The sequence below is a fragment of the Phyllobates terribilis genome, unplaced genomic scaffold, assembly GCF_046119375.1.
Source record: "Phyllobates terribilis strain yellow unplaced genomic scaffold, ASM4611937v1 Scaffold_2__4_contigs__length_985480577, whole genome shotgun sequence".
Lineage (NCBI taxonomy): Eukaryota > Metazoa > Chordata > Amphibia > Anura > Dendrobatidae > Phyllobates > Phyllobates terribilis.
Genome location: NW_027362762.1, coordinates 199,009,660 through 199,153,838, shown reverse-complemented (window position 1 = coordinate 199,153,838; position 144,179 = coordinate 199,009,660). Strand labels below are relative to the sequence as shown.

At 44.5% G+C, this 144,179-nt stretch overlaps 1 protein-coding gene and 1 long non-coding RNA gene across 4 annotated transcripts; one reads left to right on the top strand and one right to left on the bottom strand.

Moving 5' to 3' along the window:
* Positions 1-31,088: 31,088 nt before the first annotated feature.
* On the bottom strand, positions 31,089-77,316 carry ARF3 (ARF GTPase 3). 3 transcript variants are annotated; one of them, XM_073663786.1, is made up of 7 exons: positions 77,166-77,279; positions 64,728-64,886; positions 63,970-64,070; positions 52,993-53,202; positions 46,330-46,440; positions 37,009-37,133; positions 31,089-36,903 (listed from the first exon to the last, which is right to left on the bottom strand). In XM_073663786.1, exons 4-7 carry the CDS (start codon positions 53,138-53,140, stop codon positions 36,742-36,744), a joined length of 546 nt encoding a protein of 181 aa, XP_073519887.1. In that variant the 5' UTR covers positions 53,141-53,202; positions 63,970-64,070; positions 64,728-64,886; positions 77,166-77,279; the 3' UTR covers positions 31,089-36,741. The 3 variants fall into 3 exon arrangements, with proteins under 3 accessions (XP_073519887.1, XP_073519888.1, XP_073519886.1); XM_073663787.1 differs by lacking the exon at positions 63,970-64,070; XM_073663785.1 differs by lacking the exons at positions 63,970-64,070; positions 64,728-64,886 and having other exon boundaries at positions 77,166-77,316.
* A 2-nt stretch (positions 77,317-77,318) lies between these two features.
* On the top strand, positions 77,319-132,650 carry LOC141203016 (uncharacterized). Its single transcript, XR_012274164.1, has 4 exons — positions 77,319-78,510; positions 79,845-79,934; positions 82,937-83,028; positions 132,144-132,650. It is a non-coding gene; the product is annotated as an uncharacterized lncRNA (long non-coding RNA).
* The last annotated feature ends 11,529 nt before the right edge of the window (positions 132,651-144,179 follow it).

Genomic DNA, 144,179 nt, shown 5'->3' with positions numbered 1-144,179 from the left:
CGAGCTGTGCTGTACACCTGCACCGAGTTCCAAATTATTATGCAAATGCTATTTCTCTCTGATTTTCCTAAATTGTAGATACAAATAAGTTAGTATCATATTCAAATCATCAACCAATATAGCATAAATCTAATTTTATTGTACAAACCGCCCAATGATCACAGTATTTTTATAGTTTGTAAAGAACTGAAAATGGTCATTTGTTGAATTTGCAGCATTAAAAGGTCACATTTACTGAAATCAAAAGGTTTTCCAATCAAAAACATCTTAACAGGCCAACTTACATGCTGACATAGGGCCCCTTCTTTGATATCACATTCACAATTCTTGCATTCATTCAACTTGTGTGTATTTGAATATTTCCTGCTTAAATTTCTTTGCTGGATGTCAGAATAGCTTCCCAGACTTGTTTTGACGTGAACTGCCTCATAGATCTTTGGCTTGAGGATACTCCAAAAGTTTTCAATAGGGTTGAGGTCAGGGGAGGATGGTGGCCACAATGTGAACTTCTCTCCATTTCTGCCCATAGCTGCCAATGACTCAGAGGTATTCTTTGCAGTATGAGATGGTGCATTGTCATGCATGAAGATGATTTTGCTACGGATGGCACGATTCTTCTTATTGTACCATGGAAGAAGGTCACTCAGAAACTATAGATACTTTGCCATGGTCATTTTCACACCTTCCTGGATCCTAAAGGGGCCTACCAGCTCTCTCCACATGATTCCAAGTCAAATCATTAATCTGCCATCTCCTTGCTGACGTTGCAGCCTTGTTAAGACATGGTGGTCATTCACCAACCATCCAATAATTTATCAGTCTGGACAATCCAGGGTTGCACAGCACTCCTCAGAAAACAACTGTTTTAAAATTAGTGATCATGTATGTCTGTGCCCACTGCAATAATTTCTGCTTGTGAGCACTGTTTATGGGTGATCGAATGGTAGGTTTATGCACAACTCCAAGCCTCTGGGGGATCCTACACCTATCTGCAGCTTGTAATGGTGTTTTAGCGGCTGCTCTCTTAATCCAATGAATTTGTCTGGCAGAAACCTTCCTTATTATGCCTTTATCTGCACTAACCCATCTGTGCTCTCTACCAGTCACAAATCTCTTCACAGTATGATAATCATGCTTAAAGGGAACCTATCACCAGGTTTTCCCCATGTAAAGTCAGGCCAGCACCTGTCCGCCCTCATATACAGCATTCTAGAATGCGGTCTTTATTGAGGTCTTGCTCCCACTGCGCACATGCCACCAACACAACGATGGTGGTGGCACTGAATTTTTAAAGGGAAGCAGGTCACTGAATAATCAGTGACCTGCACAAGAAACAGAGGAGGCTGGTGAGGGGCAGAGAACGAGAAGAAGACCCTGCCCCTATGTCCCGCTCTGATGCCCACTGGAGCACAGAAGACGTCATTTTCTGAAAACTTCATAAGCAGCCACTGAACGGATCCCTTCACATCAGGCATCATATTAAGGCCATGGCCCCACTATCAGTATTTGCTCAGTATTTTTTCTCAGGAGTGGAAGCCAAATGCAGAATTGGTGCACTTGTTTATATTATACCTTTTCTCTCATTGTTCCTCACTTGGTTTTGGCTCCCACTCCTGAGAAAAAATACTGACCAAATACTGATAGTGGGGCCATGGCCTAAATCAGCATCACAGTGCCATTATGCCCATGCCTTAAGTTTATAGGGCTAAATCCTGCTGACAGGTTCTCTTTAAGTACCGCATTTTTTGGACTATAAGACGCACCTAGGTTTTAGAGGAAAATAGAAAAAAAATTTAAGCAAAAAAAATGTGGTCATGACTCAACTTATGGGGTGGGGATCTGCTGCTGACACTGGGGTAATGTCCCCCAATTCTGTACTAATATCCACCATCCTGTTATATAAGCCCCCCATACTGGTATACATGCCCCCCCCATCACCATCCTGGTATACATGGCCCCCCTATCCCCATCCATGTATACATGGCCCACCATCCCCATCCTGGTATACATGGTACCCCCCATCCCCATCTTGGTAAACATGATACCCCCCATCCCCATCCTGGTATACATGGTCCCCCCCATCCCCATCCTGGTATACATGGCCCCCTCATACCCATCCTGCTTTACATGGTTCCCTCATACCCATCCTGGTATACATGGCTCCCTCATACCCATCCTGGTATACATGGCTCCCTCATACCCATCCTGGTATACATTGCTCCCTCATACTCATCCTGGTATACATGGCCCCCTCATACCAGTCCTGGTATACATGGCTCCCTCATACCCATCCTGGTATACATGGCCCTCCCATCCCTATCCTGGTATACATGGACCCCCCATCCCCATCCTGGTATACATGGACCCTCCATCCCCATCCTGGTATACATGGCCCCCCCATCCCATCCTGGTATACATGGCTCCCTCATACTCATCCTGGTATACATGGCCCTCCCATCTCTATCCTGGTATACATGGACCCCCCCATCCCCATCCTGGTATACATAGCCCCCCCATCCCCATCCTGGTATACATGGCCCCCCCCATCCCATCCTGGTATACATGGCTCCCTCATACTCATCCTGGTATACATGACCCCCTCATACCAGTCCTGGTATACATGGCTCCCTCATACCCATCCCGGTATACATGGCTCCCTCATACCCATCCCAGTATACATGGCCCCCCCATCCCCATCCCGGTATACATGGCCCCCCCATCCCCATCCCGGTATACATGGCCCCCCCATCCCCATCCTGGTAAACATGGCCCCCCCATCCGCGTCCTGGTATACATTGCCCCCCCATCCCCATCCTGGTATACATGGCCCCCTCATACCCATTCTGGTATACATGGCCCCTCATCCTCATCCTGGTATATATGGCCTCAAAGACGCTGCAAAAATAAACGATTCCACTTACCTTCACTGTGACATTTTTTGATCGCTTTCTAGTCTGATGTTTGGGAGGCAGAATTAACAAAAATCAGCAATTCAGGAAAGTTTTATTTTTATGTCGTACCGTGTATGGTAAAATTGATAAGGCAGCTTTATTCTTCGGGTCAGTACAATTACAGCAATACTAAATTTATATTTTTTTTATGTTTTGGCGCTTTTACAAAAATCTATTTTATAGAAAAAATAATAATTTTTGCATTGCTTTATTCTGAGAGCTATAACTTTTTTATTTTTCCGCTGATGGAGCTGTATGGCGGCTTGTTTTTTGCGGGACAAGACAACATTTTTAGAGATACCATTTTTATTTACATTTGTTTTTTTGATTGCGTTTTATTCCACTTTTTGTTCGGCGGTATAATGATAAAAAAAAAAAAAAAGAGGCAAAAAACGGTGTTCACTGAGGGGGTTAACTAGTGGGACAGATTTATAGGGCAGCTCGTTCTGGACGCGGCAATAAACAAAAAAAAGTACACATATTTAGATACAAAATATTTTTATTGTATTACTTTGTGATTTATTTTTTATTATTGAACTTTTACAATTTTTTATTTTGTCCCACTGTGGGACTTTCACTTTTTGCAGCCTGATCACTCATAAAGCATAGGGATACAGGAGCATTCCTATGCCTTGTAAACTGTCAATGCTGCACTGACACACAAAGTTGCTAGATCGTGAACTGCGCATGATCTAGCAACTTTGGTCATGACATAAGGTCACCATGGCAATGATCGGGAGCCCGCGATGATGTCACGGGGTCTCTGACCCAAGGGTAGATGGGCTTTCTTTTCTCTACCTGCTCGCTAAAAGCTGCAATCGCAGGAAATCGAGCTGCATGCAAGACTAGTTGGACAAGTGGGTCCCTGGCGGCTTCTTCCCATCCGCTGCTATAGAATCATAGAATCATAGAATGGTAGAGTTGGAAGGGACCTCCTGGGTCATCTGGTCCAACCCCCTGCTCAAAGCAGGATTCACTAAATCATCTCAGACAGATGTCTGTCCAGCCTCTGTTTGAAGACGTCCATTGAAGGGGAACTCACCACCTCTCGTGGCAGCCTGTTCCACTCATTAATCACCCTAACTGTCAAAAAGTTTTTTCTAATATCTAATCTGTGTCTCCTCCCATTTAGTTTCATCCCATTGCTTCTAGTCTTTCCTTGTGCAAATGAGAATAAAGATGATCCTTCTACAATGTGACAGCCCTTGACATATTTGTAGACAGCTATTAAGTCTCCTCTCAGTCTTCTTTTTTGCAAGCTAAACATTCCCAAATCCTGCAACCGTTCCTCATAGGACATGGTTTGCAGACCAGTCACCATTCTGGTCGCTCTTCTCTGAACTTGCTCCAGTTTGTCTATGTCTTTTTTAAAATGTGGTGCCCAAAACTGTACACAGTATTCCAGATGAGGTCTGACCAAAGAGGAGTAAAGACCGATAATGACTTCACGCGATCTAGACTGTATGCTTCTGTTAATACATCCCAGAATTGTATTTGCATTTTTTGCTGCTGCATCACACTGTTGACTCATGTTCAGTCTATGATCTATTAGTATACCTAAGTCTTTTTCACATGTACTGTTGCTTAGCTCTATTCCTCCCATTGTGTATATGCTTTTTTCATTTTTATTGCCCAGATGTAGTACTTTGCATTTTTCCCTGTTAAAAACCATTCTGTTGGTTGCTGCCCACTGCTCCAGTTTATTTAGATCTTTTTGAATCCTCTCTCTCTCTTCTCTAGTATTAGCTATCCCTCCTAGCTTTGTGTCATCAGCAAATTTAATCAGTTTACCCTCAATTCCTTCATCTAAATCATTGATAAAGATGTTGAACAATACAGGTCCCAGGACGGAGCCCTGCGGTACCCCACTTGAGACATTCATCCAGCTGGATGTGAAACCATTTACAACCACCCTTTGAGTCCGATCACTAAGCCAGTTATGAATCCACCTAACAGTTGCCTGGTCCATTGCATACTTGGTCATTTTTTCAATAAGGATGGTGTGAGATACTTTGTCAAATGCTTTGCTGAAGTCAAGATATACTATATCTACAGCATTTCCCTGATCCACCCAGTCAGTGATTCTGTCATAGAAGGAAATTAAGTTAGTCTGACATGACTTGTTAGTTACAAACCCATGCTGACTCTGGTTAATCACTTCATTCTTATCCATGTACTTACATACATGTTGTTTAATAATTTGTTCAAAGATCTTTCCTGGTATAGAAGTCAGACTCACCGGCCTATAGTTCCCTGGGTCCACCTTCTTCCCCTTTTTGAAGATAGGAACAACATTTGCTCTTCTCCAGTCTTCTGGGACTTCTCCTGTTCTCCAAGAATTTTCAAAGATTATGGAGAGTGGTTCTAAAATTTCTTCTACGATCTCCTTCAGTACTCTGGGGTGTAATTCATCTGGACCTGGAGACTTGAACTCATTTATGTTAGCTAAATATTCCCTCACAATCTTTCTGTTTACAGATAACTTGGATTCCTCTATTCCTTTAAAAGGACAGTGAAGATCAGTTGATGTTACATTTTTTTTCTGAGAGAAAACAGATGCAAAATAGGAATTAAAAAGTTCGGCCTTCTCAACATCCTCTCTTACCATTTCTCCATTTTCATCCTGTAAAAATCCTATAGCATCTTTGACTTTTCTTTTACTTTTGACATACCCCCAAAATCCTTTTTTATTGCTTTTGACATCTCTTGCAAGCCTTAATTCATTGTCAGCTTTAGCTATCCTGATACGTGCCCTGCAGGATCTGCAGACTGCATTATAATCTTCTTTAGATATGCCTCCCTCTTTCCATTTAATAAACATTTCTTTCTTTCTTTTTAGCATGTGTTTAAGTTCTGTGTTCATCCATCCTGGTTTCCTTAAATGCTTCCCATTCTTCCTACTTTTCGGGATTGTTAACGATTGTGCTTTGAGAATCTCATTTTTAAAAATTTCCCATCCTTCCTGGACATTTTTGTCCTTAAGGACATTCAGCCATTGGATCCCTCCTATTCTCTTTCTGAGTCTCTTAAAATATGCCTTTCTAAAATCTAACCTTGAAGTTTGAGTCTTCACATGTCTTCCTCCTCTAGTTATCCAAAATTCTATAATAGCATGATCGCTGCCTCCTAGGGTCCCATGGAGTGACTTGTCTCTCCCTACGTGTATGTATAGAAAGAGATGTCACTTAAGGGCAGTGGGTGAGGAGAAGCCGCCGGGGACCTGCCTGTCCAACTAGTCTCCCATGTGGCTTGGTCCCCAACAGCTTTTTAAGTAGGTTTTTCTCTGAAACACTGCAGTGTTTTAAAGTCAAACATACCTGGCTGAAATCATGCAGTCAGTGTCTTATAAATGCTATCCGTGGATTGGACAAAACATATCAGCTGGCCCAAGTTGGAAGTCTTTTGTAAATAGGTGAGGATGATTCAAAATCTTACAGACCTCGATCCACCGAATGATCCAACCTTCTTTCACTTGAGCCACAAGCCAGAAAGTTATATGAATTTTGATGTCTACTTTTTCTTGTATAGTTTTAGCAAAATTACTTATACCTGTCATGTGGAACTGTTATTATTATTATTAAATATTTAGATATCGCCATTAGGTTCCATGGCGCTTTACAAGTGTTGGGGAGACAGGGACACTAACATGAAGCATCAGACGAGGCGCACTGGTACAGTAGGGCAGGGGGTCCTGTCCACGAGGGCTCACAGTCCATAGGGGTTGGCTGGGGAGACAGGAGGAAGGGGGAGAGGAGAGGGTGAGATGGTGTAGGGGATGGGTCTCAGCGTGGGCTGTAGGCCTGAAGGAAGAGGTGGGTCTTTAGGTTTTTCTTGAAGGTTCCCAGGGTGGGGGAGTGTCGGATGTGATGGGGGAGACAGTTCCAGAGTATGGCGGATGTATGAGAGAAGTCTTGTAGGCGGTTGTGGGAGGAGGAAATGAGAGGGGAGAAGAGAAGTTCTTGAGAGGAGCGAAGATCGCGTGGGGGAACATATCTGGAAGTCGGAGATGTAGGGGGGGGACAGGTTATGTATGGCCTTGTATGTTAGGGTTAGGGTTTTGAACCGTGATCTCAGGGCAATGGAGAGCCAGTGAAGGGCTTGGCAGAGGGGGGAGGCGGGGGTGAAACGTGAAGATAGGTGGATGAGTCGGGCAGCGGAGTTGAGGATGGTGCGAGGGAGGAAGCGGGGAGGCCAGTGAGCAGGGGGTTGCAGTAGTCGAGACGGGAGATGATGAGGGCGTGGATGAGTGTTTTTTGCCGAGTCCTGGTCGAGGAACGAGCGGATTCGGGCAATGTTCCTCAGTTGGAGTCGGCAGGCGGTGGCGAGGGCTTCGATGTGGGGCTTCAAGGAGAGGGCGGAGTCGAGGATTACCCCGAGGCACTTGGCATGGGAGACGGGTGAGAGGGTGCAGTCATTGATTGTGATGGATAGGTTGTGGAGCTGGGGAGAGCGGTTAGGGGGGAAGACGATTATCTCGGTCTTGTCCATGTTGAGTTTGAGGAAACGGGCGGAGAAGAAGGATGAGATGGCGGACAGGCATTGGGGAATTTTGGATAGTAAGGCGGAGATGTCGGGGCCAGAGAGGTAGAGCTGGGTGTCGTCGGCGTAGAGGTGGTATTGGAGGCCGTGGGATTCGATGAGTTTCCCCAGGCCGAGGGTGTATATGGAGAAGAGTAGCGGTCCCAGGACTGAGCCTTGGGGAACTCCAATAGAAAGGGGGTGGGGCGAGGATGAGGTGTGGGAGTGGGTGACGCTGAAGGTCCGGTCCGTTAGGTAGGAGGAGATCCATGAAAGGGCTAGGTCGGTGATGCCAAGGGATTCTAGGATGTGGAGTAGGAGGGGGTGGTCGACTGTGTCGAAGGCGGCGGAGAGGTCGAGGAGGAGGAGGACGGAGTAGTGTCGCTTACTCTTGGCGGTCAGTAGGTCGTTGGTGACTTTAGTTAGGGCTGTTTCGGTGGAGTGGTGGGGTTGGAAACCGGATTGAAGGCGGTCGAAGAGGGAGGAGGAGGAGAAGTGGGAGGACAGCTCGGCGTGTACGTGCTGTTCAAGTAATTTTGAGGCAAAAGGGAGGAGAGATATCGGGCGGTAGTTGGAGACTATTGCAGGGTCAAGGGAGGGTTTTTTGAGGATGGGTGTGATTGTGGCATGCTTGAAGGATGATGGGAAGGTGCCGGATTTAAGTGATAGGTTGAAGACATGGGTTAGGGCGGGGATGAGGACAGTGGTGAGGTTAGGGATGAGGTGGGAGGGTAGGGGGTCGAGGGCGCAGGTGGTGAGGTGTGAGTGAGCTAGCAGAGAGGAGAGGAGGTCTTCTGTCACGGGGGAGAAACTGCATTTTGGTGAGGGGGGTTGGGCGGTGGGGGTGGGGGGCCGAGCGGCTTGTAGATCGAAGCTTTGTCTGACTTTGTCAATCTTGTCCTTGAAGAAGGTGGCGAAGTCGTTGGCTGAGATGAGGGGCGAGGGGGGGGGGTGCAGGGGGACGGAGTAGGGAGTTGAAGGTACTGAAAAGTTGCTTGGGGTTGCGGGATAGGGCGGTTATTAGGGAAGAGAAGTAGTCTTGTTTTGCATTCGTGAGAGCTGTTTAAAATATCAATTTGTCAGTCTCCGAGTTGGCTTAAAGACATGAAAATAGAAACACTCATATCCTGTTTGATACGAACCACTCACATTTAGTTAAGTTTAACTTGGTTAAGTCTTGTCTCATACTCATGTGAATGCCCCAGGGGCCAGTCCTGTTCCACCTCTGCCCTTTTAGAAATCAGCCCAGTGATAGAACTCTTCTTACCATTATCTGACCGTATTACAAAAAGTAATTAAATGGTAAGAATAGAAGCCAATTTTACTATTAAACAATTATACAAAATTTTAGGCACTATTGGGTAAACAAACAAAAGAACAACATATTGATCGTGGTCATGTGGGCTTTGCAAAAACACCTTTAGGATATGGGCATGAGGCTTTTTTTTTTCAGGTGCATTCTGCCTGTTTAAACTATGGAAAAAAATACAAATACCAGGGCTGCCACAAAAACATTTCAGGAAAAACACCGCAGGCATTTTCCTGAAGCATCTTTTGAAAAACTCTGCAGTACGCTGCCGTCTAAAAAGACACCTTGTGCACATATCCTTAGCTTCCTAACATTCAAGCCTTTTCAAATATAGAATGAGACTGGTAGCAGTTTTTAGGAGTTACGCACAAATTTTGGTGACATTTCAAACAGTTTTACATCAGAATTCTCTAGATAACTGGTCATAGGCCCAGATTTTTCACGCAATCTGATAGGCTTTCCTAAAGCAGAACTGGTGTTACAGATGGGGAAGTGTGAACAGTAAATTATTTCCAAGACTGATTGGTCCTAAGCATAAAGCACATAAAGCAATTAAGGGAGTTGTCTGGGATTTACATATTGATGACTTATCTATAGGATAGGTCTTCAATATGAGATTGGTGGGCGTCCGATGCTTGGAATGTCAATGATCAGTCGGTATCTGCTCTGCCAGCAGATAAATGTAAGTAATGTACATGGAACACAACAGCCCCATACATTGTTTTCTTCAAGTTTATATCCTATTCACTTGGACAACCCCTTTAAAAGTCTTAAAACATATTATTTAAGTCTGTATATTAGAATATGAACTGCAATATTTGGTAACAAACAGCTTAAAGTGCCTATTTGGCGTTAACTCCAAATATCTAGCAAGCATTAAGAGAAAAAGAGCTAGTTAATGACAAAAACACATTTCTCTCTACATTGTAAATGAATTATAAAACTATTGTTTTTACGTCCATCTCTTCTTTTTTTTCTCTTCCTTCATTGGAGCTTCACATTTTAGGTCTGACAGCGCATAGTTCAAAGTGATAATATTGCAATTCTTCAGACTACTCCCATGAGAAGAGCAGTGCAGAAATGTGGGAAGGTGCCTGGACCAGGAGTATTTTAGCAGTAGCAGTGAGCCTTGGTTGAAATTAGGAATTTAAGCAACTGCAGTAGTTTTTGCCCACAATACTAATAAGAAAGGTTGGGGAGGTGGAGGAGAATAGATGTGGGCTATAGTAGCAAACTACAGTCACATTTTAAAAGAGAATGAATCATATGTTAATAAGAATTACAACTATATTCTGACACTATTTTATTTTGCATTCTTTATTTTTTCATTCTAGAGTTGTCAAAATCTTTCCATGAACTGGCATTTACAGGCTTAGAAAACTTTCCCAATCTTTTGTTACTGCAGCACACACCCGTTACCCATTTGCCAGTTGCCTCCAATGTCTACATGCCGGATAAATGGGCAGCTGGGGACCTTGACTGGGGTGCTTGTGTAGGAATACAGTGGCATTAGGCTTTTTTTATGTCCACACACGATTTATACAGTTGGTACGGAAAGTGTTCAGACTCCTTTAAATTTTTTACTCTTTGTTTCATTGCAGCCATTTGGTAAATTCTAAAAAGTTCATTTTTTTTTCTCATTAAAGTACACTCTACACCCCATCTTGACTGAAAAAAACAGATGTAGACATTTTTGCAAATTTATTAAAAAAGAAAAACTGAAATATCACATGGTCATAAGTATTCAGACCCTTTGCTTAGTCACTCATATACATATATATTACATCAGGACATGCCCAACCCCTTTAACAGCATTTAAAATAATGCTTTACAGCAGCCAAATCGACCATAGGAACTTGCAGTCAAGAAATTACTTATTGGGGTATATTTATCAATACTAACTAATTTTTGGAGCATGTTCACAGTGTTTTTTGTAGTTTGTTGCCTGCCAAGAAAGTAGGAATTAGTCCTACCGATAATGGTAGTAGTCCATCATGACAGCACCACCAGGGTCTTCCTTCTTATCCTTGAAAGGGACAGGAAACACAGAAGAGGTTAAATAGCCCCTCCCCACCACCACCTGACAGTGATTTTTCAAATACCACACCAGGATGGATGCAACAAACGTGTTTATTGAATTTCCTTCTACATACGTTTACCTCGCATAGCAGACAGGAAATCCAAGAGGAGGGAATGTAATGGTGCGGTCATGATGGACTCCTGGAACAGTAGGACTAATTCCTCCTTTCCAGGACGTCCCTTCTGACGGCACCACCAGGAGAAATACCAAATAACTCCTTTAGGGCGGGATTACTGCTTGGAGGACTTTCCTCCTAAAGGCCATCTGTTGATTTGACAAAACGTACAATTTGTAATGTTTACAAAAAGTATTTAGATTTGACCAGGTCGCGGCTCTGCAGTTCTGATCCACAGAGACACATGCTCTCTCTGCCCATGAAGTAGACATTGCTCTCGTTGAGTGAGCTCTGATTTTCTCCAGGGGAAATTGTTTTGCTTCAACATATGCTGAATTGATCGTTGATTTTATCCACCTAGCAAGTATAGATTTTGATGCCTTCCTTCCTTTGTTTCTTCCATGGATAAAAAGGTTTGAATCTATTCTCCAATCTTCCGTGACCTTCAGGTATTGTAGGACTGTTCTCCTTACATCCAAGGGAGTGGAAAGAAAGTTCTTTCTGGTTGCTATAATTTTGGCAGAAGTTTTGACTTCTGTGGGAATCGGAAGCCACCTTAGGTAGGAATGCTGGATCTAATCTTAGGATGAGACAATCTTCCTGGATCTTCAGGTATGGATCTTTAATAGAAAGGGCCTGGATTTCACTAACGCTTCTTGCTGCAGTTATTGCAACAAGGAAAACTGTCTTTAAGGACATGAATTTTAATTCCGCCTGATCCAAAGGCTCGTATGGCTTCTTGCATAGAGCGTTTAATACCAGATTGAAGTCCTATGGGGGCACGGAGCTCCTTATTGTAGGTTTAAGCCGTTTGATAGCTTTAATGAATCTAACTATCCAAGGGTGATTCACCAATGTATAGTCAAGGAATGACCCCAAAGCTGATACCTGTACTTTTAAAGTATTAGGTCTTAGCCCCTTATCGAACCCTGTTTTAAGAAAATCTAGTATTTCTGGGATATCTGGGCCGAAAGTGATGGAAGCTGAAGTTTTACTTTGGGAAGACAAATTCTTCCAGATCTTCAGATAGATGGCTGAAGTCACAGGCTTCCTGCTTCCCTGCATTGTAGAACTGACTGCCTCTGAGAGTCCTTTTGATCTCCCCTCTCAGGATCCAGGCTGACAGACACTACATCTCCAGATTTTGATGGTATAGCAGACCCTGAAACAGAAGGTCCTGTCGTGTAGGCAGGAGTATCGGGTCTTCTAGAGACATTTGGCTCAAGAGGGAAAACCAGCTTCTTTTGGGCCAGTAGGGAACTATTAAAATCACCATAGCCTGGTTTTCCTGAATTTTTTCAACACTCTTGGAAATAAAGCGAGTGGTGGAAAAGCATACGCTAATTCCATATCCCATCTCTGGGACAGAACATTTACCCACCTGGACTGTCTCTTGAGTTCAGTGAAAATAACTTTTTCATTTTTGCGTTTTTGAGGCAAATAGATCTATTGTCAGCATTCCACAGCGTCGTGTCAATTGAAGAAAAACCTCTTTGTTTAGAGACCACTGAGGGTTGAATTGTTTTCCTGCCCAGGAAATCTGCCACCTGATTTCCTGCTCCTTAAAGGTGCACTGCTGTGACTGATCTGACCGTATCCTCTGCCCAACAAAATATTTTTTGATATCGACTGAAGATGATGATGTTTTGGTCCTCCCTGATGAAGAAGCAAGGAGACTGTAGTTGAATTGTCCGAAAATATTTTGATGTGATTTTTTAGATGCGCCTGACATTATTATTATTATTATTTATTATTATAGCGCCATTTATTCCATGGCGCTTTACATGTGATAGGGATATACAGTACAGACCAAAAGTTTGGACACACCTTCTCATTTAAAGATTTTTCTGTATTTTCATGACTATGAAAATTGTACATTCACACTGAAGGCATCAAAACTATGAATTAACACATGTGGAATTATATACTTAACAAAAAAGTGTGAAACAACTGAAAATATGTCTTATATTCTATGTTCTTCAAAGTAGCCACCTTTTGCTTTGATGACTGCTTTGCACACTCTTGGCATTCTCTTGATGAGCTTCAAGAGGTAGTCACCGGAAATGGTTTTCACTTCACAGGTGTGCCCTGTCAGGTTTAATAAGTGGGATTTCTTGCCTTATAAATGGGGTTGGGACCATCAGTTGTGTTGTGCAGAAGTCAGGTGGATACACAGCTGATAGTCCTACTGAATAGACTGTTAGAATTTGTATTATGGCAAGAAAAAAGCAGCTAAGTAAAGAAAAAAGAGTGGCCATCATTACTTTAAAAAATGAAGGTCAGTCAGTGCGAAAAATTGGGAAAACTTTGAAAGTGTCCCCAAGTGTAGTTGCAAAAACCATCAAGTGCTACAAAGAAACTGGCTCATATGAGGACCGCCCCAGGAAAGGAAGACCAAGAGTCACCTCTGCTTCAGAGGATAAGTTTATCCGAGTCACCAGCCTCAGAAATCGCAGGTTAACCGCAGCTCAGATTAGAGACCAGGTCAATGCCACACAGAGTTCTAGCAGCAGACACATCTCTACAACAACTGTTAAGAGGAGACTTTGTGCAGCAGGTCTTCATGGTAAAATAGCTGCTAGGAAACCACTGCTAAGGACAGGCAACAAGCAGAAGAGACTTGTTTCGGCTAAAGAACACAAGGAATGGATATTAGACCAGTGGAAATCTGTGCTTTGGTCTGATGAGTCCAAATTTGAGATCTTTGGTTCCAACCACCGTGTCTTTGTGCGACGCAGAAAAGGTGAACGGATGGAATCTACATGCCTGGTTCCCACCGTGAAGCATGGAGGAGGAGGTGTGATGGTGTGGGGGTGCTTTGCTGGTGACACTGTTGGGGATTTATTCGAAACTGAAGGCATGCTGAACCAGCATGGCTACCACAGCATCTTGCAGCGGCATGCTATTCCATCCAGTTTGCATTTAGTTGGACCATCATTTATTTTTCAACAGGACAATGACCCCAAACACACCTCCAGGCTGTGTAAGGGCTATTTGACCAAGAAGGAGAGTGATGGGGTGCTACGCCAGATGACCTGGCCTCCACAGTCACCAGACCTGAACCCAATCGAGATGGTTTGGGGTGAGCTGGACCACAGAGTGAAGGCAAAAGGGCCAACAAGTGCTAAGCATCTCTGGGAACTCCTTCAAGATTGTTGGAAGACCATTTCCGATGACTACCTCTTGAAGCTCATCAAGAGAATGCCAAGAGTGTGCAAAGCAGTCATCAAAGCAAAAGGTGGCTACTTTGAAGAACCTAGAATATAAGACCTATTTTCAGTTGTTTCACACTTTTTTGTTAAGTATATAATTCCACATGTGTTAATTCATAGTTTTGATGCCTTCAGTGTGAATGTACAATTTTCATAGTCATGAAAATACAGAAAAATCTTTAAATGAGAAGGTATGTCCAAACTTTTGGTCTGTACTGTACATAGCAAAAACATTTACATAATCTTAACAAAACGAGTCAGCGACTGGTACAGGAGGAGCGAGGACCCTGCCCGCGAGGGCTCACAGTCTACAAGGGATGGATGAGGATACAGTAGGTGAGGGTAGAGGAGGTCATGCAGTAATGTGGTGGAGCGGTGGTTACTGCAGGTTGTAGGCTTGTCAGAAGAGGTAGGTCTTCAGGTTTCTTTTGAAGGCTTCCATGGTAGACGAGAGTCTGATGTGTTGGGGTACAGAATTCCAGAGTAGGGGCGATGCACGGGAGAAATCTTGTATGCGATTGTGGGAAGATGAGATAAGAGGGGAGTAGAAAAGGAGATCTTGTGAGGATCGGAGGTTGCGTGCAGGTAAGTACCGGGAGACTAGGTCACAGATGTATGGAGGAGACAGGTTGTGGATGGCTTTGTATGCCGTGGTTAGGGTTTTGAACTGGATTCTCTGGGCAATGGAGAGCCAGTGAAGGGATTGACAGAGGGGGAGGCTGGGGAATAGCGGGGGGACAGGTGGATTAGGCGAGCAGCAGAGTTTAGGATAGATTGGAGGGGCGCAAGAGTGTTGGAAGGGAGGCCACAGAGCAGGAGTTTACAGTAGTCGAGGCGGGAGATGATGAGGGCATGCACTAGTGTTTTTGCAGAGTCTTTGCTGAGGAATGAACGGATCCGGGAGATATTTTTGAGTTGGAGTCGGCAGGAAGTGGAAAGGGCTTGGATATGTGGTTTGAAGGAGAGATCAGAGTCCAGGGTTACCCCAAGGCAGCGAGCTTGTGGGACTGGGGAAAGTGAACAGCCATTAAAGTTGATGGATAGGTCAGATGGGGGATATGAATGAGAGGGTGGAAAGATGATGAACTCTGTTTTATCCATGTTGAGTTTTAGAAATCTGGCAGAGAAGAAGGATGAGATGGCGGACAGACATTGTGGGATTTTGGTTAGTAGGGAAGAGATATCGGGTCCAGAGAGGTAGATCTGTGTGTTATCAGCATAGAGGAGATACTGAAAGCCGTGAGACTCTATGAGCTGTCCCAGGCCAAAGGTGTAGATGGAGAAGAGCAAAGGTCCTAGAACTGAACCTTGGGGGACACCGACAGATAGGGGGCAAGATGAGGAGGTGGTGCGTGAGTGGGAGACACTGAATGTCCTGTCTGTTAAGTATGAGGAGATCCAAGATAGGGCCAAGTCCGTGATGCCAAGAGATGAGAAAATCTGTAGTAAGAGGGAATGGTCCACTGTGTCGAAGGCAGATGACAGGTCCAGAAGGAGGAGGATGGAGTAGTGTCGCTTGGATTTGGCAGTTAGTAGGTCGTTGGTGACTTTGGTCAGGGCAGTTTCAGTCGAGTGATGCGGTCGGAAGCCAGATTGCAGGCGGTCGAAGAGGGAACAGGAGGACAGTTCAAGGTGGACATGTTGTTCTAGTAGTTTTGAGGCAAAGGGGAGAAGTGATATGGGGCGGTAGCTAGTCAGAGAGGATGGGTCAAGGGAGGGCTTTTTGAGGATGGGTGTGATTGTGGCATGTTTGAAACATGAGGGGAAGACACCGGTTGTTAGTGACAGGTTGAAGAGGTGGGTTAGGGTTGGGATGAAGACTGTGGTAAGGTTAGGGATGAGGTGGGATGGGATTGGGTCAAGTTCGCAGGTGGTGAGGTGTGTTTTGGAGAGTAAAGAGGAGACTTGACCTTCTGTAATGGTGGAGAAGTGAGATTTGGAGGAGGAAGGTTGAGTAGATATGAGGAGGGGTTGTGCGGGCTTTAGGCAAAAACTTTGTCTGATGGTATCAATCTTCTGCTTGAAGAACGAGGCAAAGTCTTCGGCTGAGATGAGAGAAGAGGGAGGAGGTGCTGGGGGACGAAGGAGAGAATTGAAAGTGTTAAATAGTTGTTTAGGGTTGTGAGACAGGGAGGATATGAGAGATGAGAAGTAGGTTTGTTTTGCTGTAGTGAGTGCGGACTTGAAGATAGTGAGGGATTGTTTGAATGCGATGAAGTGCTCGATGGAGTGAGACCTTTTCCATCTCCTCTCCGCAACCCTGGAGGCCCGTCGCAGTTCTTTAGTAAGTTTGGTGTGCCAGGGTTGCCTGTTGATTGTGCGAGGTTTGGTATGTGTGGGAGGGGCGATAGAGTCGAGAGCTGCAGCTATTGTGGTGTTATATAAAGCGGCAGCAACATCTGCATTGTGTAAGGAATTTATGTCTGTAAGAGGGAGGAGGGATTCAGAGAGTGAGTGTAGGTCAAGGTGTTTGAGGTTTCTGCGAGAGTGTGTAAGTTTGTGGAGTGGGGATTGTGCACTTGGAGAGGAGAGGGTAGATAATGTGAGGAGGTTATGGTCAGAGAGAGGGAGGGGTGAGTTAGAGAGGTTAGATAGGGAACAGAGGCGGGTGAAGATGAGGTCCAGTGTGTGGCCATCTTTATGAGTAGCTGCCGAAGACCATTGAGCAAGGCCGAAGGAGGAAGTGAGGGATAGGAGCTTAGAGACAGACGAGTGGGAAGTGTCAATGGGGATGTTAAAGTCACCCATTATGATAGTGGGGATGTCAGTGGAAAGGAAGTGAAGCAGCCATGTGGTGAAGTGGTCTAAGAAAGTGGTGGCTAGCCCTGGGGGTCGGTAAATGACGGCCAGTTGGAGGTCAGAGGGGGAATAGATGCGCACACAGTGCACCTCAAAAGAGGGGAGTGTAACAGAGGGTGGCAGTGATATTTGGGTGAAAGAACAGGTATCTGACAAGAGAAAACCTACGCCTCCGCCATGTTTGCCGTTGGGGCGGGGGGTGTGGGAAAGGTGGAATCCGCCATATGAAAGTGCAGCTGGGGAGGTTGTGTCAGAGGGGGTGAGCCAGGTTTCGGTGATGGCGAGGAAGGAAAGTTTGTTAGTAATGAAAAGGTCATGGATGTAGGAAACTTTGTTGCAGACGGAGCGAGCATTCCATAGAGCTCCTGTTAGAGCAACTGAGGAAGTGGGGATTAGTTGGATGGGTATGAGGTTAGAAGGGTTGCGACAGTTTGTGGAAGGTCGTGGATAGGAGGTAGAAGTAACTGTGGGGATATGGCGAGGAGGACCAGGATTTGGAGAGATATCTCCAGCAGTGAGGAGGAGCAGAGAAAGTGTCAGCAGGTGGGAGGAAGAGAGAGCATGAGGTGGCTGTCTGTGTTTGGAGCTCCAGGATTGAATGTTGATGAATAATTTGCAGGAGGAGGTGAGATGAATGGGGAGGATGGAGGGAGAGATGAAGAGTTTCTTATTAGGTGTAGGGATTTGAGGGGTTACTAGAAAGTGGAGGACTATAGAGGAAAAAGTGAGAGCTAACAGAAACATAGTTAAAAGAGAGTAAGTGATCAAAGTGTTGGTTACCTGACTCCTGTCCTGACTAACTGCCTCTGAAATAACTGCCACTTATCTCCGAAGCCAGTTTGCACAAGAAGACGCGTGCACAACCCAGCACGCGTGCACCCCTTAAGGAGCTTCTAAATATATACAGCACACTAAACCATCAGGTGTGGGGCATTGTGGGAGCTGCTTGTGGCTAAATTAGCAGCTGGTCATCTCACCAGGAGATGGCTGGGTGATCAAAGACATGGCTAGGACTCTGCAGGCTCTGCAGTTTAGAACCTCTAACCATCAGATAAAATCTACAGTGGGCAAAGGACAGACATATGTGAGTATTGAGTGGAATGGGACAGATAAAGCAGAAATATCAAGAGGAGAGTTCAGTGAGTTGAATCAGGAGAGCAGAGCATTAGATGGCGGCATATACAGCAAGTAGAGGAATTAGGCAGAAGAGCAACATCTGTTTAACGTTTCCCACACTGCCCTTAGCTCTCTGTAGTTTAAAGATCTTGCTCGTACTGCCGCAGGCCATATTACTTGAAGATAACAGCCTTCTATGTGGGCTCCCCAGCCAGTGTGGCTTGCATCTGTAGTGAGGTTTACGGAAGGTGAGATGATCCAGGGTCTGCCTTTTGTGAGATCTGCTGGAATGGTCCATCAGGATATAGACTTTTTTGCTTCTGCTAATAATCTCATCCTGCTGTCCAGTGTCGCTGTTTTGCCATCCCAGGATGATAGAATCTCTCGCTGTAGGGTCCTTGAATGGAATTGACTCCATTGGATGCAGGAGATACATGGAGGTCATTAGACCCTGGACCCTCATCGCTTTTCTTATCGAGATCTATTTCTTTTTTTGGATGGACTGGATCTTTCTCCTGATTGCCACCTGTTTGTGTAGAGGCAGGAAGGAGTATTGCAGTTCGGAATCCAGAAGAACTCCCAGAAAAATACTTCTCTTTTCAGGTTTGGGTTTTGATTTTTTTCGATTTATCAACCATCCCAGACAATTCAGAACTGTAATGGTTGTGGATAGATGGGAGCTTATCTGGTCTGGAGAGTCCACTATTAGTAGTAGGTCATCTAAATATGGGATGATTAGGATGTCTTTTTTCCCTTAGAAAAGCCATTATTTCTACCATCAGTTTTGTAAAGATTTGGGGTGCGGAGGAGAGACCGAACGGAAGACATCGAAATTGAAGATGCTGTATCTACCCTCGATCTTTTATTGCAAACCTGAGGAATTTTTGGTATGACAGATGTATGGGAACTTGATAATAGGCACTTTTTAGATCTAACGTGCTCATTACTAAATCTTTCTTTATTAGAGGTATGATGAATTTTAGGGATTCCATTTTGAACGGTTTGTAAAGAACCCACTGGTTTAGTGTTTTGTTTTTTAAATTCAAACTTTATTAAGGATTTTATATATTTTTAACAGGAAATTAGAGCATACAAAGCATGACAATGGAATTAAACAAGATCCAACACTATATATCTAGATATTAGTGTACGGAGGGAAAACTTCTTAGTTATAGTCCAACCTTTAGAGGGGAAAAAAAATCCCAATACCAACAATGAATCCCCTTGAAGGGGGGTTGAATTGGTACTGAATGGACAGGTCTGATAACAGGTCTGCCTCATATTATGAACCATAGAAAATCTAGGAGTAAATGGGGGACATGATGAAAAGGGACATTCTAGGAATAAGGAAGGAGAAAAGAGAAAGTAAGTAGACATGATTTTCTGTATCCATGAACAAGTATATGACCTGGTGCAAAGACAAGGTGTACATGTGTTATATTGAAGGCGAGTCAATTCGGATGGATCTATACATGGGCGAATCCAAGAAAGCCTCCCAGTGGAACCACTTGGTAGCTAATTTATTCCTCTACTCATGAGAATGGGCAATCAACATCTCCATTCGCTGTGTTGTGGCAACCTCCGTAAACCATTCCTCCAGGGAAGGAGCTTCAGTAGTTTTCCAGTGGCGCGGGACTATGGTCTTGGCAGCTTGTAATAAATGTCTCAGAAGAGACCTAAGCATTGGAAGCATAAATAGGAGGATAGCTTCAGGTTTACTAGGAATCATTACCCCTGTAACCTCCTGGATCACCTTAAGGTCACCTTCCCAGCAGGCTGTCAGGCCCGAGCAGGACCACCATATATGGACCATTGTACTTTCACTTGCACCACAACGCCAACATAAACTCGATGAACCCGGATACCACTTGTGTAGAACCGAGGGAACTTGATACCATCTGAAGACTATTTTATAGTTAGTCTCCTGTGCTTTGGTTGCAATGATGGATTTGTGTGATAAGTGAAAACACCTATTCCATTGGTCATTCGTAAATTTTAAGTTTAGTTCCAATTCCCAGGCTCTACAAAAATGGGGGAAGGGTTTCCAGTTCTGGAGCTAGAAGAAGTTTGTAGAGAATAGAAATAGCGTGATCTGTTTTAGCAGGAGCAATACATAATCTTTCGAATGCTGAAAGTGGACAGGCGAATTCAGGATTGTCGGCTAGGGAACTATGGAAATGTTGCAGTTGAAGATATTGGATGCCATGGTGTTTCATAGGAGCTTTATCCTTTAGAATTGCAGACAGAGGGAGCAATGATCCCTGGGGAGCAATTTGATTAAAACGGAAGGGTTTTATTTTAGTGCTGTTTAGAAATTTATTGGTGGAAGCTCCCGAAGGAAATCTCGGATTGTCCGTTATGGGAAGTAGTGGACCATTGTAATCAATCAGCGAAGTTGTGAGTTTAGAGGTGTGTAAAATTTTTAGGGTTTGGTTCACTGTAAATGATAATTTAGTGTTCTTGCGACAAGAGATTGGAGGCCAGATCCAAGGCAAAACAGACACAGAGCTGGCAGATATCCTGTGCAACAGAGACCCAGAACTTGGATGAAGAGCTTTGGACCAAATCCAAAACCCTAGAGTATGTAGCCGCCTGATAATATTTGCAGCAATCGGGCAGCCCTATGCCACCTGTATCTTTAGGCCTGGTTAGGGTTGCTGATCCAATCCTGGGGCGCCCTGATGACCACACAAAGCGGTTAAATATACGCTTAATTTTGTTCCAAAAAAGGGGAGGGGATGTGAATCGGAACAGTCTGAAGAAGGTATAGTTCTCCCAAGGTTGCTGTCATCTTTATAATATTAATTCTCCCAAACCAGAAGAATTCAGAATGGCTCCAAGAAGTTAAATCCCTTTCCAATCTGGACAAAAAGGGCTGGAAATTAATAGAGAACAATTTGGAAAGATCAGGGGAGATACCAACTCCCAGGTATACAATTGAGTTATTAGGCCATCGGAAAGGGAAATTCCTCTTCAGGGATTTTATCTCTTCAGGGGGCAGAGATGTGTTAAGGGCCTCACACTTGTCCATATTAATTTTGAAATTAGACCATCTCCCAAACCTACCCAACTCCGTCACTAATGAGGGGAGTGAGATATGTGGATTAGATAGATAAATCAGAAGGTCATCTGCAAATGCGGAGCATTTGTACTCTCGATCCCTTATCACTATACCAGAAATATTAGGGTTATTACAAATCGCTGATATCAGGCTTTACATTACGAAAAAGGGGCGATAGAGGACAGCCCTGGTGAGTACCATTTTTGATTAAAAATTGATCCGATAGAGAGCCATTAATTTTCAATCTCGCAGAAGGCCTCTGATAGAGAGCAGATATTTTGAACTTAAGGATTGGGCCTAGACCTATGAACTCTAAAGGTTTGAGTAATAGAGTGCCACAAGACTTTGTCGAACACTTTTTCGGCATCGAGGGATAAGATCATAAGAGGGGAGCTTCGCGATAAAGCAAAATTGATAATGTCTAAAGTTTTAAGCGTATTGTCACGAGCTTCCCTGCCTGTGACAATCCCTTCCTGCTCTGGATGGATAAGACCAGTAAGGAGTGGATTTAACCTGTTGGCTATTAACTTGGCGTACATTTTAATATCTTCATTTAAAAGCAATATTGGTTGAAAGCGATCGCAAAAAATGAGGGTCTTTCCCAGGCTTAGGTATGAAGGTAATACAGTGCCTACAAGTAGTATTCAACCCCCTGCAGATTTAGCTGGTTTGATAAGATGCAAATAAGTTAGAGCCTTCAAACTGCAAACGAGAGTAGGTTTTATGAACAGAAGCATAAATCTTACAAACCAAAAAGTTATGTTGCTCAGTTGAATTTTATTAAATTTTAAACATAAAAGTGTGGGTCAATTATTATTCAACCCCTATGTTTAATATTTTGTGGAATAACCCTTGTTTGCAATTACAGCTAATAATCGTCTTTTATAAGACCTGATCAGGCCGGCACAGGTCTGTGGAGTTATCTTGGCCCACTCCTCCATGCAGATCTTCTCCAAGTTATCTAGGTTCTTTGGGTGTCTCATGTGGACTTTATTCTTGAGCTCCTTCCACAAGTTTTCAATTAGGTTAAGGTCAGGAGACTGACTAGGCCACTCCAACACCTTGACTTTTTCCCTATTGAACCAGGCCTTGGTTTTCTTGGCTGTGTGCTTTGGGTCGTTGTCTTGTTGGAAGATGAAATTACGACCCATCTTAAGATCCTTGATGGAGGAGCGGAGGTTCTTGGCCAAAATCTCCAGGTAGGCTGTGCTATCCATCTTCCCATGGATGCGGACCAGATGGCCAGGCCCCTTGGCAGAGAAACAGCCCCACAGCATGATGCTGCCACCACCATGCTTGACTGTAGGGATGGTATTCTTGGGGTCGTATGCAGTGCCATCCAGTCTCCAAACGTCACGTGTGTGGTTGGCACCAAAGATCTCGATCTTGGTCTCATCAGACCATAGAACCTTGAACCAGTCTGTCTCAGAGTCCTCCAAGTGATCATGAGCAAACTGTAGACGAGCCTTGACATGACGCTTTGAAAGTAAAGGTACCTTACGGGCTCGTCTGGAACGGAGACCATTGCGGTGGAGTACGTTACTTATGGTATTGACTGAAACCAATGTCCTCACTGCCATGAGATCTTCCCGGAGCTCCTTCCTTGTTGTCCTTGGGTTAGCCTTGACTCTTCGGACAAGCCTGGCCTCGGCACGGGAGGACACTTTCAAAGGCTGTCCACTTACGGATGATGCTCCCAACAGTGGAGACAGGTAGGCCCAACTCCTTGTAAAGGGTTTTGTACCCCTTGCCAGCCTTGTGACCCTCCACGATCTGGTCTCTGATGGCCTTGGAATGCTCCTTTGTCTTTCCCATGTTGACCATGTCTGAGTGCTGTTCACAAGTTTGGGGAGGGTCTTAAATAGTCAGAAAAGGCTGGCAAAAGAGATCTTTAATCCACACATGTGAAGCTCATTATTCTTGGTGCCTGAACTACTTCTTAATACTTTAGGGGGACCAAACAGAATTCTTGTGGTTTGAGGGGTTGAATAATAAATGACACTCTGAATTAACTTTTAACGTTTTTAAAAAAAACAAAAAAACAAAAACAAAAACAAAATTTGCTGCAGTGCATTTCCCACTTCCAGGCTGATCTACAGTACAAATGTCAATGCCAAGTTAATTCCGCATGTGTCAACCAGCTAAATCTGCAGGGGGTTGAATACTACTTGTAGGCACTGTATGTGAGGAGGTGGCTTGAGGGGGAGGGGTGAAGTTTCCGATATATGGTTAAATGACTGAAGCATTAAGGGGGTTAGCTAAGTGGGAAAGGTTTTGTAGAATTTGGAAGTAAGGCCATCAGGGCCAGGACTCTTATTACTTGGGAGGTCTTTTATTATAAGTGAGAGTTCCTGAGGGGTTCTAAATTTTTGACTACCTCATCTGATAATTTCCCAAAAGGGGTGGGGGAAGAAATGAAGGATCTAGGCACGGCAGGTTTGCTTGAAGGTTATATAATTTAATATAATAACATTTGTAAATTTTGGCAATCTGTACTGTAGAATATGCCAGACGATCATTTGAGTTCTTGATACATGGAATATGGTTTTGTGTTAACTTAGTTCTTAACGAATGTGCCAGCATCCTTCCAAGTTTATTGCCGTATTCATAAAATCTACTGCGTCCTAACTGTAGAAGGCGACTGTAAGAGGTTTCTAACAGGTGTTTGACCTCTAACCTATCTTTCAGGAGTTCCCTGAGTGTTGAAATGGCCAGAGCGTGTTTATGTAATAGCTCAAGTTTAGATACCTTGCCAAGAGCATCCCTAAGAATTTGTGCCCTCTCCAGTTTAATTCTTACTCCATGTTTAATGAAAGTGCCTCTTAGAATCCATTTTAGGGTTTTCCAGTCAATAGAGGGGGAAGTGTCATCAGTAGAATGATCTAACACAAAGTCATCTGGTGTTGTTGAGGTGGCAGCAAGCAAAGTCATGGCAGGCTGTAAGTTTGTTTGAAGAGATGGCTTTTCAGGTTCCATCTGAAGGATCCAAGAGTGGCGGATAATCAGACGTGTTGAGACACAGAATTCCATAGGATGGCGGATATTCGGGAGAAATCTTGGAGGCGATTGGCCAAGTAACGAATAAGTGTGGAGGAGAGAAGGAGGTCTTGGGAGGACCGGAGATTACGTAAGGGAATGTATCGGGAGATTAGACAGATGTACGGACGAGAGAGGTTATGGATGGCTTTGTAGGTCAGTGTTAGTAGTTTGAACTGGTACGCTGGGCAATTGGGAGCCAGTGAAGGGATTTGCAAAGGGGGGTAGCAGAGGAGTAACAAGGCGAGAGATAGACCAGTCGCGCAGCAGAGATAAGGATGGACTGGAGGGGTGCGAGAGTGTTAGCAGGTAGGCCACAGAGGATGTTGCAGTAGTCGAGGTGGGAGATGATGAGGGCATGCACAAGCAGTTTAGTAGATTGAGGGTTGAGGAAAGGACGGATTCTGGAAATATTTTTGAGCTGGAGGCGACAGGAGGTGGCGAGAGCTTGGATGTGGGGTTTGAAGGACAGGGCAGAGGCAAGGGTTACTCCGAGGCAGCGGATTGTCGGTACAGGGGAAAGAGTGATGTCATTTATTGCAATAGAAAGATCAGGTGGGAAAGATATGCGAGATGGGGGAAAGATGATGAGTTCAGTTTTGTCCACATTGAGCTTGAGGAAGCGATAGGAGAAGAAGGAGGATATGGCTGATATACATGCTGGGTTTCTGAACAGCAGAGAGGTCACATCTGGTCCAGAGAGGTAGATCTGGGTGTCATCAGAATACAGATGGTACTGGAAGCCATGGGATATTATGAGTGGTCCCACGCCAAGGGTATAGATTGAGAAGAGTAGGGGTCCTAGGACAGAGCCTTGAGGGACTCCAACAGAGAGGGGATGCAGTGAGGAAGTAATGTGGGAGTGGGAGACGCTAAATGTGCGGTTAGAAAGGTATGAGGAGATCCAAGATAGGGCAAGGTCTTTGACGCCAAAGGAAGAGAGGATCTGTAGTAGGAGGCAGTGGTCAACTGTATCGAAAGCAGAAGACAGGTCAGGAAGGAGTACAGAGAATTGTCTGTTAGCTTTGGCTGTAAGTCATTGGTGATTTTGCTAAGGGCAGTTTCGGTAGAATGGTGGGGGCAGAAGCCAGATTGTTAGTTGTCGAAGAAAGACTTAGATGAGAAGCGGGAGGAAAGTTCAGCGTCAATGTGTTGCTCAAGGAGTTTGGGAGCAGCGATATGGGGCGATAGCTGGGCAAGGGGTTGGGTCGAGGGATGGCTTTTTGAGAATGGGCGTGATTGTGGCATGTTTGAAGGTATCAGAAGTTAGTGATAGGTTGAAGAGATGGGTTAGGGATGGGATGAGTGTGGGGGTGAAGTTGGGGAGGAGGTGGGATGGGGTCGGGTGCACAAGTGGTGAGGTGTGATTCTGTTTATTCCTGTTTTCTAAATCATCTATGTTTTGCGTAAAGAAAAAAGTCGCGCAGAGTGTGCTCGAATCTTATCTTGAAGGAATTGGATAGCTGAGGAATTGGTTGTCTGCACTTGAGCCAGGGTATCAACTCTTGCCGTAACTGAAAACAGCTCAGAGCGGAAGAGAGAAAACTCCTATTTACATTTTGAGTCAACCTGGTTAGTCAGAGCTAATATGTAATTTCTGGTAGGTATGGCTTGAAGAACTGCACATAAGTCCGCTTAAGAGGCTGGCCTGTTGTCTGTCTGCAATAAGGCGCCAGGGGCGAGGGGATCAGAGATAGGTGATTCTGATATATGGGTCCCAAGGCTTCTTGCCTGACAAAGTGAGGGAATTCCCCATCCTTAAAGGGTGGTGATAAGGGAGCAGAGTTCATAGGCCCAGGGCCAGTAGTGACTCCGCTGGACTCCGACCTCCCAGCCCGTGTGAAAAGAGAGATGGTGCAGATGAGGGTGGAGCCCCTGATGGAATGAGGGGGGAGGCAGCCCCCCAGTAGGAACCCGTGGACCAGGATGGAGAGGCAGCAGGATTCACTTGAATTGGTATAGTCATCTGGTGGGGCAGTAAATCCTGGTGTATAGGGGTTGGGGGGGGGGGGGTGTTCTGTCTCAGCCCTGTAGCACCATGACATAGGGCACTATGCCTTTTCCGCAACCTCTCCAGGCCCATCCTTTAATCCCTCATCCACAGTCTGCAATAAGGTTTTTTTTATTTTGTGAGCTGTCCCCTTTAAGAGTCAAGAAGGATGGAGATGAACTGTCAGAAACTGCTCTAGTAGGAGCAGGAGGGCTTGCTTCTAGGGATATTGAGGGCCTCCACGAGTGTCCGATATGAGCTGTGACACTCCCTCCACTGGCGCCGCCTTCCTGTAACCCCCTGCATGAGGGGGAAGCCACAATCTCCTGGGCAAGGGGACCACACTCTGCCCCGTCGGATACAGGGGAGGACTGGGTGCCCATCCCTGGGGAAAATGTGAGAGGAGGATGCAACTCCTGAGCCTCAGACCATCGGAGGGACACGCATCTCATGGGAACGGCGGCCATCTTGTGATGGCACCGTTAGCATCTCCGGCGGCACGGCCGGTGAGGACTTTGGGTAGGATGAATCCCTGGGAGCGGGTAAGTTACCTCTGATCTCGCCGGCGGCTCCGTCGGCGGCTGTTCAGGGGAATCCTGTCGCGTAGGGGGATAGTCTCTGCGGTCCGGGTCAGTGCTCAGGTCCTCCGGTCTCTGCAGTGGCGGGTCCTGGGGTGGTTTCTGGGGAGGCAGGAAGGCTTCAATATCCCCCCGGGAGGTGGCCGGGCGTGATGATGATCTAGGGTTGCCTTTTCCACTCACTTTGCCCAATGTTAGGAGGAGATTATTGGTGCTTTTATGATATCTGACGGTGGAGCTCTAAAACATGGGGCTCTACACGGCCATGGCAAACCACGCCCCCTGGTTTAGTGGTTTTAAATTGATTACCATTTGGAATTCTCCTCCTGGCTTTTTTTTGGAGAATAGACTTGAGTAGTGGCCCTGATATTGTTGAGAACGTGGTACGTGTACTACGACCTCTAAGTCTATGAGTTCTTTTACATCTTTTAGGAGCCTCTGATGGACCCTTGGAGATTGGCCTGATGTTAGACACAATCTTTCGGAAGCTGTACTGGTGAACTCTATCCTGTACCCCTTTGAGACTGTCTGCAGTATCCATCGATTTTTGGTCATTTCTTGCCAGCCTCAAGAGAAATATTGAAGTCTTCCCCTAACTCCTCTGGAATCATTGTCTGTTGGTGCAGGATCCTTGGTTATGAAAGGAGCCTCATTCTCTACTCCATTTGGGGTAGCTCCACCTGCCCGATTTCCCCTTTCTTTTATAGTCCTGCCTGGAATGAGAGTGTGCCCTCCTCATCTTTGGTTTCTCCTCGGAGAATCCTTTCTTCTTATCTGAAGCTTTTTCTAGTAGCTTGTCCAGAACTGGCACAAACACCCGTTGGCCTGAAAAGGGAATTGAGCATAATTTATTTTTTGAATGGGTATCACCTGACCATGTTCTTAGCCCGAGAGCTCTCCTTGCGCAGCACTGGACAGTTCGCTGTTCCTTGCGACAAATCAAACAGACTCTGCTGAGGAGTCTGCCATGAAATCGGTTGCCATTTTTAGCAAGGGAAGTGATTTCAGTATTTCTTCTCTAGGGGTTTTATTTTTTAAGTGATTTCCCAACTTCTCTACCCAAATACTCATTGATCTGGCCACTGAAGTAGGAGCAATATTTGTCTTAATGATGGCCGAGGAGGATTCCCAGGTCTTTTTAAGGAGGTCTTCCGATCTTTTGTCCATTGGATCTTCTAGACTAGAAGAATCTTCAAAAGGTATAGCCACTTGTAGTTATACTATAAGGTATAGTTTTCCTAGCCACTCTGGATACTGGTATGTTGATCCTTGGGGTCTCTTCCCATACTTTGATTTCTTCTGGGTCAAGGGGAAGGCGAGATTTAAATTCTCTTGGGATAACCAGCTTTTTCCCTACACCTTCCCATTCCTCCAGGATCATTGGTCTAAGTTTATTTACCAGAAAAACCCTGTTTCTGCAGACTGTTAGGGCACCAAACATTTTGTCCTGGATGGATAATGGTTGAGAGGGTTCTTCTATTTTCATGGTATCTCTGACGGCTTGTAGGAGTGCGTCTGTATCTTCTGATGCAAATAGGTATTTCTTCTTTCCCTCGGGTAGAAATGTAGTGGGGTTTTCACCTTCATCCGTCTCATGGTCAGAGTAGTAGGATAATTCCCCTTCCTCTGAACTTAAGTCCATGTTCCATCTAGGCCTTTTAGGCCAGGGAGACTGCGGCGGCATAAAGGCAGATACTGTACTCTGTACTTCTTCCCTAATTATAGCCTTCATGCTAGTTAGGAGTGAAGCCTGTTCATCCTTAAGGACCTTAGCAATACAATCCCCGCAGAGCTTCTTGTTGTAGCTCCCTGGTAATCTAACACTACAAGCAGCACATCTATTAGCTTTCCTTAATAGCTGAGGTGGAACGCCTAGGTGTCTCCTTGTCCTAAAAGACAATATAAACACTATATAGGTTATGCTACAGCAGAAAGGTAGGGTGTCACTGCTTAGGCATTACTCACGTCATCCAGGGATGGTTCTATGGACTGAACGTCCGACCAGCTAGCATTCTGGCCCTCCATAATAAGGCAAGACTGCTAACCTAGCTAAACCTTTTAAATAGTTGTCTCAATGGCTTCAGATCATCTGATTCACTAGATAATTCTGAGCCCCATCTGCTGCCAATCCTGAAGATTAGGTCCGGTCCTGTTGTAAGGCATCTGGAATTTATCCCTTCTGCCATGTGCGTTCCATGCTGGAAAGCACGCCGGTCCTCCTGGGACCAGAAGTCCGTGCTTATTTAGGAACATCGGCCAGCATTGCGTGCTGGTTTATCCCTTGCACCATGTGTGTTCCACGCTGAAAAGCACGCCGGGGCACAAGGGCTGCTGGCCCTCCTGGGACCGGCAGTTTATGTTACCCAGGAGCGCCGGCTGGCATTGCGACTTCCGGCCAGAGAACATGCCCCCAGAAGTTCGCGCCAGCCAAGAAGTGCACGCTGGCCACGTGCGCCAGCCAGAAGTACACCCCGGAGCGCGTTCCACATGGTACAGCTGCCCGGGCCTCTTCTACGTTTCCTGTCCCTATCAAGGATAAGAAGGACGACCTCCTGGGGTGCCGTCAGGAGGGACGTCCTGGAAAAGCACATTTTAAACATGCTTTTGATGCTTTTTTTTTTTCCCCACATTTCAATTGAACGGTTTAAAAAAAAAACTAAACGAATTGACATGCTAAGCTTTGAAGAAAACCTCCCCCCTCCCAAAAAAAAACGGCTGTTGGTCAAAAAACCTAAGGAAAATAAAAGTGTGAATCATATTATAGGAATCTCAATTACTTTGCTGCTACTGTAAAATGCTCCGTTTTCCCCACACTAAAAAAAATGCAGCAAAAATGCTACGTGTGAACAAGCCCTTACAGCATACCTGGGCAAAGTGTGGCACATGAGGCGTTTTGGCTGTTCTGGTTCGGCCCATGGACAGGGACAGCCAAAGGACTTTATGCAAAGGGCACCACATAGCCGCCCTCTGCCGTCATTTTGCTTTCACTGGTATCTCCATCCTCAGAATGCAGATACCAGTGATCATAATGATGTAACAGGAAGCAGTCAGCTCCCTCTTCCATCATTGAGAATCTGCGTCAGAGTGCAGCTGGCACAATGACTTCACTATATTGCATCAGCTGTGCCTCAATACACAGCGCAGAATGGAGCAGTGGGGAAACTGGGTGAGGCGAGAAGTTTTTTTTCCCCCCTCTAACTCAGTACATTGTGGGCAATTGTTGGGATATCAAGCTGTGCCCCGAGGAGCATGTGGGGGACATCATGCTGTGCCCAGAGGGGCATTTGTGGGGACATCATGTTGTGATCCAAGGGGCATGTGTGGGAATATCACACTACATGGTGGGGCTCGGTGGTGACATACTGTGTGAGGGACATCATACTGCGTGGGGGCTCTTTGGAGACATACTGTGTAGGGGGGCTTTGTGGGGACAATCAGTGTAGGAGGGCTGTGTATGGATATCATACTGCATGGGGGACATTATGCAATTTGAGAGGACATACTTTTTGAGATGCTGTGTGTGGTCATACTGTTTGTTAGGACTGTGGGGGCATCATTGCGTTATGAGCCGTTGACAAAGGTTCAAGGGCTTAATAACAGGAGCAGAATAATTTGCTGCTTCACATAAACAGCAATAAATTATATGTTTTTGATTCACTGCTACAGGTAAGAATACAGGTTACAATAGGTCCTATTGTAGCATGTATTAACTGTAGCAGCGAGTCAGCACAAATAAGTTCTGTTCAATATTAATTGCTAAAAATTGATATAAAACAATAACAATGAGCACAATTAAGTTTGGCCGATTGGCTTGATCCTTTGCTACAGCCACCGTCTCTTATGTGGTCCCTTGGGAAAATTAATTGCCCACCGCTGCCTTAGACAATAAATACTGTCAGGATTACCCGTGATTCATGTCGTTTGATAAATATGGGGTAACTTGTACAGAGATTATGGTGCATGGAGGGGGAGGAGGTGAGCTGTGATCATGACCTCTTGGGAATGGTATGTTATACATATATATTTAAATATTAGATGATACATGTCATTGTAAACTTGCCTATGATAAGGAGAGGACTGCTCAGAAATGATCTCTACAGACCTGGAAGTGTCAGCTTCATGTGAAGCTCAAAAGGTCCAGAGTAAAATATTCAAGATTTCAAAATTATTTTAAGATAATGCAATAAAAAAATAATCACCAAAATTATAAAAAAAAACAAAAAAACAACAACCCACAAAAATTTGCTTAGTTTATGATTACACATTCACTTTAAAAAAGGTCACCAATACACCTGGACAAAAGAACAGAAACAACACGGTGTCTTGCTTCCAGTGGTTTAATTCTTTTCTTTTTGAACACATACAGCTTACATTCCAAAATATACAAACAAAAAGAATAACCAGCAGAAACCATACGTTCCACTATACACCACACAGACCAGAGGTAAAAGAGTAGAGTACAGTTGAAAAAGTCTAGTTAGGCAACAGCATCAACTAAGTTATTAGAAGAAGAAAAGAAACACCAGGAAAAGTAACCTGATTACAACCAAACAATATCAATAAATAGCAAATCAACCATCACTGGAGAAAACAAAATGGTCCCTTATGTAAAAAGTGCACTACATGGTATGAAAGAGGACAACGGCAGCTCAGGTTTATTAACACAGCCTCTTCCCAACACAGGGATGTAGTCAAAAGCACCCGAGAGTGTTAAGTACCAGCAGCAACTCTGGGTACAAGATTCATCTTCAGATACTGTTCAAGATGGTTCTTTCTAGTTTCATCTGGATTTTCCATTTTTATTGTAGCACTTAAGGGTTAAAATAAATAGCACTTGTACAATAGAGAGAAACCTACATAGTATATATTGTATATTTAGCAGAATACTGCAAGTTTGTCCTCACAAATAATGGTTTCCCTTACTTCTCTATATCTTCTGTTTGTTAAATTAGTCAAACCATGAGGGTAGCGGTCATTTCCCTTTAACAATTACATCACAAAAAAGGGGTTGTCCATTTCTGACAACCCCTGCTTAAATCACTGCAGTGTCTGATATAAACTAAGACCAAATCAATACTTCCCCTCCTGCAGCAGTGTTGACATCGGCGCTGCCATTTCTAGAGGATCACAAGACAGTGCTGTATCATGTGACCGCTGCAGTCAATTATTAACTGTCTGCAGCCTTTATTCCATGAGAGCGGACATTTGTTTTGACAGAATACTGAAGGGTTTCAGCCAATCAGTTGCTGTTGATTGGCTGCAGGGGTCATGTGAGCAGTTTGAGAATAGCAGCCTCAACATCTCAGGAATGACCCTGCTGCGGGAAGAGAGCAGAGGTTGTTTTTAATTTATATTGGGCACTGACGTGATTATGCAGGGGTTGTCAAGTAGTCGGCAACCCCTTTTAAATGAGCCCAGCAATAGGAGGAGCCCTTTAATGATGTAGATGTAAAATGTTTAAAAACAGTATTTCCGCAGTATTTGGCAACACTATAATTGATAAAGCCTAAAATTAAGCTTTTTTTCTAACTAAAGACTCCAATGTATGGAAAATATTGGACTGTCCCCTCAAAAAAACATGAAAAGCAAAAAAGGACCGAAAAAGGGTATTTCATTATATTAGTCATCCATGTGCCATATGTGGGCTCTGCAGCTTTTTTCATTGTGTTTATTAATTTCACAATAAAAAAAAATATCCATTTACAGTCATGGCTGAAAGTGTTGACATCTTTGAAATTGTTCAAGAAAATGAAGTATTTCTCCTAGAAAATTATTGCAATTACACGTTTTCTTATACACCTGTTTAGATCTTTTTGTGTTGTTGCATTACACACACACAGAAAATTATTGCAATTACACATGCTTATTTCCTTTGTGTGTATTGGAACAACACAAAAAAAAAAAAAAAAGAGAAAAAAAAAGGGAAAATTGGACATCATTTTACACAAAACCCCCAAAAAGGGTCAGACAAAATTGTTGGCACTCTCAACTTAATATTTGGTTGCACACCCGTTGGAATAAATAACTGCAATTAATTGCTTTCTATAATCATCAACAACCTTCTTACAACTCTCAACTGGAATTTTGGACTATTCTTTTGCAAAACTACTCCATGTCTCCGATATTTGAAGGGTGCCTTCTCTCATCAATTTTAAGATCTCTCCACAGGTGTCAATGGGATCTGGACTAGTGATGATCGAGCATGCTCATTGCTCGAGATTTATGAGCATGCTCGGGCAAGCACTTATCTTCAGCATGCTCGGGCTTTTAGTTTTCGTCGCTCCGTGAACATGATTTGCGACTGTTTGACAGCTTTAATACATGTGAGGAATGCCTGTTTTTCCAGCATTCCTCACATGTATTAAAGCTGTCAAACAGTCTCAAATCATGTTCACAGAGCGACTAATACCGAGCATGCTCAAGATAATAGGTGCTCGCCCGAGCATGCTCGTAAATCTCGAGCAACGAGCATGCTCGATCATCACTAATCTGGACTTATTTCTGGCCACTTCAGAACTCTCCAGCGCTTTGTTTCCATGTATTTCTGGGTGCTTCTTGAAGTATGTTTGGGGTCATTGTCCCCCAGAACCTAGCACGCAAACCCAGCTTTCTGACACTGGGCAATACATTGTGACCCAAAATCCTTCGGTAATCTTCAGATTTCATGATGCTTTGCACATGATCAAGGCAAACAGTGCCAGAGGCAGCAAAACAACCTCAAGACATCTTTGAACCTCCAGCATATTTGATTGTAGGTACGGTGTTCTTTTTTTTGTAGGCCTCATTCAGTTTCTGGTAAACAGTAAAATTATGTGCTTTACCAAAAAGCTCTATCTTGGTCTCATCTGTCCACAAGAAGCTTTCCCAGAAAGATTTTGGCTTACTCGTGTACATTTTAGCAATCTGCAGTCTAGCTTTTAGGTCTCTGTGTCAGCAGTGGTGTCCTCTTGGATCTCCTGCCATAGCGTTTTATTTCATTCGAATGTTGACGGATAATTCACGCCGACACCGATGCACCCTGTGCCTGAAGGACAGCTTGAATTTCTTTGGAACTTGATTGGGACTGCTTATCCACCATCTGGACTATCCTGCGTTGCAACCTTTCAGCAAATTTTCTCTGCCATCCACGTCCAGGGAGATTAGCTACAGTGCCATGGGTTGAGATCGTCTTGATTATGTTGTGCATCATGGACAAAGGAACATCAAGATCTCTGGAGATGGACTTGAAATATATTAATCTCAAGGTTCCAACAATTTTGGTTCTCAAGTCTTCAGGCAGTTCTCCATGCTTAATGTGGCACACGCAGACACACAATGCAAAGACTTATCTTGTTTCAGTTGTGATTTTCATATTGCCCACACCTGTTACTTGCCACAGGTGAGTTTCAACGAGCATCACATGCTTGAAACAAAGTTGTTTAACCACAATTTTGGAAAGGTGCCAAGAATTTTGTTCGACCCATTTTCGGGGTTGTGTGTGAAATTATGTCCAATTTGCATTTTTTTGCTCTGTTTTTTTGTGTGTTGTTCCAATACACACAAAAGGAAATAAACATGTGTATAATAAAACGTGTAATTGCAATAATTTTCTGGAACAATTTCAAGGGTGCCAACACTTTCAGCCATGACTGTATATGGCATGCTGCGGTCTTTTTGACTTTCTTGTGGAATTGTTTCTTGGGCATTTGCCTTCCAAATCCTGAATACTGAAGAATGGTGCTGCCGTGATCCTCCTTGGAAAAAATATCCACAGCAGCCAGTTAATCCCATACCTTACAGTGAATACCAGCCTTTCTGGAGCTGTGAACACTGAACTTTTTATGAGCGATTGACTGTAAAAGTTGAAAGGCCTGTGTGAAGAAAACAGATTGGTCAGCTGATGAGTGTGCCAACCTCAGTAAAGATATAAATCACTGGAACAGGAGTGGTGAGGAATTAAGAGCGGTAGGTGAGCATGCGCGATGCTGCTCCATTCAAAGTCTATAGGACTGATGAAGCCCGCCGAGTAGCGCGTTTGGTGGTTTCCAGCAGCCCTATTGACAATGAATGTAACAGCTGGACGCTTGCTCTACCTTCACCCCATGCAAACTTCTCACTGCAATGTTGGGCCTTTGGGTACCCGATCTAGTGGTTGAGTAGGGTCCCTGCAGTGCGCCAGGACTGGGAAATAATGGGAAATGGCTAAGAAATATTAAAAAGTGCCATAATGAGTGTGCAATAGCCATAATACAATTAATTAAAAACTATAGCAGAAGTGTCAAATTTATCAAGATTTACCACAATGTGATAGAACGTCAAACATGAGGCTATTTCCCCAATCCTGCAATAGCAGAAGTCCTCTGAGAAGACAGGAGATGGGAACACAGGACATGTTTTTCTCTAGAAAAAAAAACAGCAGAGAGGAAATTACATCTCCCATGATGTTGTGCTAACTGCCAGGGGCCAAAAAAGTTTCCCATCCTGGGTCCACAGAAACCAAATCTCTATCTTAAAAGAAAAAAAATAAATAAATAAACAGAAAGATACGAGAGGCGATTTTGGTATCTGACACTCCTGTCATTACAATAATCCCCATTATTCCATCTGAAAACATTTTGCAGACAGAAAAAGGTCACTTGGAAAAATCTGTTTTAAATCTATGATGTAAAGATGAATCACCTTAACACTAAATCCCCATCACGTTGTTTGCTTCACAGAGAGTTACGAGTTGCACAAATCATGAGTGCACGCTCTCTGTTTTTTCATTTCGCAGAATTATGACAAAATAGAATAAAAAAACAAAATGTAAAAAAATAAATTTAGCCGCAACCAAGTTCGAGGGAAAGCGTCAGCGCTGATCATACGAAACTCTTAATTTTATTGAAAGGTTTTAATGCAAATACGATGCTATTGGAATGTCATCAGCTGGACGGGCTCCCAGTGATGTAACTGACAGGAGGAGTGGAGATTGCCACAATGAGCTCATTGGGAGCTGCTCCAGTCATTAGAAATAAGGGTGGTGAGACAAGAGCACAATGTGCTCAAATAACCTCTTATTTCATTACAGCAGGTGTCTAGAAATTAAAACGCACAAACCACATGCACTGCACAGTTCATATACAGTAAAACTTTCCCACTGGCTCAATACAGTTGCAAAGGAAATAATACTATGGCTTTTGCGGTCAGTTTTTACCATCCGACTACATGGGATTCATTTTGCTTTATTGCACCACACTTCAAACACCGTAAAGAAGCCAGCTCTTGTGTGTATCCGGTATAAATGAAGCACACGAGCAGCGGAGTCCGATTTCAGCACCACCCTGAAGATCTATGCAGATATAGATCACAGTACACCGTAGTAATGAGATCCGTACCGAAAACAATATATGGCCTTGGAATATATGGAAAGTTAATAAATTATTCTAGAGTAAAACGAGTCCGTCATTTATAGGACTCAAACATCTTGTACCTGAATTAAAAACAAACAAACAAAAAAAAATCTACAAAAGTTCACTTGTTCGGTGTACTAAATTTTCTTGTATGAAGCACTGAAGACAACCTGCCTTAAAAACAATCACAGTAAGCCAAATACATCTCTCCATCTTCAGCATAGGGAGCTTCCACAGAACATACAGACACAAAACAGCACAGCTCCCAAATCCTTTCCTTACCAACCCTGTCTACAGGGGGTACACTGCTATGGCAGAGGCTGCCAAATCTCACAAGTCCTCCCCCACCCAAATCTCCAAAAGGACAAATAAAGAGCGAGTAACAGCAGCTGGATGAGTCAGAAGAAACACGGCACCCGATAAAAACACCCCAAACCAAAACGGCAAAGTAAGCTAGTGTGGAACCAGGAGAAGCAGGTGGAATAGGGTGGTCTGTGTCGAAAGCCAACCCCAACCTGCCCTGGCGCAAGAGGGAATTTTGGATTGAGGGGGATGGGGGAAGAAAAGTCAGGCGCACGCTGGGGAGGCAGAGGTAGGGCCACAAATCATTACTTCTTGTTCTTTAGTTGGTTGGCTAGCCAGTCCAGGCCCTCGTAGAGACCATCTCCACTGGTGGCACAGGTGGACTGGATGTACCAGTTGCGATGACGAAGAGAATGAAGGCCCAGTTTGTCTGTGATTTCTGCAGCATTCATGGCATTGGGGAGGTCCTGTAATGAGATTATTAGGAAGGGATTTTAGTAAGGAACATATAATGGAATAAAAAGGACATAAAAAGACGTCTCATATAGAGAACTACTACACATGAAACCAACCTGTTTATTTGCAAAAACAAGCAGTACAGCATCCCGAAGCTCATCTTCTGCTAGCATCCTCATTAGCTCTTCACGTGCCTCATTAACTCGTTCTCTGTCATTGCTGTCAACCACAAATATTAACCCTGGAAAAAAATAGGTAAATAGATAGATGAATAACTGCCAATTCCGGTCAGACAAAGTGGTGGGGTCATTTAAGGTATATGTTCAGAATCTGCCACAATGTCCAATACACGTGGGTCCCATATCTTGAGAAATGGTCACTACCCATTTGCAAGAAAAAAAAGTAGTCATGGTGTTAAAAAATAAATGCAAAACAGCACTAGCTTACCTGGTAGTTTTTGTGTGTTAAAAGGGTTGTTGCAACATCTATCCATACGCCCTATTAGAGTTTATGGATAAGAGAGCTAGATAACCCCCCCCCCCTCCTCTATGAGGCAGTAATTAGAGACCCTCTGTTGAAAATACCTGGCGACCACAACTTCCCAAGCACTTTGACCTGTGACTGGGGTGCCAACAGTGCTGATTGCCCAGGGAGCAGTATTCGGAAATGGGTTAACGATAACCTTTTTAAAATTAACTGGTCACCTAGGAAAACACTACCTGCAGATAGGTGGTTGATCTCAAGGTAAAAAGAGTTACAGTGCTGCCTGACCGCCTTATTGAAAGTGCGATACCAGACTGTAAATCATTCCTTGCATGTCATGATTGAAAGCCAGTGGCTGCCGGGAGAAAATAAATTAATTTTCTCCTGGTAGCTGCACTTTCAGTAAGGCGACAAGGCAGCATTGTAACGCTATTCACTTGCAGGATGACCCTAGATCTGCAGGTAAATAACATTTTTCTGAGGTGACAGGTTCCCTGTAACATCATTTTTGCATATAATTAGGGCAGAGCAAGACCAGTGATTAGAGTTTATCTGCATTGTCTAAGGGCTCTTTCACAGGTCAGTATCTCCGGTATGCGTGATGACAGTTTCCACAAGTACCGGAGACACTGACATGTCCGTGTACTCCCCATGCTGACATGTCCGTTTTTTTTTTTACGGATACACGGTTGGCAAAACATACCACACGAAAGTCCTTATACTCACCTAAATGTCCCCCAAGGTAATCCATGCGACTGCTGACGCCGAGGAGCATGAACTGCTCCGGAGCTGCGCTAAGTGATTGACAGGACACCACTCCTGAGCTCCTTCTCCCCGGCGGATTACAGCGGGGGACACTTATACTCACCTAAGTACTTTATTATTTTATTCTTATTTTTACACAGGGACACTGGGGGAGCAAACTACCACTACCCTCATCATTGTCCCTGCCGGTGCTGATCGCAGCGCCGGCAGGGAACCATGAGGAGTGCAGTGTTCAGCACCCAGTGCCTGGGAACAGTGCTAAACTGTAGAACTTATTCCCAGGCGCCTGTACGTGTGATCCTGATGCAGGACACGGATGCAACACGTAAAAAACACACGGACACATGGTACACGGATATATCCGGACGTGTGAAACCGGCCTAACAGGAATTTAGGGTAGCCACCTAAACCCTTATTGGTTCTGTGACCACCATCAGGCTGGTGCTCTATGCCTCACTCATGTTTAATCCCTTCACGCTAAGGCCAATTTCTGTTTTTGTTTTTCCTCCTCTTCCGTGAGCCATAACGCTTATTTTTCTGTCCATATAGACATATCAGGGCTTGTTTTTTGTGAGATAAGTTGTACTTTTGAATGACACCATTCATTTTACCACATAGTGTACTGGAAAAATGGAGAAAAAATTCCAAGCGCGGTGAAATTGTGAAAAAAACAACAACGCAATTCTGATACTGTTTTTTGGGGGGAATTGTTTTTACAGTCTACATTTTGTGGTAAAAATGATCTCACAACAGGATTCTCCTCATCAATACGATTACGGCGATACCAAACATGTTGAGTTTTTGTTTGCTTGTTTTTTTGCCAGTTATGGGGCGGGCTCGATGCGGAAGCCCACTCCATACACACACGCTTCAGACTTGCGTCGTATATGTACAGCGGATGTTGTGAAGGGGATAACAATGTAGCTCTGCTTAATCAGACTAGCTGCTAAGTGTAAGCCCAAGCTCGCCAGGAAGAAACTGCAGAGATGATTTCCATTACAACCAAAAGATACTAAACCACACCCAACAGTCACATTTACAGCAGATGAGCCACAATGAGAGCTGAATTCTTCAGTTAAAAAACCTGCTAAAATGTATTAAAAAAAAAAAAAATTTTTGCACCATATTATGATTGTCATTCAAAACTGCAGGCCATGTGAACTAATAGAGAAGGTAAAATTAGATAAATAAAACTACTGCGCTAGAATGCTAAGGTAGTATACACCTATTAATATATCAATGCACACATAGGGAAAAACCTGCGGGATCCGCAAGTGCAACAGAAAAAAATATATATTTTTCAAAAAGTGAGATGTCTATATATGTTGCGGTGACCCCTTAGGGTTTGGCACTATCAAATTTGGTCCCCCTTCATCAGAGGAGATCGGAACATCTCCGAAACTCGTAATGGATTGGACAGAGCACCCAGGTTTCTGTCCCTGTGCGAACCTGTGACGTCACAAGCTGCTGCCATTTCCCTACACGTGGTTTGCTTAGCGGCAGATTTGCCACCGGCCGGGGCTCTCTGCACGCTCGCAGCGTGATTTACATTGACTTTTCAATGCACCTCAGGACCACAAAAGTTTCATCTCAGTCTGACTCTTCAAAACAGTGAGTGGTCGGAGGTCCTCCTCCATAAATTTATGTATTAGCACCCCAGTGCTCATTTGTGGATTTTGGCAGAAAACATTGGACTCCATCACAGCCGGTTCACGGACCTAAGGGGCTGACTGATCGGCACACAGTTGGAAGTGCATTGAGCTGTAAGGTTGGATTGCTGCTAAAGGGAAAGAAAAAGAAAAACTCTTTAAATCTTCTTCTTTAGCAAGTGTGAACGAGCTGAGTGTAACTGGAACGTAAGTGCGAACGGAAGTAAGTGTGTGACTTGTTTTTCAGTGACTTTGGAATCAGGGAGTTTGGAAGGGAGGACTTTGGACTGAATTGCTGTCTGTATTTTATTAATTCTTTAAATTTCTTTTTAATTAACATTCCTGTCTAGTGCAATCCCCATTAGGAAATGAGCTCCATTATTGACAATGCTATCCACTGTACATCTTGCCACATGTATGCAATCCTTGAACAGCCGGTCGTGGGTGCATACTGCTGTGAGAGATGTGTGCACATTGTACGTTTGGAAGCTCAGGTCCTGGATCTAAATGAGCAGCTGGCAACACTGAGATCCATAGACAATATGGAAAGGAGTCTGCTGCTCACTGAGCAGCGGCTCACTGGGGTAGATGTGGGGGAGGGTGGTAGTAGGGAGCTGCAGGACAGTGAGGCAGCTAGGTGGGTGACAGTTAGAAGAGGGGTGCAGGGAAGAGTGCCAGGGAGGCTAGTCCTGGTCTGGCACACCCCAATATGTTTGCAAAGTTGGCAGATGAGGGCGGTGTCAGTACAGGGGTAGCACTGCTTCAGCAACGTATGTCCTCTGAAAGCCGGAGGAGCGTCAGCTACAATAAGGGGGGAAATAGGAGAGCAGGGCAGGGCAGGCAGGTGCTGGTAGTGGGGGACTCAATTATTAGGGGAACAGATAGGGCAATCTGTCACAAAGACAGGGATCGTCGAACAGTGTGCTGCCTACCTGGCGCTCGAGTCCGGCACATCACTGATCGGGTTGACTGATTACTGGGATGGGCTGGTAAGGATACAGCGGTCATGGTGCACATTGGCACAAATGACAAAGTTAGACGTAGGTGGAAGGTCCTTAAAGATGATTTCAGGGAATTAGCCTGGAAGCTTAAAGCAAGGACATTCAAGGTGGTATTCTCTGAAATACTGCCTGTACCACGTGCCACGCCAGAGAGGGAGATAAATAAGTGGCTCAGGAATTGGCGTAGGAAGGAGGGGTTTGGGTTCCTGGAGAACTGGGCCGACTTCTCCGTTGGCTACAGGTTCTACGCTAGGGACGGGTTGCACCTCAATGGGGAGGGTACAGCTGTGCTAGGGGAGAAAATGGCTAGAAGGTTGGAGGAGTGTTTACACTAGGGATTGGGGGGAGGGTATTCATTTTATAGGTGAGGAAGATTGTGCCCAGGTCACTAACTGCACTAATAAAGAAATTGGGGGTGGGGTTAGAACAGTCAATATAGTAAGAAGGAATAGAGGTATAGAGAGATACATAAAATGCATGTACACTAATGCCAGAAGCCTCACCAACAAAATGTAGGAATTCAAATGAATTTTGTTGTTAAATAATTATGACATGGTGGGGATATCTGAGACATGGCTGGACGAGGGCCATGACTGGGCAGTTAACTTAAAGGGTTATAGTCTGTTCAGAAATGACCGTACAAACAAGCGAGTGAGGGGGGGGGGGGGTGTTTATATGTAAAATCATCCTTAAAACCCAGGTTCTTCAAAGTAGCCACCTTTTGCTTTGCGCACTCTTGGCATTCTCTTGATGAGCTTCAAGAGGTAGTCACCGGAAATGGTTTTCACTTCACAGATGTGCCCTGTCAGGTTTAATAAGTGGGATTTCTTGCCTTATAAATGGGGTTGGGACCATCAGTTGTGTTGTGCAGAAGTCTGGTGGATACACAGCTGATAGTCCTATGAATAGACTGTTAGAATTTGTATTATGGCAAGAAAAAAGCAGCCAAGTAAAGAAAAACGAGTGGCCATCATTACTTTAAGAAATGAAGGTCAGTCAGTCCGAAAAATTGGTATAACTTTGAATGTGTCCCCAAGTGCAGTTGCAAAAACCATCAAGCACTACAAAGAAACTGGCTCACATGAGGACCGCCCCAGGAAAGGAAGACCAAGAGTCACCTCTTCTTCTGAGGATAAGTTTATCCGAGTTACCAGCCTCAGAAATCGCAGGTTAACAGAAGCTCAGATTAGAGACCAGGTCAATGCCACACAGAGTTCTAGCAGCAGACACATCTCTTCAACAACTGTTAAGAGGAGACTTTGTGCAGCAGGCCTTCGTGGTAAAATAGCTGCTAGGAAACCACTGCTAAGGACAGGCAACAATCAGAAGAGACTTGTTTGGGCTAAAGAACACAAGGAATGGACATTAGACCAGTGCAAATCTGTGCTTTGGTCTGATCAGTCCAAATTTGAGATCTTTGGTTCGAACCACCGTGTCTTTGTGCGACGCAGAAAAGGTGAACGGATGGACTCTACATGCCTGGTTCCCACTGTGAAGCATGGAGGAGGAGGTGTGATAGTGTGGGGGTGCTTTGTTGGTGCCACTGTTGGGGATTTATTCAAAATTGAAGGCATACTGAACCAACATGGCTACCACAGCATCTTGCAGCGGCATGCTATTCCATCCGGTTTGCGTTTAGTTGGACCATCATTTATTTTCACAGGACAATGACCCCAAACACACCTCCAGGCTGTGTAAGGGCTATTTGACCAAGAAGGAGAGTGATGGGGTGCTACGCTAGATGACCTGGCCTCCACAGTCACCAGACCTGAACCCAATCGAGATGGTTTGGGGTGAGCTCGACCGCAGAGTGAAGGCAAAAGGGCCAACAAGAACTAAGCATCTCTGGGAACTCCTTCAAGATTGTTCGAAGACCATTTCCGGTGACTACCTCTTGAAGCTCATCAAGAGAATGCCAAGAGTGTGCAAAGTAGTCATCAAAGCAAAAGGTGGCTACTGCTGACAACAAAATCACACAAAAATCATCAATGGAAATCAAATTTATTAACCAATGGAGGCCTGGATTTGGAGTCACCCCCTTCTCCTGGTGTACTGGCCAGTGTCCTGGTAGCGCCTCCAGCCTCTGGACACTACGCTGACAGACACAGCAAACCTTCTTGCCACAGCTCGCATTGATGTGCCATCCTGGAGGAGATCCCACAGGAGACCATCCGCAACCTTATCAGGAGCATGCCCAGGCGTTGTAGGGAGGTCATACAGGCATGTGGAGGCCACATACAATACCGAGCCTCATTTTGACTTGTTTTAAGGACATTACATCAAAGTTGTATCAGCCTGTAGTGTGTTTTTCCACTTTAATTTTGGGGGTGACTCCAAATCCAGGCCTCCATTGGTTAATAAATTTGATCTCCATTGATGATTTTTGTGTGATTTTGTTGACAGCACATTCAACTTTGTACAGAACAAAGTATTCAATGAGAATATTTCATTCATTCAGATCTAGGATGTGTTATTTGAGTGTTCCCTTTATTTTTTTGAGCAGTGTATATACCCTATGGGAATAAACATGCTAGAAATAGGAGGAAACCACTATGGCTAAATAGAGCTGTAAGGGGCGCAACAAGTGACAAAAAGAAAGCATTTAGAGAACTAAAGCAAGTAGGTAGTGATGAGGCATTAGATAAATACAGAAAATTAAATAAATTCTGTAAAAACCAAATCAAGGCAGCAAAGATTGAGACAGACAGAGAGACTCAGTGCCAGAGAAAGTAAACATAATCCCAAAATATTCTTTAACTACATAAATCGTAAGAAACTAAAAAAATGATAGTTTTGGCCCCTTAAAAATAGTATAGGTGAAATGGTGGATGAGGATGAGAAAAAAGCCAATATGCTAAATTAATTTTTTTCAACAGTATTTACACAAGAAAATCGCACGATCAGTGATAACAAAAATTCTCCATCAAATGTCACTTGCTTAACCCAGCAGAAAGTACGGCGGCATTTAAAAATCACTAAAGTTGACAAGTCCCCGGCCCCGGATGGGATAATTCCTGCAGTACTCGCGGGTGTAAGTAAAGTCATAGATAGACCATTATTTTTAATCTTTATAGATTTCATAATAATAGGGTCTGTACCACAGGACTGGCATATAGCAAATGTGGTGCCAATATTCAAAAAGGACAAAAACCAAAGTTGGAAATTAGTAAGTAAGCTTAACCTCTACTGTGGGTAAAATCCTGGAGGGTTTTCTAAGAGATGCTATAATAGAGTATCTGAAGAAAAATAACCTCATGACCCAATATCAACATGGGTTTACGAGGGACCGTTCCTGTCAAACTAATCTGATCAGCTTTTATGAGGAGGCAAGTTCCGGACTGGACCAAGGAAATGCAGTGGATGTTGTGTATATGGACTTTTCAAAAGCTTTTGATACTGTTCCACACAAAAGGTTGATACATAAAATGAGAACAATGGGGATAGGGGAAAATATAGTAAGTGGGTTAAGAAATGGCTCAGTGATAGGAAACAAAGGGTGGTTATTAATGGAACACACTCAGACTGGGTCACAGTTAATAGTGGGGTACCACAGGGGTCAGTATTGGGCCAGCTTCTTTTTAACATATTTATTAATGACCTTGTAGGGGGCATACAGAGTAATATTTCAATATTTGCAGATGACACTAAACTCTTCAAGGTAATCAATACAGAGGAGGACAATTTTATATTACAGGAGGATCTATGTAAACTAGAAGCTTGGGCTGATAAATGGCAAATGAGCTTTAATGGGGATAAATGTAAGGTAATGCACTTGGGCAGAGGAAATAAAATGTATAATTATATGCTTAATTGTAAAACACTGGGCAAAACTGTAATTGAAAAAGACCTGGGTGTATTGGTGGACGACAAGCTCACGTGTCAGGCAGCTGCTGCAAAGGCAAATAAAATAATGGGATGCATTAAAAGAGGCATAGATGCTCATGAGGAGAACATAATTTTACCTCTATACAAGTCACTAGTGCGACCACACTTAGAATACTGTGTACAGTTCTGGTCTCCGGTGTATAAGAAAGACAAAGCTGAACTAGAGCGGGTGCAGAGAGGAGCAACCAAGGTTATTAGAGCACTGGGGGGGTCTGCAACACCAAGACAGGTTATTAGACTTGGGGTTAGTTTGTCAAAACAAAGGCTTAGGGGTGATCGTATTACTATGTACAAATACATGAGGGGACAGTACAAAGACCTGTCTACTGATCTTTTTACTCTGAGGCCTGAGACGGGGACAAGGGGGCATCTTCTACGTCTGGAGGAAAGAAGGTTTAATCATAATCACAGACACGGATTCTTTACTGTAAGAGCAGTGGAACTCTCTGCCGCATGATGTTGTAATGAGTGATTCAATACCAAAATTTAACAAGGGCCTGGATGCCTTTTTTGAAAAGTATAATATTACAGGTTATATATACTAGATTCCTTGATAGGGCGTTAATCCAGGCAACTAGTCTGATTGCCGTATGTGGAGTCAGGAAGGATTTTTTTTCCCCAATGTGGAGCTTAGTGTTTGCCACATGGAGGTATTTTGCCTTCCTCTGGATCAACATGTTAGGACTTAGTCTTCCTTCAACCTTAAAAACTATGTTACTATGTTACATTAGTGTCTTTTGTCTTTAATACCAACTAATACTCGAGTGGTTTATGTACACCACACTGGTTGATTATTTTAGCCATATATAATTTTTTTAGTTAATATACGCACCTACTTGTCACCTTTTGGTACAACCAGTCTGGTATTAGCAACCTACAGGTGTTCACTTGTAATTAGTTTTACCTATCTGAATATTTTGAAAGAGCTGTTCCCACCCCCCCTCTTTTACAGCTGGCCTTTTTGGTTTGTTTGTGATAAGGGGGTCACCCGCAACATCTATAGACATCTCACTTTTAGATAAAAAAAAAAATTCTGTTCCAGTTGCGGACCCCGCAGGTTTTGTCCTATGTGTGTGCATTGACATATTAATAGGTGTACACTACCTTAGCATTCTAGCGGAGTGGTTTTATTTATCTAATTTTGAATCTAGCTATCATTCACCAATCCAGTGGTGTCAGTTCCATGTGCTGCTGTTATGCTTTAGATTTGATGACACACCAGATAGCGCGGGTGTTCTTGGTTTTGATCAATAAAGAAGGTAAATTACATTTTTTGTTGCTTGTATGCATTCATGTGCTGAAATGCTTTGTCAAGACCTTACAGTTTCATGCAGCTGGTGAATGCTTATCAAGTTATCCTGACACATTTTTGGAGATCACAAAATGTACTTGGCCCAAGTATAAATGATAAAAATATTCTTCTTGCTTTGTTTATATGTAAAACTCATTAGTAATTTCATACATTTTATGATTATACTCAATCAATTTTGCATTCATGATCTGTATATTAAAATTGTGTCAGGGAAAGAGTGAACGAGCGCGCGGGAAAGAGAGCGCGCGGGAAAGAGAGCGCGCGGGAAAGAGAGCGCGCGGGAAAGAGAGCGCGCGGGAAAGAGAGAATCATTACATAGTTACAAGATACATAACATCTCACCCTGAGTATTCTGGAAATAATGCCTCCACAGTGGTCGGATCTTGTCTTGGCCACCAACGTCCCAAACTGTGAAGCTGATGTTCTTGTATTCTACTGTTTCTACATTGAAGCCTGTGGTAGAAAAAATCAGTACAAGCATTTAAGATTGTTGAGGTATGGGAAAGTGAAAGCAGTAAATAAAAAAAATATATATCCATTTCATGCTGTACTCTTTATTTGAGAGCATGACTACAAAGGACTAGTGTCAACTGAAGCCATTGGGTTTCCACTATGGTGATATGGGTGTGGGGTAGTTGTTGGACTTCTGCCTTGTTCACCAGAAAACATGGTGTCAAAAAATGGATGGAGCTGAGTAAAGGGGGGTGTAGATTACCACTGCACAAAAGCTTTACTACAATATATGCCAGAATGCTGGCACTCTTTGTAGCCAAAAACTACATCAGCTCATGATGATGATTTTTTGGCACAGAGGTCAGTAACAACCCATCAAACCAAAGATGTCTGTGAATTAAGTTCTGTGCAATAATGAGAAATGACACAAGGGAAAAAGTATTGAACACATGAAGAAAGAGAGGTGAAAAAAGCAATGGAAAGTCATGACCCCAGCTGAAATCGAATCTATCAGTAATTAGAAAGCAATCTTGCCACTTAGTCTATAAAAAAATGACTCATTACCAAGGTGCCAAACAAGAAACATCTCATGATAGGTAAAGTCAGTTAGCTGTCTCAAGACCTTTGCAACCTTATTGTTGCAAAACATGCTGAGATTAGTGTTTATGTGTAAATTATATATACAGTACAGACCAAAAGTTTGGACACACCTTCTCATTTAAAGATTTTTCTGTATTTTCATGACTATGAAAATTGTACATTCACACTGAAGCCATCAAAACTATGAATTAACACATGTGGAATTATATACTTAACAAAAAAGTTTTGATTTTGCTTTGATGACTGCTTTGCACACTCTTGGAGAGCTTCAAGAGGTAGTCACCGGAAATGGTCTTCCAACAATCTTGAAGGAGTTCCCAGAGATGCTTAGCACTTGTTGGCCCTTTTGCCTTCACTCTGCGGTCCAGCTCACCCCAAACCATCTCAATTGGGTTCAGGCCTGGTGACTGTGGAGGCCAGGTCATCTGGCGTAGCACCCCATCACTCTCTTTCTTGGTCAAATAGCCCTTACCACAGCCTGGAGGTGTGTTTGGCGTCATTGTCCTGTTGAAAAATAAATGATGGTCCAACTAAACGCAAACCGGATTAAATAGCATGCCGCTGCAAGATGCTGTGGTAGCCATGCTGGTTCAGTATGCCTTCAATTTTTAATAAATCCCCAACAGTGTCACCAGCAAAGCACCCCCACACCATCACACCTCCTCCATGCTTCACGGTGGGAACCAGGCATGTAGAGTCCATCCGTTCACCTTTTCTGCGTCGCACAAAGACATGGTGGTTGGAACCAAAGATCTCAAATTTGGACTGATCAGACCAAAGCACAGATTTGCACTGGTCTAATGTCCATTCCTTGTGTTCTTTAGCCCAAACAAGTCTCTTCTGCTTGTTGCCTGTCCTTAGCAGTGGTTTCCTAGCAGCTATTTTACCACGAAGGCCTGCTGCACAAAGTCTCCTCTTATCCTCAGAAGCAGAGGTGACTCTTGGTCTATCTTTCCTGGGGCGGTCCTCATGTGAGCCAGTTTCGTTGTAGCGCTTGATGGTTTTTTGCAACTGCACTTGGGGACACTTTCAAAGTTTGCCCAATTTTTCGGACTGACTGACCTTCAGTTCTTAAAGTAATGATGGCCACTCGTTTTTCTTTACTTAGCTGCTTTTTTCTTGCCATAATACAAATTCTAACAGTCTATTCGGTAGGATTATCAGCTGTGTATCCACCAGACTTCTGCACAACACAACTCATGGTCCCAACCCCATTTATAAGGCAAGAGATCCCACTTATTAAACCTGACAGGGCACACCTGTGAAGTGAAAACTATTTCCGGCGACTACCTCTTAAAGCTCATCAAGAGAATGCCAAGAGTGTGCAAAGCAGTCATCAAAGCAAAAGGTGGCTACTTTGAAGAACCAAGAATATAAGACATATTTTCAGTAGTTTCACACTTTTTTGTTAAGGATATAATTCCACATGTGTTAATTCATAGTCTTGATGCCTTCAGTGTGAATGTACAATTTTCAAAGTCATGAAAATACTGAAAAATCTTTAAATGAGAAGGTGTGTCCAAACTTTTGGTCTGTAATATATATATATATACACATACACACACACATATACACGCATACTGTACACACACAGTGATCTCAGTATGTTTTGCAACAATAAGGTTGCGAATGGCAGTTTATCAGAACTGCAGTTTTGTATGCCACACTTGAACCTACAAGCTGGAGAACAAGGCGGCCCTGTTATATTTATTAGTAAGCAAAATCTAATAAAGAAGTATTACAGGTTCTCCTTGTTAGCGCCGCCTTCACCACAGACAGTTCTTCCATCCACAAAATACCACAATATCACATCACCAAGACATCAGGTAAAAGATAAAGTGGGCAACAGTTTTACTACAGAACAATTTGCAAGACTGCTGCTTTCATAACTGTTAGTTCCCAAGAAACATAACCTTTCAATATATATTTCTTGCTTGATTATGGCATTTTTTTTAAATTATTTTTTTTCCATTTGGTTCAGTTTCAGCCAAGCAAATTTGTAACCCTGTATAACACAGATCCACAATATGGCCTCATCATAGATCAGAGTGCCTCAGTGTTGCAGTTTTATATGAAATGACACCTTTCATATAAAATAATCCCTAGAGGCAGATTCTCATGCAGATCTGTCTCCCACCCATAGTCATGAACAGCTCATTTACATAGAAGAAAAACATGGGATTTCTCTGGAATACGACATCGGATCACAGATATCAAGGTATCATTTTATTCAGCTTTCTATGACCTACATGCCCATATAGATGGTTTAGGAGGGTTGCTTTTACTTACAGATTCTCTTTAGATAACGAAAGATAAGGTAAAAAACGAAAAGTAAGGCATTACAGCAATGACTTCCTCATCAGAACATATCAGTGTGTGTCAAACTCAGGAGTGGTTTTGATGTAGACTCAACTTTGCCATAGGAGTCCTACTTGGCATGCATGTTTGTAAGATTCAGCCATGAAGGATTCCATTCTCATCACGTGATCGTAAAATCATTTTAACCCCTTCACGACCTTGCAATTTTCCATGTTTTTTCTTTTTCTTCTAAGGGCCATAACTTATTTTTCAGTTAATATAACCATATGAAGGCTTATTTTCTGCAGGACGAGTTGTACTTTTGAATGACACAATCGATTTTACCATAAAACAGGAAAAAAAATCCAAGTGCAGTGAAATTGCAAAAAAAAAAAAAAAGTTCAATTCCACAATTGTTTTTTTATTTACAATATGCTAAAACTGACCGGGCAACTGGATTCCCAAGGTTGGTGAGAGTACGCAGATACCAAACATATATAGATTCTTTTTTTTATTTAATTGCTGAAAAAAAATTCCAAAATTTGTCCGCCATTTTCCGAGAGCCGTAGCATTTTCATTTTTTGGGATCTGGGGCTGGGTGAGGGATTATTTCTTATGGCTTGAGATGACGTTTTTTATTGATACCATTTTGGGGTAGATACAATGTTTTGATCGCCTCTTATTGCATTTCATTGAAGTGTGGTGGCCAAAAAAACATAATTCTGGAGTTTTGATTTCTTTTCTCGTTACGCCGCTTACAGATCGGATTGTTTTTATAGTTTGATAGATCAGACATTTCTGAATGCAGTGATACCAAATGTATATTTTTTATGGCTTTATTTTCAATGGGGAAAAAGAAGGCGATTTGAACTTTTTTTTTAGATTTTGAAAAACTTTTTTTTTTTTTCAGAATTTTTACTGACTTCAATAATCCTTAGGAAACTTGAAGCTGCGATTGTCTGATCACCCGTGCTATACAGAAGCACTGCTATGTATAGCAAAAATCACAATCTCATCAATGTCAGGCATAAGGGTCTTCAACAGACCCCAGGTTCTTATAACAACTAGTGGTGAGTGAGCATGCTCGTTACTCAAGAATTACGAGCATGCTCGGGTGTTTTCCAAGTATCTTCGGTCTGCTCAAATGTTATGTTAGAGTCAATCCGTGTGCATGATTTGCGACTGTTTGACAGCTTTAATACATGTGAGGAATGCCTGTTTGTTAGACATTCCTCACATGTCTTAAAGCTGTCAAACAGTGACTAACATAACATTCAAGCAGGCTGCAAATACTCGGCGAGCACCTGAGCATGCTCGCTGAAAGGGATAACATAACACACTCACTCATTACTACTAGCAACCCATTGGCGCCCAGCGATCACGTGGGCGCCGCTGTTGCTAAAAGGCACTTGATGGCTGATAAAATCAGCCAACTAGTGCGGGGAAAGATGCGGGCTCATCGTTGGAGCCCGCAACAAAGGCAGGGAAATGACCTTTGACGTACCAGTACGTCAAAGGTCGTGAAGGGGTTAATTTATTATTTTAGTTCTATTACTGCAATAAACCTTTTCCAAGATGGACAATTTCTGTTCTTGGGTTTTTGTTTTTTTTGCTCCCCTTCTTCCAAGGGCCATAACTTTTTATTTTTTGTTACACATAGCCATACGAGGGCTTGTTTTTTTTGCAGGACAAGTTTTACTTTTGAATGACACCATTCATTTTAGCATATAGTGTACTAGCGCAGGGGGGAAAAATTCAAGTGCAGTGAAATTGCAAATCCACAATTCTGACATTGTTTTTAGGCGTACATTGTGTGTAAAAAGTGACCTAGCACCATGATTATTCAGGACAGTACTATTATAGCGATTCAGAACTTATCAAGTTTTTTTTTTTATTATTTGCAGTGGGGGAAAAAATAAAACATTGATTATGTTGACACTTTCTGAGGCATGCAAAATTTTTATTTTTAGGTGGATGGGGCTGTGTGAGGGCTTGTATGAGGGGATTGTCATTGATACAATTTTGGGATGGATATGACGCTTTGATTGCTTCTTATTGCATTTTCCATGTGTCTAGGTGGCCAAAATACAAAACACAATTTTGGCACTTTCTTGTATCACCGCGTACCCCAAAAAAATCAATTTATGTTTTCTTAATGGGGAAAGAGGGGAGAGTTTGAACTTTTATTGTTATCATTTTTTTAAAGCTTTTTTTTTTCCACTTTTTACTGTATTTGTTAGTCCCCTTAGTGGGACTAGAACCTGTGATCGTCTGAACTTTTCACAGCATTACCACAGTACTGCTGCATTTAGTAAAAAAATAAAATAAATAATAATAAATCACACACTCATTTGAGGCCCAGCCACAGGCTGCGCTTCAATGGAGTTTTGTGATGCCATAGCAACCCTTTGGCACCCCAGAATGGCGTTACGGGGCACAGATCGGTGCATAGAATGATGCACCCCCATGCCGGCATGATGTATATGACACTGTCAGAGATTGACAGTGGCATTTAACAAGTTAACAGTCACAAGCTCCACACCACCTGCAGCTGTTAAAAGCAGATCCTGGCTGTGACACACAGACATTATCTACTTGATATAGGGGGAGGTTCAGACTGTGAGCCTGCTTCATAGACCTATGCCATATATGCATGGTGGATGTCGATAACGTGTTAAAGGGTGTGTGGCTAGGTTTAGGCCTTCCCAACATGGCAAATTACATCTTTTGCATTTTACATTTTTTCCTTCCTTTTCCATAAGCCATAACGTTTTAATTTTTCCATCTACATAGATGTAGGAGGGCTTGTTTTTTTTCTGGGATGAGTTGAACAGTACGAATACGGTGATACCAAACTTGTCCAGTTTATTATTTTAAAGGTGAAAAAAATTTTTTTTATATAGTGTCACTATTTTTTCGAGACCCTTAATGTTTTTATTTTTTGGCCGATGGAGCGGAGTAATGTGACACAGCTAAACTCAGCTGCACTTCCCCTCATTGATTAATGCAGGAGGTTAAGACCAAGACCAAGAGATCAGCGCCGTATCATATCACACACTGAGAAATCTTCTCTAAGTTATGATGGGGGCATGTTCTTTCCTGACCAGTTGTAAGCAGGCAGCATCATGCAGCAGGCAGAAGTTCACACCCCCAGTGAAGATTGTCTGATAAATTTTCAAAGTCAAAAAGGGTGTTAAATTTATTAGGTGCCAAATACTTTGATTGCTAATATCTCTGTAACAGAGAGGAGAAATTTAAAAAACAAAAATAAAAACATTACTACATGTGTTCAGTTCAACATGAAAAAAAAAAAATAGAGAAAAGTCCTTTTTAATAATAAAGCACCATAAACCCCGTTTCACAATTTATCACTTCAGTAATCCAATCATTGGGTATGTGCACACAGCGTTTTTAGTCCGACAGCTTTTTCTATCTCAAAGTCGCTTCAGGAGCATTATGTCCATTTTTTGTGGCACTTTTTCAGACGTTGTGTGCACATAGCCATTCGTTGTAATTTATATCAGTTTTTCGGATTTGGCACAAGGCTTCTATGCATTATAAATAGGATTTAGAGAACAGGATATTATATTGCAAATTGTTCTTAGGTGAAGTGCACTTGTTATTAACACACAGAGGCATTACATAGGACTATACCTATAGTTGGGATTGTGGTCACAATCTCTCCAAGTTTCAGTTTGTATAATATGGTGGTCTTCCCAGCAGCATCAAGTCCCACCATAAGTATTCGCATTTCCTTCTTTCCTATAAGACTTTTGAGCAGATTTCCAAAAATGTTTCCCATGGCTCTTTTCTCTGGATCACAGATCTGAACTGGTAACGACAGTAGGTGGATTGTGCTCTTTCCTGAAATGACAAACACATGAAGCAAAATTGAAATCTGAAACAATGAGATCAGAATGGCTTAGGCAGGCTTATCATACATGTAGCCACCTCCAAACATGGACTGCTACATAAAAGTAAAAAGTACAAGTGTATCCCATGCTATAATTTAATCCTCTCTGGTTTTGAGTGATGCAATAATGCAGATATGGGCAGCTGTTAATTTGGATAAATTGGTGGAGCTATGTATGTTGAGCCAAGGAGGACAAATTGTGGGGAGAAGGGCACAGCAAACAGAGTCCCATACACATTAAACGTCTGTCGGCCCGCGACTTATCTCCAGGAGAGCAATGAGATCGGCAGTCCAAAATCATACTTGCGCAATCAATTTCTCTGGACCAACAGTTGTTTGGTCCCGTCATACACATTGGATGGTAAACCTAACAAGTCAATATCAGCAGGTTCTGCCAATATTAGTATAATGTGCATTGGGGCCTTAAAGGGAATCTGTCAGCAGGTTTTTGCAACCTCATCTGAGAGCAGCCTGATGTAGGCAAAGAGAAGCTGAATCCAAGAAAGTATCAGTTAGTTTAATGGGTGCAGCCGTTCTCACACAGTTTTTAGATTTAGCAATGTGGCAGAGCTGAGAAAGCTGACCTCACCCACACCAGGCTCTCTATATTGACAGGGAGGTGCTTATCACAGAAGGGGGCAGAGTCAGACTTGCAAGCACTCAGCCAGCTAGTCACAGCAATGGTTAATGACCAGGCCAATTTTTACAATTCTGACCACTGTCACTTTATGATGTAATTACTCTGGAACGCTTCAACGGATTCCCCTGATTCTGAGAATGTTTTTTTTGTGACATATTGTACTTCATGATAGTGGTAAAATTTCTTTGATATCACTTGCGTTTATTTGTGAAAAAAAGGGAGCTATGGCGAAAATTTAGAAAATTTCCCAATTTTCAAACTTTGAATTTTCATGCTCTTAAATCAGAGAGATATGTCACACAAAATAGTTAATAAATAACATTTTCCACATGTAAACTATACATTAGTACAATTTTGGAAGCAACATTTTTTTTTTGTTAGGGAGCTATAAGGGTTAAAAGCTGATCAGCGATTTCTCATTTTTACAACAAAATTTACAAAAGCATTTTTTTTTTTTTTTTTTTTTTTTTTTTTTTTTTTTTTTTTTTTTTTTTTTTTTAGGGACCACGTCACATTTGAAGTGACATTGAGGGGCCTTTATGACAGAAAATATCCAAAAGTGACACCATTCTAAAAACTGCACCCCTCAAGGTGCTCAAAACCACATTCAAGAAGTTTATTAACCCTTCAGGTGCTCCACAGGAATTTTTGGAATGTGGAAGAAAAAAAATGACCCCCCCCCCCTCACAAAAACGTTACTTTAGACCCCAATTCTTTTATTTTTGCAAGGGTATCATAAAAGATGAACCCCAAAATTTGTTGTGTAATTCCTCCGGAGCACGCTGATACCCCATATGTGGGGGAAAACCACTGTTTGGGTACACGGTAGGGTTCGGAAGGGAAGGAGCACCATTTGACTTTTTGAATGTAAAAATTTGCTTGAATAATTAGCGGACGCCATGTTGCATTTAGAAAGCCCCTGATGTGCCTAAACAGTGGAAAACCCCCACAAGTGACCCCATTTTGTAAACTAGACCCCTCAGGGAATATATCTAGATGTGTGGTGAGTAGTGATGAGCGAGCACTAAAATGCTCGGGTACTCGTTGTTCGAGTCGAGCAAATTGGAACAGCCACACCGCTAGTTTTCAGAGAGTCCTGAACTTCAGCTGATGTTATTTGTGGGTTTTTCTTTGCATCCCAAACAATTTTCCTGGCAGTTGTGGATGAAATTTTTGTTGGTCTACTTGACCGTGGTTTGGTTTTTACAGAGCCCCTGATTTTCTATATGTTAATCACAGTTTGAACGCTGCTGACTGGCATTATCAATTTCTTGGATATTTTTTGTACCCCTTTCCTGTGTTATACAGTTCAATCTACCTTTCCCGTAGATCCGTTGAGAATTCTTTTGCTTTCCCCATGACTCACAATCCAGAAATGTCAGTGGCTGGATGAAAGATGCAAGAGTCTGTCTTGATCCCAAAAACTCACTCAGCTTTTATGCACACACACTGATTACAAGCAAACTGGTCACAGGTGAGGATGTTACTTTTAGTAGACATTCAAACCCATTTGTGTCAAATTCTGTGCATGTCATCAGGCCAAAATCACCAGGGTATGTTAACTTTTGTTCAGGGTCATTTGGATGTTTTAGGTTGTCATTAAGATTTAAAAAGAGAAAACACAGTAGTTTGACAATAAATGGCTTCACCCAACCAATAACAATGAGTGGAGAAAAAGTTTTTTTGTTATCATTCATATTCTCTGAAACAAGGCCAAGAAAGGAAAAATTCTGACGGGGTATGTAAACTTTTGAGCACAACTGTATATGTATCGTTCCACAGTAGAATATGTGTGTCAGTAAAGGGCGAAGTTACTTCCAGGGCTGTACTATATTGAGACTATGTGTTACTTCTAGTCACTGTAAGAACATGTTCACATCAGTATTTGGTTAGTATTTTGCACCACTATTTGAAAGCCAAAAACAAGGAGTGAACCCGATGTTTTAATTCCGACCGTGGCAACAGTCTTTTCTTGAAGCGGCTTCACTGTCGGTTTTTCCATCATTTTTGGCAGCTGCGCTACTGCCGGCATCTCTTCTGTCTTCGGCTCCCGAGATCACAATCCGCGCATGCGCAGTCTCCAGCGGCCATTTTCCCGAAGTTCACGGTAGTGAAAACAATGGGAAGTATGCTGACTCCGCCGACATTTTGTGAAAGCCCGGGGCCCACCGCAGACTCGCACTGCCGAACACTCCATCCTCCCAGCCCGGGGTCCGTAGCATTGTCCCACCCCTGCTGCCCTGCCAGCTTTCTGCAGCAGCGACCCTGCCTCCTGGGGTTCAACTCCACCGCAGCAGTCACCCCCTTCCCCAGTAAGCTAGCATAAAAGAAGACTATAAAACACACCACCATTTTATTACAGAAAAAAACATTTCTATTTCCCCCCCTAAAATTTGGGGTGCGTATTATGGTCCAGTGTGTCTTAGGCTGCGTGCCCACGTTGCGGATTACAAGCGTTTTTGATGCGGATTTTCCGCAGCGTAAATGCTTGTAAAACGCTTGTTAATCCGCACCCCATGGTCCCCAATGAGAATCCGCAAGTTCTATGCCCATGCTGCGGATTTTTCCGCAGCGTTTATGCTGCGTTCAAAAATCCACAGCATGTTCATTAATTTTGCGTTTCCGCATGCGGAATTGCCTTATTCAATGCATGAAAAAACGCAAGGCAATTCCGCATGTCGAAAACGCATGAAAAACGCGCGATAAACGCGTGCGGAATTCCGCATGCGTTTTTCCGGGAGAGGACATGCGGAAATGAAGCAGAAATGGGCACATAGCCTTATGGTCTGGTACAATATAGTACTTATTTTAACCACTTCACAGTTTCTAATCCCAGAAGCAGTTAAAGTAGGCCTACACAACATGCGGCCTGCCAAAGGGTTTGCTGTGGCCCGCAGGAACCATGAGATGCCAGATCCCTTCTTTCTATATTCAAATGTTTTTGCATTTTTCAGACGCGAATATATTTGAATACTTGTTTGCCAGGACTAGGGCAGAGGAGGGCTCGTCAGCCTCCACACCAACGTGCAGCGGCATGATGAGGTCAGCATGTTGCCGACCTCGTCATACTACTGCTGACGCCGGCGCAGCAGAGATATTGTGGACGCGGCAGACACTGTAAGCACTCCATGGAGGATCCGAAGATTAAATGTATTAATATTTTAGATGAGGGGGCGGAGAGGAATAGTGTTACTGCGAGGGCACATTAGGGGCAATGGGTGACTATGAGGCAATTAGAGGGATTTGTGAATGGGGTCATAGTATAGCAAGGGGCAGTGGTGCAACTTTATGCAAGGAGAAAGTGTGGGGGATAGATTAAGAAAAGAGGCAGTTTGGTGGTGGGGTGGGGGGGTATTCATGTACCGAGGGTGGTTCTGGTGCTGCATTCACATACTTATGGTGGTTCTGACACCGCACTTGTGCTGACGGTAGTCCTGATCTTCTGCATATGTAGCAATCTATAATGTACTTCATGGCCATGTACAAATCCTCAAAACTTAGAAGACTGCTATTATGAGGTGGATTTGGCGAGTTTCTGCCCAAAAACTCAGTTTAAGTTAGTTAACCATGAATTTTTTGGAGTAGAAACTCTCCAAATCCTCCTCAAATATTCAAAACCTGGTTCTATTGATGTATTAATGTACTGATGGTGGCTCTGGTGTTGCATTCATGCAAATACCCCTTTAAAAAAAATGTTGCAGTCTTTGGGATAGGTTCAGTATGGCAATGTGGACCTTGAAACAAAATGTTGTGCACCCTTGGTTTAACCCCCTATATGCTGCGAGCTATTTCCATTTTTTTTTGTTTGTTTGTTTTTTCCTCCCCTTCTTCCGAGAACCATAACTTATTTTTCCGCCCACATAACCGTATGTGGGCTTGTTTTTTGCAGGACAAGTTGTACTTTTGAATGACATCATTCATTTTATCATGTGATGCACTGGAAAGCAGGAAAAAAAAATCCAAGTGTGTTGAAATTGCAAAAAAAAGGTGCAATTGCACAATTTTTTCTTTATTTACCATGTTCACTGTATCACAAAACTAACATAGCAATATGATTCTCCATGTCAGTACGGTTACGCAGATACCCAACATGTATAGTTTGTCTTTTTTAAAGTGGTGAAAACAGTTTTTTTTGTTTGTGTCACCATTTAGAGACCCGTAACGTTTTCAATTTCCAGGATATGGGGCTGTGCGAGAGCTTATTTTTTGAGCCCTGAGCAGACGTTTGCAACGTTGCGGCGGACGAAGGAAACGTACCGTATTTTTCAGACTATAAGATGCACCGGACCATAAGATACACCTAGGTTTTAGAGGAAAAAAAATAGAAGCAAAAAATGTGGTCATGATGCACTGTTATGGGAGGTGGGGGTCTGATGTTGACACTGTTATAGGGGTAATGTCCCCCAATTCTGTACCAATATCCCACATCCTGGTATATATAGCTCCCTCACACCACGCACATAAAAAGTAAAGGATTTTACTCACCTTCCTTGTGCTCCAGCGGTGTTCTGTTCTCATGCCAGAAGCGGACAGCGTGCAAGCAGCGAATAACATCACTGCTATGTCAGCTGCCGGAATATTCACGGCTCCCCACTCCCATAAAGTGAATATTCATTCTCTTTAATAGTGGGCATATGTGATCGCCAGGCCGCTGCAGGAGCCGCGACTGCGGCCAACAGTGTGCCCACGATTAAGGAAAATGAACATTCACTGCTCTCCACTTCCATGGGCGTGTGGTGCAGTTAATATGAATTTTCAGTGGGCAGTGGTAGCTGCAGCAGGCGGCTCCTGCCTCCCGTGACACGTCCCTCCACAGATCCCCCCCCACCACATCCAGACTGTAAAGGTACCGTACATCTGGACTATAAGACGCACCCTCCACTTTCCAACAAGATTTGATGAAAAAAGTGAGTCTTCTAGTCTGAAAAATATGGTAATTCTGCAGTTTTGATTTTTTTTTTTTTTTTTTTTTGATTCGCCATTTACCGATCGGTTTAATTTACTTTATATTTTCATAGATCAGACTTTTACAAATGCATCGATACCAAATGTATATTTTTTTTACTTTTCGTTTTAAAGGGTGCAATTTGAACGTTTGTATTTATTTATTTTTTTTTTTAAAAAACAAAACAAACATTTTAATTGTGTTTGACATTTCCCTTAGAGGACTTGAAGCTGCAATCATCTGATCGTTGGTACTATTCACAGCAATGCACCAGAACTGATGATGTATAGCAAAAATCACGATCTATGACCACCAGGCTGGCTTTCAAATTAGAATCGTCATAACAAGCACAGAGGTCTTCAACAGACAGCAAGCCGTCATATAAACGCATCAGCTCCCATTGATCATGTCACGGCGTGTGGAATGACATGCCCCCCCCTGCCAACGCGTGTTAAATGCCCGAGTCAGAGATTGAAAATGGCAATTTACAGGTTAACAGACGCGAGGGGAGCTCCGCTCCACCAGCGGCTGTTAGGGGCAGGTGACGGATGAATAATTCAGTGGGGAAAGATGCGGGCTCAGCTTGCGAGTCCGCATCAAAGTCTGAGCCCGCATCAAAGTCAGGGACACGACATATGACGTGATTAACCCCTTCATGACATATGATGTGCAAAGGAAATAAAAAAACTGAACAGGTGAACAGCAATGTCATTCTTAAAATTGCTGTGCGTTATGTTAATTTTTGTCTTGGGTTTTTTGAGTCTTACTGCATCTGAAAAAGACAATGTGTAAACCTACCCTCACAGCGACTTTCCTCCCGGATAGCAGGAGGAAGTGGGGACCAAACCTCATTGTTGCGTACTCCGGAGGTCACTGGAGCAGAAGTCACAGTGACTCCCAGCGCCTGCACACTAGAGCAGGTCAGTAAAATAAAGCGGGGGGGGGGGGGGGGGGAAGCCTTAAGCTATAGGCGCATTGCGCGTGCTGTGCAGCCGTAGACTGCGCGTCACAGGGCCCTATGACGTGCAGGGGAGAGGGGGGGGGGGGGGATATTTAAATTAAGTAGATAGGCAGGCATTTCTTGGCGTCCCCGGGACGCCAAGCTTAAAAGAAAATGATTTTATAAAAAAGCAAATTCACAGCCACAAGACCGCTAATGCAGGACATACAGGTAAGTATAGATTTACATTTCTATCACCTGTATGCCCATATTAGTGGTCTGATAGGTCCCGAGGGGGTGACAGATTCCCTTTATTGAGGCACTAGCTGGAGGACACGGATCCATTATGCCACTTTATCATACAAAAATGCTCTATGGTATTTGTAGGGGTTAAATAACAATTAAGTAAATAGCCCAAAGGCCAAAAAGTCCCATTCTAACCAAACCACAATAAAACGTAACTTTTAATTACTTCATAACAGACACAAAATAATATATAATTCATAGCGTAGTACAGATCATTTCTTAAAGTGCACATTTAACCCTCCGTCAGGGGCAACTGATCTGACAGGCGCAGCTCACTTAGTTTCATTTCTCTATTTTCAGTGGTTTGTCTGGGAAACACCCTCCTCCCAGTACCTTCCTAACTTTAAAAGCTGTGTGATTATGTGTATTCTCATTTATTACATTCCTATTAAAGGTAACTGATCACTTTTAGAGCATTGAAATTTTAAAAGAGGAAAGAATAGCCAATTTTCTAGCCTGTGCCTGACAGGCGCAATGACCCTAAACTAGTTATGAAACATATTGCCCCTGACGGAGGGTTAAAAACACACTAATTCCCAAATTGCTCCTAACTCATATTATGGTTGAAAGTAGATATAATTAATTTCCCAGTGAAAATAAAGCGATACTCCTAACAAGTAGATTGAATGGCTTCACCAGTAATGAACAAACCATCAGTTAATGGAGAAAATGTGTGTTCGTTATATTCACCCCCAGCTGTGCAGTGAGATCAGCAGAGCAGACTGTCAGTCATTACATGTCTCACACTGGTAGCGCTCACTTTTGTGTAAAATAAGCTCTGTAGGCAGATGGAGATCTGTGTCTGGGCCCATAGATCTTAACAGCTCATTTACATATTAAAAAAAACAAAACACGTATATTTCACTAGAATAAGACATCGGACTGCAGATATGAAAGCATAATTTTAATCAACTTTCTATGAAATACATGCCCATATAGACGGCATCCTACTGACAGAGTTAATTTAATCACGGAAAAAGCATTCAATTCATTTAACCACTGACGTCTGTAGCATCGCAGCACAGTCCTATTGAAAGGTGTATTTCAGGACACTGGATACACTGGTTAACCTTTTAGATTGGGAACACTAGAACCTGGGGACTTGAGAGAATATTAGCAGCTACATATTTAAATCACCCGATTAGGACATTTGTTGACTCCTTAACAAGAACAATCACCAGCATCTGGAGAGGTTTTCTCTCTTCAGTTTTAATGACTTTGTAAAGATAAGTGCCATGTATGCACTTTTATTTTTAGGAGGTGATGTGTGCCTTTTGCCAGATCTATCTACCAAATATTTCAGGGCATTCTAGATAAGCATTTATTGAAGGAGGAGCCAGAGTAAAATTTAAATGAGTGGCCTACTTCTTGTAATAACTGTATACAATCCATGTAAGTCGTATAAGAAGTATCGCATAGAGGAGAATGAGGTTTATACAGAATAAAGCCTCATTTAGAAGTCTGTTTCATGTACATTCTTCTCTTCATGATTAGAACAAGTACCTCTTATAGTCTATGGGGTTGTTCGCGTGTGCACAATCATCCATGAGCTGTCCGTTTTTAACATTGCCATCATTAGTAGAAGCTTTGCATTTTTTTCATGTAAGAAATTAAACAGTGATGAAATACTGATTGTAAAAAGGGAAACACCAAGCCAACACTGATAAAACGCAGTTTGCTTGGCGTATGGAGAAAATCCATATCCTGGCATGTGCATGAGGATGGTATCATAAATAAGAGGGTACTGGATGGTTTAACGGTGATATTCCCCAGGACCCTAACCTTCAACCTCTTACCCAAGATCCACAAGGATGCAGTCAAGCCTCCGGGACGTCCGATCGTGCCTGGGATTGATGGGTTATGCAAACCCATCTGCAAATTTATGGAATACTATCTAAAATAAGTAGTAGAAACTCTACCTTCGTATGTTAAGGACACGATGGACGCCCTTAACAGGACTGACGGCATCCTTGTGGAAGAGGGGACCCTGTTGGTGACAGCAGACGTCGAGAGTCTATACACAAGCATCAATAATGTTGATGGTTTGAAAGCTGTCTGCCACTTCTTGGGGGCCTCCAACCTGGGAAGCCCAATGTGTAAGTTTAAGCTGCTGGATTTCGTCCTAACTAGTGTTGAGCGAGTATGTTCTATTAACCCTTTCGCCGAGTATGCTCGGGGCGAGCTTCGAGTATTTACAGCTGCTCGGTGATTTGGTTGAATCGCTCCCGTGTGCATGATTTGTGAATGTTTGACAGTTTTATTACATGTGAGGAATGTCGATTTCTTACACATTCCTCACATGTAATAAAGCTGTCAAACAGTTGCAAATCATTCACACGGGAGCGATTCAACCATATCACCGAGCAGCTATAAATACTCGAAGCTCGGCCCGAGCATACTCAGCGAAAGGGTTAATAGAACATACTCGCTCAACCCTAGTCCTAACACATAAATTTTTTGTGTTTAAAGATCTTTTTTAATCTCCAGAAGTGCAGCACAGCCATGGAGGTGGTTTGTTCACCCTCATACGCCAACCTGTTTCTTGGTGCCCCTCAGAGAGGGGTGTTTTTGGCGACGGAGGGCGTGCTGGCCGCCAGCCATGTGCTGTGCTGGCTGAGATATATAGAGATTTTGTTTTTGTGACACTGGAAAAGTGGACTTTCTGGACACCACTCTAGATATATATGATCTCTCTAACATTAAGACTGATGTCTACAGGAAGCCAACTTCCGTTAATGCTTTGATTAACACAGGTTCTGCTCACAGTGCAGCCACCATTAGGGACGTCCCGGTTGGCAGTTCCTAAGAGAAAGGCGGATTTGTTCATCTGAGGAGAGCTTTGAGCGAAAAGCCCGGGATCTGAGGGACAGATTCGAACAAGGTGGCTATGACAGGGTAAGGACAATGCGCCGTAACACCTTACCTTATTCTAAAAAGACCTTGGGTCGGAGTGAGGAGAGGATAAGGTTTATTTTTACCTTTAACCATGAGTGGACGGGTATGAGACATCTTGACCAAACACTGGGATTACCTCTCTATGACATCCATGAGATCCAAAAATTTGAGGGATCTCCTGGTTAGGAGTCATTACGTAATAGAGAAATCTAATCAGTTTGGCTCAAGAGGCCCTACTTTGGGTTGCTTTAAGTGCGGTTGCTGTCTTGTCTGCCCTAATGTCCTTTGGTGCGCAACATTTAAATCTGCGAATGGCCTTAAGGAATTTGAGATTAGACACCGTATCTCACATAGTACATCAAACGTCATCTATTATGCTACTTGTGATTGTTCACTAATGTACATTGGATTAACTTAGTGTCTGTGTACATGAGCATGTGAGGGACATTGGCGCGGCCAAGGCAGCAACAGACCCCTCAGAGTTAAAGACCATCCCATAATTATGATCCCCGATCCTTGGTGGTGCGGGGTATCAATGTGGTGAATTTGTTGTCCCATCTGTTATTTTGTGTTCACATACTATTATAATTCATGTTTATTGTGTGTTTTGAATAAACATCTCCCTAACCTGGTCTGCACCCCATTGGCAAGAATCTGCCATATGGATTTTTCCTGGTCTTACTCCTACCTTTTTCCGAATACCCATTGGGGATCTCTGGCCACTTGGCAAATTACAGTATATACCTGTGTGTTACTATTAGAATTTACCCTTAGTTGTTAGGGATTATTAGGCCACATTAGGGTGGACCCTTACCTACCGTATCAGGACATGCTATTTATTATAATGAAGCTGGGTGTTTATGAACCGTGGTTAGACCTCCCTCTGTCTGTCTTGTCATACCATGTTTTTTTGTTTTTTTTAACTATGTTCAATAAATATTTGTATTTTATATCACCAGTTACTCCGTTTTCCTCCTATTTTTTATGTGTACCTTTAGGAGTTGGTACGGCTTGGGCGATTCACGATAATCAGTTGGTGTGGTGGCTCACTCTTTCTTTAGTATGTGGTTGGCAAATCTTTTATATATAAAATCTAAATGAGGAAAAAAATAGAAGCAAAAAATGTGGTCATGATGCATGATTACTTCTTGTAATAACTGAATACAATCCATGTAAGTCGTATAAGAAGTATCGCATAGAGAAGAATGAGGTTTATACAGAATAAAGCCTCATTTAGAAGTCTGTTTAATTTACATTCTTCTCTTCATGGTTAGAACACGTACCTCTTAAAGTCTATGGGGTTGTTCACATGTGCATCATCCATGTGCTGTCCGTTTTTAACCCCTTTCTGACGTGAGGGGTTCCTCAATACATCTCAGTGCCGTGGGCCTTAATGACCAGGGCTGTGGAGTCGGTAAGCTAAACCTCTGACTCCGACTCCCTCATCCATTGCTCACGTTTAAGTGATAAATTTACTGTAGCACAGATTCATCTCAGCTAAAAGTCTAGACTCTTCGATCAGGAATAGGACAGACAACTATAGAACATTTCATAACTTTCCCAAATTCTTATGAAAAAATATTCCCCACAAACGGCACTGAACTACTGTACCCAATTTATTATATATTTTAGGAGTCGAAGTTGGTCCATTTTATACCGACTCCAGAACCCTGATTACTACGCCTCAGGTTTAATGCAGCACCGCGACTGGAGTATCTGTGATCGCATTAGAATTCCGGCGCCATCTTACCTCAGGGTATATGGCGTTGTCATCTTGGGGGGTGTCGCCGCCCCCCCTGCAACTACGATCGCTGTGATTGGCTGTTCAATTCTGAACAGCTAATTGCAGCATTTCTCAGTGTTTCAGGCAATCAGAAGCCTGTGACACGACAATCACTCTTCCAGCTGCCTGTGGAGAGAGAAGACATCAGTAAGTAGATTCCTGTGTGATCTCTCCTCATCCACCCCAAACCCCACCCCCACATCCCCCCCTTCCCGCCACCGAGCGCTGATCAGAACTTGATCGCAGATTTTTTTGGCCATTTTTTTTCATGCGTCCTGCTGCAGCCGAGCGCTGATCAGAGATGCAAATCACTGATCAACGTCCGTGCTCGCTGTTTTCCAGGACACGTTTTTGTCCCTGTCCATCCCCCCATCCTTTGCACCACCTCTGTGCGAACATCCAGCAGCCGCCAAGCATTGATCAGTGACGCAGATCACTGCTCCACACTCGTGCTTGCTATTTTACACCTTTTTTTTTCACTGACTTTTTCCTCCTCCTCCTTGTACCACCTCCGGTTGTTTGTTTTTTTGAAAAGGGAAAAAAAGCAAGTTTACACCAAGCACTTACACACACAAACTGAGTAAAATACTGACACACACCACATACATAAAAAAACACGTCATCCCACTCGTCCCAAACCCACTATTCAGCGGAGGAGGCATGCGCTTTCCTTGCCTCCGACACTGACAGTGAGGGAGAGGATCCCACCTTTCTTTATTTTTCTGACTCGTAGTCATCCTTCTTCTCAGGTGATGCTGAACGGTCACAAAGACGCCCCAGGACAGAAGATGAAACATTGCCCCCATTACTGACCCCTGTATGGACTTCGCCCCCAGAAAATTATGAGCCATCAATTCCTGATTTTGTGGCACAATCAGGATCAAGTTTGACATCACCAGCCTCGCAGAAATTGAAAAAGTATTTTTTTCTGAGGGTTTTGTAAACCTCATGGTGGGCCAAACTAATTTGTAAGCTCAACAATTTTTGGCACAAAACCGTTCATCATTTTCTAACTAGACTCCTGTAGACGCAGTAGAAATGATGAAGTGTTGGGGCCTGGTCCTTCACATGGGGATACTGAAGAAGCCAGAAGTACGGCAGTACTGAAGTGTGTAGACGTTTTGTATAAGACTCCATTGATCTGAATGGCAATGACCTGGACACGTTTTGAGGCCATCCACAAGTTCTTGCATTACAAAGATAATGCACGGTGTCCTGCACGAGATTACAGGGCTGTGGAGTCGGTAAGCCAAACCTGCGATTTACACGAGAGATGGAGAGAGATGGAGAGAGATGGAGAGAGATGGAGAGAGATGGAGAGAGATGGAGAGAGATGGAGAGAGATGGAGAGAGATGGAGAGAGATGGAGAGAGATGGAGAGAGATGGAGAGAGATGGATGGATAAATATATGGATAGATAGATGATAGATAGCCATATGGATGGATAGCTGGAGGGATAGCTGGAGGTATAGCTGAAAGGATGGCTAGATAGATGAATACACGGAGGGATAGATAGAGTATGATAGACAGATAACAGCTACAGACAGATGAGCAGTAGTACTTTCACTTTCTCCAGCTCGGGGCCCAGGAATCAGATCCTTTGCAGGGCAGGCACCCCTCCACCTCCTCTCTCTGGTGAAGACGGCAGAAGACAGGACAGAGGAGGGGAGATTGCCCCCTGCAGTCTGCAGCCGGTGCAGGACAAGAGCACTGCAGCATACAAGGGAGTTTTTTGTGCGTGCCCCTGCTTCTAGGAGGGGAGGGGGGGCAGCTGCCCCCCCTGCTCCTCGCTAGCTACGGCCATGATGATTCACACAGAGCGTTTTTGCGGATCTGTTTTTTGCAGTAAAATGCAGTGACTGGGCATCCCAGCAAAGTCAATGGGTTTCAAGATATGGCATTCAGACACATCGTTTTGTGAGGATCCGTTTTTCGGCTCAAAAACGGATCCTCACAAAGAATGAGCATGTCAATTTGTGCGGCGTTTTTCTAATCTGCTTTTGCTATTGAAAACATTATCTATGAGCTCAAAAACCTTTCAGGTGATGCAGTTTTGTAAAAAGCTGATCTGCTTTTGCAGCTGAAAAACGTATCCTCAAAAAACGCAGCAAAAACGCTGTGTGTGAATGTAGCCTTCGATCAGGAACAGAACAGCTATTTATAGGACATTTCATAACTTTCCCAAATTCCTGTGAAAAAATATTCAGCACATTCTGCATTAAACTACTGTACCCAATTTATTATACACTGCTCAAAAAAATAAAGGGAACACTTAAACAGAATATAACTCCAAGTAAATCAAACTTCTGTGAAATCAAACTGTCCACTTAGGAAGCAACACTGAATGACAATCAATTTCACATGCTGTTGTGCAAATGGAATAGACAATAGATGGAAATTATTGGCAATTATCAAGACACTCTCAATAAAGGAGTGGTTCTGCTGGTGGGGACCACAGACCACATCTCAGTACCAATGCTTTCTGGCTGATGTTTTGGTCACTTTTGAATGTTGGTTGTGCTTTCACACTCGTGGTAGCATGAGACGGACTCTACAACCCACAGAAGTTGCTCAGGTAGTGCAGCTCATCTAGGATGGCACATCAATGCGAGCTGTGGCAAGAAGGTTTGCGGTGTCTGTCAGCGTAGTGTCCAGAGGCTGGAGGCACTACCAAGAGACAGGCAAGTACAGCAGGAGACGTGGAGGGGGCCGTAGGAGGGCAACAACCCAGCAGCAGGACCGTTACCTCCGCCTTTGTGCAAGGAGAAACAGGAGGAGCATTACCAGAGACCTGCAAAATGACCTCCAGCAGGCCACAAATGGGCATGTGTCTGCACAAACGGTTAGAAACCGACTCCATGAGGGTGGTATGAGGGCCCAAAGTCCACAGATGGGGGTTGTGCTCACAGCCCAACACTGTGCAGGACACTTGCCATTTGCCATAGGACACCAGGACTGGCAAAGTCGCTACTGGCGCCCTGTGCTCTTCACAGATGAAAGCAGGTTCACACTGAGCACATGTGACAGACGTGAGAGTCTGGAGACGCCGTGGAGAGCGATCTGCTGCCTGCAACATCCTTCAGCATGACCAGTTTGGCAGTAGGTCAGTAATGGTGTGGGGTGGCATTTCTTTGGAGGGACGCACAGCCCTCCATGTGCTCTCTAGAGGTAGCCTGACTGCCATTAGGTACAGAGATGAGATCCTCAGACCCCTTGTGAGACCATATGCTGGTGCGGTTGGCCCTGGGTTCCTCCTAATGCAGGACAATGCCAGACCTCATGTGGCTGGAGTGTGTCAGCAGTTCCTGCAAGATGAAGGCATTGAAGCTATGGACTGGCCCGCCCGTTCCCCAGACCTGAATCCGATTGAGCACATCTGGGACATCATGTCTCGCTCCATCCATGCACCACAGACTGTCCAGGAGTTGGCGGATGCTTTAGTCCAGGTCTGGGAGGAGATCCCACAGGAGACCATCCGCAACCTCATCAGGAGCATGCCCAGGCATTGTAGGTAGGTCATACAGGCATGTGGAGGCCACACACAATACTGAGCCTCATTTTGACTTGTTTTAAGGACATTACATCAAATTTGGATCAGCCTGTAGTGTGTTTTTCCACTTTAATTTTGGGGGTGACTCCAAATCCAGGCCTCCATTGGTTAATAAATTTGATTTCCATTGATTATTGTGTGATTTTGTTGTCAGCACATTCAACTTTGTACAGAACCAAGTATTCAATGAGAATATTTCATTCATTCAGATCTAGGATGTGTTATTTGAGTGTTCCCTTCATTTTTTTGAGCAGTGTATATTTTAGGAGTCGGACCATTTTATACCGACTCCACAGCCCTGCGAGATTACCCCAACTTTGATTGTATTTTCAAAGTTCGGCCGGTCATCGAGCACTTCAACAAGTTTGCTGAAGTGTACATGCGCCAAAGGGACATCTGCGTGGAGGAGGCCCTAATTCATTTTAAGGGGAGGATTGGATTCCGGCAGTATCTGCCCAGTAAGAGCGCCAGGTACAGAATTAAGCTGTACAAATTTTGTGAGAGTACCTCAGGGTACACTCAAAAGTTTAGAGTTTATGAAGAAAAGGACTCCTGGATTGAACCCCCTGAATGCCCCCCTGTACTGGGAAAATTATGTGGGATTTGATGCACCCACTGGTGGATCAAGGTTATCCCCTCTATGTGGATAACTTTTATACCAATATTACACTCTTCAAGTCCCTGTCTACACAAGCAGTTTGCGGTACTGTCCGCAGAAATCAGAGAGGATTCTCAAAGACGTCAATTGGGCAGCTGCTCAGAAGGGGTGAGGGCAGAGGCCAATGTAGCGACCACATGCTGGTGGTCAAGTACAAGAGGGATGTCCTTCTCTTAACCACCATCCATGGTGATGGCAGCACCTCCAGCACTGCACGAGGTTCCTCTACACAGGTGGTCAAACCAGACTGTGTAGTGGGTTACAATAAGTACATGGGGGGGTGGGGGGGGGTTGATCTCTCTGATCAAGTCCTCCAGCCGTTAAATGCCTTGAGAAAGGCCAGGGTGTAGTACAAGAAGCTGGCCGTGCACATTGTACAGATAGAAGGAAAGCGTTGTGCATTGCCATCACAATGTGCAGGCCAGACTTCTACGTCGTACCTTCAGCTCCAAGAGGTAGTTATCAAGGCCATGATATCTGGCAGTGGTGGAGGTTCGGGCCCAAGTACTTCCAGGACTGAAAGACCTCGAATCGTAACGGGCCTGCATTTCACTTGACCATCAGCTGATTGATGACGTCAGCGCAGGTCCTGGAAGCACAGTATACTGTGATCCAGGACCCGCTCCCTCAGTGTACCGCTAGCCGCCGGGCTGAAGACATCACCGCCGGGGACCAGGAGGACAGCAGGGGCCACTGGACAGGAGAGTATAGAGTTTTTTTTTCTTTTTTTTACTACCGCGGGCTTGGAAGAGCAGACTACTGCTCCTCCCATTCACGCTGCTCTCGCTGTTATCAGCCAGAGCGGCGGTCGGATGAAAGGAGTAATAGCCTCCTCTACCGACCCGGTTACCACCCGCAGCACGATTCTGCCGCAAATTCGCGCCTATTGACTGTTATTGAAACACAGTAAATCGGCATGTATAGATATTATACATGCGGGTTGGCTGTGATTCAATGAAAGCTAATTGCCGCGAATTTGCGGCGGAATCGCGCAATAAATGGTCCTGCTGCGGTTGTTGCTGCAATGGTAATCTGGATCACCGTTGTTATACATGGCAGACCTATTAACAAGCGATTTTAATGCATTTATGCAGCGGAAAAACGGCCGCGGAAACGCATTAAAACCGCATCGTGTGCACATAGCCTGAGGGGTGCAGTTTTTAGAATGGTGTCACTTTTGGGTGTTTTCTGTCATATAGACCGCTCAAAGTGACTTTAAATGTAATGTGGTCCCCCAAAAAAAATTGTTTTGTAAGTTTTGTTGTAAAAATGAGAAATTGATGGTCAACTTTTAACCCTTATATCTTACTAATAAAAAAATATATATATATATTGGTTCCAAAATTGTGCTGATGTAAAGTAGATATGTGGGAAATGTTATTTATTAACTATTTTGTATGACATATCTCACTGATTCAAGGGCATGAAAATTAAAATTTTGAAAATTGAAAAATTTTCACCAAATTTCCGTGGGGTGTTTTTATTTTTTTGTTTTTTTTTTGTTACATACACACAAATAAATGTGAGTCATATCGAAGAGATTTGACTACAATCATGAAGTACAATATGTCACGAAAAAAACAATCTCAGAATCAGTGAGATCCGTTGGAGCGTTCTTCCAGAGTTATAACCTCAAAGTGACAGTGGTCAGAACTGTAAAAATTGGCCTGATCATTAACGTGCAAACCACCTTAGGGGGTAAAGGGGTTAACATAGCCATCATAAGTAGAATCTTTAATTTCTTACATGAAAAAAAATGCAATCAGTGATGAAACACTGATTGTAAAAACACTGATAAAACGCAGATTTTTTGGCGTATGGAGGAAAATCACTGATTTCTGAATGAAGCCCAAGGCCAGTTTATTATGGCCTCATTTTAAAGTCTAAATTATGCACAACACGACTGGAATCCACACAGCTTTAATGACCCTTCAAAGGGATATAGAGGCTAAATAAGTACATATGAATGTACTGGTAAAACCATTTACTCATCTTTTGTGATTTACTACTGATAAACTGCTTTATTTTCTACTTCTGTGAATATCTGTAAAATATATATCCAGGTTGGGATCTAAATTATGCATCTCAAGATGTGGCACAGATGGTGTGAATTGTGCCCTGATCCAGGCAGGTAGTGAATTATTTATAGGCCTGGATGGAGAGAAAGTATTATTTCCAAACGCTCGAATCACTTAACAATGTCCTACGTGTTGTTATAAATGGCACCTGCATCTGGCAGAATTATGTAGAATTGCTAAAAATATCCATCATCTTTATGAGAGGGGACTAGAATGGGGCATTCATACTTGCTTTCCATACACACAAAAATAATATTAATTTGATGTCAAAGAATGCCTTTTAATAATAAAAAAGGGATTATTTTTCAGACACATGAAGTTAGGGGAATATGGAGGTACAGCCCCATGATCTCCAACAAGAGCCCTATTTCGGCCTTGTACATGAGGTCATAATCATGTGATAGACACAGCTGCATGTAACAGTAGCAACACAGTTATCAGAGCTGCAAGAAAACAATGAAGGTCTTGTGAAGGATCTTGAACAACCAAGGAACTGATACAGAACGTATATAAAAGGAAATTGTATAACTTTTCATGATAGAAAACACACTTATTTGCTGAAACAGTACTACCCCTTTAATGGTTTGGTCTACTGGAGTACTGTGGACTTCTGACATGGCATCCACACCTTCCAAACAGGCAAGGCAGCTTTCCTTTCACACCTGTCCCTTCCATTATGTTATACTGGAACCTGCTACACTAGCATAACCAGTTTCCTTCAAACATGGACTGCTTGGGTACAAGTGGAACATTGTCAAAATATATATAATGTGTAATAGTATAAAGTCTGATAAAATATTTAATATACAATAAAAATAATGGGTTGTCAAGAAAATCTACCATATAAGGCAATTACAAGAATGTCAATGGTCTCCAGATGGTGAAAATCTCCATCCATACGGTGTCTTGTCACAGATAAAGGCATGCCCATTGTCCACGCGTCACATCACTGTGCCCATAAGCTTTACAAACGGCCATTTTTTTATCCACCCAGGTGCCCGTAGTAGAGTCTTTAACCAGGTCCTATTAGCACATTTATTCTTTTTTTTCGCATCAAAACATTTCTGGGGCTTGTTCAAACAAGGATATAATTACAGATGTGGCTGTTCGAGTTAAATTCGGACAGCACAAATGTGACTCAATAGCGCGGTACAGGTGACAGTTTTTTTCCACACAGAAAGGGTTTTAAAAAAATAAATAAATAAATAAATAAATAGGCATGCATTATTCTCTTCTGCAAGACTCGCCCATTCAAATCTATGGGTGCATAAAACCAAGATCCCATATAAAACATCAGTACTTCATCCCATTTTTAACCTAGGAAACTAACATGTACATTTTAAAATTATGTATAAATCTGGTTGCCACATGGGCATAAAATACAGACACGCGAATGAAAATCATCCTGAATCCTGAATCAAAAGTGGATGATTTTTCAGATTCTCGTCTGAACCCGGCCTTGCACTCAAGCATCGCAGTGGGTATGTGTTAACAATTCAATATCGGTACGTTTTCCTAACTACACTGAACAAAAATGTAAATGCAACACTTGTTTTTGCTCCAATTTTTCATGAGCTGAACTCAAAGATCTAGGAATCTAAGACTTTCTATGTGCACAAAAAGCCATTTTCTCTCAAATATTGTTCACAAATTTGTCTAAATCTGTGTTAGTGTTCTCCTTTGACAAAATAATCCATCCATCTCACAGGTGTGACATATCAAGATGCTGATTAGACAGCATGATTACTGCACAGGTAAGCCTTAGGCTGGCAACAATAAGAGGCCACTCTAAAATGTGCAGCTTTACCCCACAGCACAATGCCACAGATGTCTCAAGTTTTGAGGGAGCGTGCAATTGGCATGCTCACTGCAGGAATGTCCACCAGAGACGTTGCCCATGAATTGAATGTTTATTTCTCTACTATGAGCCATCTCCAAAGACATTTCAGAGAATTTGGCAGTACACCCAACAGACCTCACAACCGCAGACCACGTGTAACCACACCAGCCCAGGACCTCAACATCCATCATCTTCATCTCCAAGACAGTCTGTGACCAGCCGCACGGGCAGTTACTGCAACAATCGCCTTGCCTAACCAAAGAATTTCTGCACAAACTGTCAGAAACCGTCTCAGCGAAGCTCATCTGCATGCTCATCATCCTCATCGGGGTCTCCACCTGACTGCAGTTTGTTGTTACAACTGACTTGAGTGGGCAAATGTGCAGATTCAATGGCATTTGGTACGTTGGTGTTCTCTTCATGGATGTATCCCGGTTTTCACTGTACAGGGCAGATGGCAGACTGCATGTATGGCGTTGTGTGGGTAACCGGTTTGCTGATGTCAATGTTGTGAATAAAGTGGCCCATGGTGGCAGTGAGGTTATCGTATGGGCGGGCGTATGTTATGAACAACAAAAAACACAGATGCATTTTATTGAAGCCATTTTGAATGCACAGAGATACCATGACAAGATCCTGAGGCCCCATGATAATGCACAGCCCTATGTGCAAGAATCTGTACCCAATTCCTGGAACCTGAAGACATCCTAGTTCTTACATGGCCACATCCTGAGATCAGCATATACAACAGTGTGTTCAAGTTCCTGCCAATATCCAGTAAATTCGCAACCATTGATGAGGACCAGCAATCCACAAGCCACAATCAACAACTGTAAGCCAAGGAGATGTGTTGCACTGCGTGAGGCAAATGGTGGTCACACCAGATACTGGCTGGTTTTCTGAACATTGCATCAGCACCTCATTTCGATCCCAAAAATTCTGTATTCAACTAAAGAGCAATGTTCTAAAGAAAGCACATGACTAATACTGACTCGCTTTGTTATAACTAGCGTTGAGCGAGTATGTTCTATTAACCCTTTCGCAGAGTATGCTCGGGCCGAGCTCCGAGTAGTTACAGCTGCTCGGTGATATGGTTGAATCGATCCCGTGTGCATGATTTGCAACTGTTTGACAGTTTTATTACATGTGAGGAATGTGTAAGAAATAGACATTCCTCCCATGTACTAAAGCTGTCAAACAGTTGCAAATCATGCACACGGGAGCGATTCAAACATATCACCGAGCAGCTGTAAATATTCGGAGCTCGGCCCGAGCATACTCGGCGAAAGGGTTAATAGAACATATTCACTCAACACTAGTTATAATCAATACAAGGGGAGTTGTATTTCTATTTTTTCAGACAACTTCCTTCAGGTCTCAATGTTTTCTTCCTACAGACCTGTAGTGTTGTCATGTGAATACTAAGAGCAGGCTTTATTCTGTCACTGTTAGGCAGGCAATAAACATAGCCTTCTGCCTACTGAGGGAAAGAGCAGAGTCTCTGTCATAGCATAACGACAATAGCTCCTTTTGTAGGGAAAACTATATATGGACTGTACTGCCAGAAGGGGAAGGAGACAGATTTGGTCTACAGCCTGCCCCCAGTAGCACAGAAACAAAGGGCATACTTACCAACAGTTATAATGCACTGCAAAATTAAGAACATAAGGCTGGACCCCAGAACATCTACTCTGAGAAGTGGTTTTATTAAGTACTGCCCAATTGTGGCAGTTTGCCAACTGCTCGCAAGTGTGCAATGGTGAGGACACAAGGAAAATGACAAGGGTGTTTGTTATGATACAAACCATGTAAATTATTTTTGGTATAAAAATTATGGATGACCCCTTTTAAGATGTTTGGAAAAGAATTTTAGTCACAAACTTCTGCCACAAACCTGCTGTGAATATACCTAAATATTATCAAGTTGTTTTTGCTTATAAAAAGGGAGGTTCCAACAGCGGCTCCAAACTAGGCAAGTTCAACATATGAAATATCTCAATAGTGCGCATAAAAGTAACTTTGTAATATATCTTTATAGAGAAATAACTTTTCCTCCTCCTGGACGCATCATTCTCGATTTACAGGTAATATCTGTAGTCAGTGAATACAGATTTTCCCATTACTTACAGTGGATAGATGACAGTTGGTGCTCATAAAGTTCTATGGAACTTTCAGCTGAATGTCTTTGCCTTTAGCTCCTCCCTTCTACATAGAATTTTAAAAACACCAATCTCCTACCTCAATAATGTGAATGTCTGTCTTCAATGAATGCAGATTTTTACCTATAAATTGAACAGTAAAAGATCAATAAGGCTATGTGCCCACAATGCAGAAATGCTCCGGATTTTTTATTTTTTTTTGCGGATTGTACATGCGTTTTTCCTGCCAGGGACAAGCGGATGTGAAGCGTTCTTCACATGCATTTCCGCATGCGGGTTGTCAAGCGCTTTCCAGGCGATTTTAGCATCACTTGGAAAGTGCTTGACAACTTGGTCACACTATATAAATCCATGCAAACGGCATGGATTTATAGTGTGACCTTAAAGAATGGTAAAAAAATAAATCTATACTTACCTTCTGATGGCCCCCGGAGTCTTGATTTGATGCGTCTCGGCTTGCCGGTAGCTTGCAGTACACTGAAGGACCTGCCGTCACATGACTAAATTACATCAGCGCAGGTCCTTCAGTCCACTGCGATCTGCTGGCAAGCGAAGACAAGCACACTGGGGGCCATCAGAAGGTAAATTAAAAAAAAAATTATTTTTTATTTTTTTTTTTACAGGTACTATGGTACCCGGGTCCAGAGGAGAGTCCTCTTCTCCAGACCTGGGTACCATCCGCACATTGAAACGCATGGAATGAACATGTACAGATGCAGTGATGCGGATTCCATGCGTTCCACAGCACATGCGGATCATTGGGGAACATGGCTGGCCTCCTACCAAGCGTTTCTGCAGCGGAATTGCCGCTGCGGAAAAGCATCGTGGGCACACAGCCTATGGGCGAAAAAAAGAAGCATATCTAATAAGATATATTGCAAAGTTGATCATTTTCTTCTGCAGTATTGATTTATGAAATAAATGTTTATACAAGTTACTTTTTAAAGAGAACTGGTCAGCAGGATTTACCCCTGTAATGCACCACCAGACCACTGCACATCAGTTTCCTAGAAAGGCTTCCTATTGCGCCCTTATAGCAAAGCATCTAAGCAAATTTTCAAAAACTTCATGTGTATCAGGCGACTTCTCAGGTACACATTGGAAAGCTGAAGCTGCCAGATATATTCCTGACAATTGTGATTTCAAGTGCTGGGACATCAAATCATGCCTCTTTAGCATTTTTTTTTTTTTTTTTGCAAAATTGCTGGGACACTGCTATAATAATGGCAAGATGAGAAGCCTTTATGGGAGGCGGATACCATACAGAAGGTAGATTACAGGGGTGATTTCTGATGACAGGTTTCCTTTAAACAGGCTGTGGTATTCATAGTGCACCTAGTGGTTCAGAATCTGCAGTATTCATGTTCTTCACTTTTAATTTTGCATATGGTTTCCCAAAAGGAGATGACGATCTGAAGAATTTTGACGAAAATAATTCAGAAAAATCAAATGTCTCTGAATCAAAGAAATACTTGTCTACAGGTTTTTCTAACATATCACTATTTTTTTTAATGCTTTTCTATTGTCAGACCAAACTATTTCAGGTATAAACACATGCAGCACAAAGGAGGTGTTCTCCAGGTCAGCACAGTGGCTCAGTGGTTAGCACTTTTGATTGGCAGCGCTGGGGACCTAGGCTCAACCAGTTTGTAGGTTCTCCCCGTGTTTGTGTTGGTTTCCTCCGGGTTCTCCGGTTTCCTCCCACACTCCAAAGACATAGGGAATGTAGAGTGTAAGCCCTGATGGGGACAGTGATGATAATGTCTGTAAAGCGCTGTGGAATTAATGGCGCTATATAACTGAGTAAAATAAATACATTTTTCATTATGGGGGGGGGGCACACAAATATCTGAGCAGGTGCCACAACCAAAGCCATACGCGGGGGCACTCGGCAGGCGACACATGGCTGCATTAAAAGTGGCCACATGGACTCCTGTCATGATGGTGCTCGCTCCTCACAGCAGACCCTGGAGAATGCAGTGGATGCTCATTAAAGATGGAGGCTGCTGCTTGTGCTCCATGCGTGGGCGACATTCACATCCAGGGCTGCTGACACGCGAGAGCCGCCACAGACACAGAACACTAGTTATGGACGCCTCGCCGCCACTTCTGGCACCTACCTTCACCCCTTCTCCTTCTCCCTCGCCTACCGCAGCGACTCTTCTGTCCTCTCCGACCGGAAGCACCCGGCCCAAATCTCGCGACAGTTCCCTCTGTTCTCTGTCAGCGTTGCGGGAAACACACGCGAGATTTGTTCTGGTTTCCACAGTAACTGATGCAGCAGCGCTCTCCTCCATTCTGCTGCAGGAATGAGTGGGCAGGAGGCCTGGTCCTCACATGCAGCCCTGATGTCTCCAGTCACCCACACATCCATTAGCGGCAGAGCGCTGTATTGTATAACCATGTAGGTGACGTGCAGCCACCGTGTGCAGCGTGTGTACAGGGACAGCAGTAGTGGGACCCGTGGTGATCGGGGTAATCAGGTGTATAACCCCCAGCCCCGCCGTGCAGCCTGCTGCTACAGGCGTGAGGCGGGATAGGCGTCCTGTAGAGCCGCTGATGCAGGGTGGTCCTGTAATGGGAGGTCTCCAGGGTAACTGGTCAGGTCAGATGATAATGTGTGCAAAGTGCTGCAGAATATGATGGCGCTGTATGAGCAAAGCGTAATAATCACAGCCCACCATCGAAAAGTGATAAGAACTGTAACGACTCATCCACTATATGGGAGGCCACATAAATCAGAAGGTGGGGGGTCACCTGGGCATATAAGGGGCGATTCATCCAGACCGGCAATGCTCTCGCTCACGCCTCTTAATGAATCAGGTGAGGTGCGTAGTGAACTGTGCCGCTGTGTGCGTCTCACCACAAGTCTTACTCCAGCCCCTGCTAAAGTAAGATTTATGGCGTAGCAAATTCTGCCGCTCATCATGAATTTGACAAGCGGGTGACGCCATGACCCCAGCTCCACCATGACCCCAGCTCCGCCCACTTTGTCCGAGCTGGGGTGAGAATGGCGTGAAAACTGGCAAAAAAAGCTTTGATGAATTACTCCCATAGTGCTTAAAAGGCGCCAATGATCTGCTGACTCAATGACTGCAAAGTCCAAACTTCTGGTACTTACATCAGGACAAAAACTATGTAAGGCCTCTCACACGTCCTGACATTTCCAGTATTGTAAAAAAAAAACAGTACCGGAGATATCCTTGTCCATGTGTACCTGTGTGGCAACCGTGTGCCGCATCAGTTTCATACATACCAGCGCCTGGGAATCAGCGGCAGGGCTGCCATCAGGGCATTACTGCCCTTACTGTTGTATGGGGCCCGGTGAGCAGAGGAGCCCGAACTTGCGTCAGCAGCTGACATCACTCACTCGTCGCTGGCGTATGACATAGGTGCCGGCCTGTGACTGGCTGGCGTCCGCACTTCAAGTCAAGGAAGGAGCGTCGCCGCTGGAGCGGCAGCAAGGTAAGGAGGAACTTTTTTTTTTTTGAGACATGGGGGCAGAGATGAGACATGACATGGGGGCAGAGATGAGACATGACATGGGGGCAGAGATGAGACATGACATGGGGCAGAGATGAGACATGACATGGGGGCAGAGATGAGATGACATGGGGTAGAGATGAGACATGACATGAGGGGAGAGCTGAGACATGGGCAGAGATGAGACATGACATGGGGGCAGAGATGAGATGAGAAGAGAGCTGAGACATGGGGGGGCAGAGATGAGACATGACATGGGGGTAGAGATATCACATGGGGCAGAGATGAGACATGACATGGGGGCAGAGATGAGCCATGACATGAGGGGAGTGCTGAGACATGACATGGGGGCAGAGATGAGACATGACATGGGGGCAGAGATGAGACATGACAAGAGGGGAGAGCTGAGACATGGGCAGAGATGAGACATGACATGAGGGGAGAGCTGAGACATGGGCAGAGATGAGACATGACATGGGGGCAGAGATGAGATGAGAAGAGAGCTGAGACATGGGGGGGCAGAGATGAGACATGACATGGGGGTAGAGATATCACATGGGGCAGAGATGAGGCATGACATGGGGGGCAGAGATGAGACATGACATGGGGGCAGAGATGAGACATGACATGGGGGCAGAGATGAGACATGACATGGGGGCAGAGATGAGACATGACATGAGGTTGAGAGCGGAGACATGAGGGGAGAGATGAGACATGAGGGGAGAGATGATACATGAGGGGAGAGCTGAGACATGGGGGCAGAGATGAGAGATGACATGAGGGGAGAGATGAGACATGAGGGGAGAGCTGAGACATGACATGAGAGAGATGAGACATGACATGAGGGGAGAGATGAGACATGAGGGGAGAGCTGAGACTTGAGGGTAGAGCTGAGACTTGAGGGGAGAGCTGACACATGGGGAGCAGAGCTGAGACATGGGGGACGAGCTGAGGCACATGAGGGGAGAGCTGAGACACATGGGAGCAGAATGGAGAGACATGAGGGCAGAATAGAGAGACATGAGGGCAGAATGGAGAGACATGAGGGCAAGATGAAGTCTCATGGAGTCCAGAATGGAGTACATATGGGAGCAGGATGTGGGACATTATTACTGTAGGGGCTAATTATGGATATTATTTTTGCTGTGATGTATTTTATTTTTGAGGATACTGTTTTCAGTGGGGAGGGGGTCCTGTTACTGTGCAGGGCGACACTATGTCACTTTTTTTCTTCATCTGGTGTAGAGTAGAAGTTGGGGAAAAAGTGGGGAATGTGCTCTGGAAACTGCTCTAGATAACTGTGTTATTTTCTGCAGAGACGTGTCCTGGCTGGAAGAAGTGGTGGCGGTCTGTGTTGGATGAACAAGAAAAGCTAAGATGAAGGACTTCATCTAGAGATTTCACCGGTGAGTCAGTGTGTTTCCTGTACACTGACATTATATACTACAGTACATGCTATACACAGGGATACTGTGTATAATGTCACTGGTGATCCCTGTATTATCTGTACACTGACACTATATACAGAGCTACTGTGTATAATGTCACTGTTGATCACTGTATTACATGTACACTATTTACGGAGCTCCTGTGTATAATGTCACTGGTGATCACTATATTACCTGTACACTGACAGTATGTACAGAGCTCCTGTGTATAATGTCACTGGTGATCCCTGTATTACCTGTACACTGACACTATACACTGTATATTATGTGTAGAGCTGTGTATAATAGCACTTATGGTAATATTAGTAATATGTTTTTTTTTATTAATGATCAGTATTGTAGTAGTCACTAGGTGGTGGTAATATGTGGTCTAGTCATGGTGTGGTGGTATTTGTTCCTTGTATGTAACATTATTCAGTCGCTATGTGGTGGTAATATATGGTCTGGTTATGGTGTGGCGGTATTCCCTGTATATGGTATTATCCAGTCATTATGTGGGTGGTAATATGTGGTCTAGTCATGGTGTGGCAGTATTTGTTCCTTGTATGTGACATTATTCAGTCACTATGTGGTGGTAATATATGGTCTGGTTATAGTGTGGCGGTATTCCTTGTATATGGTATTATTCGGTCACCATGTGGTGGTAGTATGTGGTCTGGTCATGGTGTGACGGTATTTGTCCCTTGTACGTGGTACTATTGGTCATTTTTGAAAAATGGATGTGACACATTCCCTTAAAGAAAATATACTTAAAAAGAGTATTGGGTATTATAAGAAATGTTTAATAGGTTAGAGTAGAGTAGGGCCCGGCCAGAAGAGTCTACCTTGTCCTGGTAGTGGCTTAAGAAAACTTTTGGCCAAAACAAAAGCTGATGGCAATGTATGTGATCTCGTGTTTGATGAGAACTGTTAATGTGTGATTGGTGAGGACGTGGTGCAGAAGTGGAGTTTTTCCAAGAGCGGTCGGGGGACTGTGGAAGGTTCGAGGGATGGAGGCTGAGCTGGGGTGGAGTCTCAGGGGGGGGCCCGAAAATTTTGCCAGTATGGGGCCCTGAAATTCCTAGTGGCAGCCCTGATCAGCTGTACAGTTAGTGCTGTTCCTAGCCTGTTACCTGTTTATCTCTATGTCCGTACCTTCCCTTTTCCTGCAGTATCTGAACCTGCACCTAATTCCAACTCGTTGTCTCTGTACTTCTGTTTGTGAGTTTTGTGTCCACTCGCTACTTCATAGTAAGTACCTTGTGTGTATCTGGTTCTGCTTGTCCCTTTTCCCTTCCTCCATATCTTCCTGTATTTTCCAGTCTGTTCCATGTGAACAGAGCCCTGTCCTCTCTGCCTGCACCTTCAGCCTGTTCTGCTCTGCCTTGTCCACCGCACCTGCGGTTTCGCTCCGCTCTGTCTTGCCCACCGCTCCGATGGTTTCTCTCTGCTCTGACTTACCCACCGCTCCAGCGGTTCCGCTCTGCTCTGCATTGTCCACCGCTCCTGCGGTTTTCGCTCCGCTCTGACTTGCTCACTGTACCAGCAGTTCCTCTCTGCTCTGCCTTGTCCTCCGCTCCGGCGGTTTCTCTTTACTCTGCTTGTCTACTGCATCTGCGGCTCTGTACCTGTCTCCCAGTCTCTACTGGACCCTATCCAGCCTGCGCTCCAACCTGCTAGTACCTCCCGGTCTGCACTCCAGCCGTGCTTGCCAGTATCTCACTGTTTGCATACCAGACGTGCTTGCCAGTGCCCACCTGTCTGCATACCAGCCATGCTTGCCAGTGCCCACCTGTCTCCATACCAGCCGTGCTTGCCAGTGCCCACCTGTCTGCATACTCGCCGTGCTTGCCAGTGCCCACCTGTCTGCATACCAGCCGTACTTGCCAATACCCACCTGTCTGCATACCAGCCGTACTTGCCAATACTCACCTGCCTGTATGCCAGTCTAACCTGCCTGTTCCTGCATTCCCCGGTGTGGGTCAACAACTGTGACCGGGGTCTGACCTGCAGTCGCACCTGGTCCCTCTGCTCGGTTCCTCCTTGGTCCACGGAGTCGACTAAGCCGCCGTGCGACCTTGGTCGGATCGGGTTGATACTTAGTTACGCCCCTCCAGGCACTCCTCGGTTCATGGTACAGTGGGATCACTAATCACGCTCACGCCAGTCAGTCCGGGCGTGAGCATAACAGTCGTGTCACTCAGTGAGATCAGCGCAGTTCAGGGGCCCGCTCGCTGGAGCGAGTCATTCTCTACTCCTCAGCGTGTGCGGTCACCTCATGCCATCGCACACGCTGATGAAGAAATGTCGCACAGATGGATTACAGCATGGAACACTGGATTATTTAAACTGCACAGGCTTAAAATGTACAGGAGACATGGACGTGTGAATGAGGCCTAAGCCTTATATCACACAGCTGTGTGTAAGCCTTACATCACCAAGCACACCAAACTTCGGACAGAGTGTTGTAAACAATTTGTGTAGCAGAGAAGATAACTCCATTGTCACTTCACCCGTAGTTCAATGAACACATGCGGATTTACCTGCGTGATTAGAACTCAGAGTTTTGGAAGCAGCGAAAATACGCTGCGTCCAAAATACTGCTATAGCCTGATCGTGGGCACATAGCCTTAGGGTTTGGAAAATGTTAGGAATACGTTACCTGCTTGTCTGCATTGTGCCAACTCCAAGGCTACGTTCCCACGATGAGCTTTCGTTGAGTTTTTGACACTGCAGAATTTCTGCACCTATTATGTAAATTTTGTTTATTTATTCTTTGTGTTTTTATCATGTTTTTGACCCTGCGTTTTTGTCTCTTTTTGGTGTGTAGTGTTTTAAATAAAGCTGCTTTATTTTGTTACTTCCTGGTATTTGGCTTTGACAACACTTTATTGACATACTTAGGTGCAGATCACATGCATTTTTGATACGTTTCCACCGCTATAGCACAGTACAGACGCATGTGCATTTTTTACCTGCAGATTTTCCACTTCTAATGTAAGTGTATGGGAAGAAAACTCAGCGTACCTGCAAGTGAAATTGATATGCTGTGGATTTTAAACACGCACCGCAGGTCAGTTTACATTGAGTATACAGTGGGTACGGAAAGTATTCAAACCCCTTTAAATTTTTCACTCTTTGTTTCATTGCAGCCATTTGGTAAATTCTAAAAAGTTCATTTTTTTTCATTAAAGTACACTCTGCACCCCATCTTGACTGAAAAAAAACAGAAATGGAGAAATTTTTGCAAGTTTATTAAAAAAGAAAAACTAAAATATCACATGGTCATAAGTATTCATACCCTTTGCTCAGTGTTGAGTAGAAGCACCCTTTTAAGCTAGTACAGCCATGAGTCTTCTTGGGAATGATGCAACAAGTTTTTCACACCTGGATTTGGGGATCCTCTGCCATTCTTCCTTGCAGATCCTCTCCAGTTCCGTCAGGTTGGATGGTGAACGTTAGTGGACAGTAAATAGATTGCGACCCGCATAATAAATCATGTGGATAAGGGGTCTACAGGAAAATTAGAACCCCCATCACCACAAAGCCTACTCAAAACCAAATGTATACAAAATAGGAGAACAATTGAGTAGAATGGCATAAAAGACTTTATTACATATATAATTCATTAAGAATGAATACATCATATCAATAATTTACCACAAAAGTACAGATTGAGACATGCGGACATATTGTCCCCCTTATTTTGTTAATAAGGGCCTCTACGGAAAGTTTCTCCCAGGGATCATAGGAAGTGCACATGCTGAAAACAGAGGAATTGACACATGGTCAGACCCATACAAAATCACTGGTGTTTAGGAAAGGTCCACTCAATCACAGAACCACATTGCACCTCACTTACCCAATAATAGGAGGGCCCAGAAGTACGAGGGACCACACTGGGACAGGACACAGGTTAAGGGAAGCCTCTCGCCGGTGGTAGCACTTGGCTTTTTCAAGAGGCGTCTCTCCAGAGATGTTCAATTGGGTTTAGGTCAGGGCTCTGACTGGGCCTGTCAAGAATGGTCACAGAGTTGTTCTGAAGCCACTCCTTTGTTATTTTAGCTGTGTGCTTAGGGTCATTGTCTTGTTGGAAGGTGAACTTTCGGCCATGTCTGAGGTCCAGAGCACTCTGGAAGAGGATTTCATCCAGGATATCGCTGTACTTGGCCGCATTCATGTTTCCTTCAATTGCAACCAGGCGTCCTGTCCCTGCAGATGAAAAACACCCTGATAGCATGATGCTGCCACCACCATGTTTCACTGTTGGGATTGTATTGGGCAGGTGTTGAGTGGTGCCTGGTTTTCTCCACACATACCGCTTAGAATTATCACCAAAAAGTTCTATCTTCGTTTCATCAGACAAGAGAATCTTATTTTTCATAGTCTGAGAGTCCTTCATGTGTTTTTGAGCAAACTCTATGCGGGCTTTCATATGTCTTGCACTGAGGAGAGGCTTCCATCGGGCCACTCTGCCATAAAGGGCCGACTGGTGGAGGGCTGCAGTGATAGTTGACTTTGTGGAACTTTCCCCCATCTCCCTACTGCATCTCTGGAGCTCAGCCACAGTGATCTTGGGGTTCTTCTTTACCTCTCTCACCAAGGCTCTTCTCCCACGATTGCTCAGTTTGGCTGGATGGCCAGGTCTAGGAAGACTTCTGGTGGTCCCAAACTTCTTCCATTTAAGGATTATGGAGGCCACTGTGCTCTTAGGAACCTTGAGTAATGCAGAAATTCTTTTGAAAACTTGGCCAGATCTGTGCCTTGCCACAATTCTGTCTCTGAGCTACTTGGGCAGTTCCTTTGAGCGCATGATTCTCATTTGGTCTGGCATACACTGTGAGCTGTGAGGTCTGATATAGACAAGTGTGTGCCTTTCCAAATCAAGTCCTATCAGTTTAATTAAACACAGCTGGACTCAGGCTCGGACTGGCCTGGCGGGGTGCCGGGAAATTTCCCGGTGGGCCCCGGGCCCCTTGCAGAGGGAACAGGAGAATTAAAAAAAAAAAGAAGTGGTCGTGGGGTCTTTAAGGGCGCGCGCACGCACTTTCACCGACGCGATGCCCAGGAGTCCAGGACAGTAGTGGGAGGGGCCTGGGAGCAGGAGAGCAGGGGCTGCACTGCACTGCAGCGTCACACTCAGCAGACAGGGCCACACGTCTGCTAAAAGTGACGTCACAGCGCGCCCTGCACTGCAGTCTCCCGCATTAGGAGTGCGTCTGTAAACTGTATGGGCTGGAGACAAGCCAAGGTACTGTAATATTTGTGTGTGTTTGTATGAATTTTTATGTATATGCTGTCTGCATGTGTGTGTATATGCCTGTGTGTGTGCATATGCCTGTGTATGTATATGCCTGTGTGTGTATATGCCTGCATGTGTGTGTGTGTGTGTATATGCCTGTGTGTACAGTGTGTGTATATGCCTGTGTGTGTATATGCCTGTGTGTGTATATGCCTGTGTGTGTGTATATGCCTGTGTGTGTGCATATGCTTGTGTATGTATATGCCTGTGTGTGTATTTGCCTGCATGTGTGTGTGTATATGCCTGTGTGTGTATACGACTGTGTGTATATGCCTGTGTGTGTATATGCCTGTGTGTGTGCATATGCCTGTGTATGTATATGCCTGTGTGTGTATATGCCTGCATGTGTGCGTGTGTGTATATGCCTGTGTGTGTATATGCCTGCATGTGTGCGTGTGTGTATATGCCTGTGTATACAGTGTGTGTATATGCCTGTGTGTGTATATATGACTGTGTGTGTGTATATGCCTGTGTGTGTGTATGCCTGTGTGTGTATGCCTGTGTGTGTGTATATGCCTGTGTGTGTGTATGCCTGTGTGTGTGTATGCCTGTGTGTGTGTATATGCCTGTGTGTGTGTGTATGTATATGCCTGTGTGTGTGTATATGCCTGTGTGTGTACATTGTGTATGCCTGTGTGTATATGTGTCTTCACACGTGTGTGTATGCCTGTGTGTGTACATTGTGTATGCCTGTGTGTATATGTGTCTTCACACGTGTGTGTGTATGCCTGTGTGTGTACATTGTGTATGCCTGTGTGTATATGTGTCTTCACACGTGTGTGTGTGTGCTCTTCCCTGCGTGTCTGCATTTTTGTGTGTGATTGTCTGAGTGTGTCTGTGCATTTCTGTGTGTGCTTGCCTGTGTGTGTGTACGTGTCCCCATTTCTGTATGTGTATCTGCTTGTGTATATTAGGGCTCTTTCACATGTCCTGATATTTACGGGACTGGAGATATCCGTGTCCACCTGTGTGTCATCCAAGTGACACGTACCAGCTCTTGGGAATCAGTGTACAGTTAGCGCTGTTCCCAAGAGCCGGGTACTGAGCGCTGCCCTCATCATAGATCGCTGCAGGCGCTGTGATCAGCAGCAGCGGGGTCAATGATGAGAGTAGTAGTCTACTCCCACCGTGTCCAACTGTAAAAATAAGAATAAAATAAAAAAATCCTTATACTCACTTCTCCTAAGTGTCACCCGCTGTAATCCGTGCAAGCGCTCACGCCGAGGAGAATGACTCCTGCAGCGAGCTTGCTGCAGAGCTGCGCTTAGTGAATGACAGGGCACCCCTTGTTGAGCGCAGCTCCGGGGCCCACTCGCTGCAGGAGTCATTCTCCTCAGCGTGAGAGCTCGCACGGATTACAGCGGGTGACACTTAGTAGAGGTTAGTATAAGGATTTTTTTATTTTATTCTTTTTACAGTTGGACACGGCGGGAATAGAGTATTACTCTCATCATTGACCCTGCTGGTGCTGATCGCAGTGCCTGCAGGGATCTATGATGAGGGCAGCGCTCACCGCTCTTCCCAAGCATCGGGTGCTAACTGTCATCAATGTGCGGGACATTTTGCGGTCTGGACAGCAGGTAAAAAACAGACATGTCAGCGTGTTTTGCCCACGGACACCACATGGTCTGTGGAAAGTGGAAACACACTGACATATGCACATACGCATTCATGTGAATGGGTCTACGTGTCAGTGTCTCTGGTACGTGTGGAAACTGTCACCGCATGTACTGACGTGTGAAAGGGCCCTTAGTATGCATCTGTGTACGCTTGTATTCGTGTGTCTTTGTGCATGCCTGTGTGCTCTTCCTAAGATTTATTATATTTTGAGAGAGATGGGAGAGAAATTTTAGGAGACAGAATGGGGAGATGTGTGAAGAAACAGTATGGTGAACTAGGGGAGGGGTGGGAATGGGTGCGGGAACAGAATAGGGAAGGGATGTATGAGACAGTATGGAGAGTGGGGGAATAGTGTGAGGAGACAGTATGGAGGGAGAAAAGTGTGAGGTGACACAGCACAGAGACTAGGTAGTGTGGGGGAAGGTATAGAGATGCGACAGTATGGGGGGAACAGTATGCATAGGAGGGGTAGTGTGATGACTGGGCAGTATAGCGGGGACACCATATTTGAGGACAATGTGAAGAGGGGGCCCAGTATGGAAAGGAGAGGACAGTGTGTAGAACATGTACCATAAGAGGGGTAGAGTGTATGTCATGTTTTGTGCAGGGAGCATTGTAAGAGTTAGGTTTATTCAGGGGCTCAGTGTAGATATTTGTATTCAGGAGTATTATAATGACACTGTATCCTTAAGGGCATCGTGTGGGGATGTGCTGCTGAAGACCGGAGAAGATGGAAGTCTGCAGAGACGAACTGTGGATGAGAAAAGTCATCATGGAGTCTGGACAAGATGGAGACGAAAAGAGAGAGAACGACTCTAATCAGAGAAGACGTCTCAGGTACAGTGGTGGCCAAAAGTATTGGCACCCCTGCAATTCTGTCAGATAATACTCAGTTTCTTCCTGAAAATGATTGCAATCACAAATTCTTTGGTATTATTATCTTCATTTAATTTGCTTGCAAGGAAAAAACACAAAAGAAAATGAAGCAAAAATCAAATCATTGATCATTTCACACAAAACTCCAAAAATGGGCCAGACAAAAGTATTGGCACCCTCAGCCTAATACTTGGTTGCGCAACCTTTAGCCAAAATAACTGCGAACAACCGCTTCCGGGAACCATCAATGAGTTTCTTATAATGCTCTGCTGGAATTGTAGACCATTCTTCTTTGGCAAACTGCTCCAGGTCCCTGATATTTGAAGGGTGCCTTCTCCAAACTGCCATTTTGAGATCTCTCCACAGGTGTTCTATGGGATTCAGGTCTGGACTCATTGCTGGCCACCTTAGAAGTCTCCAGTGCTTTCTCTCAAACCATTTTATAGTGCTTTTGGAAGTGTGTTTTGGGTCATTGTCCTGCTGTAAGACCCATGACCTCTGAGGGAGACCCAGCTTTCTCACACTGGGCCCTACATTATGCTGCAAAATTTGTTGGTAGCCTTCAGACTTCATAATGCCATGCACACGGTCAAGCAGTCCAGTGCCAGAGGCAGCAAAGCAACCCCAAAACATCAGGGAACCTCCACCATGTTTGACTGTAGGGACCGTGTTCTTTTTTTTTCCTGTACACTGTATGTTGATGCTTTTTCCCAAAAAGCTCTACTTTTGTCTCATCTGACCAGAGAACATTCTTCCAAAACATTTTAGTCTTTCTCAGGTAAGTTTTGGCAAACTCCAGCCTGCCTTTTTTATGTCTCGGGGTAAGAAGTGGGGTCTTCCTGGGTATCCTACCTTACAGTCCCTTTTCATTCAGACGCCGACGGATAGTACGGGTTGACACTGTTGTACCCTCGGACTGCAGGGCAGCTTGAACTTGTTTGGATGTTAGTCGAGGTTCTTTATCCACCATCCGCACAATCTTGCGTTGAAATCTCTCTTCAATTTTTCTTTTCTGTCCACATCTAGGGAGGTTAGCCACAGTGCCATGGGCTTTAAACTTCTTGATGACACTGCGCACGGAAGACACAGGAACATTCAGATCTTTGGAGATGGACTTGTAGCCTTGAGATTGCACATGCTTCCTCACAATTTGGTTTCTCAAGTCCTCAGACAGTTCTTTGGTCTTCTTTCTTTTCTCCATGCTCAATGTGGTACACACAAGGACACAGGACAGAGGTTGAGTCAACTTTAATCCATGTTAACTGGCTGCAAGTGTGATTTAGTTATTGCCAACACCTGTTAGGTGCCACAGGTAAGTTACAGGTGCTGTTAATTACACGAATTAGAGAAGCATCACATTATTTTTCAAACAGTGCCAATACTTTTGTCCACCCCCTTTTTTAGGTTTGGTGTGGAATTGTATCCAATTTGGCTTTAGGACAATTCTTTTTGTGTTTTTTCATTGAAGACAAATTAAATGAGGAGAATAAGACCAAAGAATTTGTGATTGCAATCATTTTCAGGAAGAAACTGAGTATTATCTGACAGAATTGCAGGGGTGCCAATACTTTTGGTCACCACTGTAAGATACCTGGATGTAAATGTTCATTTGTGATCCTGCCTGTGTCTCATCAGTACTGTGGTTCCTGTATGGTCCGCAGTCTGATGATGACTGATAACTCCCAGTATCTCTATTGTTAATTACATACTGGGAGTTGTAGGTTTATGTGATACAAAGATATATCGGGCTGACCTGACATTACAATTGATGGTGGTTCAGATGATGTATTCATGTACTGATGTGTTTGTGCGCGTCTGCGTGTTTGTGCGCGTCTGCGTATCTGGAATAATATGTATTTTTGTAAGATGCGTGTATGTAACAGTGCATTGTGGTGTGTAATAACATTCATAAACTTGGGGCACCTTTACTAAATCTATTAGGACTCGCTCACATGTGTTAGGGAATTCCATTTGTCTTTCCACATTTAGGACCAGACAAGTGAAATTTGCTAACCTTGTCATAACCATAGGGTTGTACTTGTATGGAGCGGGTTCAGGAGCTGAGCCTGCTCCATACCAGGCAAATGTCGGCTGTGTTACATAGCCGGCGTCTGCCTGTAACAGCCGTGATCAGAGTTCGCCTTGATTGCTGCTATTCTGAGTATTTAAGTGCCCTTGTCAATCACTGACAGCGGCATTTAGATAGCACGATGGCCGGTGCATGCAGTCACCTGCTCCCTTTAGCCCTCTGTAACGCAGTTGCAGGTTGCTGATTGTTTGCCAGTAGTGCTGAGTGAGCATGGTTGGACAAGGTGTTATCTCAGCATGCTCGGGTGTTATCCAGGTATCTTGTAGTGCTCTGCTAATATGATCGAGTCCCCGGGGTAGCATGTTTTGCAGCGGTAGACAGAAGCAACACATGCGGTGATTACCTAACAAACAGGCAATTCCTGCATGTGTTGCGTTTGTCTACCACCGCAAAACACGTTACCACAGGGACTCGAGCATATTAGCAGAGCACTACATGATACCTGGATAACACCTGAGCATGCTGGGATCACACCTTATCTGACCACGCTCGCTCAGCACTAGTTGCCAGGTGCTGCTGCCATGTTAGTCATTCAATGAAGCTCAGCCTGAGGTTGGGCTCCATGGAAGTGTAACAATCAACGTTATTGCAGCACACTCACTTTGTAGTTAGTGTTGACTGTAATGTCTCCCTCCTTGCACCGACCTTATAACAGGAAGCGAGTGGCGGCAGGTAGAATAAAACGTAATTTTCTCCGTATAGCAAATGCTTTTCCATTAAGCCGTCTAACCAGGCTTTAAACCCTATTTACCTGCAGATTACCCCTATATCTGCAGATAAATAGCGTTTTTCAAGGTGACAAGTTACCATTAAAGGGACTCTGGCAGTACGGAATGACTGTTCGAACAAAGTCCTGCCGCTCAGTGCTTCACAGCGCGGCCAATCATGTGACTATAGTACATTATAGAAAAACATAAGTAATAAAACCGTTTATGGTGGGCTGTAGTGTGGGCCCCAGGCACCCCAGTCCAACCCTGGCTGGACTCCAATGAAGGAGTAGAACCATCTCAAGGAGGATCACAAGGAAATGGACAGCATGTGATTTAAATATGAGTGTCTGAGCAAAGGGTCTGAAAAAAATCAACTTTTTAGAATTTACCAAATGGCTGCAATGAAACAAAGAGTGAAACATTTAAAGGGGTCTGAATACTTTCCGTACCCACTGTAAAAGAAGCACATTTCTATAAATCCCATCCACTTTGCTGGATCTGTAAAATGCTGGGTTTTGTGCACATGTTAAGTATTAAGTATTTGCTGCATTTTTGTCTCATTTTGTCACAAAAACTGAAGCATTTGCTAGCACCAGCAAACTGAATGAGATTCATGAAGTCTCATGCACACGTTGCTTATTTTGTTCTTGCAGATTTGAAGCAGTTTCATATCTGTAGCATGTCAATTCGTTCAGCATTTTTCACGTATCCTAATAAATGGGCGGAAAAAAGTAGCAAAAAAGCATGTATTTTAGGCAGCGTTCACACATTGTGTATTTGCTGCTTTTTTTTACGCACCCGTATTTTCCTGCAGTTTTTACCTGCGTTTTTTTACGCAGGTAAAAAAAGCACCTCCATTCACACACTGCATTTTTTGCTGCTTTTTTTTACGCATGCGTTTTTTCTGCAGTTTACACTCATACTGTATTATGGCCACCGGTCACTGATTTAAAAAAAAATAGATCCAGTACTCACCTCTCCTGGTTCCAGCCGATGCTCCGGTCTCCTCAGCGTGCAGTGTGAAGCTCCGGACATCTCATAGCAGCGAGTGCCCTGTAATGACGTCATACGTCGAGTAAAATGATGGGAATGGAATCGTCTTCTGACGCTACCTCCTCCATCATCATTGCTCGCACTGGGCCCCCTCCGGCTGTCAGTGTGAGCAATGATGATGGAGGTGGAAGCATCAGAAGATGTTTCCAATCCCATCATTGTGTGCGGGCGAGCGGCCGGGCAGTGCGGGTGCTAACGGGAAGAAGCAGGGCCCGCTGCAGTGAGGCTCACGGGTCCCATAACAGTGGAGTGGCCTGCCGCCATTGGCGGTACACCACTGCATATATGCACACATATATATATACACACACACAGGTACACATGTACACACATATGCATACGCACATATACACACACATTACACATGGACTTACCCTCTCTGCAGATGATTCCACATGATGCATTTCTCTGATGCAGCCTCCCATCTCCCAGGGCCCGACTGCAGAGTGTTCTTGCAAATTGCAGGGCTGAAGGCAAGAGGGGGAGAGCAGAGCAGGGGAGGCAGAGAGAAAGAGAGCACAGGGTAGGCAGGGAGAGAGAGCACAGGGTAGGCAGGGAGAGAGAGCACAGGGTAGGCAGGGAGAGAGAGCACGGGAGGCAGGGAGAGAGAGCACAGGGGAGGCAGGGAGAGAGAGCACAGGGGAGGCAGAGAGAGAGAACAGGGGAGGCAGGGAGAAGGGGCCATGCTGGGAGCAGCCGCTCTACTGGAGCTACTGGCCGGAGCTGGTGGGCGGAGCCTCATCTCCTGCACCTACAGACACTGTGGCATCATCCCACCGCTTCCAGCATTTGCCGGTGAACCGATCAGCTGACTGTCAGCTGACCGGCTCGTATACCGATCAACTCACTAGACCAATCAGCTGATTTACAAGCCGGTCAGCTGACAGTCAGCTGATCGGTTCACCAGCAAATGCTGGAAGCGGCGGGACCGGACCGGACTCCTCTCCCATCCATCGGATAGGTGAATATCCATAGTTTCTCCTGCACCTCCGTAAAAAGCGCTGGAATTGCGCAATGTGTGAACACCGCTGCGTAATTCCATCGCTTATAATGGGCACAATATGTGAGAAGGCGCAGGCCGCGGTGCGTAAAGAATTGACATGTCAATTCTTTACGCAGCTGCGCTTTCGCGCTGCGTAAAATCACACAGTGTCTGAACGGCAAAGTGAATTTCCCATTCATTTTGCTGGCAGACACAAGGCACATTGGCTATTTTGAAAAAGCGCGTTCAAAAAAGCGTGCAAAAATATGCAATGTGTGAACGCAGCCTTATACTGCGTTTTTCCTGCCAACATTTTAGTATTTGCAGCAAAAATGTCTGTAGCAAATACTTGGTGGAGTAGGGATAAAGCTATGGGGCTCTTTTTCAGAGGTCTCACCCCCTGCAACAGTGAACGTTACACAACTACCTGTACGAGGCCGTACAACCTCATTCATATAGTTCAGCTGTGTGCATGACCACTTTATTACATTTATCAATATGTTCATTAATAAAATAGGACATTTATGCTCTTTCCCAGTTTCAGCTAAGAAACACTACAGAATATTTGTGAATAAATGAAAAAATATGGACATCATAAAGGGTTGTCCTCTGCTTGCGACACTTTATGTGCCAGAAAAAAACACCGCTCTGGCAGACCCGGCACATCTTTGCATTGCATGCATTATTCTCTGGTAATATCTGAAAATCTTGGATTAAGGAAGCCGGACACTAGGTGGTTTGCTAATCGCCGCACCCCTTTTTTTAACAACAGGTTGACTTCTTGTGACGACCCCTTTAAGGGTTACTAAAGTATGGAGCAAGTCGTTTATTGGTGCTTCTTATAAAAATTAGGGGGCCTCTACTACACAAATGGCACATTTTTGGAAGCTTAACTTCTTTTTCAAAAAGTTGGTGTCGAAAAAGTGTGTTGGGGTTCTCAACACCATTCTTTTTAATGTAATTTTGCTTTCAATCTGGTTTAATTGCATAGATAAATGTGCTCCATAATTTCCGGTTACATAGAAGACAAAACCAACTGCTGTGTGGCCTAGGCACCTGACGTCAGTATGGGAGAAAGTGCTGTAGGATGGGACCTACAGTGGCTCAATACATTCATCTCAAGATCAGCCCAGATGAAGTTTCATAATGGCAATGTGAAGAATTAGGGAACTACATCATATTTTGCACTTTTTTTTTTCACTTTTTTGATGTTTTTCTCTATTAAACACAGATGTGGTCAGTTATTAGTCCATGTAGGAAGCAAATGTTTGGTTTTATGACTTAGTGATAGATGTGATAGTTTTATGATATCACTTGGGAGTCAGGTTCTAACGAATGCAAGAATTAAAGCAATAATGCACAAAACATTTTCATTCAGTGTTAAATGGTCAAAGCTTTATTTATAATGACATGACCACACTGAAAATGGCAAACCCCTGACTCACGAAGAGTCATCCTTGATCACTCGGGACAGGAAAACATCCTGTGGAGGAAACCTCTAGGGAACCATGGCTGGAGGCCTGCCCTTCCCTTAGGCTTAGAAGGTTAATGCCAATATGTGACTTTGAATAATAAGAACAGAATATGTACATTTTATCAGATTTACCATGATCATGTAAAAACAGATTATAGGAAGAATAGTCATATAGGTTACAATAGATAAACAGTTATACAATATTAGACAAAGTAAGGGCAAATTTGGCCTTTTTGGCCCATCTAGAGTTAGATCTAAAAATATTTGGACAGAGACCGCATCTTAGTTATTTGGTCTCTGCATGCCACTATTTTTTATTTAAAATGAAACAACTGAGATGCAATTGAAGTGTAGATTTCCAGGTTTAATTTACAGGATTGAACAAAATATCCTGTGAAACATTTAGGAATTGTAACCATTTTTCTACAAAGCCTCATTTCAGGGGCTGAAAAAGTAATTGGACAGATTAACTTTACCATAAATAAAATGTTAATCTTTAGTACTTTGTAGAGAATCGTTTGCTGGCAATGACTGCCCGAGGTTAAGAAACCATGGACGTCACCAACTGTTGGGTTTCCTCCTTTGTGATGCTTTGTCAGGCCTTTACCGCAACTGATTGCAGTTGTTGCTTGTTTGTGGGTCTTTCTGCCTTTAGTTTTATGTTAAGCATGTGAAATGCATGCTCGATAGGGTTGAGATCTGATGACTGACTCAACCATTGTAGAATATTCCAATCCTTAAAAAACTCCTGGGTTGCTTTCGCAGTATGTTTTGGGTCATTGTCCATCTTTACTGTGAAGTGCCATCCAATCAACCTTGCTGCATTTGGTTGAATCTGAGCAGAAAGTATCACCCTGTACACTCCAGAATTCATCCGGCTGCTCCTATTTTCAGTCACTTCATCAATAGACACTAGTAACCCAGGGCTATTGGAAGCCATGCATGCCCATGTCATCACACTGCATCCACCATGTTTTACAGAGGATGTGGTGCGCTCTGGATCATGAACTGCTCCAAACCTTCTCTGTACTTTTTTCTTCCCATCATTCTGGTACAGGTTGATCTTAGTTTCATCTGTCCAAAGAATGCTTATCCAGAGCTGGGTTGACTTCTTTAGATGTTTTTTGGCAAAGTCTAATCTGACTTTTCTATTTTTAAGGCTGATTAATGGTTTGCACATTGTGGTGAACCCTCAGTATTTGCTCTCATGAAGTCTTCTCTTTATGGTAGACTTAGATACTGAAACACCTACTTCCTGGTGAGTGTTCTTCACTTGGGTGCATGTTGTGAAGGGGTTTTTCCTTCACTATGGAAAGGATTCTGTGATCATCCACCGCTATTGTTTTCCATGTACGTCCAGGCGTTTTTGAGTTCCCAAGCTCACCAGTGCAATATTTTTTGCAGAATGTACCAAACTATTGATTTGGCCACTCCTAACATTTCTGCTATCTCTCTCATAGATTTCTTCTTTTTCTCCAGCCTAATGATGGTCTGTTTCTCTTCCATTGAGAGCTCCTTTGACCGCACGTTGTAGGTTCACAGCAACAGTTTCCAAATGCGAATGCTACACCTAGAATCAGCTCCAGACCTTTTACCTGCTTTATTGATGATGGCTTAACAAGGGAATAGCCCATGCTGTCCAATAAAGAACTTTTAAGATAATTGTCCCATTACTTTTGGTCCCTTTAAAAGAGGCAGCTACATATTAAAGAGCTGTAATTCCTAAACCCTTACTCCAATTAGGATGTGAATGCCCTCAAATTAAAGCTAAGAGTCTGCACTTTAAGTCCATATTGATTATATCACTGTATCTTGAATAAGTTTTGGTAAACAGCTAAAATGCCAAAACTTGTGTAACGGTCTAAATATTTCTGGAGCTAACTGTACCTCCTTCTGTTTAACGATTCATCTGCTAACATGAGTTTGTCTACACTCTTGGCTATATGGCTTCTGGTCTATCCTGATACATACATACATTCTACCAGAGCGAGAAAAAAAAATGAATGCACACTGAAGTTATTCGCATGTATCTGTTTTTCACTGATCATTTTTTACTGATGCAAAATTGCATTAGGTCATGTGAATGTAGCACAAATCTCATCCTTGTTAACAGGCAAGGTGAGGAAGACCCGAAATAAGATACTCATGGATAAAAGGGCTTTAATTACAATCTCACATTTTAGTTTGCAACAGTGAGTGATGTTGAGGAAGTAAGTAATAATGAGAAAGAATACAATGAGATAATTTCATCAATTACATCTATTTTCCTGAATGGAAATCACACACATATATATATATATATATATATATATATATATATATATATATATATATATATATATATATATATATATATATATATATATACATACAGTGCTGGCCAAAAGTATTGGCACCCCTGCAATTCTGTCAGATAATACTCAGTTTCTTCCTGAAAATGATTGCAATCACAAATTCTTTGGTATTATTCTCTTCATTTAATTTGCTTGCAAGGAAAAAACACAAAAGAAAATGAAGCAAAAATCAAATCATTGATCATTTCACACAAAACTCCAAAAAAGGGCCGGACAAAAGTATTGGCACCCTCAGCCTAATACTTGGTTGCACAACCTTTAGCCAAAATAACTGCGAACAACCTCTTCCGGTAACCATCAATAAGTTTCTTACAATGCTCTGCTGGAATTGTAGACCATTCTTCTTTGGCAAACTGCTCCAGGTCCCTGATATTTGAAGGGTGCCTTCTCCAAACTGCCATTTTGAGATCTTTCCACAGGTGTTCTATGTGATTCAGGTCTGGACTCATTGCTGGCCACCTTAGAAGTCTCCAGTGCTTTCTCTAAAACCATTTTATAGTGCTTTTGGAAGTGTGTTTTGGGTCATTGTCCTGCTGGAAGACCCATGACCTCTGAGGGAGACCCAGCTTTCTCACACTGGGCCCTACATTATGCTGCAAAACTTGTTGGTAGTCTTCAGACTTCATAATGCCATGCACACGGTCAAGCAGTCCAGTGCCAGAGGCAGCAAAGCAACCCCAAAACATCAGGGAACCTCCGCCATGTTTGACTGTAGGGACCGTGTTCTTTTCTTTGAATGCCTCTTTTTTTTTCCTGTGCACTCTATGTTGATGTTTTTTCCCAAAAAGCTCTACTTTTGTCTCATCTGACCAGAGAACTTTCTTCCAAAACATTTTAGGCTTTCTCGGGTGAGTTTTGGCAAACTCCAGCCTGGCTTTTTTATGTCTCGGGGTAAGAAGTGGGGTCTTCCTGGGTATCCTACCATACAGTCCGTTTTCATTCAGACGCCGACGGTTAGTACGGGTTGACACTGTTGTACCCTCGGACTACAGGGCAGCTTGAACTTGTTTGGATGTTAGTCGAGGTTCTTTATCCACCATTCGCACAATCTTGCGTTGAAATCTCTCATCAATTTTTCTTTTCCGTTCACATCTAGGGAGGTTAGCCACAGTGCCATGGGCTTTAAACTTCTTGATGACACTGCGCACGGAAGACACAGGAACATTCAGGTCTGTGGAGATGGACTTGTAGCCTTGAGATTGCTCATGCTTCCTCACAATTTGGTTTCTCAAGTCCTCAGACAGTTCTTTGGTCTTCTTTCTTTTCTCCATGCTCAATGTGGTACACACAAGGACACAGGACAGAGGTTGAGTCAACTTTAATCCATGTTAACTGGCTGCAAGTGTGATTTAGTTATTGCCAACACCTGTTAGGTGCCACAGGTAAGTTACAGGTGCTGTTAATTACACGAATTAGAGAAGCATCACATGATTTTTCAAAGGGTGCCAATACTTTTGTCCACCCCCTTTTTTAAGTTTGGTGTGGAATTATATCCAATTTGGCTTTAGGACAATTCTTTTTGTGTTTTTTTCATTGAAGACAAATTAAATGAAGAGAATAATACCAAAGAATTTGTGATTGCAATCATTTTCAGGAAGAAACTGAGTATTATCTGACAGAATTGCAGGGGTGCCAATACTTTTGGCCACCACTGTATATATATATATATATATATATATATATATATATATATATATATATATATATAGATATATAGATATATAGGTATAGATATACATACACTGCTCAAAAAAATAAAGGGAACACTTACACAACAGAATATAACTCCAAGTACATCAAACTTCTGTGAAATCAAACTGTCCACTTAGGAAGCAACACTGATTGACAATCAATTACACATGCTGTTATGCAAATGGAATAGACAATAGATGGAAATTATTGGCAACTATCAAGACACCCTCAATAAAGGAGTGGTTCTGTAGGTGGGGACCACAGACCTCATCTCAGTATCAATGCTTTCTGGCTGATGTTATGGTCACTTTTGAATGTTGGTTGTGCTTTCACACTCGTGGTAGCATGAGACGGACTCTACAATCCACAGAAGTTGCTCAGGTAGTGCAGCTCATCCAGGATGGCACATCAATGCGAGCTGTAGCAAGAAGGTTTGCTGTGTCTGTCAGCGTAGTGTCCAGAGGCTGGAGGTGCTACCAGGAGACAGGACAGTACACCAGGAGACGTGGAGGGGGCCATAGGAAGGCAACAATCCAGCAGCAGGACCGCTACCTTCGCCTTTGTGCAAGGAGGAACAGGAGGAGCACTGCCAGAGCCCTGCAAAATGACCTCCAGCAGTCCACAAATGTGCATGTGTCTGCACAAACGGTTAGAAACCGACTCCATGAGGGTGGTATGAGGGCCCAACGTCCACAGATGGGGGTTGTGCTCATAGCCAAACACCGTGCAGGACGCTTGGCATTTGCCAAAGAACACCAGAATTGGCAAAGTTGCCACTGGCGCCCTGTGCTGTTCACAGATGAAAGCAGGTTCACACTGAGCACATGTGACAGAGTCTGGAGACGCCGTGGAGAGCGATCTGCTGCCTGCAACATCCTTCAGCATGACCGGTTTGGCAGTGGATCAGGAATGGTGTGGGGTGGCATTTATTTGGAGGGCCGCACAGCCCTCCATGTGCTCGCCAGATGTAGCCTGACTGCCATTAGGTACCGAGATGAGATTCTCAGACCCCTTGTGAGACCATATGCTGGTGCGGTTGGCCCTGGGTTCCTCCTAATGCAGGACAATGCCAGACCTCATGTGGCTGGAGTGTGTCAGCAGTTCCTGCAAGATGAAGGCATTGTAGCTATGGAGTGGCCCGCCCGTTACCCACACCTGAATCCGATTGAGCACATCTGGGACATCATGTCATGTTGCACCACAGACTGTCCAGGAGTTGGCAGATGCTTTAGTCCAGGTCTGGGAGGAGATCCCACAGGAGACCATCCGCAACCTCATCAGGAGCATGCCCAGATGTTGTAGGGAGGTCATACAGGCACGTGGAGGCCACACACAATACTGAGCCTCATTTTGACTTGTTTTAAGGACATTACATCAAAGTTGGATCAGCCTGTAGTGTGTTTTTCCACTTTAATTTTGGGGGTGACTCCAAATCCAGGCCTCCATTGGTTAATAAATTTGATTTCCATTGATGATTTTTGTGTGATTTTGTTGTCAGCACATTCAACTTAGTACAGAACAAAGTATTCAATGAGAATATTTCATTCATTCAGATCTAGGATGTGTTATTTGAGTGTTCCCTTTATTTTTTTGAGCAGTGCATATACACATACAGTGGGGGAAATAAGTATTTGATCCCTTGCTGTTTTGTAAGTTTGCCCACTGACAAAGACATCAACAGTCTATAATTTTAAGGGTATGTTATTTTAACATTGAGAGATAGAATATCCCCAAAAAATTCAAGAAAATCACATTGTATAAATTAGCTAAATTTATTTGCATTTTGCAGTGAGAAATAAGTATTTGATCCCCTACAAACCATTATGAGTTCTGGCTCCTACAGACCAGTTAGACGCTCTAAATCAACTTGTTACCTGCATTAAAGACAGCTGTTTTACAAAGTCACCTGTATAAAAGACTCCTGTCCACAGACTCAATTAATCAGTCAGACTCTAACCTCTACAACATGGGCAAGACCAAAGAGCTTTCTAAGGATGTCAGGGACAAGATCATAGACCTGCACAAAGCTGGAATGGGCTACAAAACCATAAGTAAGACGCGAGGTGAGAAGGAGACAACTGTTGGTGCAATAGTAAGAAAATGAAAGAAATACAAAATGACTGTCTTTCGACATCGATCTGGGGCACCATGCAAAATCTCACCCAGTGGGGTATCCTTGATCATGAGGAAGGTGAGAGATTAGCCTAAAACTACACGAGGGGAACTTGTTAATAATCTCAAGGAAGCTGGGACCACAGTCACCAAGAAAACCATTAGTAACACATTACGCCTTAAAGGTTTAAAATCCTGTAGTGCCCGCAAGGTCCCCCTTCTCAAGAAGGCACATATGCAGGCCCATCTGAAATTTGCCAATGAACACCTGGATGATTCTGTGAGTTATTGGGAGAAGATGCTGTGATCAGATGAGTCAAAAATTGAGCTCTTTGGCATTAATTCAACTCGCCGTGTTTGGAGGAAGAAGGATGAGTACAGCTCTTAAGAACATCGTCCCAACCGTGAAGCATGGTAGGGGAAACATTATACTTTGGGGGTGCTTTTCTGCAAAGGGGAAATGACGACTGCACTGTACCGAAGGGAAGATGGATGGGGTCATGTATCACGAGATTTTGGCAAACAACCTCCTTCCCTCAGTAAGAGCATTGAAGATGGGTCGTGGCTGGGTCTTACAGCAAGACAATGACCCAAAACATACAGCCAAGGCAACAAAGAGTGGCTCAAAAAGAAGCACAGTAAGGTCATGGAGTGGCCTAGCCAGTCTCCAGACCTTAATCCCATAGAAAACTTATGTAACATCCCTGGCGGCGTGCTGGCATGGCTTACCACCTCCCACCATGCAAGACCGCCATCTTACCTATCAGTCCATGCTGCACACTTTGCTCCAGTACCTGCTGTGTGCATGTCTCTTGTCTGATTGCTTAGGGCGGCGGCGTTGTTACTGCCTGATTCTTAAACTTACAGTGTACGCTGTCCTAATGCCTCCCCAGCCTATTGCTGTGGGTCATTGGATATTTAAACCCCCTCCACCCAGTAGGAGGTGCCTGAGCAACACTTTCCTTCAGTGTGTTCTGTGCAACTGAGTTGCCAGGTCCTGTCCTGTATCTTGTCTGTTTCTGCCACCCTGGGGGGCTGTATACCCAGGCCCGTTACCTGTATCTGTGACTTCTAGTCTGTTTCCGCTACCCTGGGGGCTGAGTTCCCAGGCTCGTTCCTGTATCTTGTTCTTGGTTTAGTTCCTGTCTAAACAGTGTCTTAGCCCGTTACTTGTTTGTCTCTATGTTTGTATCTTCCCTTTTGATGCAGTGTCTTAACCTGCACCTAACTCCAACTCGTTGTCTCTGTACTTCTGTTTATGAGTTTAGTGTCCACTCACTACTTCATTGTAAGTACCTTGTGTGTATCTGGTTCTGCTTGTTCACCGCACCTGCGGGTTTTGCTCTGCTCTGCTTGTCTACCGCTCCTGCGGGTTTTGCTCTGCTCTGCTCATCTCCCGCACCTCTCAGTCTGTACTGGTCCCTATCCTGCCTTCGTTCCTACCTGCCAGTACCCACCTGTCTGCTTACCAGCCATGCCTGCCAGTACCCACCTGTCTGCATACCAGCCGTGCATGCCAGTACCCACCTGTCAGTATGCCAGCCTAACCTGCCTGCTCCTGCATTCCCCGGTGTGGGTCAACAGCTGTGACCGGGGTCTGACCTGGAGTAGCACCTGGTCCCTCTGCTCGGTTCCTCCCTGGTTCAAGGAGTTGATTAAGCCGCGGTGCGACCTTGGTCGGACCGAGTTGATACTTAATCACGCCCCTCCAGGCACTCCTCGGTTCATGGTCCAGTGGGATCACTAACCACGCTCATGCCAGTCAGTCCGGGCGTGTGTGTAACAGTTTGCTCAGGCCATGGTCCCCGTTGAGCCCCACGGCCCTTCGCTCTCGGAGACATTTGAATTAATGTCTGGCGAATACGTGCACCAAGGAAAAAAATTTTCTCAAGCTGAGGTCCAGGCAATTTACGCACCAGCCCAAATGGAGCTATCAGCACTCGTTCCTGCGGATCCACCACGGTACTATGGGGATCCAAACAAAGCCGTGTGTTTGTGGAGCAATGTATGCTGCATTTCAAATTCTATGCTCACTATTTTCCCACTGATCGGGTTAAAGTAGCATTTATGATGTCCTACTTAGCGGCTGATGACTTGAATTGGATCACCCCCCTATGGGAAGCATGGGATCCTATCATCTCTGACCTGCAGGGCCTTCCTGGTGGCCTTTCTAATGGTCTTCGATGACCCTGACCCTGAGGCTTCTGCTAAAGCTTCCCTTCCCAATATCCTGGAGCAGTCCCGATGGGTGATGCGTGTAGGTAGCCCACCAGCTCTCCAGCCTGAAGAGACTGCTGCCCACACAGAATCCACACAGGATGACAATGCTCCACAGAATACTTCTCTTCCCAACCTCAAGAGGCAGTCCAGACGTGCCGTGCAAGGTGTAGAGGTAAACCGTCACGCCAGGTTCTGTCCTCCCAAAGACCTCCTGTTCCCCAGCCTGTAGAGGCAGCTACCCGCACAGAATCCATGAAGGATGACCATGTTCGTCAGGCAAAGCAGAAGCCGGAACTCGGTCACAAAATCGGATTGCGGTCCCGCTGCGGTTGTTTGGGACACCCTGACGGTCTTTGTCCAGCGAAGGTTGGAGAATCCCAAGACATTAGGCCTGTAGGAGAGGCTGCCCTTGGCGTTAGTGTTTCCTCTCCACAGATGACTGTGACTGTCTCCGTGGCAAGTGAAGGCCTCGGATTAACTGGAAGTTTCGGGCGTAGAGTCTTGAAGAGTCGGTGTCTGATTCCCCTCCGACAACTCCAGAATCCGGTTTGGGCATTGTCAGTGGAAGGACGAGCCCTACTCAGAAACAGTCAAAATATGTCTGTACAAATTAAGCTCCAGATTGGAGCATTACACATGAAGAAGTTCACATTCCAGGTGCTGTCTGGTTTACCCACAGGTCGTCCAGAACCGAGAGATCTAGTGCCCGCTCAGGTCTGGAGATCCTGCATGGTGTTTCCTGGGGGACTGCTGAGGTACAAGAAGTGTCCAGTCCCCATATCTTCAGGACAGTCAGCAGTGTCTTCTTCTTCACCAGATCTGCTAGTCGCTGACTCGCTGTGCGCTGAAGTCTCCGAAGGAAGGGAAGCGGAGGCATTGTCCCCACACAGTCTCGACGATTGTACCAATGATCTGGCTTCAGGTACCGCCCCGCCTCGCAGACGTGTCATCTCAGAAACCAGACTGAAGTTGGTCCCTAAGCAAGGATCCTCCATCTCTAATAAATCTGGCAATAACTCCATCAAGGCGGTGGCTACCTCCAAGTCTCTGCACCCCTCCAACCAGGCGGAGGAATTCCAGTTGTCTCCTGAATCCTCCGGGGTGCTACCTGATAACAAATGGAGAAAGACTTTTCTGCACCCTGTACCTGGTACTTCGCCCACTTCATCCAGTAAGCTTGGCAAAGTGTACGAACAGGCGGTGGTTACCACCGAGTCTCTGCACCCCTCCAACCCGGTGGAGGAACTCCAGTTGTCCCGTGAATCCTTTGGGGTGCTACCCTATATTAACAAATGGATAGAGACTTTCCTGTTTCCTGTTCCTGGTACTTCACTCACTTCATCTGTTGCTGAGGATAGCTCAATGGGAGGAAGCATCCTAGTCACCAAGATGGTGAGACCAGTTTCGTTCCCTCTAGTGGACAGAAGAGGTAATCTTCTTGAAGAGAAGGATTGGCCTCCAAATTCTCTGCAGAAAATGCTTGCTGGCTTGAAGAAGGGGGGGGGTACTGTAACATCCCTGGGGGTGTGCTGGCATGGCTTACCACCTCCCACCTTGCAAGACCGCCATCTTACCTATCAGTCCATGCTGCACACTTTGCTCAAGTACCAGCTGTGTGCATGTCTCTTATCTGATTGCTTAGGGCGGCGGCGCTGTTACTGCCTGATTCTTAAACTTACAATGTGCGCAGTCCTAATGCCTCCCCAGCCTATTGCTGTGAGTCACTGGATACTTAAACCCCCTCCACCCAGTAGGAGGTGCCTGAGCAACACTTTCCTTCAGTGTGGTCTGTGCAACTGAGTTGCCAGGTCCTGTCCTGTATCTTGTCTGTTTCCGCCACCCTGGGGGCTGTATACCCAGGCCTGTTACCTGTATCTGTGACTTCTAGTCTGTTCCGCCACCCTGGGGGCTGTATACCCAGGCCCGTTACCTATATCTGTGACTTCTAGTCTGTTTCCGCCACCCTGGGGGCTGAGTTCCCAGACCCGTTACCTATATCTGTGACTTCTAGTCTGTTTCCGCCACCCTGGGGGCTGAGTTCCCAGGCTCGTTCCTGTATCTTGTCCTTGGTTCAGTTCCTGTCTGAACAGTGTTTTAGCCCGTTACTTGTTTGTCTCTATGTTTGTATCTTCCCTTTTGCTGCAGTGTCTGAACCTGCACCTAACTCCCAACTCGTTGTCTCTGTACTTCTGTTTGTGAGTTTAGTGTCCACTCGCTACTTCATTGTAAGTACCTTCTGTGTATCTGGTCTGCTTGTCTACCGCACCTGCGGGTTTTGCTCTGCTCTGCCCATCTACCGCACCTGCGGGTTTTGCTCTGCTCTGCTTGTCTACCGCACCTGCGGGTTTTATTCCGCTCTGCTTGTCTACCGCACCTGCAGGTTTTGCTCTGCTCTGCTTGTCTACCGCACCTGTGGGTTTTGCTCTGATCTGCTTGTCTACCGCACATGCGGGTTTTGCTCTGCTCTGCTTGTCTACCGCACCTGCGGGTTTTGCTCTACTCTGCTTGTCTACCGCACCTGCGGGTTTTGCTCTGCTCTGCTTGTCTACCGCACCTGCGGGTTTTCTCTGCTTGTCTACCACACCTGCTGGTTTTGCTCTGCTCTGCTTGTCTACCGCACCTGTGGATTTTGCTCTGCTATGCTTGTCTACAGCACCTGCGGGTTTTGCTCTGCTCTGCTTGTCTACCGCATCTGCGGGTTTTCTCTGCTTGTCTACCGCACCTGCGGGTTTTGCTCTGCTCTGCTTGTCTACCGCACCTGCGGGTTTTTCTCTGCTCTGCTTGTCTACTGCACCTGCTGGTTTTGCTCTGCTCTGCTTTTCTACCGCACCTGCGGGTTTTGCTCTGCTCTGCTTGTCTACCGCTCCTGCGGGTTTTGCTCTGCTCATCTCCCGCACCAGCGGCTCTGTTCCTGTATCCCAGTCTGTACTGGTCCCTATCCTGCTTGTGTTCCTACCTGCCAGTACCCACCTGTCTGCATACCAGCCGTGCCTGCCAGTACCCACCTGTCAGTATGCCAGCCTAACCTGCCTGTTCCTGCATTCTCCTGTGTGGGTCAACAGCTGTGACCGGGGTCTGACCTGGAGTAGCACCTGTTCCCTCTGCTTGGTTCCTCCCTCGTTCATGGAGTCGATTGAGCCGCCGTGCGACCTTGGTTGGTCCGAGTTGATACTTAGTCACGCCCCTCCAGGCACTCCTTGGTTCATGGTCCAGTGGGATCACTAACCACACTCACGCCAGTCAGTCCAGGCATGTGCGTAACAACTTATGAAGGGAGCTGAAGCTCCGAGTTGCCAAGCGACAGCCTCAATATCTTAATGATTTAGAGATCATCTGCAAAGAGGAGTGGACCAAAATTCCTCCTGACATGTGCGCAAACCTCAACATCAACTAAAAAAACGTCTGACTGCTGTGCTTGCCAACAAGGGTTTTGCCACCAAGTATTAAGCGTTGTTTGCCAGAGGGTTGAAATACTTATTTCTCACTGCAAAATACAAATACATTTATCTAATTTATACAATGTGATTTTTTTGGTTTTCTTTTTCGATATTCTATCTCTCAATGTTAAAATTAACCTACCCTTAAAATTATAGACTGTTCATGTCTTTGTCAGTGGTGTAAGGCGGCGGTGTTCACACCGGGCAGTAACTGAGGCAGTGACCCAAGCAAGTTCAACATAAGCAGCTTTTATTCAGCAGACTCACGGGTAAACAGAAAAGTCCTCCGATTCGCAGCCGGCTTAACACAAGTCCATAACAACAGCCGCGCTGGGCCGCTCAGAGACTGACGGGTGCAGAGCCTTCCTAGGCGTGGGTTCAGCTACAGGTCCGCCAAGCTTTACTGCTATGCTCCTAGCAGGTCCCAACACTGAACAACCTAATCCTTTATGCAGGGACCTGTGGCAAGAGCCACTGGAAAACCCGGGTTGAAGGGAGGAGGCCGCCCCACTGCATTCCTGTAGCCTCCTCCAAGAAATGAAGGCCCTGCCGGGTTTTACTTAATCTGGCTTAGCCAGATAGCCTGACCAGATCAATGCTCACCTTCATTACTGCATTGCAGCTGTGTCTGTGAATGCCATGCACACCAACGGGTTTAATAGGTCTCTATACACATTCTGGGGGATATATAACGTCCCTCGTACACGATCCCAGTCACTGCCTCACATATCCCCCCCCTGTTCAAACTTGTGGGGTTGAACATTTGTCACCATACAGGGTGCCCGGGACAGGGCATCCGCGTTTGCCTGCAACTTCCCAGCGCGATGTTCTACAGAGAAACTGAAATTTTGCAGTGACAGAAACCACCTGGTGACTCGCGCATTCCTCTCCTTGGCGTTCCTCATCCATACCAAAGGTGAGTGGTCCGTCACCAAGTGGAACTGACGCTCGAGCAAATAATAACGTAGCGATTCCAAGGCACACTTAATAGCCAAACACTCTTTCTCTACCACGCTATAGTTTTTTTCCACCGGGGTAAGCTTTCTACTCAAGTAGGTGACTGGGTGCTCTTCACCATTCACTTTTTGTGACAATACCGCCCCTAGGCCTACCTCTGAAGCATCTGTCTGTACAATGAAGGTTTCCTTGATGTTGGGGCTGATGAGGACTGGCTGTTCACACAGGGCCAACTTCATGGACTGAAAAGCTTCTTCTGCCTGAGGGTTCCACTGAACCATTACCGATTTTTTTTCCTTTCAAGAGATCGGTCAGGGACACAGTTCTCCCAGCAAAATTAGGTATAAACCGGCGGTAATACCCAAGGAATGCCCTCAACTGTTTTGTACTTGACGGTTAAGGCCAGTTTTTAATATTAATTTTTATTGCACTTTTTTTGGGTTTGCCGTTAACCCCATGGCTCTAAGAGAATCCAGCACCGCTTGTACCTGGGATAGGTGCGTATGCCAGTCGGTGCTAAAGATGATGATATCATCTAGATACGCGGACGCGTACTTCTGATAGGGCTTGAGCACTATGTCCATCAGCCTCTGGAATGTCGCCGGGGCCCCATGTAACCCAAAAGGTAAGACCACATAGTAATATAGACCCTCCGGAGTTATGAAGGCGGTCTTTTCCTTCGCTGATTTCGTGAGGTACCTGCCAGTAACCGTTGGTGAGATCGAGCGTGGTAAACTACTGGGCCTGCCCCAGTCTCTCAATCAGCTCATCCACCCTGGGCATTGGATAAAGGTCCAACTTCGACACTTCATTTAATTTCCGGAAATCGTTACAGAAGCGTAACGATCTGTTTGGTTTTGGAATCAGTACGATGGGGCTAGCCCACTCACTCCGTAATTCCTTGATGACGCCTAACTGGAGCATTTGTTTTACCTCAGCCGTGATGGCTTGCCTCCGGGCTTCGGGTACCCGGTATGGTCTCATTCGTACCTTTACCCCAGGTTCGGTGACAATGTCATGTTGGAGAACCGTAGTCCTACCCGCTAGCTCTGAGAACACGTCGGTATTCTGCTGCACCAGCGAGCCAGCCTCCCATCGCTGCTGTTTAGTGAGAGCATCACTTATCCTGACCTCTTCCCCGGACGCATCCCTGGCTGAAGGTAGAGAACTCTCTGGTGGCATTCCCGGAGTGATGTCTGTAACTAAACACTCCCGATCTTTCCAAGGTTTTAGCCGGTTTACATATAAAGCTGCTCAGGTTTCCTCCTTCCGGGCTGATACACCCTGTAATTTACCTCCCCCACCTTTTCTCAAACTTCATATGGCCCTTGCCACTTGGCCATGAGCTTACTCTCGGCTGTGGGTACCAGTACTAACACCCAATCGCCCTTGTTAAAAGACCTAACCGTGGCTCTTTTATTATATGTACAGTACAGACCAAAAGTTTGGACACACCTCATTTAAATATTTTTCTGTATTTTCATGACTAAGAAAATTGTACATTCACACTGAAGGCATCAAAACTATGAATTAACACATGTGGAATTATATACTTAACAAAAAAGTGTGAAACAACTGAAAATATGTCTTATATTCTAGGTTCTTCAAAGTAGCCACCTTTTGCTTTGATGACTGCTTTGCACACTCTTGGCATTCTCTTGATGAGCTTCAAGAGGTAGTCACCGGAAATAGTTTTCACTTCACAGGTGTGCCCTGTCAGTGTGATTTCTTGCCTTATAAATGTGGTTGGGACCATCAGTTGTGTTGTGCAGAAGTCTGGTGGATACCCAGCTGATAGTCCTACTGAATGGACTTCTAGAATTTGTATTATGGCAAGAAAAAAGCAGCTAAGTAAAGAAAAACGAGTGGCCATCATTACTTTAAGAAGTAAAGGTCAGTCTGCGAAAAATTGGGCAAACTTTGAAAGCGTCCCCAAGTGCAGTTGCAAAAACCATCAAGCGCTACAAAGAAACTGGCTCACATGAGGACCGCCCCAGGAAAGGAAGACCAAGAGTCACCTCTGCTTCTGAGGATAAGTTTATCCGAGTCACCAGCCTCAGAAATCGCAGGTTAACCGCAGCTCAGATTAGAGACCAGGTCAATGCCACACAGAGTTCTAGCAGCAGACACATCTCTTCAACAACTGTTAAGAGGAGACTTTGTGCAGCAGGCCTTCATGGTAAAATAGCTGCTAGGAAACCACTGCAAAGGACAGGCAACAAGCTGAAGAGACAAGTTTGGGCTAAAGAACACAAGGAATGGACCTTAGACCAGTGGAAATCTGTACTTTGGTCTGATGAGTCCAAATTTGAGATCTTTGGTTCCAACCACCATGTCTTTGTGCGACGCAGAAAAGGTGAACGGATGGACTCTAAATGCCTGGTTCCCACCGTGAAGCATGGAGGAGGAGGTGTGATGGTGTAGGGGTGCTTTGCTGGTGAAACTGTTGGGGATTTATTCAAAATTGAAGGCATACTGAACCAGCATGGCTACCACAGCATCTTGCAGCGGCATGCTATTCCATCTGGTTTGCGTTTAGTTGGACCATCATTTATTTTTCAACAGGACAATGACCCCAAACACACCTCCAGGCTGTGTAAGGGCTATTTGACCAAGAGGGAGAGTGATGGGGTGCTACGCCAGATGACCTGGCCTCCACAGTCACCAGACCTGAACCCAATCGAGATGGTTTGGGGTGAGCTGGACCGCAGAGTGAAGGCAAAAGGGCCAGCAAGTGCGAAGCATCTCTGGGAACTCCTTCAAGATTGTTGGAAGACCATTTCCGGTGACTACCTCTTGAAGCTCATCAAGAGAATGCCAAGAGTGTGCAAAGCAGTCATCAAAACAAAAGGTAGCTACTTTGAAGAACCTAGAATATAAGACATATTTTCAGTTGTTTCACACTTTTTTGTTAAGTATATAATTCCACATGTGTTAATTCATAATTTTGATGCCTTCAGTGTGAATGTACAATTTTCATAGTCATGAAAATACAGAAAAATCTTTAAATGAGAAGGTGTGTCCAAACTTTTGGTCTGTACTGTACGCCTCTGTGCTGCCTGGGCATCTAACAGATGTTGTTTCACGATGTGCATGACCGCCGTGATCCGGTTCTGCATACTAGTCATGTGTTCAATTATACTCCTATGTGGAGTCGGCTCTTGTTCCCACGTCTCTTTGGCTACGTCCAACAGACCCCTAGGGTGTCTGCTGTACAGTTACTCAATGTAAGAGAACCCTGTGGAAGCCTGGGGTACCTCACGGACGGCAAACATCAAATAGGGTACCAACATGTCCCAATCCCTTCCGTCCTTAGACACCACCTTTTTTAACATGGACTTGAGGGTTTTATTGAACCTTTCTACTAGCGCGTCGGTTTGAGGGTGGTACACCGAGGTGCGCAATTGTTTTATTTTAGCAGTTTGCACAGTTCTCTCGTCACCTTGGACATAAAAGGGGTCCCTTGATCCGTCAGGATCTCCTTAAGTAGTCCGACAGAACATGGCAAACAGCTCCCGTGAAATCAGTTTCGCCGAGGTGTGGCGTAGCAGTATAGCCTCCGGGTACCGGGTGGCATAGTCGACGACCACCAGTATATGTTGGTGACCACGAGTGGATTTTACAATCGGCCCTTTCAAGTCCATCCGTTCAAAAGGTACCTCTATCACTGGCAGAGGTACCAATGGGCTACGGAAACTTGCAGTGGGTGTGGTCAACTGACATTCGGGGCAGAATTCGCAGTACTTTTGGATCTCCGCGTAAATCCCCGGCCAAAAAAAACGCTGCAAGATACGCTCTTGCGGTTTTTTAACCCCTAAGTGTCCACCCAGCAGGTGTGTATGTGCCATCTCCAGAACCGCCCGACGGTACGACTGATGAACCACTAACTGTTCTATGACCTCATCCCTGATTTTGTCTACTCTGTAGAGCAACTCACCGTTGACCACCATGTGTGGAAACACAGTATCTGCACCGGGTTGTTGAGCTTCACCATTTACCTCTAACACCCTTTCCCGTGCCCGAGTCAGGGTGGGATCCTGTAGCTGAGCTGTCCCAAACGTGCCCCGGGACGCTTCCACTTCGGGGATTGATGGGGTCTCCTCGACCTCTCCTGTTAGAACCTCTAGGGGAAACCTATCGGGGTCACACTCTGTCCCTAGGTTTGACACCCCTACGCAGGTACCCCTGACTAGGGTTCTTCGGGTATAGCGCCCGTAATAAATTTTACCGGGGAAGAGTGGATTTTGTTCTTCCACAGAGTCCAGAATAGGGGCAAGTCTCTTTCCAACACAGTCCCATAGGAAAGAGTTTTTACCACCCCCACCACATGTTTCATATCGCCACATGGCGTGGACAGAACTACCTCCGCGGTTGGGTACTCTCGGAGGTCCCCATGGATACACACAACCCCGACTGTCCATCCACTTGGGTTGTCTCCTGCCACCAGTGACCCATGTACCAAAGTCACTAGGCTCCCCGAGTCTAGGAGGGCCTCCGTGGGGTACCTATTAACCAGTACCTGGCACAGTTGGGGTTCACTGTCCGGGGGGTCGGCACTCGCAGTGCAGACGGTCCGGGCATACATTGAGACCCGGCGGTTATACCTGCAGTCCATGGGCTCCGTAGTCAGGGGGCAGTTAGCAACCACATGTCCCGGCCCCTGACACCGCCAGCACCTAATGGTGGGGGTACTGTTAGTTTTTATGACTGTTTGGGAGGGAACCAGTCTCCTGTCACTCTCACTCCGGGGTACCCCTTCAGCACGGGTACGGTGCTGACTGTCCTCAGCAGAGGGACGCGACCCTTTTCCCGGTTCCTGTGTTGGCAGGGACCTGCGTGGCAGCTGCGAGGGGGCAAAGTACCTTATAAACTCCTGAGTGGCCGTGTAGCGCTTGATCAGGTTAACCACCTGATTGAGGGTGCCGGGGTCCCCTTGCCCCACCCATTGTTGGACAGCGGCCGGCAGAGTCCTCACCAGCCTGTCGACCACCACCCTCTCCACCATCTGGGCTGGAGTCAAAGTCTCAGGCTGGAGCCACATCTTTACCAGATGCAGAAGGTCATAAGCCTGAGACCAGGCAGGTCGGGTCTCCACCAAGGCCCATGAAAATATGCGCTGAGCCCTCACGTATGTATTGACCCCCAGTCGGGCAAGGATCTCTCCTTTGAGCCTCTGGTAGTCCTGGGCGTCCCCCCGACTGAGGTCGAAGTAGGCCTTCTGGGCATCGCCGACCAAAAACTGAGCCACCACTTCTGCCTACTGGCCGGCTGGTAGGTTTTCCCGCTTTGCCGTGCTTTCATAGATGGTAAGGTAGGCTTCCACGTCATCCTCCGGTCCCATCTTCCTCAACTCTGAGCGAACCTTGTCCCGGGCCTCTCGACGCTCCGGGACTGGTGCCGTAATCGTCTTCCGCAGGGCTGTGAGCTGCTGCACGATCAGCTCATTGGTGTACTGCTGCTGCTTGAGCTGCTCCTGCTGCTGCTTGAAGTGCTCCTGCCGCTGCGTGAGAACCCATTACCTTAACAGCTCCTCCATTTTGTCCACGGGTTTGGGCTGAAAGGTGATCGGCCGGATTGTGGTCATGTAGCTGCCGGTGGGGTATGCCTCGGTCACAATACCTGCATTCTCCATCAAGCTGCAAGGCGGTGGTGTTCACATCGTGCAGTAACTGAGGCAGTGACCCAAGTCCAACATAAGCAGCATTATTATTATTATTATTTATTGTTATAGCGCCATTTATTCCATGGCGCTTTACATGTGATAGGGATATACATAACAAAAGCATTTACATAATCTTAACAAAACGAGTCAGCGACTGGTACAGGAGGAGCGAGGACCCTGCCCGCGAGGGCTCACAGTCTACAAGGGATGGGTGAGGATACATTAGGTGAGGGTAGAGCTGGTCGTGCAGTGGTGTTTACTGCAGGTTGTAGGCTTGTCGGAAGAGGTGGGTCTTCAGGTTCCTTTTGAAGGTTTCCACGGTCGGCGAGAGTCTGATATGTTGGGGTAGAGAGTTCCAGAGTAGGGGGGAAGCACAGGAGAAATCTTGTATACGATTGTGGGAGGAGGAGATAAGAGGGGAGTAGAGAAGGAGATCTTGTGAGGATCGGAGGTTGCGTGCAGGTAAGTACCGGGAGACTAGGTCACAGATGTATGGGGGAGACAGGTTGTGGATGGCTTTGTATGCCATGGTTAGGGTTTTGAACTGAATTCTCTGGGCAATGGGGAGCCAGTGAAGGGATTGACCGAGAGGAGAGGCCGGGGAATAGCGGGGGGACAGGTGGATTAGTCGAGCAGCAGAGTTTAGGATAGATTGGAGAGGCGCAAGAGTGTTGGAAGGGAGGCCACGGAGCAGGAGGTTGCAGTAGTCGAGGCGGGATATGATGAGGGCATGCACTAGTGTTTTTGCAGAGTCTTTGCTGAGGAATGCACAGATCCGGGAGATGTTTTTGAGTTGGAGTCGGCAGGAGGTGGAAAGGGCTTGGATATGTGGCTTGAAGGAGAGATCAGAGTCCAGGGTTACCCCAAGGCAGCGAGCTTGTGGGACTGGGGAGAGTGAACAGCCATTGACGTTGATGGATAGGTCGGATGGGGGATGTGAATGAGAGGGTGGAAAGATGATGAACTCTGTTTTATCCATGTTGAGTTTTAGAAATCTGTCGGAGAAGAAGGATGAGATGGCGGACAGACATTGTGGGATTCTGGTTAGTAGGGAGGAGATATCGGGTCCAGAGAGGTAGATCTGTGTGTCGTCAGCATAGAGGTGATACTGAAAACCGTGAGACTCTATGAGCTGTCCCAGGCCGAAGGTGTAGATGGAGAAGAGCAGAGGTCCTAGAACTGAACCTTGGGGGACACCGACAGATAGGGGGCGAGATGAGGAGGTGGTTCGTGAGTGGGAGACGCTGAATGTCCTGTCTGTTAAGTATGAGGAGATCCAAGATAGAGCCAAGTCTGTGATGCCAAGAGATGAGAGAATCTGGAGTAAGAGGGAATGGTCCACTGTGTCAAAGGCAGATGACAGGTCCAGAAGGAGGAGGATGGAGTAGTGTTGCTTGGATTTGGCATTTAGTAGGTCGTTGGTGACTTTGGTCAGGGCAGTTTCAGTCGAGTGATGCGGTCGGAAGCCAGATTGTAGACGGTCGAAGAGGGAGCAGGAGGAGAGGTGGGAGGACAGTTCAAGGTGGACATGTTGTTCTAGAAGTTTTGAGGCAAAGGGGAGGAGTGATATGGGGCGGTAGCTACTCAGAGAGGAAGGGTCAAGGGAGGGCTTTTTGAGGATGGGTGTGATTGCGGCATGTTTGAAACATGAGGGGAAGACTCCGGTTGTTAGTGACAGATTGAAGAGGTGGGTTAGTGTTGGGATGAAGACTGTGGTGAGGTTAGTGATGAGGTGGGATGGGATTGGGTCAAGTTCGCAGGTGGTAAGCTTTTATTCAGCAGACTCACGGGTAAACAGAAAAGTCCTCCGGTTCGCAGCCGGGTTAACACAAGTCCATAATAACGGTTGCCAGGGGCAACAGCCACGCCGGGCAGCTCAGATCCTGACGGATGCAGAGCCTTCCCAGGCGTGGGTTCAGCTACAGGTCCGCCGAGCTTTCCTGCTATGCTCCTAGCAAGTCCCAACACTGAACAACCTAATCCTTAATGCAGGGTTTTTTAAAGGACCTGTGGCAAGAGCCACTGGAAAACCCAGGTTGGAGGGAGAAGGCCGCCCACTGCCTTTCTGTTGCCTCCTCCAAGAAATGAAGGCCCTGCCGGGTTTTACTTAATCTGCCTTAGCCAGATAGCCTGACCAGGTCAATGCTCACCTTCATTCCTGCATTGCAGCCGCAGCTGTGTCTGTGGCTGCAATGCACACCAACAGGTTTAATAGGTCTCTATACACATTCTGGGGGATATATAACGCCCCTTGTACACGATCCCAGTCACTGCCTCACAGTGAGCAAACGTACAAAAACAGCAAGGGATCAAATACTTATTCCCACCACGGTGTATATATACAGTACAGACCAAAAGTTTGGACGCACCTTCTCATTTAAAGATTTTTCTGTATTTTCATGACTATGAAAATTGTACATTCACACTGAAGGCATCAAAACACATGTGGAATTATATACTTAACAAAAAAGTGTGAAACAACTGAAAATATGTCTTATATTCTAGGTTCTTCAAAGTAGCCACCTTTTGCTTTGATGACTGCTTTGCACACTCTTGGTATTCTCTTGATGAGCTTCAAGAGGTAGTCACCGGAAATGGTCTTCCAACAATCTTGAAGGAGTTCCCAGAGATGCTTGGCACTTGTTGGCCCTTTTGCCTTCACTCTGCGGTCCAGCTCACCCCAAACCATCTCGATTGGGTTCAGGTCTGGTGACTGTGGAGGCCAGGTCATCTGGTGTAGCACCCCACCACTTTCCTGCTTGGTCAAATAGCCCTTACACAGGCTGGAGCTGTGTTTGGGGTCATTGTCCTGTTGAAAAATAAATGATGGTCCAACTAAACGCAAACCGGATGGAATAGCATGCCGCTGTAAGATGCTGTGGCAGCCATGCTGGTTCAGTATGCCTTCAATTTTGAATAAATCCGCAACAGTGTCACCAGCAAAGCACCCCCACACCATTACACCTCCTCCTCCATGCTTCACGGTGGGAACCAGGCATGTAGAGTCCATCCGTTCACCTTTTCTGCGTCGCACAAAGACACGGTGGCTGGAACCAAAGATCTCAAATTTGGACTCATCAGACCAATGCACAGATTTCCACTGGTCTAATGTCCATTCCTTGTGTTCTTTATCCCAAACAAGTCTCTTCTGCTTGTTGCCTGTCCTTAGCAGTGGTTTCCTAGCAGTTATTTTACCATGAAGGCCTGCTGCACAAAGTCTCCTCTTAAAAGTTGTTGAAGAGATGTGTCTGCTGCTAGAACTCTGTGTGGCATTGACCTGGTCTCTAATCTGAGCTGCTGTTAACCTGCGATTTCTGAGGCTGGTGACTCGGATAAACTTATCCTCAGAAGCAGAGGTGACTCTTGGTCTTCCTTTCCTGGGGCGGTCCTCATGTGAGCCAGTTTCTTTGTAGCGCTTGATGGTTTTTTCAACTGCACTTGGGACACTTTCAAAGTTTTCCCAATTTTTCAGACTGACTGACTGACCTTCATTTCTTAAAGTAATGATGGCCACTCATTTTTCTTTACTTAGCTGCTTTTTTCTTGCCATAATACAAATTCTAACAGTCTATTCAGTAGGACTATCAGCTGTGTATCCACCAGACTTTTGCACAACACAACTGATGGTCCCAACCCCATTTATAAGGCAAGAAATCCCACTTATTGAACCTGACAGGGCACACCTGTGAAGTAAAAACCATTTCCGGTGACTACCTCTTGAAGCTCATCAAGAGAATGCCAAGAGTGTGCAAAGCAGTCATCAAAGCAAAAGGTGGCTACTTTGAAGAACCTAGAATATAAGACATATTTTCAGTTGTTTCACACTTTTTTGTTAAGTATATAATACCACATGTGTTAATTCATAGTTTTGATGCCTTCAGTGTGAATGTACAATTTTCATAGTCATGAAAATACAGAAAGATCTTTAAATGAGAAGGTGTGTCCAAACTTTTGGTCTGTACTGTATATATATATATATATATATATATATATGTATATATATATATATGTATATATATATATATATATATACAGTATATACACAGACACGATGAATGTCTGCAGGGACTGCTGCAGTGTATCGTCCTTTTATTCAGTCTATAGTAGTTTAAATATCAATATTTAATAGTCACAGAAATGTCTGCAACAAAATCTGCTGCATGTGAATATACCCTAAAAGAAAGGTTTATAGGTAAGACAATTTATTGAGTTTTTATTTTATTAAAGATTTTTTGTGCATGAATTTTATCTTTATAGGGAAAAGAATGAATTGTGGGAGGTACAACATTTATGATTAATTAGGTAGCCTTACCAAAATGTCCATTTTAGACAATTAACCTGTTCTAAAAATTAACTATTCTAAAAGGTGGGAGAGAGAGGGCAATGTAGTATGCATGTGCTCCACCACTTTGACTTTAGCAAATCAGTGACGAGTGAAATTGTCACATTGCTTCTACTCATTGATTTTTGCTAAAAACGACTTCTAGTTTATGGAAAACAGTGGCATACTGTGTGTAGTCAGACCCAGGGCAAGGCAACTATTGCACCCCTAACTCAGTAATTTAACATTTTCAGTGCTCCCTTCATACAAATAATGCTCATTGAGCTTCTCTTAAAATAAATAATGCCCCCGTGCAACCTTTTTAAAGTATTAATGCCCCCCTTTGTGACCCCTACAAAAAGAATAATGCTGTCTTTGTGCCATTCTCTCAAAAAAATAAAGTTTATGTTCACCTAATCCGTATGTATGTCCAAGTCCTCTTCTCCCCTGCACACAGAGGGAGGCCAATATTGATGCAACAATGCAGTGACAGCATTGCACCCCTGCACCTGGATGCCAATGTCTTGTAGGGTGCAGTCCAGATCATCTGACCAAATCACTTTATTCCACATGTTAGCTGTGTCCACTACATGGTTTGTGGAAGAAGGTGTTCGGGTCAGATGAGACCAAAGCAGAACTTTTTGGATTAAATGCAAAGAGCTTTGTGTGGCGGAAACTAACACTTCACATCACCCTGAAAACACCATCCCCACCATCAAACATGGTGGTGGCAGCATCATGTCGTGGCGATGCTTTTCTTCCGCAGGGACATGGAAGCTAGCCAGAGTTGATGGGAAGATGGATGGAGCTAAATACATGGCAATCCTGGAGGAAAACCTGTTAGAGGCTGCAAAAGACTTGAAACTGGGACTTAGGTTCATTTTCCAGCAGTACAACGACCCTAAACTTACCGCCAGAGTTACAATGAATGGTTTAGATCAAAGCATATTCATGTGTGTGAATCGCCCAGTCACAGTCCAGACCTAGATTTCATTGAGAATTTGTGGCATGACTTGAAAATTGCTGTTCACAGATGGTCTCCATCCAATCTCACTGAGCTACAGCTAGTGAGTAAAGAAGAATGGGCAAACATTTCAGCCTTTAGATATGCAAAGCTAGTAGAGTCATTCCCCAAAAGTCTTGCAGCAGTAATAACAGAGAAAGGTGGTCCTACAAAGTATTGACTCAGGGAGGATGACTACAAATGCATGTCTCAATTTTCAGAGTTATATTTTTAAAATTTTTAGAAAACCATCTACCATTTCCTTTACGCTTTACAAATACTAGCTACTTTGTGTTAGTATATCACATAAAATCCCAATAAAATGCATTTAAGTTTGTTGGTGTAACTTAAAAAAATGTGGAAAATGTTACAGAGTATGAATACTTTTTCAAGGCACTGTGCAGGATGGAGAGTGTTCAAGCTATAGCTTTCTAATTTACCACAGGATCCAACAGTGGGATCACATTATAGCCAGGGTCGGACTGGGGTGCCTAGGGCCCACCAGGGGAACTGACTCTAGGGGCCCACACTACAGCCCACCTAAACGGTTTTATTACTTGTTATGTTTTTCTATAATGTACTATAATTACATGTTTGGCCGCGCTGTGGAGCACCAAGCGGCAGGACTTTCTTCGAACAGTCATTCCGTACTGCCAGAGTCCCTTTAATGGTAACTTGTCACCTTGAAAAATGCTATTTATCTGCAGATATAGGGGTAATCTGCAGGTAAATAGGGTGTAAAGCCTGGTTAGACGGCTTATTGGAAAAGCATTGGTACACGGAGAAAATTACATTTTATTCTCCCTGCCGCCACTCGCTTCCTGTCATAGGGTCGGTGAGGGTGCTGCAATAACGTCCGGCACCTTGATTGTGACATCTTCCATGGAGGCCAACCTCAGGCTGAGCTTCATTGAATGACTAACATGGCAGCAGCACCTGGCAACTAGTGCTGAGCGAACGTGGTTGGATAAGGTGTGATCCCAGCATGCTCGGGTGTTATCCAAGTATCTTGTAGTGCTCTGCTACTATGCTCGAGTCCTCGGGGTAGCATGTTTTACGGAGGTAGACAGACGCAACACATACAGGAATTGCCGGTTTCTTAGGTAATCCCTGCATGTGTTGCTTCTGTCTATCACCGCAAAACATGCTACCCCGAGGACTCGAGCATATTAGCAGAGCACTACAAGATACTCGGATAACACCCGAGCATGCTGGGATCACACCTTATCCGACCAAACTCACTCACCACTAGTTGCCAGGTGCAGCTACCATGTTAGTCATTCAATGAAGCTCAGCCTGAGGTTGGGCTCCATGGAAGTGTCACAATCAAGGTGCCGGAAGTTATTGCAGCACGCTCACTTTGTAGTTCGCGGTGACTGTAATGTCTCTTATCCGACCACGCTCACTCAGCACTACTGGCAACCGAACAGCAACCTGCAACTGCGTCACAGGGGGCTGCATGCACCGGCCATTGTGCTATCTAAATGCCGCTGTCAGTGATTAAAAAGGGCACTTAAATACTCAAAACAGCAGCAATCAAGGCAAGCTCTGATCACTGCTGTTACAGGCAGACGCCGGCTATGTAACACAGCCGACATCTGCCCGGTATGGAGCAGGCTCAGCTCCTGAACCCGCTCCATACAAGCACATCCCAATGGTGACAGTTATGACAAGGTTAGCAAATTTCACTTGTCTGTTCCTAAATGTGGAAAGACAAATGGAATTCCCTAACACATGTGAGCGAGTCCTAATAGATTTAGTAAAGGTGCCCCAAGCATATGAATGTTATTACACACCACAATGCACAGTTACATACACGCATCTTACAAAAATACATATTATTCCAGATACGCAGACACATACAAACACGCAGACGCGCACAAACACGCAGACGTGCACAAACACGCAGACGCGCGCAGACGCGCACAAACACGCAGACGCGCACAAACACATGAGTACATGAATACATCATCTGAACCACCATCATTTGTAATGTCCGGTCAGACCCATATATCTTTGTATCGCATAAACCTACAACTCCCAGTATGTAATTAACAATAGAGATACTGGGAGTTATCAGTCATCATCAGACTGCGGACCATACAGGAAGCACAGTACTGATGAGACACAGGCAGGATCACAAATGAACATTTACATCCAGGTATCTTACCTGAGACGTCTTCTCTGATTAGAGTCGTTCTCCTTCTTTTCGTCTCCATCTTGTCCAGACCCCTTGAGGACTTTTCTCATCCACAGCTCGTCTCTGCAGACTTCCATCTTCTCCGGTCTTCTGCAGCTCATCCCCACACGATGCCCTTAAAGATACAGTGTCATTGTAATGCTCCTGAATACAAATATCTACACTGAGCCCCTGAATAAACCTAACTCTTACAATGCTCCCTGCACAAAACATGACATACACTCTACCCCTCTTATGGTACATGTTCTACACACTGTCCTCTCCTTACCATACTGGGCCCCCTCTTCACACTGTCCTCTCACACTGTGTCCCCCCTATACTGCCCAGTCTCTATACTGTGCCCCTTCATCACACTCCCCCTCCTCAGCATACTGTTCCCCCCTTTCTGTGCCCTCACACTGTTTCCCCCATACTGCTGCATCTCCATACCTTCCCCCACACTACCTAGTCTCTGTGCTGTGTCACCTCACACTTTTCTCCCTTCATACTGTCTCCACACACTATTCCCCCACTCTCCGTACTGTTTCCTCATACATCCCCCTTCTGTTCCCGCACCCATTCCCACACCTCCCCTAGTTATTTCACACATCTCCCCATTCTGTCTCCTAAAATTTCTCTCCCATCTCTCCGCAAATATAATAAATCTTCGGAAGAGCACACAGACATGCAGAAGCGCGCTTACACACACGAAAACAAGCGCACACAGACACATACTAAGGGCTCTTTCACACGTCAGTACATGCGATGACAGTTTCCACAAGTACCAGAGACATTGGTACACGCAGACCCATTCAAATGAATGTTTTTACCAGCTGCACCTCCTGCAAAACGTCCCGCACACTGATGACAGCGCTCTTCCCAAGCACCGGGTGCTGAACGCTGCTCTCATCATAGATCCCTGCCGGCGCTGCAATCAGCAACAGCAGGGTCAATGATGAGAGCGCTCGCACGGATTACAGCGGGTGACACTTAGGAGAGGTGAGTATAAGGATTTTTTTATTTTATTCCTATTTTTACAGTTGGACACGGCGGGAGTAGACTACTACTCTCATCATTGGCCCTGCTGCTGCTGATCGCAGCAGGCAGGGATCTATGATGAGGGCAGCACCCAGCTCTTGGGAACAGCGCTAACTGTACATTGATTCCCAAGCGCTGGTATGTGTCACACGGATGACACACAGGTGGACACGGATATCTCCAGTCCCGTAAATATCAGGACATGTGAAAGAGCCCTAATATACACACGCAGATACACATACTCACAGAAATGGGGACACGTACACACGCAGGCAAGCACTCACAGAAATGCACACGCAGTCATGCACAGACACACTCAACCAATCACATACAAAAATGCAGACACGCAGGGAAGCATGCACACATGTGTGAAGACACATATACACACGTAGACATGCAGGCACTCAAATACACACACACACACGCATGCATGCAGGCATATACACACACACTGTACACACACAGCTATATACACAAACTGTACACACATGCATATACACACAGGCAGGCATATACACACACACACGCAAGCATATATACACACGCATCACAGGTATATACACACACACTGTACACACACAGGCATTTTCACACACACTGTACACACACACGCAGGCATATACACACATGAACTGCAGGCATATACACGCACCAGCAGGCATATACAAAGTAACACACACACAGGCATATGACTCACCCATAAAAACGTTATTGAATATTTGGCACGGTGCTCTTGATATGAAATTGAAGCAGTGAGAGCTGTAGGCCTGCAGCCTTGTTTCCAATTCCAGGCCAGGCCTGGTTGGAGAGTTGAACTGTAGAGTGCTGCAGGTCACCGTCCACATATCCAGCCCCGGAACCGGTATAAAAAAAAACAGTGTCAGAGCAGGAGAGAAGGGGGCGGTGCCACCACCCGGGAGCTGGTATTACTACAGGGGAGCAGGCCAGGGCAGATATGGAGCCGGGATAGGACGTATCAGAAGCCCGGGAGCAGGGAGAGCAGAGCGAGGCGTCGGCTTCGGTGGCGCCGGCGTCTCAGAGGTCGGCCCTGGAGCAGAGAGAGAGCACTGCCGAGCGCGGGCGCGCGTATCAGAGGCCAGAAGAGAGCGGCGTCAGTGTCACCTGACACCACAGCACAGTCTGCCAGCCAGCGGGAAAGCAGAGCGCGGTGCGTGTCACCGCCCAGAAAGAATCCATCCTCTCAGTGTCAGAGACTCACGTGGTAAGTATGCTGCATGCACGTCACCGCAGGCCCGCTGTCACCAATGAATGTGCCGTGCGCGCGACGCTACATTTGATTCAGCCGCGCTTTTAAAGGGCCCCCGCCACCAATTTTCTCACTCTCATATCGGGACCCACCGGGAAATTTCCCGATTTCCCGCCAGGCCAGACCGACCCTGATTATAGCTGTCTATTGATATCTATAGAGAGAAAAGAGAGGAGGGGGAAGGAGTAGAGTATGGCCTCATTCAGATGTCACTTTTTTCTTGTACCATAAAAACAGACAGTTTCATTAGTGATTTTCATCAGCGTGTCATCAGAGTTTCAATAGAGTTTGGTCAGAGTTTCGTCAGTTTTTCTCTGATGGGGAAATGAAAAAACGTTTCTCAATCTTCTTTCTATCAGTCCCTAAAAAATGGACTGATTGCCCTCAGTGTGAAAAACAAAATAATAATCTTGTAGTTATGATACCTTTTAATGACTAACAAAAATAAAATGAGTGATGTTACAAAGCAATTAAACAAGAAACATCACTTATTTTATTCTTGTTAGCCATTAAAAGGTGTCATAATTACAAGATTATTTTGTTTCTCCCATTGAGAGCAAGCAGTCTTTTGTCAGCTGACTAACACGATACCAAAACCTTTTTTTTTTTAAATGGACAGCACATGGATGCCATCCGAGTGCTGTCTGATTTTTTTCACTGAACCATAGACTTATATTGCAGTTTTTGATCCAACACTTGGATCAATATCAGACTAGTCTCTGCGATTCTTCATGGATCACTCCATCTGAGGAAAAAAATTGGACACCTGAACTACTCTTTAGACTATCATAATTACGAATGCTATTTGTTAAAAACACGGATGGTACTCGTACGAGAAAAACTGAGGATTTAATGAGGCCTAAGAGAAATACACACAGAGCATGCTGCAGATTTCCAGTGAGGATTTTATTTCATTCCAGAGCCTGATTCACATCTACAATGCTCAGTACAGCTGTATAGCAGTCTCCATGCAACTGCTTCTGAACATTAGTTACAGAGGGACTGGGGAGAAGGAATCTCTCATATAGGTGTGTCTAGGAGACATTATAACAGCTAGTCTATACCCACTAGCTCAGAGAGAACTGAAAATAAAGAAAAGAGAAAACTGATAAAAATATTCAGGATGCAAGTCATATAATGGCCAGAAATTATATATACTTCATATGCACACTTGACAGTTTATTCTGAAGAATCACCTGAAACTATAGGTTCTTATTAAGTCACCCACCTACATGCAAGTATACACAGACACCGCCCTGTTTTCTCCTCCTCACTCCACATGTCTGTTGAGCTCATTTATTTAACTTTACTAGTCGTAGCCCTGTCTCTTTCATGTTTCTTGGAGAGTTTTACACTTAGGTATGAATAACTACATGACGGCCCACATGCATCCTAGAAACAAGAAATCACAGACAAAGACCAAACTTATTGATAAAAGAGCAGATTAAAAACCAGTTTAACAAGTTGGTTTTAACTTGCCCTTGTATCAAACAGTTTGGTCTTTTTCTGTTATTTTAAGCAAAATTGAATCAATGTTATGTAATCTGGAGGCTAGGAATGCAAACTCTGCCCTACATATTGTGGTAGATTGCTCACTCGGCTGCACACTGCAGACTTGTGAATCCCCCCAGCACACGCACTGTGTGCTGCAGGGATTTGCTGGTTTCTGAGCCTGGACTGGAAGGCATGTATGTGTTATACATACTCCCGGCCAGGGCCTGTTTAGTGGGCGTGGCCCGACTAGTGATCTGGTTGTCCAATGGGCGTGGCTGACTACAGGGTGTGGCCTCACTCCATACAAATGTATGGAAGCGAGGCAGCGCCCACTGGCCGGGAGTATGTATAACTCATACAGTACAGACCAAAAGTTTGGACACACCTTCTCATTTAAAGATTTTTCATGACTATGAAAATTGTACATTCACACTGAAGGCATCAAAACTATGAATTAACACATGTGGAATTATATAGTTAACAAAAAAGTGTGAAACAACTGAAAATATGTCTTCTATTCTAGGTTCTTCAAAGTAGCCACCTTTTGCTTTGCACACTCTTGGCATTCTCTTGATGAGCTTCAAGAGGTAGTCACCGGAAATGGTCTTCCAACAATCTTGAAGGAGTTCCCAGAGATGCTTAGCACTTGTTGGCCCTTTTGCCTTCACTCTGCGGTTCAGCTCACCCCAAACCATCTCGATTGGGTTCAGGTCTGGTGACTGTGGAGGCCAGGTCATCTGGCGTAGCACCCCATCACTCTCCTTCTTGGTCAAATAGCCCTTACACAGCCTGGAGGTGTGTTTGGGGTCATTGTCCTGTTGAAAAATAAATTATGGTCCAACTAAACGCAAACTGGATGGAATAGCATGCCGCTGCAAGATGCTGTGGTAGCCATGCTGGTTCAGTATGCCTTCAATTTTGAATAAATCCCTAACAGTGTCACCAATAAAGCACCCCCACACCATCACACCTCCTCCTCCATGCTTCACGGTGGGAACCAGGCATGTAGAGTCCATCCGTTCACCTTTTCTGTTTCACACAAAGACACAGTGGTTGGAACCAAAGATCTCAAATTTGGACTCATCAGACCAAAGCACAGATTTCCACTGGTCTAATGTCCATTCCTTGTGTTCTTTAGCCCAAACAAGTCTCTTCTGCTTGTTGCCTGTCCTTAGCAGTGGTTTCCTAGCAGCTATTTTACCATGAAGTCCTGCTGCACAAAGTCTCCTCTTAACAGTTGTTGTAGAGATGTGTCTGCTGCTAGAACTCTGTGTGGCATTGACCTGGTCTCTAATCTGAGCTGCTGTAAACCTGCGATTTCTGAGGCTGGTGACTCGGATAAACTTATCCTCAGAAGCAGAGGTGACTCTTGGTCTTCCTTTCCTGGGGCGGTCCTCATATGAGCCAGTTTCTTTGTAGCGCTTGATGGTTTTTGCAGCTGCACTTGGGGAAACATTCAAAGTTTGCCCAATTTTTCGGACTGACTGACCTTCATTTCTTAAAGTAATGATGGCCACTTGTTTTTCTTTACTTAGCTGCTTTTTTCTTGCCATAATACAAATTCTAACAGTGTATTCAGTAGGACTATCAGCTGTGTATCCACCTGACTTCTGCACAACACAACTGATGGTCCCAACCCCATTTATAAGACAGTAAATCCCACTTATTAAACCTGACAGGGCACACCTGTGAAGTGAAAACCATTTCCGGTGACTACCTCTTGAAGCTCATCAAGAGAATGCCAAGAGTGTGCAAAGCAGTCATCAAAGCAAAAGGTGGCTACTTTGAAGAACCTAGAATATAAGACATATTTTCAGTTGTTTCACACTTTTTTGTTATCTATATAATTCCACATGTGTTAATTCATAGTTTTGATGCCTTCAGTGTGAATGTACAATTTTCAAAGTCATGAAAATACAGAAAAATCTTTAAATAAGAAGGTGTGTCCAAACTTTTGGTCTGTACTATGCATACCCTCCGGTCCCGGGTCAGAAACCAGTGAATCCCCGCAGCGCACAGTGCGTGCGCTGGGGGGATTCATAAGTCTGCAGTCACACAGAGTGACTGCAGACTTATCGATTTGGACCAGACAACCCCTTTAAGCTGATGTGCTTCCTTGATCTGCTACAAAAACACCATTCTTTTAAATGTGTGAGGTGCTTTTATTATGTTTTTTTCTGCAATAATCACATTGCTTGTTTTCTTTTGTCATTTCTTTTAATACTATGAAGGCGATTTCCCCTTAAATATTGTAATACACATACAAATGACTTTATAGATATGATTTTATACACACACACACATGACTTTATTCATGAAATTGTGTTTATCCCAGTTATTTCTAAATTGTTCCTTCCCACAGATGAAGAATAGGAGATACATTTTCCCAGCGATCACCCTGAATGGACTGGAACATCAGCTAATATACACAAAAACTCCTTCCCCCTCGGCTTTAATTAGAAACAGATTAACAGAGTAGCTCTTTTCAGTGACAAGCATTGGAGGGGGGTAAAGTTAAACCTGAGCCGGAAAGATGTTTTTAAGACACCCACCCATTCTTTATTTCAGCGCATGTTTGGATGACTGCACAATCCCGTTACAGTAATCTGCTATAAATTGAAGGAATAAAGGAGGAGGACAGGGATCATCCTCGTAATAGGAGTCAGTGTCTGTTTTACTTATTTTGAGAATGAGACGTGCCTAGGCTCCAGAACCACCCTTATTAATTTATCTTATTAAGCCCAGGTCTTTGTTGGTAAGAGTGAGAAGCTGTGAGTCCTCCAGCCTGTGAATAATGGGGACTATAATAGTGCTAGCATAGTTTATACAATGGGTGCTTGCACTCCCCAGGAAGGAGAGATGATGGGCTCCTTGTACCATAATCCTACACCTATTTATTAATATATTCCAAATTTATTTAAATTTAATTTCTGCACAAATTAGGTAAATAGGCTTTCACCTCTTCATGAATCAGGGGTGCCTGACTCCACTATGCCCCCTCAGCAAAACTGGCTAGAAAATCGCCGGTCTGGATGAATCGGGGCCTATTTTCCAATCATCTTTGCCAATAGTGCCCTTTACTATACCCATTGGAAAAGAACTGCTGCCAGATACAGTAGCACTACCCATACAATGTGCAGCCTGGTAGCTCAGTGGTTAGCACTGTTGCTTTGCAGCACTGGGGTTCTGGGATCGAATTCCACTAAGGACAACATCTGCATGGAGATTGTATGTTCTACCCATATTTGATTGGTTTACTCCCACACTCCAAAGTCATACTGATAGGGAATTTAGATTGTGAGCCCCAATAGGGACAGTGATGATAATGTCTGTAAAGCGCTGTGGAATTAATTGCACTATATAAGTGAGTAAAATAAATAAATGTGCTGCTCAGCCACTACAAGTAATAGCCTTCACTTTTATAACACCAAAGATTTTAGATTTTTAATACTGACTAAGGTGAAACCAGGCCAGAGACATATCTAGGAGAGTAGGGGAGCGCCATCGGGCCACCCAATGCGGCAGTCCGAGGTGTGTGCCCGGGGCCCGCATTTTGTCACTCCCCCAGACTGGGAGTCGGCTGTTCTCTGAGAATCCTAAAAGTGTGCAGTGCATGCGCTGTGAGAATTCAGAAGCCTGCAGTTTCATAGAGTGATTGCAGACTTTTATTTCAAACCTGGACAAGCCCTTTAATTATAAAACAAAGCCCTGTAGCCAATCCTAACAGCGTGTAATATACTTACTGTCAGGATTCAGGTTCCATCAGTCATCACATGGCCACTTCACTCATATGCGATTTTCATACTTACTCTCACGTGTCAACTAGCTTCTCTTCCTCCTTCTCTCTCTAGAGAATTAGGGAGAGCAGCTCGCCGGCATGTGACCGTAAGTGTGCAAATTGCATATGCGCTTGGAGGTGGGGGGGGGGACGCCAAACGGAATTCTTGACTTGGGTGCCAGGAAACCTAGATACACCTCTGAACCAAGCAAATCATATTTTGATGATAGGACCATCATCACTGCCATCTTCCCAATTCTATGTCATTTAGCAGCTGCTTACCAGGGCCCATACATCTTTTTGGAATTGTCCTGTGTAAGACATAGGTGGTCAGACAGAGAAAGACTGATGTTGATCTGCCTGCCATAATCCCATTAAATCTTTTGCCTTGCTGCCCGCCAGCCGGTCCTCATCACATCACAGCAACCAATGCTGGTATGTTGTTCCCAACAGTGGGAACCAGCAGACTGCAAGCCCTAAATTCAGTCAATACTGAACAATGGCACAAATTCCCAGTAGGGGACATAGAGTAGATTCCTGTTCTGCCTCCCTACGCAATAGGTATGTATCTGAAACACATGCAATATCACTAATTTTAGAGGACTACAGTAAACCAGCGAGGTTAGCCTTATCCATGTCCATACCGTGCAAACTGAAAATCACAAGAATAAACGTTCATAACAACAAGGAAAACCTGTCCCCCGCTGCCTGTGTCTGTTAAGCAATCACAGTTCTCTGCTGAGCAGGACCTCCTTTGTGCCCACAGTGATTATATGACACTTCTGTTAGGTGTAGCAGTAACATTATGAAAATGCAAAATGTCAAACCTCAGTGATGATGCAATTAACAGTTATGTGTGTATGTATCATGTATCCACTCTGTGCATGATTGGTAAAATATCTGTCTCTTTTATGCTGTACCAATCGCCCCTAAGCTAGAATCAATTGGTTTTATATCCTCTATGAGTAAAATTAGTAAGACAAGCAGCAATTTTTAGGACCGTTTACACTGTCCACCACTGATCTCAGTAAATATTTAACGATCATTTAATTGCCTGTTTTCACCTGATGAACAAGAGTTGTGCGCGTTTGCTGCGTGATTGGCAGCCTACACTTAAATATTACCATGAAACGAGTTTTCTTAAGAACACTCGTTCACAATAATCTTTCGGTGTAAACACAGCTTAAAGGGAGCCCAACCATGGATACATGCTGCCTGAACCGTGGACAGCATGTATCAGACACTGGCTGAATGATTTCAGCCATGTAAGTTTATAAATGTATGTTTAAAAATATACTTTAAAAGCCGACTGACTAGTCAAAAAGACTGGACCCCAGCAGCTTCTCTCCACCCGCTCCCCTTGAGTGATGAGTCTTGCCCCGTGTGAGTGTATAGGAAGAGACCTGGCAGCGGGCAAGGAAAGAGGGTTGTCCACACATTGCGTTTTTGCCGCGTTTTTCTTACGCATTTTTTATGAGAAAGAAAAGCAGTGTTTTACAGTACCAGCAAAGCGAATGAGGTTTTTTAACTCTCGTGCACATGCTGCTTATTATTTCCTTGCAGATTTGAACCTTTAGAGCATTTTTTTCTGCAGCATGTCAAGTCTTTCCGCTTTTTTGCAGCATTTTTCACCAATTAAAATGAATTAGCAGAAAAGGCAAATAAAAAGGGATGCAAAAATGTACATATTTTTTGCAGCGTTTTTCCTGCCAACACTCTGTTTTTTTCAGCAGAAAATTCTGCTGTAAATACTAAACGGGTACACTTACCCTAATGAACCTGTCCATGGTTGAACTATTAATGAACAATACTTGAATACAGCACCTTTATCTCCAAAGTGAATGGAAGATAAAGAGAATGGAAGATAAAATGCAGCACTCTGCAATCGCCACTAAGCAATATATGAAGCTGCTGTGTTCCTTCCCATACATCGCCTAGTTCCAGCTGCTGATGATGTGGTCGTCCCTTGGGATTAGGGGTGCCAGGTGTCCTATCATGGGTAGGTCAATTGAAAATTCCTGGACAACGCCATTAAAGGGAAGCTATCTTCAGAAAATGATGATTGATTAAATCAGGTTTTCCTGTTGAATGTATTTTTTTTTAAATATATTTGTCATTTTAATTTTCCACATCACAATCAGTATTAAAAATAAAAAATGTGAATTTTGTTATTTTCACGCTGGCCACTGGGACTTTTTTAAAATCAATTCCTGTTGTTTCAGGAAACAACACATGTACATAGCCACAATTTAAAAAATCTGACCTTATTTTTTCGTATTTTAGTATCTGATGGGCATGTGGAAAGTTCACTGGGAAGGCAGGATGAGGTCATCTGTGCCATCGCCTATTGTGATTGGTGGACCCTGTGTTATCAGCTGTGTATAGAGGTGTTACCTGTCACTGTTATCCTGCCTCTGATAATAAGGAACCTTACTGAAAGGACAGGAAGTATAAAAAATAAATATTTTTTTTTTAATAAAGATCATGATATGAAAAAAGAAATTGCAAAAAAAAAATACAAGTAACAACAAAACCTGATTTAAACAAAAGGTAATTTTCTGATGATAGTTTACCTTTAAGTTTTTAGTTATCTTTATATATGCTACAGTGGTGGCCAAAAGTATTGGCGCCCCTGCAATTCTGTCAGATAATACTCAGTTTCTTCCTGAAAATGATTGCAATCACAAATTCTTTGGTATTATTATCTTCATTTAATTTGTCTTCAATGAAAAAACACAAAAAGAATTGTCCTAAAGCCAAATTGGATACAATTCCACACCAAACCTAAAAAAGGGGGTGGACAAAAGTATTGGCACTGTTTGAAAAATCATGTGATGCTTCTCTAATTCGTGTAATTAACAGCACCTGTAACTTACCTGTGGCACCTAACAGGTGTTGGCAATAACTAAATCACACTTGCAGCCAGTTAACATGGATTTAAGTTGACTCAACCTCTGTCCTGTGTCCTTGTGTGTACCACATTGAGCATGGAGAAAAGAAAGAAGACCAAAGAACTGTCTGAGGACTTGAGAAACCAAATTGTGAGGAAGCATGAGCAATCTCAAGGCTACAAGTCCATCTCCAAAGACCTGAATGTTCCTGTGTCTTCCGTGCGCAGTGTCATCAAGAAGTTTAAAGCCCATGGCACTGTGGCTAACCTCCCTAGATGTGGACGTAAAAGAAAAATTGACGAGAGATTTCAACGCAAGATTGTGTCGATGGTGGATAAAGAACCTCGACTAACATCCAAACAAGTTCAAGCTGCCCTGCAGTCCGAGGGTACAACAGTGTCAACCCATACTATCCGTCGGCGTTTGAATGAAAAGGGACTGTATGGTAGGATACCCAGGAAGACCCCACTTCTTACCCCGAGACATAAAAAAGCCAGGCCGGAGTTTGCCAAATCTTACCTGAGAAAGCCTAAAACGTTTTGGAAGAATATTCTCTGGTCAGATGAGACAAAAGTAGAGCTTTTTGGGAAAAAGCATCAACATAGAGTGTACAGGAAAAAAAGAGGCATTCAAAGAAAAGAACACGGTCCCTACAGTCAAACATGGCGGAGGTTCCCTGATGTTTTGGGGTTGCTTTGCTGCCTCTGGCACTGGACTGCTTGACCATGTGCATGGCATTATGAAGTCTGAAGACTACCAACAAATTTTGCAGCATAATGTAGGGCCCAGTGTGAGAAAGCTGGGTCTCCCTCAGAGGTCATGGGTCTTCCAGCAGGACAATGACCCAAAACACACTTCCAAAAGCACTATAAAATGGTTTGAGAGAAAGCACTGGAGACTTCTAAGGTGGCCAGCAATGAGTCCAGACCTGAATCCCATAGAACACCTGTGGAGAGATCTCAAAATGGCAGTTTGGAGAAGTCACCCTTCAAATATCAGGGACCTGGAGCAGTTTGCCAAAGAAGAATGGTCTACAATTCCAGCAGAGCATTGTAAGAAACTCATTGATGGTTACCGGAAGCGGTTGTTCGCAGTTATTTTGGCTAAAGGTTGTGCAACCAAGTATTAGGCTGAGGGTGCCAATACTTTTGTCTGGCCCATTTTTGGAGTTTTGTGTGAAATGATTAATGATTTGATTTTTGCTTCATTCTCTTTTGTGTTTTTTCCTTGCAAGCAAATTAAATGAAGATAATAAGACCAAAGAATTTGTGATTGCAATCATTTTCAGGAAGAAACTGAGTATTATCTGACAGAATTGCAGGGGTGCCAATACTTTTGGCCAGCACTGTAGGTATATAGGCAAGAAATTAAAAAAGTTACGACTCTTGAGAGAAGGGGAGAAAAAAATGAAAGCGCTCGGTCCATACAGGGTTCAATTCAGATTGCTTGATCCTTCTCAGATTATGTCTGGGAGAGTCAGGAGCCTATACACATTGGATAGTCAGCCGGTATCCCTGAAATCGGTGGTTTCAGACGTCTTTAATGTGTATGAGGGCCTTTAGACATACCTTTCCATGTGTAAATCTAAACCTAGGGTCATCTGACTTGCAATACGAGATTGTGAAATATTACAATGTTCTGTTCTAATGTGCTCTTTCTTTCATCACACAATCACAGGTATTAATATGGAATCCTCTACAACAGAGTGAGAGTGAGGAGAGAAATCGGCAGAGAAAACATAAAGTGGACGTTGGGGTCTTCTCCTCTTGTCCTGGAACCATTACTGGCTTTTAAAGAAATGTTTTATCTGGACGTTGGATTGGAAAAGAAGTACATAGAATGTAGAAATCTGGATCAGTCTCTTCATTTTAACATTAGGAAGAATGCTGTCTATACGCTTTGCCGCCTTATATTCTTTGTATCAGCCATACTGAGTGACGGTATTACTTGCAGTGACATCTATGGTACATGTATGAAGATATACTAAACTAGGCAGGAATGATCTCCATTATCCTCCTGGAGCAGTTCTTGTTGACCATTACATTTATAAGTGTAAGGCAGCGCTTGTCATCATCCTGGGGGATACTTGCAGCGCATCAACAAAAGCACACCAGCCACGACTTTGCGTTGTTTCACAGTCCAACATCACTCGAGGAGGTATCTGCTTCATACCTCCCATCACCAGCGGTCAACTCCTGGCCCTGGTCTGTGGCTTTTCCGATGGACTCCTCCATCTTCTCTCGCTCAGCTTCCATCTTGCTGACTGTTTCCTTAAGGTACGTCTCCGCCTTCTGGAGAGTATCACAGGACATCTGTAGCTCTTTCACCTGAGCTTCCAGATCTAGGGTCTTTCCCCGGAGATCATCATTCTCCTCACGGATATCTTGCAGAGTGGTCTCAACCACTTGGCGCTCTTGCTCTGCATCCGCCTTATCCTCCTCTAGTTTTTCTTTAACTTTGAGGAGATACTCATAATCTCTCTTAATCCGTTGCAGTTCCTCATTGAACTTTCCATACATCTTTTCTGCCTCATGGTCATGAGCAGACACTTCAACTTTTATTGCCTCTTTCAGGGTGGATAGCTCCTGGTCTCGCTGGTACAGAGAGTCCTCCAGCCGCTCCTTCTCCTGCATTAGAGGCTTTACTTTGTCCTGGAACTGCTGCAGCTCCCTCATGAGTTCATCATACTCCTTTTTAGATTTACACAGTTCCTGGTTGAGCTGTTCGCGCAGTCGTTCTAGTTCCTGATCACGTCCAAAAAGTCCATCCTGCCGCGTCTCCTTCTCAAGTTTCAACTGCAAAATCTCCTCCTTAACAATGGCACACACCATTACATTCTCTTTATTTCCACTTTCAGTCAAGACTACAGGAGCAACCTTTTTGTGGCCCTTGCGCCGTCTACAAGATGAGGACTTTCTCCCCTCGTCTAGCCCCTCCTGACTGACCTCTCCTTCTACTTGCGTAGTGTCACCATCAGCTATGGGGTCTGTGTCACTCCCCATAGTGTCGTGGTCCAATAAGTCACCTCCCACCTTGAACCAACCCCCTCCACTGGAGTCACCCTGTTATCAACGGTCACATGGTCATTTTTAGGAGGTGCCAACCCACAATCATCAACAATTTCCAGTTTTCTACACTCTACTCTCTTGTGAAAATCCGCCCCTTTTTTAGACTCCGCCCCCTTTTTAACAACCACACCGGCAGGGTAATTTTTACAAGAAAAATTAACAGTAGTCTTAGGACTCAGTTCACCACAGCTCTTACCACCTCCCCGGGCACTCTGGGACAACACTGGCGCCCCCGGAGAGTTCACAGAATGGTCCACTGCCGCCATTCCACATGGTGCCCCCAGCTCCTGCGATTCCCGCACCATGTCCTGCAAAAGTCTCTCAAATACCTGATCCGGTCCCTCAATCGCTCAACAGCTCCAAACACATCTGCTGCTTTGCTCACAGCCATCACGGTACACTGTTCACACTTGAACTTCACCGCTCTCCCCGAAAAATTTTCGTGGCCCCGCCGAGCCACCGCAAAACAGATTTGAGAGCGACGCCGATCTTCGCAACCCCGCCGAGTTGCAGCCAGATGCTTTAACTTCGTGAGCCCCGCCGAGCCACAGCAAACCAGGTTTGAGTGCAACGACGACCTTCACAACCCCGCCGAGTTGCAACCAGATGCTCCACCACACTCGTCGACCTGTACAGTTGCTCCCAGCAACCAGACTGCAATTGCCCCTAGCAACCAGACTGCAGCTGCCCGCACTCTCAAACCACATGTAAGGCAGCGCTTGTCATCATCCTGGGGGATACTCGCTGCAGTACATCAACAAAAGCACACCAGCCACGACTTTGCGGTGTTTCACAGTCCAACAGTTTATTGTCTCATCATAAACTGCTGATCACACAGTCCATCTTAGTGCTCACTGGCATATTACACGCATAATGTCCACGAGCCCAAGTGGCAGACCCGCCCACTTGGCTCTAATTACAGCCTTCCCCGAGGTAATACTAACACAATGTCCAGGTAAGTGTCCATAACACAAGAGTATTACCTTTGCTGGCTTACGGCTGCTTCAGTCCATTTGGTTCCGCCCGATAGGGGTTTCTAGCCTTCTGGCCCTCCAAGGCTTACTGGCATCTAGTTACACTCAGATCCAGGCTTCACCCTCCAGGAGTCCTCTTAGCCTCTGGCCCTCCAAGGCTTACTGGCATCTCTCTCACTCAGATCCAGGCTTCACCCTCCAGGAGTCCACCAGGCTTCACCAGGCCTCACACGAGCGGTGTTCCCTCACACACAGGGAACAGCCTCATGTCTCTCACACGGTGTCCGCACACGGGTAACAGGAAACAACCCCTTGCACCTCTACACACTTGTCTCAACTCACCAGGGTTTTTATATCCTGTAGAAACAGCCACAGGACCTGTGCTTATCTCACAGTCACGTGTCCTTACCTTCTGTGAGCAAAAAGGACCTGTGTGATGTCACAGTCATGTGTCAGCTGAGGGGGAGGAAATAGCCTAAACAGACATACTAGATCATTATAGCAATGCCACTGCACCACATAAGGGAGAGCAAATAATAACATAAATTCATATTTTTCATTTTGTCTTATTCTTGTCCAGCAATATTTGTCTACATATGACACACAATATGTCCACATGGACAGACACAATTGTAGGTAATTGTTCACAAGGAAAAATGCAATACAGTCTACTTTTATTATTACCTCTCTGATGAATGTTAATACCATTATAAATAAACTAGCTATTGAACCTGCTCTACGCCCGGGTGGCGAGCATTTTTATTGGTATATGGTCTCCCATTCTGGTATGTGCTGCCCCCATCCTGTCCCCCATCCTATCCTGGTATGCATGGCACCCCTCATCCCTATCCTGCTATGCATGGCACCCCTCATCCCTATCCTGGTATGCATGGCACCCCTCATCCCCATCCTTGTATGCATGTCACCCCTCATCCCCATCCTGGTATGCATGGCACCCTTCATACCCAATCCTGGTATGCATGGCACCCCTCACCCCCAATCCTGGTATGCGTGGCACCTCTCACCCCCAATCCTGGTATGCGTGGCACCCCTCACCCCCAATCCTGGTATGTGTGGCACCCCTCACCCCCAATCTTGGTATGCATGGTCCCCTCACGACAATCCTGGTATGCATGGTCCCCTCACTCCCAATCCTGGTATGCATGGTACCCCTCACCCCCAATCCTGGTATGCATGGTACCCCTCATCCCCCCAATCCTGGTATGCATGATCCCCTCACCCCCAATCCTGGTATGTGTGGCCCCCTCATCCCCCAATCCTGGTATGTGTGGCCCCCTCATCCCCCAATCCTGGTATGTGTGGCCCCCCTCATCCCCCTAATCCTGGTATGCATGGTCCCGTCACCCCCAAATCCTGGTATGCATGGCACCCCTCATCCCCCAATTCTGGTATGTATGGTCCCCTCACCCCCCAATTCTGGTATGTATGGTACCCCTCATCCCCCAATCCAGGTATGCATGGCACACCTTATTCACAATCCTGGTATGCATGGCACTCCTCATCTCCAATCCTGGTATGCATGGCACTCCTCATCCCCAATCCTGGTATGCATGGCACCCCTCACCCCCAATCCTGGTATTCATGGCACCCCTCATCCCAATCCTGGTATGTATGGCACCCCTCATTCCAAATCTGGTATACATTGCACCCCTCATCCCAATCCTGATATGCATGGCACCCCATCTCTGATCCTGGTATATGGTACCCCTCATCCCTATCCTGGTATGTATGGTACCCAATCCCTCATCCTGGTATGCATGGCACCCCATCCCTCATCCTGGTATGTATGGTACCCCTCATCCCTATCCTGGTATGTATGGTACCCCTAATTCTGGTATGCATGGCACCCTATCCCTCATCCTGGTATGCATGGTATCCCTCATCCCTATTCTGGTATGTATGGTACCCCTCATCCTGGTATACATGGCACCCCTCATTCCAATTCTTGTATGTATGGCACCCCTCATCCCCCAATCCTGGTATGTATGGCCTCCTCATACCCCAATCCTGGTATGCATGGCACCCCTCATCCCTATTCTGGTATGTATGGTACCCCTCATCCCTATCCTGGTATGTATGGTACCCCTCATCCTGGTATGCATGGTACCCCGCATCCCTATTCTGGTATGTATGACACCCCTCATCCTGGTATACATGGCACCCCTCATCCCAATTCTGGTATGTATGGCCTCCTCATCCCCCAATTCTGGTATGCATGGCTCCCTCATCCCCAATCCTGGCATGCATGGCCCCCTCATCCCCCAATCCTGGTTGGCATGGCACCCCATCCCTTATCCTGGTATGCATGGTTCCCCTTATCCTGGTATGCATGGTACCCCTCATCGCTATTCTGATATGCATGGCACCCTTCATCCCCAATCCTGGTATGCATGGTCCCCTCACCCCCAATCCTGGTATGCATGGTCCCCTCACCCCCAATCCTGGTATGCATGGTACCCCTCACCCCTCAATCCTGTTATGTGTGGCACCCCTCATCCCCCCAATCCTGGTATGCATGATCCCCTCACCTCCAATCATGGTATGTATGGTATCCCTCATCCCCCAATCCTGGTATGTGTGGCCCCCTCATCCACCAATCCTGGTATGTGTGGCCCCACTCATCCCCCCAATCCTGGTATGCATGGTCCCGTCACCCCCCAATCCTGGTATGCATGGCACCCCTCATCCCCCAATCCTGGAATGCATGGTATCCCTCATCCCCAATCCTGGTAAGTGTGGCTCCCTCATCCCCCAATCCTGGTATGCATGGTACCCCTCATCCCTTTCACTCTGCACACATACAAAAAAAACACTTATACTCACCTTTCTTCCCTGTGCTCCAGCGCTGTTGTGTCCTGTTCTGCCGGAGGCCGAGCGTGCCCATACCACGCTGTCCAGCGCCATTTTGCTGAAGGCACACTGCAAATGTGTCTTCAGAAAAATGGCACCGGATAGCGCTATGCGCATGCGCCGATTCCGACGCCTTCACTCGTGCCCTGGTCTCCGGCGAGAAGAGAGGTGCCATAGCAACGCTCCTCCCGGTCAAGTAAGTATGTAGGTATGGCGCCGGAGATCGCGGTATGTGTTCAGTGTCTACGCGTACCGCGATCTCCGGCGCCATACACACTCCTCTTACCTGTAACGGCTCCATGCGTTCTTCTGTCTGGAGCCAGACTGTGCAGGCGTGTCTATAAAGATTTCAGACAGAGGTACGCTTGTAGCGTTATATTATAGATAAAAATACCAAATGGAACCACAACTTCTACTGAACAATTATTATTGCGGTACAAAGAAACAACGCAGGGCCAAAAATATATAGGGTATTATATGTTCCTTTTTGAAGAAAGTAAAGTGGAATCTTTTTTCTTCCATAGAAATCAGCAGCCATGTCACTATGAGGAGTTTTACTGAAGTGTCCAACCTCACCTTAGTGCAACTTTGGTTAGCGAACCTTTCACATTGTACATGCAGTCCGATCTGAGGACAGCACGGTAAATGTAAATCTATTCATACCTGTATGCCTCATATTAATGGTTTCGATGTTTTAAAATCTTATATTATTCCTTTATGATAATGATTGCTCCAGGCTCCGGGCCCGTAAGTAATCCACACCTCCTCTCTTCATTATTACAGTGTCCTGTGACGTACAGTTGCGGCGCTGTAATCGCACGCCTGCACGTTGAACTCTCTCCACGATCCTCCCATGAGTCTCCATTACTCACCAGCGCCTGCGCAGAAGATCACATTCCGTTATCTTCTACGCAGGAGCGTCACTGCCGGCGGTGTCCCCTGTGCTCCGCAACAGACTGTAAGCAGAGCCGGACTGATTCGCCTGCCATCTTCCCAGAGACCTGTTTTACCCTATGGACGGCAGAGTGACAGCATCATTGACGGCGCCTGAGCAGAAGATCACGGTATACACTAATCTGTGATCTTCTGCGCAGGCGCCAGTGAGTCACGAACACTCATGAAGGGAGTTCAATGCACAGACGCGAGATTACAACGCCGCAACTGTGTCTTGTGACGTGCAGGGGGGGTACTATGATAATGAAGAGAGGAGGTGGGGATTCCTTACGGGACTGGAGTCTGGAGCAATCATTACCACAAGGTATAATATAAGATTTCAAAACATCAAAACCATTAATATGAGGCATACAGGTATGAATAGATTTACATTTCTGTCACCTGTTTGCCCATATTAATGGGTTAAATACGTCCCAGGGGGTGATAGATTCCCTTTAAAGATAACACATTTCCTTTGTATTTTAGACAAAAAAAAAATTTTGGATAGATGCAAAAGCTTGGACACCCTAGGAGATTTGCGCGCTCAGATAACTTTGACCAATGTTTCAGACCTTAATTAGCCTGTTATGGCTATGGCTTGTTCACTATCATCATTAGGAAAGGCCAGGTGATGCATATTTCCCAGCTTTATAAAAACCAAGCGTCCCCCAACCTTGTGCCAAAAGACAGCAGCAATGGGATCTTGTAAGGCGCTGCCTAGCACTTTTAAAATGAAAGTGGTGGAGGCCCACAAAGTAGGAGAAGGCTATAGGAAGATAGCAAAGCGTTTTCAAGTTGCCCTTTCCTCAGTTCGAAATGTAATTAAGAAATGGCAGTTAACAGGAACAGTGGAGTTCAAGATAAGGTCTGGAAGACCAAGCAAAATTTCAGTGAGAGCTGCTTGCAGGATTGATAGAGAGGCAAATCAGAACCCCTGCTTGACTGCAAAAGACCTTCAGAAAGATTTAGCAGACTTTGGAGATCTGGTACATTGTTCTACTGTTCAGAAACACCTGCACAAATATGGCCTTCATGGAAGAGTCAACAGAAGAAAACCTCTTCTGCATCCTCACCATAAAATTCAGCGCCAGAAGTATGCAAAAGAATATCTAAACAAGCCTGATGCATTTTGGAAACAAGTCCTGTGGACCGCTAAGGTTAAAATGGAACTCTTTGGCCACAATGATCAAAGGTATGTGGGGGGGGGGAAAGGGCACAGAATTCAGGAAAAGAACATATTGCCAAATATTAAGCATGGGGGTGGATCAGTCATGCTTTGGGGTTGTGTTGCAGCCAATGGCACGGGAAACACTTCACAGGTAGAGGGAAGAATGGATTCAATGAAATTTCAACAAATTCTTGATGCAAACATAACACCATCTGTAAAAAAGCTGAAGTTGAAAAGAGGATGGCTTCTACAAATGGATAATGATCCTAAACACACGTCAAAATCCACAATAGACTACCTCAAAAGACGCAAGCTGAAGGTTTTACAATGGCCCTCACAGTCCCCTGATCTACAAAACATTAAAAATCTATAGCTAGACCACAAAATAGCAGTGCATGCAAGACGACCCAGGAATCTCACAGAACTGGAAGAATTTTCCAAGGAAGAATGGGCAAAAATCCCTCAAACAAGAATTGAAAGACTCTTGGTGAGTTGCAAAAAGCATTTACAAGCTGTGATACTTTCAAAGGAGGGTACTACTAGGTACCAACCATGCAAGGTGCCAAAACTTTTGCATTGGCCCATTTTCCTTTCTGTAATTTTTAAAATGTAAAAAATGACAATATACAGTACAGACCAGAAGTTTTGACACACCTTCTCATTTAAAGATGTTTCTGTATTTTCATGAGTATGAAAATTGTACATTCACACTGAAGGCATCAAAACTATGAATTAACACATGTGGAATTATATACTTTACAAAAAAAGTGTGACACAACTGAAAATATGTCTTATATTCTAGGTTCTTCAAAGTAGCCACCTTTTGCTTTGATGACTGCTTTGCACACTCTTGGCATTCTCTTGATGAGCTTCAAGAGGTAGTCACCGGAAATGGTTTTCACTTCACAGGTGTGCCCTGTCAGGTTTAATAAGTGGGATTTCTTGCCTTATAAATGCGGTTAGGACCATCAGTTGTGTTGTGCAGAAGTCTGATGGATACACAGCTGATAGTCCTACTGAATAGACTGTTAGAATTTGTATTATGGAAAGAAAAAATCAGCTAAGTAAAGAAAAACGAGTGGCCATGATTACTTTAAGAAATGAAGGTCAGTCAGTGTGAAAAATTGGGAAAACTTTGAAAGTGTCCCCAAGTGCAGTTGCAAAAACCATCAAGCGCTACAAAGAAACTGGCTCACATGAGGACCGCCCCAGGAAAGGAAGACCAAGAGTCACCTCTGCTTCTGATGATAAGTTTATCCGAGTCACCAGCCTCAGGAATTGCAGGTTAACAGCAGCTCAGATTAGAGACCAGCTCAATGCCACACAGAGTTCTAGCAGCAGACACATCTCTACAACAACTGTTAAGAGGAGACTTTGTGCAGCAGGCCTTCATGGTAAAATAGCTGCTAGGAAACCACTGCTAAGGACAGGCAACAAGCAGAAGAGACTTGTTTGGGCTAAAGAATACAAGGAATGGACATTAGACCAGTGGAAATCTGTGCTTTGGTCTGATGAGTCCAAATTTGAGATCTTTGGTTCCAACCACCGTGTCTTTGTGCGACGCAGAAAAGGTGAACGGATGGACTCTACATGCCTGGTTCCCACCGTGAAGCATGGAGGAGGATTTGTGATGGTGTGGGGGTGCTTTGCTGGTGACACTGTTGGGGATTTATTCAAAATTGAAGGCATACTGAACCAGCATGGCTACCACAGCATCTTGCAGCGGCATGCTATTCCATCCGGTCTGCATTTAGTTGGACCATCATTTATTTTTCAACAGGACAATGACCCCAAACACACCTCCAGGCTGTGTAAGGACTATTTGACCAAGAAAGAGAGTGATGGGGTGCTACGCCAGATGACCTGGCCTCCACAGTCACCAGACCTCAACCTAATGGGGTGAGCTGGCCCGCAGAGTGAAGGCAAAAGGGCCAACAAGTGCTAAGCATCTCTGGGAACTCCTTCAAGATTGTTGGAAGACCATTTCCGGTGACTACCTCTTGAAGCTCATCAAGAGAATGCCAAGAGAGTGCAAAGCAGTCATCAAAGCAAAAGGTGGCTACTTTGAAGAACCTAGAATATAAGACATATTTTCAGTTGTTTCACACTTTTTTGTTAAGTATATAATTCCACATGTGTTAATTCATAGTTTTGATGCCTTTAGTGTGAATGTACAATTTTCATAGTCATGAAAATACAGAAAAATCTTTAAATGAGAAGGCGTGTCTAAACGTTTGGTCTGTACTGTATATATTTTATAATTATATATTTTTTGGCCTAAAATACAAAGGAAATATGTCATCTTTAACGTTTGTTCTTTTAGAGATCATTTAATCTTCAACTTGCTTAACAGTTCACAATAACAGTAATTTTGACCAGGGGTGCCCAAACTTTTACATGCCATTGTAGATTTATTTTTGTTATAAAAAGCAATGCTATAGAATCTAATGATATGAGCTCGGTGTAACTTGGTTTGTAAGATACAATGTATTAAAAAGTCTTTTTAAGGCTGCGTGCCCACTATGCGTTTTTCAAGTGTTTTTGCAGCGGAATTTGTGCAGCGAAAACGCTTAAAAACGCTTGGTAATAAATGCCCCATGGTCCCCAATGATAATCCGCATGTGCGTGCACATGCTGAGGAAATTTCAGCTGCAGATTATCTTTGCAGAAAAATACGCAGCATGTCTATTAATTTTGTGGACACGCAGCGTAATTGCCGCCATTGACTTGCATTGAAGCGCTTAATATCCACATGACTACATGTGCACATGCGGATATTAAGCGATTCAATGTGCGGATGGTACCCGGGTCTGGAGAAGAGGAGACTGTAAAAAAAAGAATTTAAAATAAAAAAAAAATTATACTCACCTCCTGATGGCCCCCGGTCTCCATAGCGATGCGTCCTTGCTCCCCGGCAGCTCGCGATGGTCTAAAAAGACCTGCCATGACGTAATTTAGTCATGTGACGGGTCACGTGACCGCTGACGTCGGCGGTCGCGTGACCTGTCACATGACTAAATGACGTCATGGAAGGTACTTTTAGACCATCGCGAGCCGCCGGGGAGACCGGAGAAGGAGACCGGGGGCCATCAGAAGGTAAGTATAATGTTTTTTTTATTTTTTACCATTTTTATTCTTTTTTTTAACTAACTTGGTCACACTGTATAAAATCAATGGATTTATATAGCGTGACCAAGTCGTCAAGTACTTTTCCAAGTGATGCTAAAATCGCTTGGAAAAGCGCTTGATAACCTGCATGCAAAAACGCTTCTACCTTGGCAGGAAAAACGCATGTAAAATCTGCATGCGTTTTTCCTGCCAGGGAGATGCGGAAAAATTCTGCAGCATTTCTTCATCGTGGGCACATAGCCTCGATATTGAAAGGTCTTATCAGACACTCAATATGCAATACACTGATAGCTATTCCTCTCACCCTGGCACTGAGTAGCTATTATTCATGTTCCTAGTGAGACACTGGCCTGATAGAAGCGGACAAGGACTAAGTAGAGGGCAAAGATAAACATGAAGAAATAGGATAAAGTAGCAAAGACAGAACACATGACACATTTAGTTATAGCACTCTAGTGTATTCAGGAACAAAGCTTGGATAAATATAACACATGTATTTTTAGAAAGTAGGTTAGAGAGTTAACCACAGACGATACTGTTTGTAAAGAGTGAGGTGAGTTTGTTCAGCTTGTATTTTCTATACTTTTAAAAACCTCATTTATTTAATATGTGTAATGACTGCCAAGTGGGTGTAACAAAAGTATACACTGTGTGCAGAATTATTAGGCAAGTTGTATTTTAGAGGATTATTTTTATTATTGATCAACAACTATGTTCTCAATCAACCCAAAAGACTCATAAATATCCAAGCTTAATATTTTTGGAAGTTGGAGTGGTTTTTTTTTTAGATTTGGCTATCTTAGGAGGATATCTGTTTGTGCAGGTAACTATTACTGTGCCGAATTATTAGGCAACTTAATAAAAACCAAATATAATCCCATCTCACTTGCTTATTTTCACCAGGTAAACCAATATCAGTGCACAAAATTTAGAAATAAACATTTCTGACATGTAAAAAAAAAAATTAGTGATCAATATAGCCACCTCTCTTTATGATGACACTCAACAGCCTTCCATCCATAGATTCTCTCAGTTGCTTGTTCTGTTTTCGATCAACATTGCGTGCAGCAGCCACCACAGCCTCCCAGACACTGTTCCGAGAGGTGTACTGTTTTCCCTCCCTGTAGAACTCACATTTTATGATGGACCACAGGTTCTCTATGGGGTTCAGATCAGGTGAACAAGGGGGCCATGTCATTATTTTTTCTTCTTTTAGACCTTTACTGGCCAGCCACGCTGTGGAGTAGTTGGATGCATGTGATGGAGCATTGTCCTGCATGAAAATCATGTTTTTCTTGAACGATACCGACTTCTTCCTGTACCACTGCTTGAAGAAGTTGTCTTCCAGAAACTGGCAGTAGGTCTGGGAGTTGAACTTCACTCCATCCTCAACCGGAAAAGGTCACACAAGTTCATCTTTGATGATACCAGCCCATACCAGTACCCCACCTCCACCTTGCTGGCGTCTGAGTCGGAGTGGAGCTCTCTGCCCTTAACAGATCCAGCCTCTGGCCCATCCAGATGGCCCATCAAGAGTCACTCTCATTTTATCAGTCTATAAAACCTTTGA

What these genes read in the sequence shown, in the direction of transcription:
- ARF3 (XM_073663785.1), bottom strand. Translation starts at nt 53,140, where the DNA reads ATGGGAAACATTTTTGGAAATCTGCTCAAAAGTCTTATAGGAAAGAAG. An exon ending in TTATTTCCAGAATACTCAGG is followed by an intron (nt 37,134 to 46,329) that starts GTGAGATGTTAT and finishes ATTTTTTTCCAG; the next exon opens with GGTTAATATTTGTGGTTGAC. An exon ending in TTGTTTTTGCAAATAAACAG is followed by an intron (nt 36,904 to 37,008) that starts GTTGGTTTCATG and finishes ATCTCATTACAG; the next exon opens with GACCTCCCCAATGCCATGAA.